General features: G+C 43.4%; 2 protein-coding genes and 1 long non-coding RNA gene across 7 annotated transcripts; 2 read left to right on the top strand and 1 right to left on the bottom strand.

The window, feature by feature from the left end:
* Window positions 1-20,518: 20,518 nt before the first annotated feature.
* On the bottom strand, window positions 20,519-64,477 carry TTI1 (TELO2 interacting protein 1). Of its 3 annotated transcripts, none has more exons than XM_033095560.1 (8): window positions 64,424-64,476; window positions 46,998-49,340; window positions 41,546-41,755; window positions 38,495-38,643; window positions 35,306-35,446; window positions 33,094-33,298; window positions 32,718-32,805; window positions 20,519-21,254 (listed from the first exon to the last, which is right to left on the bottom strand). In XM_033095560.1, the coding sequence occupies exons 2-8, from the start codon at window positions 49,297-49,299 to the stop codon at window positions 21,071-21,073; spliced, it is 3,279 nt and encodes a 1,092-aa protein (XP_032951451.1). In that variant the 5' UTR covers window positions 49,300-49,340; window positions 64,424-64,476; the 3' UTR covers window positions 20,519-21,070. The 3 variants fall into 3 exon arrangements, with proteins under 3 accessions (XP_032951451.1, XP_032951452.1, XP_032951453.1); XM_033095561.1 differs by having other exon boundaries at window positions 64,326-64,453; XM_033095562.1 differs by lacking the exon at window positions 35,306-35,446 and having other exon boundaries at window positions 64,424-64,477.
* Window positions 32,800-37,330, top strand: LOC117016335 (uncharacterized). The gene is made up of 3 exons (XR_004421868.1): window positions 32,800-32,952; window positions 35,196-35,369; window positions 36,082-37,330. It is a non-coding gene; the product is annotated as an uncharacterized LOC117016335 (long non-coding RNA).
* Window positions 64,478-64,572: 95 nt separating the features above from the next.
* Window positions 64,573-114,048, top strand: RPRD1B (regulation of nuclear pre-mRNA domain containing 1B). 3 transcript variants are annotated; one of them, XM_033095564.1, is made up of 8 exons: window positions 64,573-65,113; window positions 70,539-70,668; window positions 78,278-78,411; window positions 85,543-85,655; window positions 86,907-87,033; window positions 92,677-92,852; window positions 99,875-99,975; window positions 111,435-114,048. In XM_033095564.1, the coding sequence occupies exons 1-8, from the start codon at window positions 64,963-64,965 to the stop codon at window positions 111,460-111,462; spliced, it is 960 nt and encodes a 319-aa protein (XP_032951455.1). In that variant the 5' UTR covers window positions 64,573-64,962; the 3' UTR covers window positions 111,463-114,048. The 3 variants fall into 3 exon arrangements, with proteins under 3 accessions (XP_032951455.1, XP_032951456.1, XP_032951454.1); XM_033095563.1 differs by lacking the exon at window positions 99,875-99,975 and having other exon boundaries at window positions 64,581-65,113; XM_033095565.1 differs by lacking the exons at window positions 92,677-92,852; window positions 99,875-99,975 and having other exon boundaries at window positions 64,577-65,113.
* Window positions 114,049-136,380: the final 22,332 nt, after the last annotated feature.

Below are 136,380 nucleotides of genomic sequence, written 5' to 3'. Positions count from 1 at the left end.
TAAGCAATATAGTTGAGTTTTGTCTGTATTTTTAGACTTTATATATATGGAATCTCTATTCTTTTACGCACCACTGTATATATTTGTGAGATTCATCCATGTTGTTGCATGTGTCTGTAATTTGTCCATTTTTATTGTTGCATGATATTCCATTGCTTGGATATCCTCCGACTTATCAACTTCTTCATCCATTCCAGTGTTGACAAGAATTTGTGTTCTCATCTGAGTACTAGTATCACCCACACTGCCCGTGTCTCCCGGCGCACAGGAGCCCAAGATTTTCGGGGGTGGATTTGCCAGGTCAGAGTAAGGCACTGCACTTTTTAGGGACCTTATTGTCTCCCGTGAGGTATCACCATCCCCTTATTACAGTTGAAGAAGCAGGCTCAGAGAGGCTAAGTAGCTCGCCCAAGGTCACACAGTTGAATGTTGTTCTGCCAGGCCTGGACTCCTTCCCCATCCCTCCCACCATGCCCTGGGGTCTGGACTCCCCTTGGTTCATCCCAGTGGAGGGTCCATCCACCAGGGTCCTCCCGAGATTCCGCTTGAGGGTGTGTCGTTTCGGGGCTCTCGGGTCAAGCCCTCATAGCCAGCGTGGCCAGCTGGTCTCTCCTCTGTGTGCCTGTAAAAACCACAGACACTACCCACACTGAGCCTGGGGCAACTGCCTGTCTCTGAGCTCCTCGGCCAGACAGATTGAGCGAGGCTCCCCGAAGGGCGGGGACTGGGAACTTGAAATGATGACTGATGAGCACGAAGTGTGTCCGAGGCCCTGTGCTGATCTGAAAGGAGGCACGTGTCCTCAGTACTCAGATGAGGAAACTGAGGTTCAGAGAAGGGTAGGTTGAAGGATGAAGGAATAGATGAACGGATGGATGAGGACACGAATAAACCAGGCTATGATGCAGGCGGGGCTTTGGACATGTCTCAGAATCCAGGCATCCCAGGGCTGGATAGCCTGTGACCTTTGGTGCTCTCAAGCCAGCAGCCAACCTTTAGTCAACAAATATGGTCCCCACTGTCTCCAAGACAATGTTCAATCATAGAGCTCCCAGAGGACATCTTTGCCTTGCTTTTACTTTTAATGTGAATGCTTCCTGTGTTTCCACTGCTGGCTTTCGAATATACTTCTGGAGTCTCCTGTGAATGTTTTAGGATGCTGCAGCCTCATTGGTGAAGTACCCAAACACTTCATTGTGAATGCCCATCTCAAGTGGGCACTAGCCAAGCCAGGTTCCAGGAATGTGCCCACTCCACTCCTTAAAAATAAAACATTCCTGGAATGCTGCTCATTGCTTTACTCTGGTCATCTTCAGGTACAGCTCTGGAAGCCAACAGGTATGGCATTTAGAGCATGGACTTTGGGATCTGATAGACGTGGGTTCAAATTTCAGCTCTGCCACTTATGAGGTACGTGGCGTTAGGTCCACCTCTGCTCCCTGAACCTCAATGTTTCCTCACAGAGTTTAAGGGGGACACTGTGAGCTCAGCATCTGGCACACTGAGGCTGTTTTCATCCACCAGCCTGGGGGAGGGCAGAGCCCGGACTCTGCATTGCTAAGTTTTTCTGCACGAGAAAGTGTGTGAGCTGTTGGGATATCACGTGTGCACAGCAATTTGTCTGAAAAGATACCCACCAAGTTGAGAGCTGTGGTCATTTCTAAGAAGTGGGATAGAAGGAATACCCCAACAGGCTGAATATAAAGGGCAAGTATTATATTTATCACTTGATACACATGCAAATATTTAAAGAAAACCAATAAAAGTAAATAAAATGGGGGAAATGAAAGAATGTCAAGGCTGGTGGGAATCCTGCTGCGAGCGCTGTGTGGTGTCTGAGTCCCCTCGAAGAGGTCTCTTCCTCCTGAAGGAAGTCCTGGCTGACGTACGTGGAGCAGGTCCTGGAGCCAAGGCCCCCCACTCCTCTCCCACGCTCTTCCCACTCCCACTTCTTTTTTCACTTGATTTAGTTTAAGTATCCACACTCCTTTGAAAAGGCCACTTGTCTCAGAAAAAAACTTGTGCCCTCTCCCAGCCGCAGTGCGTGAATCTTGATTAAAATAAGCTAGGGCCTCTTCCCGGGGAGTCCACAGATCACCCCGACCAAGGGTTGATGGATGAAATGCATGGGATTCGAAAACTGGCATGGGAAAAAAAACCACAAAAACTACTTCTTTGTTTTCACTCACCCCCAACTGAAATTTAGCCTTTCCTTCTATTATGAATGTAAGCAACAAACCACAGTAGCATTAGCGGTAACTGGTGATTTGTCACCAATCGAAAGCACAAATATTTTCCCATCACAAAACAGTTATTACCAGTATCCCAGAACATTGTTTATACTCATCACTACTTCAAAATTATCGTTGTTATTAGATCTGCTGCTAGATTTTATTTAATGCACTAATAACAAAGCAAGTTTATTCCTATATCACTCTTTAAAAAATATATTTTGAAAGCCATATTTCAAGATAATTGGTTTGTTTTGTAATCTTCTCATTTTGTTTTATGTAGTTAAAAACAGTATTCAGTATAGGTTTTGCCAGCCTGCCGAAGGGGTCCATGGCACAGAAGAGGTGGGTGAATCCTGGTCTCAGCCAATACTAGCAATTCCATTATCCTAACTGGGGACCAGTTTAGGAAGTGTTGCGTGACCTGTGGTGTCACACATTCACAGTGAGATGCCAGGGGACATCTGCTGGAAGGAGAGTGGAATCCCTCCTGGAAAGGGTTTTTTTAAAAGGAGACAAGGAAAATAAACTTTCTTCCTCTGCTGCTTACGTAGTGTCTGAGCATGAGACCCGGGAATGTCTTCCACCATTGTGCCACCATAAGGAGAGCAGCTGATCCGATCGAGATGCAGAAATGACTGATGGGAAAAGCCTGGGGCTTTGAGGATGTGGTTGACCTGGTGAATTAGCCCAATAGAACCTTTCTATCAACCCTGTTATCAATCAATAGACCCCTTATGACTTAGGCCAGCTGGCTCAGTTGTCTTTTACATAGTGATCCGCTATGCTCGTTTTGTTTCCCTGTGTTTTCCACGCTTGGTCCTGTCATTGGGGTGACATGGAGAAACAAGCCAGCTCCTTCTTCCATCTGATTAGTCAGACCTTCTTTCCCTGAGGCTGGATGTCTTCAGGTCCTTCAATTGGACTCAAAGACGGATGGTTTTGAGACCTTTGTCTCCCCTTGACATGTATATTTCTCTAGGTCAGTGGTTCTCAGACTTTAGCAATCATCAGAATCATGCTAATGTTTGTTAATATTAACTTGTTAAAACCCACATTCCTGGGCCCCACCCCCACAGTTTTAGATTCAGTGGGGCTGGTGTGAGTCCCAATAATTTGCATTTTTAACAGATCCCCAGATGCTGCTGATGCCGCTGGACTTGGGGACCACGGTTTGAGAACCACTGGTCTAGGTCCCTATGAAAACATGGCTCCCCAAAATGAAACCACTACTCAAGGAGGGGTCTGATTAGTGCTAAGCAGAGTAGAACTATCACTCCCCTCAACAGCAACAGCATGTTGCCATTATTGTGACCGAAATTAAACTGCTTTTTCATACTGTTTAACTCTGTTTCCAAAACTCTGAAACCTGTATCATACACGTAGCTCCTAAACTCTCTCTTTATTCTATAGATAGAATTGGAAGCATCGCTTGTTGAGTGCTTACTATGTGCCGAGTGCTTTAATGAGTTATCTCATTTAATTCTCATAACAGCCCTTGGAATTGGCAGCTATCTATTTCTGGGGAGATTGTTGCCAGAGAAATTAAGAAAAAAGAAAAAAAAAACTTTTCAAGGTCACCCAGCTGATAAATAAATGAGGGACCCAGGATTTGAGTCTGACTTATAGAACTCTATAATTAAGAACTCTCTTCCTGCTTAACAGCGTCTATTAATCAGCTGCCCTTCGGGGGCCCAAGACAAATTTACCTAATTGTGCCTCATCCAGCTCATTTCTCGCTTTTGTCTACAAGGTCATCAAATGTGATTTTTGTCAAATGCCCAGATTTCTTGGGCCGCCGTTATCTCCTTTACCCACAATTCAGCTCTTTCATTGCCCTGACTCCTGGCCCCAAAGAGAAGAGGGTCAGGCTTGTCGAGTTGCATTTGCACCCTCGTGAGTTTGGTATCTGAAAGTGTTAACTGTGGATACATTTTAATAAAGGCCATTTTCTAGGCTACAGCGACATAAATGTTCTAATTTAATATACAAATGTACCCCAAGTGATTTAGGGTGTGCTGGGCTTTTATTGTTCTAGTTGCAGTTATGTTGATTTAGCCCATAGCGTTGTGGTTAATAATTTAGTAAGCAACTTTATTTTTTAATCTTCCTTTGTCCGCATGCCTCATCCTTTTCCACATGAAGGCACTTAGGCCTGCATGAAGATTCAATTTAATGAATGATAAATCCTTGAATAAGTGTAGCTGCAAAAGGACTCCATCCAAATGCTAGGGAAGGCTTTAAGGTCATGATTTTTCCCCTTCTTGGTGGGATTCTTGGTTTTATCATAAGGAAATATATTGACTTTATCCCTAGCAAGGCTTTTTGCATGATGTTCTGTTTTGCCTGATATTAACATTGTTAGACCAATTTCCTTTGGTTAGTATTCAGCTGGGATACGTTTTACTGTCTACCACATTTCTGGGCCATTGTCTTAGGTATATTGCTTATACAAAGCTATAGCTGAATTTTGATTTTAAAAACATCTCATCTGATAGTCTCTGTCTTAAATAGGTAAGTTTAATCCATTTACATTTATTGTGATTATTGATTTATTTGGACTTATTTTCTACCATCTCATTTTGTATCTCTCTCTCTCTGTGTGTGTGTGTGTGTGTGTGTGTGTGTGTTGTATTTTCTACTACCATGAGATTTCTTTTGGGGGTGGGGGAAGCACGTGTGGTTACTTTAATTTTTTTCTAGTTTCTTGACTTTTGATGGATAGTGTTTTTAGCACCCCATCTCTTTTCCTCCCCACTGATTTGAAGGCTGTAAATCACATTTCTTTTACTGATTTCATTTTAATTTTTTAACATTAAATTACTAAACTATGTGTTTTCCTAACAGTATAAAGTTGTTCAATATCTCTGTTTTCTTCTTTAAAGACAACTCCTTTAACACAAGGCAACTACCAACCGAACTGACCCCGTCCCATCTTCCTTGTTATTGTCTAGAATTTTAGTTCCACCATTTATCACAAAAATTCATATTTACATGGTCAGAAATTAATTAGATTTGCCAATATATTTTACCAATTTCTGTACTTAATATTTTCCTTCTTTCAATTTCCCTTTTGCTGAAGTACATGCTTTAGTAACCCTTTCAGTAAGGGTACAGGTGGTAAACTCATAATCTATGGAAATCTGAAAATGTAATTTGCTCTCCCTTTTCAATGTCCATCTAGCTGTGTATTGAGGTAGGTTGATCATATTTTTCCCTTTGCATATTCAGGATATTACTTCTCTGTCTCTGTCATCTATTGCTATTAATGAGAAATCTGCTGTTGGTTCAACTGGCATTCCTTTGAAGGTAATTTGTCTTTATTTTTTTTTGTAACTCTTAAGATTTTTCTCTTTATCCTTGACATTCTGTTCTATCATCACAATGTTTCTCATTGACATTTTTTTACCCACCCTATTTAGCATGATATGCATTTTCATTTTTTTTTTTGTTTCTGAAATATTCTCAGCAATCATCTGGATATTGTATGGTGGATATCATATCCTTTATTCTATTCTGGAATTTCTGTTACATACTTGTATATGTTGCAATCATTCAGTTTGCTCACCATGTCCTAACTGCTCTTTTACATTTTCCATTTCTTTATCTCTCTGTGCTGTTTTCTAGGTGAATTACTCAGGAATAGCTTTCAATTCACTAATTGTCTCTTCCACTGTGTCTGATTTAGAGTTTATCCTATTTGAACTCACTTCAAGAATGCTACTTTTCACTTTAGGATTTCTAATAGTTTCTTTTTCATATCAACTGTTAATTGTATCTGTTTTTATTTCATGACTTTTTCTTTTTACAAGTCATTCCCTTCTTTACCTTTAGTAGGGTCTTAAACTTATTTTAAAGTCATTTCCAGATTGCTCTATTATTTGCACTTATCACGAGTGAATTCATCTGTTAAAGAGCTGGGTATATTGGCTGTCTCTCTTAGTGTCAGTTTCCTTCACGTGCTTTAGAATTTTGGTTTGCAGGATTATGTTGAAGATTAATTTTTCTGTCCATTTTCTTTCTCTGCACTTGTCTGAACCCAGACCCTCAGGAATCTAGACCCAAACCAGGCTTTCTATTGGCAGCTCAGGATTTCCAGCTTTTGGTGATATCAGAGATGTCACAGGTGCAGTTAGTGAGTCAAGGTGGTTTAAGGCAGGTCCCAATGGCCAGATCTACATGTGCTCCCCTGTTACCTAAGATACGGTTTCAATCAGTGAGTCTGACAGTTGACTTCCAGTTCTCAAAGAATCCTTTTGGTCTCCATTTACTCTACAGGATTTGAATTCCTGGTCACTTCTGCCTGTTTCCAGACCCACAGCCTGGCAGGTTTGAGGCTTCAGCCTCCATTTACTTTGTTTTTTTTCTGTTCCAAAGAGAAGTTTATTACATTTGTGTGGCTATGTAGTTTTATTTTTAAAAATATATAATTTATCTATTATTGTAGTGTATGAACAGAGGTTTATTTTCCCACTAATTTATGAACAGTGTGGTTAATTTGTCTTATGTCAGTTTTACTGAGGTATGATTTATATACAATAACAGCGCTAATTTTAAGTGTATAATTCATTGAGTTTTGATAAATATAAATTAATCACTATTACAATCAAGAAAAGAATACCGTCACCGCCCTCCAAACTTCCCTTGGGCCCCTTTGTTATCAGTCCCCTTCCTGAAACCCCAGGCTCACGTAACCACTGATGTGCTTTCTGCAGATTAGTTTGGCCTTTCCTAGAATTTCATATAAAGTGAATCAGACAGTATATATTCTTTTGTGTTTGGCCTCTCACACCCAACATGGTGATTCTGAGACTTACCCATATCATGTCTGCCAATACTTCATTCCATTTTACTGTTCAGTAGTATTTTGTTGTATGGGTACATCACAATTTGTTTATCTCTATTGATGAATATTTGAGTTGTTTCTAATTTGATGTTATTATATAAAATTCTGACATGAACATTCATACATAAGGCTTTGTGTGGACATATTTGCATTTCTTTTGGATAAATATCTGAGAGTAAGATTGCTGGACAGTATAATGAGTGTATGTTTAACTATAAGAAACTTCCAAACTGTTTTTCAAAGTCACTGCGCCATTTTGCATTCCCATCTGCAATGCATAAGAGTTCTAGCTGAGGAGCAGGTGTTTTAAAAACATGGACCCAGTGCCATCTTGACTGGAGGCGACGCTTTAGAATGTACACTGAGCTATAGAAATGCCAGGGATGGTGATGAAGCCTCAGCCTCTAAGCGTCCTGTTTACTCTTGCCTCCCCAGGGCCTAACACAGGTCTTGGCTCCTGGCACACACTCAATAAATGAATCAATGAATAAAGATTTGTCTCTGACAGACATTAGCAGCTTGCGAGGATTGGGTCAAAGTGTTGGCCTATTGCATCTTACTTAAACCAAAGGAAGTTTTTCGGAGCCCTGTTTTCTCCTTCCCTAAATTTCACAAGATCCTTGTTTGGAACTAGTTGACATTTCTACCCCGTTCCTGTGAGATCTACCACCCCTTCAGCCAGGCTCCTCTTTACAGCCCCAAATGGTGGTTGTACCTCCCAGTACTAGGTCTGCACTTCAGCCAGCCGGAAGGAGAGAACGAGAGAGGAGGGCACGCACCCTCTTTTTAAGGAAACAGGCTTGAAGTTGAAGATCATTTCTACTTACCTAGCATGGGCCAAAACGTAGTCACATGGCCACATGGGCCTAAGGGTGACAGGAAAATGTGGCGTTTATTCTGCCCAGCTGTGTGCCTAGATAAATAACAGGGTTCGTTTATTGAGAAGGAGAGGAGGACAGATGTTGGATTACTTCTAGCAGGCCCTACCGTTGGCCTGACTTTGTCTTAAACTCTAAGCGCTTTGAGCTCAATATACTACAGTAGTTGGAACACGTTTATTCCTCAACTCCAGGAAGAACCTTTCAATCCACTAACCAAAAGAAGGCCATTGTCTGACTCAGCCATTTCACCCAGCCCCTCCCGCAAGGCTGTCAGCTCCAGCTATAGGGGTGGGGAGCACAGCTGAAGCACATTCAAAGAAGGGAAAGATAGGGATGGATCTGTAGACTGGACCCCACTGTTGACGTCCCTGGGACCGGAATGGCTGCCTTCTGGGTGATCTACCTGAGGAAGCTCTGGTGGGCCTGATGGCTGAGTGCAAAGAACTGGGTCCACTCAGCTGCCCTCCCCATAGTCCATCAGGCTTGGTCTTAAGGAAATTTAGCAGCCTCCAGGGGGTGGGGCATGTACCAGAGCGGTGTGTCAGCCACTCGCCATGTGTATCTATTTCACTTTAAGTTAATAAAACAAAATATTCAGTTCCCCTGTTATACTAGCTACATTTCAAGTGCTCACCTGTGGCTGGTGGCTGCCATACTGGATAGCACAGATATAGAACATTGCCATCATTGAAGAAAGTTCTACTGGACAGCACTGCTCCACAGGAAAAACATCTCAGGTTGTATGGACAGAGGCAGAGTACCAAGATAAAAATGTAGGCAATGGGGCCCATCTGCACTTTGCCAGGCAAAGCCCAGCTGAACCACCAGGGTCCACAGGCCCTATGCTTTGCAAGGGAAACAAATGAGAGAGAAGAAGGGGTTCAGGCAAGCGTAACCAGGGTTGGAGGGGGCTGGAAACATAACTGTGTCTTATTTAAAGGATTGTGGACAAAAAAGGGGCCACATACTAAACCTGACAAGCTCAGGAGAGGCCCGCACGGCAGGCCCTACAAAACTCAGAGACTGAAATTAACCACATAAGACGATCTGAACCTAAAAATTCCTAACGAAAAGCGGGTCATGGCCGGTAGTCACATCCTTGGCCTGGAGCTTCCTTGACAAAGCTCAGTCTTTACCTTAAGTGAGCCTGTCTACTGTCTTTTTGCTTCTAAGATAACATACCCTTGGAATGTCAGAGTGATCCCTTTTTCAAGACCCCTCAGGGCACAACATACAGCATCAGAGCATGAGCATGAGACCACAGAACCCTCATTGTTATCTTGTTCCCCAAACACCATCTCTACGTGCTGTAAAATGTTCATTATTAACTATCTTGTACCCACCAATGTAAAAGAAGTATTTGTCTCTCTATTTTACTTTATCCAATCCCAGAGATTTCCTTGCTTTGCTTTCTCCCACCCCCTTAATCTACCACCTCATGTAACCCTCCTCCTTTGATTTTCGTGTATAAAATAAGTCACAAAACTGCCATTCTCCAGAGCATTTGCTTAATCCGTTGAGATTTTGCTTCCCAGCAATTGTCAATTTGACTCCAACAAACTCATTAAAGTTCTCTACAGGTTTGGACATTTCTTATGTCGACAGGATGTTTGCTATGGATTCCTCCAGAAGCAGATGCTGGAACAAAGGTTTAAGGGTAAGTAGTTTACCTGAAAGGTAATCCCAGGAAGCACCAGTAGGGAAGTCGGAAAGTGACATAGGGAAAGGTTGTATGGTCAGGCAAGTGAGCACTGTGACAGATAAGGCTCCATCCTACCAAGGAACTCTGGGAGCCAGTGTAAAGCACTGCAGCTCAAAATCATCCTGCCCGAGGGCTGGGGGAGCTGGGGTTTTTACACATCAACTTCCGTCAGTCATGGGCTGAGGGCTGCTCTAAGGGTGTTAACTTGCCAGGACTTCTGGCCTGGCAAGTGTGGAGACAGAAGGCCCTCCCTACCTGCAGAAAGTCCTCAGGCAAAGAGATGCAAATATGGGGCAGCTGGAAGTTGGCTGGAGAGCACTGAGGGGTATGGGCTGCGCACTCAGCGCTGTCTGCTACAAAACAGTCAGACCAACATCTTTAACCCCCAGCCTCTCTCTCTCTCTCTCTCTCTCTCTCACACACACACACACACACACACACACACGCTCCTTACACACCTCTCACAGTGGCTTCTTCCTTTTCCTTAGACTCACCCTGCTCCCTCCTGTCACAGGACCTTTGCACATACTATCCTGTGTGTCTAAAACATTCTTCTACTTTCCCATCCCCCTTTATCTAGTTGAGTCCTACTTATTCTTCAGATCTTGGCTCGAATGTCCCTTCCTCTAGGTAACTTTCTCTGAGACATCCCGCCCAAGGGCGAGATCCAGCGCTGTTGCATGCTGTCCTAGCTCTCTGTCCTGTAAGTGTCATTACGTGTCTGCCAGGTCAGTTGATTAACACTGTCTTATGAGCCTGTGAAGCAGGGGACCTTGCTTGTTCACAGTGACGCATAGTAGGTCCTCAAACAAATGCGTGTTAGGTGGATGAATGAATAAATGAATGAATGAATTCCAGTCAGATTAAGACTCCCAGTAGCCAGAGAGGGAATTTACCAGCTAAAGACCCGAGAAGAGGAGGAGGCTAATCAGCAATTCATTAGGCTCCATTTTCACGTCTGTAGTCAATGCTAATCACTTGTTTGTTTAAAACAGGAAGTTCTGCGCTCATTAAATCCATTAGTAAATGAAAATGTTTCTAGGGGAAGTCTGGCCTCCCACACTGGAGTGTAAATTCAAGGGCTTCACCCCCTCCTTTGTACAGACTTGCCAGAAGTTGGCAAAGCTAGTGCTCGCAAGCTGAAAACACCCTGAGCTAGGACCTACTCCTCACAGCAGGACCTGAGGAACCTGCCTCTTCCACTCTCAGAGCTCAGTTTCTGTCCCTGTGAAACGGGCACAATATTCAGTTTCATGGCTAGTTGTGAAGGTTAGAGGGAGCTGTGTAGCCAGGAGTGTCCGCTCACACCTTGGTATTATCCTCCCCGATCGCCTAGGGTGAGTCTGATTTGAGAATGATTCTCCCCAGCAGCCCCTCCGGTCATCGGACCACTGTCTTGAACTCTGTCGGTTTTATTAACAAACAGGCTTCTCTCTCCTTCTAAGCAGCCGTGTTCAGAAGGCGCTCACAGGCCAGGTTGTGCTCACCCATGCCTCGTGTGAGCTCATTTAATCCAAACAGCAAGACCAACCAGGTAGCCATTCATTATCTGCATTTGCAGATAGGGAAACTGAGGCTTGGAAGAAGAGACACTTGCCCAGGGCCTTTTCTCCTCCCCACGCTGAGCGGCCTTCTTGAGGCAGAAATGGCTGCTCTCCCCAGTCTGGGCTCCATTAGCTGGAACTGCCGTTCCTGGATGTAACTCATCCTCATGTTCCCAGGGACCTGGTGCTCTGCAGAAACAGAACAGCCACCTTTGCCTGCCTCCATACTCACCTCCATGCCCTCTGCTTTCCACACATTAAATCATTGAGTCCTCACAAAAATTCTACAAGGCTTGCACCTGAAACTAAAAAAAAAAAAAATTCTACAAGGCTGAGCTATTATCATCCCCATCTTACGAATGAGAACACTAATTGTCAAGGTCACACTGATTGTCAAGGCTGGTAAGGGTGGTAAAGGGCAAAGGCAGTTTGCCTTCAGAGCCCATGCACTTCACTCCTCTGCTCCCACAACAGACCCCCAGAATGGAGGAGGGGACGGCTTGGAAGGGGCCTGGTGAGGGTACACTCTGCCCTCCAGCCAACCAGAGTCCTGCAGAAAAGCCCCAGAGAACAACTTCCCCGAGGCAGTGCTACCAACCCATTCCTCCGTCACCCAAGGTAGAGCCCGGCCTACCTGTGGGGTATTGAACAGACCAGCCTGTGTTCCTGGAGCCTTGTCCTTTTCTTCGGCCTCCTTGTCTACTGTTCCCACCTCCCACTGACGTGAGCAACACCCCCCAACGGTTGTGTGAGCCTCTGCATTTGCGGTACCCTCTGACCCCAGGGGCCCTTGCCTTTGAGTCAGATGAGCAGACTCTGCAAAGCTAGCTTGGATGGCTTCTCCTCCGGGAAGCCTCCCAGTTTTCTTGCGGTTTAAGCTCTGTGCTGCTATTTATACCTCTACTGTATCATTATCGTCATGGTGAGGACCACTTCCTACAGGGCACTGCCCGGGGGCCAGGCCCTGAGTGGGTCACTTCATCGGTCTAATTCTCACCGTGCCATCTCAGGGAGAAATTATTTTTATTCCCATTTCACCAAGTCTCAGAGCAAGGAAGATACTTGCCCAAGGCACCTGGGTCGGGATTCAAATCCAGGCTGTCTGCCTCTAGAGGCTATGCTCTTAACTACTGCTCCCAACCTCTTCCTTCTAGTGATGACTTGTTTAACTCTCCTCTGAGCCTAGCTCCTAAGAGGCAGTATTTATGTCCTTTTGTCTCTGGGTATGGCACGTAGAAAGCCTGGGAAAAGGCTTATTGACTTGAAATTTCCAACCTGCAGATTTTGGATCCTGTTGCCCAGACCCTGATGTAACTGGTCATGTGACTCGTCATGGGATGTCAGCAGCCTTAGGTTCAAATCCCAGCTTTGCCCCTTTACCTGAGACGTTTGGGCCCGGCACTGGAGAGCGCAGTCATCCCAATGATGCGACGAAAGCGCAAGTCATAGCCCTGTCTAAGGTGCTAAAGACGCAGGAATGAATGTCACCCCGCCACGGGGGTGGGGAGGCTGTAAGCCCCAGAGAGAGCTGAGTGGCGGGGGCAAGGGGCAGAGGGCATCATGCAATGCCTTGAGAGAACTGAGTGGGAGCCCTGAATTCTGCCTGGTCAGGAAAGCCTCTGAGGCTCAAGCTGCTTCTCTTGGCGCTGAGGGGCTCAGATGAGCTAGGGCATGAGTGGGAGGTGGCTTTCCTGCATGCACACGGGGGGCCGCGGGGTGTCTGCCTGCACCGTGCACAGCCCATGCCCTGAACGGCATTCTCTTTGCTTGTTTGGACTAAGCAATAAGCAATGCCTCCCCTCCCCCAGCCCTGGTTCCCCTTGAGAAATGCAAAGCGCAGGGGAGGGGACCGGATGACGATGTTAGTTTCCTAACACCAAAAGGTACGTTTACCATAGAATTTTAGACTCACAAATGCCTTATATTTTAATAATAAAATTGTTTTGTGAGTAAATAAGTTACACAGTGTGTATGGCTAAAAAATGTGAAGAGTCTAAAGGGTGTAACGTGAACCGATCGCTCATCACTGCTCCTGTTAACCCTTCCTAGAGGCTACCACTTGGTTGTCCTTTAAGAGAAATTCCACACGTCCCAACCCCACAAAGAGGAGTATTGTTCGGCTTGCCTTTTTCTTTAATAATATCTCTTGGAGATGTACACAGAGAAGTAGCTCTTTCTTTTGAAAGGCATGGCACACTACGTGTTAGTAAGGCACTTAACTAGCCAGGCCTCTCTGGATGGACCTTTAGGTTGTTGCCATTCTTTTATTAATGCAAACAATGCCTCAGCGAACACTTTGTTCATCATCTTTGCACACGGACAAGGAAATTTCTCAAAGCAGGATCGCTGAGTCAAAGGGTGTGTGCATTTTAAAGTCCGATAGCCACTGCTGTTTTGTTCACGTTGTTATGTGGATGTGCCGTGCTTCATTGAACCAGCACGTCCACCCGTCCTCCCTCCCCACCCAAGCCCTTCTCCAGCTTTCTTTTTAATTCCACATTTACCTTCAGGAAAGAGTTAACAGTAACATCTCGTGACTTTTTTAATTTTTTAATTTTTTTTTGAGGACCTTATACTATGTTCCATAATGGCTGCACCATTCTTGCATTTCCACGGTGCTTAAGTGTTCCAATTTCCCCACATTCTTGCCAACACTTCTTATTTTCTGTTGTTTTGCTAGTGACCATGCTAATGAGTATGAGGTATTATTTCATTGTGGTTTTGCATTTCTCTTATGATTAGTGATGTTGAGTATCTTTTCAGATGCTGTTGTGTATCTTCTTTGGGGAATTGTCTATTTAAGTCCTTGGTCCCCTTTCTTTTATTTGTTTTAAGATTTTGTTGGGGAAGGGGAACAGGACTTTACTGGGGAACAGTGTGTATTTCTAGGACATTTTACTGGGGAACAGTAGTGTGTTTTTCCCAGGACTCATCAGCTCCACCCAAGTCAAGTTGTTGTCCTTTCAATCTTAGTTGTGGAGGGTGCAGCTCCAGGTCCAGTTGCTGTTGTTAGTTGCAGGGGGCACAGCCCACCGTCCCTTGTGGGAGTCGAACCGGCAACCTTGGTTGAGAGCCTGCACCCCAACCAACTGAGCCACCAGGGGGATCAGCGGCAGCTCATTGACTTCATTCTAGTTGAGGAGGGCGCAGCTCGCTGGCCCATGTGGGAATCGAACTGGCAGCCCCGTTGCCCAGAGCTTGCGCTCTAACCAACTGAGCCACCTGTCCGCCCCCATCTCATGACTTTTGACGTACTATTCCTCAGTATAGTTCACCAGGATTTCTGTGTTGTGATGGGTGTTGTGGGGAGGGGGGTTTCAGTCTCTTCCGGACGGATGTTTAAGTCCTGTGACGAGGGCATTTCCTATCTGTTGCTTCCAGTCTCTTGAGATACGAATGTAAAGCCTGAGGCATGACGCCTGGCACGTACTGGGCATCAAGTATTCGTGAGTTTCTGTACACAAGAACAACATTGCCTTGAATTACCTATGTGTGTACATTTTTGTGCACGTGTGTGAGTGTTAAATTCTTAGAGGCGTAATTGCTGGTTGAAAGGTGTGCTCGTTTAAATTTGGTAGAGTCTGCCAAACTGCCGAAGAGCTTGTACCCATCTATGCACCCGCTTTCCTACATACCTGTCAACACTTTATTATCCAATCATAGATGCTTCCGGGGAGACTGACTGGCTCAAACCTTTTACCTAGCAGACGGGGAAGCTGAGGCCTGGAGTGGGGGAGGTAGCACCCAAGGTCAGTTGTGAACTGTGGCACCGTTTGATTCCCATTTCCGGCCTCTCTGTTCTCTCCTAGAGAACTTGGCAGTGTCCTGGGTGGAATGTGTGAGAGCACTGGGTGGGGTGCATGAGGTGAGCAAGGACACGAAGATGGGGTGAAAGGGGAGGTGGAGTGCACCAGGGTCTACTCCTCACCTCTACCTTGGAGAATGCAACATGTTTTATTTCATGAAGAAACTTCTAACTCTTCTCCACTACTTCTCCCCGCCTCCCCCACCCCTTCAACATCCTTTCCCTTGGAAACGGCCTCGGAGATTCTGAAAGGTGCTTTCCTTACTTCTGAGCCCGCCTGTGTGGGAGGAAGCTGAGGACGTGAGGGTACTGATTGAGAGAGCAGGTTGAGACCCAGGAGCTGTTGTGCAAAAAGAATGGCAAATTATATGAGGGAAACCAGAAGCCGGTGGTGAAGGCAGCCATTCATTGGTGCTTTTTAACCCTTTCCTGCTGCAAAAGCCAGCAGCCCCAGATGCTGGTAGACGGCTGCAGTGAGAGACCTTTTCCTAAATGGTTTGTGCTGAAGGCTTTGAAGGGAGGCCAGCCCTGCTCCCTTCTTGCCCTTTGCAGACAGGCTTTGTGCTCTGGGTAAAACTGTCGGAAAAGGTACAACGGCGCCTAATCTAGGAGATGATTCCTGTGGGAAATCAGGCTGCTTTTCAAGCGTAATTTGAAAAGCTGCTGCCTCCAAACTACAGTGGTGGCGGGGAGCGGGGGGTGCAGAGAGAAGAATGCCATTTATAATGCAATCAAAGCTTCGGCAGAGTCAGCCATCACTCAGAATTATTTTCTGGAATTTGGACTCTCTATTCCTTACTCTGGAGAAAAGGCAGCACGGGCACTTTGCTTCCAATCAAGCCCGTCACAGAGGCTGGGGTAAGTCACACGAAGGGAGAGGTATGTACCCTGCACTGTTCATCACAGCTGGAGCTTTGGAAAATCATTTCTAGGGCTCCTCAAGTCTCCAGAACGAGCCAGAGGAAGCCTCATCAGAGGTTCCATTCATCTCACTTCTTACTTTTAAACTTGAAAGCACATATTTATGTGCCTCAAGTTGCCCATGAACCACGGCACGTCAAACAGTTTGGGGTTGATGGAAGAGGTACATTTCCCCGTCCTGGGACTTTCAGAAACACAATTTCACCGCCAGCCTCTCTCCCTTCCAATTTCTCCTGTATGCTGCCACGAGATGAATATTCCTAAAACGCTGCTTTCAATTCATTACTCACCTCTTCGAGAACCTTCCAAGGCCTCGAACCTTCCAACTTCTTGATCTCTAAAGGCTGGGATCCCACATTGGCAGTCAAGTCCCTCCATAAATGTGGCCTCTAATCTCTAACATACACTCGCAGACTGCCAGGCCAGCGCGCTGGTCTTGGAACACAAATATGGGGCGGTGGATGGATGCCTGTCAATTTTGCCTCTCCCCACCCTGCGTCTCTTTTTTCCTGGTAACCAAATGCAGTGCTGCCTTTTAGGGGAAACCACTCCACCCCAGCTCTCCCTGCATATGGTTTGGGTGAGCTGATCTGCCTGCCTGTCTCCAGTCCTGCCCAGGAGAATGCTCTAGATCAGGGGTCAGCAAACTAAGGTCCCCCAACACTAAGGCAAAAAATGCAGCTCCCCCCCACACCTATTTTGTAAGGCCCTTGAGCTAAGAATGATTTTTACATTTTTAAAAGGTTGTAAAAAAAAAATCAAAGAATATGCCAGAGAGACCCTAGGACCTGCAAAGCCCAATATATTCACCATCTGGCCCTTTACAGAGAAAGTTTGCCAACACCTGCTCAGATGCACAATGCTTGGCTTGGGGCAAACCCTCGGGCATGTGTTGGAGCTGTCTGAAGGAGGGGAACACTCTCCTAGGTTTGTTAACTGAGAGAATAGAAGGCTGGAACTATGGGTGGCCATCTCTGACACTTCACAGAGGGAGGCTGCTAGAAAAGAAAGCCAGCAGCAGGGAAAGCAGAATCAAAAGACGGAGACGCGTGTGGGGTCTGGAGTGAGCTGGGCCTTTTGGTTATATGGCAAAGACAGTTCTTTCAGCTCCAGCCAGTTTGAGTTGGGCCTCTTGTTGCAACTGAGGAAGTTAGGACGAGTACAGATGTTGGCAGGTATGCCCAGGTGCCTCTGGACATGTTATTTTCCCTGTCTGGAATGCCCTTTATCTTCTCTGCCTGCCAAAGTCTGCTTGTCCTACTGCGATCGTACCTCCTCCTCTGCTGCGGTCCCCTTTCGTTCCTGGGTAGTTCTGAGATTTAACCATCTACTTTCTCAGCTATAACTGTCTGGAGGAGTATGTACTGCATCCCTAACAAAGCCATGAGCAATGGGGTTGGAGGGGGGAAGGAACACGCGTTGTCGGAGCCCCAGGCACTCTGCTAAACACTCTATAAACATGACCATGTGTATTCCTTTGGCTGCAAGCAGAGGCGGCAATGCCGCATGAGAGAGAGGAAAATGAAGTACAGTGAGCCGCCCAAGGTCACACAGTTACACAAAGGCGGAGACAGAAATCAACTCCAGCGCTGGTTCCCCACGTTCTTTCCACAACATGGTGCCTCCTGAGGGCCACCTCCAACCCTTCAGGAACCCCGGATCCAGCTCTCCATGTTCCCGAGTCCGCCAGGAGCTTTCAGTGCCTGCGCATCAGAACTCCAACACCTCAACCCGAAATTCGAAATCTGAAGCCCACCTATGCTTCTCTCACCGACCCCTAGCTCCCGCCAAACCAACACTCGAAAACCCCGAGTGAAAGGAGAGCCCCTTGTCGCCACCAGCACGTTTTAACGGGGGGAAATGAACCCTGGTGCCGCTGCGATTGAGTCAACTGGACAGGCTCAAAATGAAAGCGGCTTGAATATAATCATAACTGGAGAGGCACTCTAATTAGTTTTTTTTCTTTTCTTTTTTTGATCAAGTGCAACAATCTGCCTGCAGGAATCTGAAAGCAACTCAGGATGTCTTAACTCTTAGAGGAAGATGCGTTTCTAGAACACCATGGCAAATCCTCTCAGGCAGATTATCCCGGGCAGAGCCTCCCCAGAGCCCAGGTTTTATCACAGCCCAGGATGTGTGTGCATGTCCCCTGCCTCCCTGGACCCCAGCACAGCCTGCCACACCCAGGGGCCCCAGGAAGGCTGGTTACTTTCATCTCACCGGGAGCTCAACAAATCACGCCACCTCTGACCTGTTCTCTCATTTGTCAGGATTTAGAGATGGAATTAGCCTATCACTTTGTGTCCCCAGTGGAATTAGGAACAATGCTGTGAATCCTTATATAATCTCCTCAATTAGAGGGCAGACCCTCCCTTTCCCAAAGAAAATCATCCCAGAATTTAAAAACTGGAGTCATCTCCCTTTCAGGGGTTCTTCACTTGGGGGTCCCTGCAGGGTGATGTGTGTAGGCCCTGGAATTGTACAGAGCATTTTGTGATGTCAGCTGAGCAGACCCAGCAGAAGAGGAGATGGTGTGTGAATGCAGTCTTGTGGGGAAGCAGTGCCCTCCCAGGAGTGACACTGGAGGAGGAAGAGTTTCTGGGGAGTGGGTCCTCAGATTTCATCAGATTCCTAGAGGGGCCCAGAATCCCAAAAGAGTTAATAGCTCTCCTTCTGGCTCCACTTTACAGGTGGGAGAACTGAGGCCCAAAGAGAGGGAGAGTGTCTGATGATTTCTGGCAGAACCAGACTGGAAGCCAGGCTGCTGCCACCCAGACATCCCACTTCCCTTGTAGGGAAGACCCTAAAAGGAGATGAGGACTTGGCTGGGGACCCTTGTTCCAGTGTGTCCCCAAGCCAACCATCTTCCGGGTTTTGGTAGAGCTCGAGGATTACCTAAATTACTGGAGGAATCTAGATGGTGGCGCCTCCCGATGCATGTGGTGAGGAGGCCTCTAGTCTGTGTGTTGTGTGTGTGCGCGTGTGTGTGTGGCAGTTTACCTAAATTTACATAATCTGTGCCTTGTAAATCCCCCAGATAGAAAAATCAAGTACTTATCCTGCCTTTTGTACACAAACTCCCTCAAGGTTAGCGTATGGTTGAGGAAGGGCAGGTCCCCTTCTACAAGCACTCTAGCTAAAAGCAAGCTGGCATGGTGCGACTAGAGCAGCACAGCCTGGCAAGCATCGCTCAAGAATGAGTGGATCCAGGCGAGCGTCACCAAGGACGGCCAGTATCGTGAGAGGAGCTCAGACCCACATATCGCCCGATGGAAGTAACGCCACACCACCACATATGGAGGAGTGTTGCCAAAAAACAGAAACAAAAAAACCAAACCTGATCAAGCCTCTTGTTGTGCCTCCCCATTTACAAGAAATACAGGTGACAGGAGGAGCCTGTGAAATGACTCCACAGGGATGTAATCTGTAAATCCACACTGTGGGGAATGCCGTAGGATAAATGACCTTCTTTCCTCACCATAAAACTTTCAGGGGGAAAAAAACGAGATGGAGGCGGAGTCTATACATGAGAAGAGACGCATTAAGGGACGTATCGATAACAGCAACGTACATACCTTATTTGGACCCTAATTCACACACACTAGGGAAACTGAAACACCAACTGAGTCCAATATTAAAGGGCCATCGTTCATGTTTGTAGGTGTGATTTTGGAGGTTTAAAAAAAAAAATCGCAGGGATTTGCTTGAAAATAATCCAGGGGCTGGTGGGGGTGGGGAGGTAAGTGGGCAGGGGGCTTGAGGAAGCGAGGCTGGCTGGCTACGTGCTGGCAACTGGGTTATGGGTACCTAGGGCATCAGAATACTATTATCCATAATACAAAGTAAAAAAAAAAAATCATCTCCTGCTTAAAAGGTATCCAAAAAATTGTCATAACTGTTTGCTTTTGGGGAGGAAAACCAGATGTCTGGGGCATGAGGAGACTGACTTTTCAGTTTCTGCTTTGTGCTGCTTGGATGTTTATGCCATGGCTTTGGATTATCCATTCAACAATATACACTCAATTAGGGCCTAGGGCCGGCCCGGTGGCTCAGGCGGTTGGAGCTCCGTGCTCCTAACTCCGAAGGCTAACAGTTCGATTCCCATATGGGCCAGTGGGCTCTCAACCACGAGGTTGCCAGCTCAATTCCTCAAGTCCCGCAAGGGATGGTGGGCTCCGCCCCCTGCAACTAAGATTGAACACGGCACCTTGAGCTGAGCTGCCTCCCGGATGGCTCAGTTGGTTGGATCGTGGGCTCTCAACCACAAGGTTGCGTTCAACTCCCACAAGGGATGGTGGGCTGCGCCCCCTGCAACTAGTAACGGCAACTGGACCTGGAGCTGAGCTGCGCCCTCCACAACTTAGACTGAAAGGACAACAACTTGAAGCTGAACGGCACCCTCCACAACTAAGATTGAAAGGACAACTTGACTTGGAAAAAAAGGCCTGGAAGTACACACTGTTCCCCAATAAAGTCCTGTTCAACTCCCCCCACCCAAAAAACAAACAAACAAAAAGAATATACACTCAATTAAAAAAAAAATCACCCAATTTAAATAAAAAACTTCAAAGTGAGCTCTGGATCATACTTTTCATCCAAGAAATGCCTTTATTTCATTTTCTTCCCAAGAACAGGTAAGGTGCAACACGTTAGTTCCATCTCATTCTTCGTGGTGAGGGAGTTGTGTGTGTGTCTGTGATGCTGGGCTGTGTTCTGAACACGCCTGGACGAGTGCTGCTTTCACGTGGTCCTCAGGCTCTCCGGGGACACACACAATGCACAGAACAGGCCTCTGCCCACACCAGGTGTGTGTGTGGTGATGGAAGGGGTGGCCGGTGAGGCAGCTGGGACCTCAGGAGATAGTAAGCTAAGGAGTTAAGCCCTTAGAGCTGCCCGACAATGTCATTTGAAAACACCAGGTATAGAAATATAAATAACAGTCAGCTACTTTCCTTCAATCCAATTTCTAAGCAGTTGCGTGATCAATCAATTTATAAATCGATTGGCTGTTTAATCCACCTTTGCAGTCTTCTCTGCTGCAGCAGCCAAGGCCTTCGGCCAGGGTGGGGTCAGCTCCCCACCTGCAGGCAGTGGAGGTGACCTCCTCTGGCCCGTGCCTGCCCAGTGGGGGAGGGAGGGGTCACTGCAGCTCCTGGAGCAGGAGGAGCACGTTGGCTGTGTAAGGGTTCTGCTGCCCCACGGCCCCCCGCAGCTGCACCGGGTGGAGGCTGGGGTGGGGAGGTGTGAGCTGCTCAGGGCAGTAAAGTTCGTTCAGGAGGAACCAGGTGGAGTCTGGGTCTACCTTCATCAAGTGGAGGAAAACCCTGTGGAGAGATGAACAGGAGTGAGGAGGGTGGGTGGGGGCTCAGGGAGGGGAACCTGCTGGTGTTCTACCCAAGAGGCCACTCACTGGGCTATTGGAGAGAAAACTGACAGCAACATCAAATCACGACCAGCAGAACAAACCCACCTCAATTCATAAGGCAGGGCCATTCGCAGGGCCCCAAAGCCCATCTGAAATAGAGGTGAGGAGTGTCGTACCCCCCGACATAGAGAAGAAGAGTAATTAGTCCGAGCAGAACAGGACCGGCATCAAACAAGCTCCTGGCAGAGTCCGGTTTTGGGGAGTGAAGCCCGAGTTTTCAGAAGGAAGAAAACGGACAGGTCCACCCTTCACAACAGGCTCCCCTCGGCTCAGAGCACCAGCCCTCCAGCTCGCTGCCGACCTCTGTGGCTGGCCCTTTCTGACCAGAGAGCCGTTCTCGGTGGTCTGGACATGCTCCGACAGGGTTCAGCTCGTTCCTCTCCTGGGGCAGGACTGGCTGAGCCCTGTGCTGTGACCTTGGGCAAAGGCAAGGCACTGTTGTCCCACATGGACGGAGCTGACGGGTCTGGACCACCTGACACGATACACCTATCGTGGTTATTTTGGCCTGAACTGTGAGGTCATATCCCATTTCTAAATGACCACTCACATGCCCAGGGCCACTGCACCGGGTGTCTAAGTGTCAACTCCATACACTTGGCCGACTCTAGGATTCAGAGCCTGGCTTTTCAATCCCAGGAAGGACGAGGCCCTCCCCTAGTGGGGCAGCTCCCGCTCAGCCATCCTGCTCACGCCAGCTCACACATCACCTGCTCAGAGAAGACGGCCTTCCTGGACCATTATACCTAGGTGGCTGCCCCTTATTTTCCTTTTTCAGGACACCTCCCGACGCCCCTCCAGCACTTATCAACTACTTGTCTATGGACCATTTCCCTTCCTCACAATACAAGCTCCTGGGGGGCAGGGACCAGGTCTGTTTGGCTCACTGCTGTATCCCGGGCACCTAGCATGGCACATGGTAAACACTCAACCAGTACTTGATTGAACAGGTTCACATACTGACTAAGCGACTTCTTAGGTTGTCCACTAATGACTGAAGATGACATCCCCCTCTGGAATATTCACATTCTATAGAAGGATCTAAAGGACAGGTCAACTGCTCACCACCAAGGAAGGACTAAGGAAGGTTAGTTACGGGATTCACATTACTGCAGACACTGGTAGCTAAGTGGCTGTGGGAGATAATTCAATCTGTCTCAGTCCCGGTTTCCTCATATCTAAAAATGGGGGAATGTACTTCCCTCAGGGTTTTGCAGAGATTTAAATGAGAAAACGCAGATCCAGTCCTACCCAGTGCCTCGCAAATGCGATCCCTATCTACCAATAGTGGAGAATATCTATTTGATGGACCACATTTTATTCTTGACGACCATTCGTAGGAGCCGCTCCCATACAGCTGGCCATCAAATAGCGACTTAAATGCTTGCTGAACAGAGCTCAATTCTGGTTTTTAATTATGTTAATCTGAAAAGCCCGTGCACTTTTGCTTTCTTCCTAGGGTTTAGAAGACATATGCTAAGGAGGCAAGGAAGGCAGGTGGAAGGGGGGCACTTTGAAAATTTTTCTGGCCTGTTTTGTGCCTACACAATTCAAGTTTTCTTTACTTAGGATAATCTTGTGTTTATAACCTCAGCGGTTGTTGCTGAGGAAGTGATTAGAATATTCCAATTCATCGTTTCCACTTCACCGCAGAAAGGAGATGGGCCTGCGTAGGAGACAATTTTTGTTTAAAAACAAAAATATCTTTGATAATTAGAGTGGCAAGGGAAATTATGAAAAAAATGCACCAAAAATGGGAAGCAGGCTTCTATTTACACGTGACACAGTTGACAGTTTTCCCTGGTGCCAAAGACTGTTAGAATGCAAATGGTTTCATCTGATTTTTTTTTTTCCCCCTTCAAGAACTGGAACAATTTCTCAAGCTACAGCACGGCACACTCTCAGCTTCAAGGAATATTTTGAACTGGGCAGCACCCAGCAAAGAGGTGCCTCGGCTCAGTACAGTCATAGAGGCATAAAAACGTTGCAAGGTTCATTTTCTGAGTCCTTTTTAACATGCTAAGTGCGGACGTTGTATTCGTTGGCAGGAAAGGAAAAGCCGCTCTCTTTGCCCTGTGCGATCTCTAAATAAAATGCTAACAGGAAAGCAAAGCAAAAACGCGTGCAAAGTTCACCTGCTTTTATTAAGCAAGAGCCAAACTCATGGAAGAATTATTTGGGGTCTCACTCCTTAGCTCTTCAGGGGGCAGACTCCGCAGATTGGCAGGTAGCAATGCAACTTCCTTCTCCCACCTCTGGAGCTTGAAGCCCCATTAATTTGCCTCAGGGAACCTGTTTCTTCCTCTTTCTCCAAAGGAAGATGATCATACCTGCCCTACCCTACTCACAGTTTTGTTCCAAGGCTCTAAAGGAGATGAGGTACAAGAAAACACTCTGAAGTGTCTAATGAAAACACTGTTCTGTCCAGAGAAAGTGGGTGTGTGTCTAAGGAATAATTATCACTACCAACCCTGGCACACGGCCATGCCATGGTTAATTCTCCACACTCTGAAAAGGGCAGGACATTTGTCTTTTGTTTCACTCATAATTTCCTTCATACTGACTTGGTGGGGGTCCCAATGCTCAGCCACATGGATTCTAGTTGTGCCCATTATTTTCAGGAAGAAAGGAACGCAATAGTCTGCCCCTCTGCGTGCCTGCGGTCGGAAACAAACAGGGTGCTATGCACTCAGGTGCTGGCAGGTGTAGCTGTGCTCCTGGTTGGCAAAAGTGACCCGCTGATCTCGAAACACCGACAAATTCTGAACTTGGACCCTAGTTTACTTTAAGCCCCTGGGAGCTGAGCTTGAGGCCCAGGAGGTCTGGTCTGAGTGCTCAGTGGCCCAGCTTTGCTCCAAACTCTGGCACCACTTCGTCCTGGGGCCAGTTCCCACCCACCGTGGGGCTCCTGGAGAGGGAAGAGCAGAAAGCTGAAGACCTCGAAAGCCCTTTTTGTATAATCAAAAGCCAGAAGACAAAGACAGGACCTCTGCTTTGAAGTGATTGCAGTAACTGCTGGGAAAATGTTCCTAATACATTTTGAGACATGGCAGGGATGGCTGTTGAACATGCCAAATGGCCAGCTCCATCTTTTTTCAAACCCAGAGAGAAGTACTTTTTAAAAAATATATGTACACCATTTAACTTCTGAACAAAAATTTCTTTCTCCTTCCCCCAGGCCCAAATCAGTGGCTCAAGGGAGCACAGTTATCAAGAGATTATCTGGTCCCCAGAGTTTGGGGAGGTACTCAGCTGTGCCTCATGCCTCTCTCAGTGGCCTGGGGCGAGTGATTATCTCTCAATAACCTGTAGGGCCGTGTAGCTTAAATGATAACTTGACTTTAAAAAATTTAGAACTCGCCGTTAGGCAGTTTCTAAGCAACCTCTGTTTCCATGGCAAAGAAGCCTGGTGTTTATACTGATTTTTCACTTAAAATGCGATTTTATTGAATTTCACTTCATGCAGGCAGCCATTTCCCTGCACTTCAGCCCTATCTTCAATTGACGGGTATCAGTAAGTACCTAATAAACTCCAGACGCCAAACCAACAGAAGCAGCTCATTCCTTTACGATCAATATCAGGGTGCGCCGGTGACCGAGCTGGGGGTGAAGCAGGCTGAGGAGGTAGGAACTATGCTACCTGAATCTGGTCGGCTGGGTTTGGGTTCCATCTCTTCATGGTTTACCAACACCTGGTTTGGCCTAGGGACTGCACTAGGTGTGTGGGATGCGAAGCTGGACGGACAAAAAGACTCTGGCCTCATGGCTCCCTGTCTGGTAGGGAGGACAGACTAATCAGAGGCCCATCATGCAACGTGGAGAGGGCCATGCTAGAAGTCACGTGTGGGGTGGAACCAGGAAGGAGGGGACATGGAAGTCTCTTTTCTGTAAAGGGGGTGGGGGTGCATCAGAGGAGTTCTAAAGCCCCTTCCAGCTCCAACAGTCTACAGCGGTTCACAAGTGTGGGCAGTGGATCACAGGCCCTTCCCCCCAAAATGTGGCAAAACCAAAAAGAAACCCCTCTGCTGCAGACGCAAATATCACAGGGTGTCCTCACCATGTCAGTCTAGACAACATCTGCTCGGGGGGAGCTCTAGAAAACCGCCATCCAATCAAAGCCCAGGAAAGCTAAACAAACTGTAACTGAAATTCAGAGCTTCCAGCTCTCCTGGGTGAGACAGGCTATTCTTTCTCTGTCAATTACTTGCTTGAGGGATCTGCTGCTCCTTGTCTCTTTCTGGATTTATAAAATGCTCTCATGAGCTGTCTGTGTAAATGCCAGTGGTAAAGAACTTGTGGCTTTGTGATCTGTTTCTCTCTCTGTTTATTTATTTATTTTGGGCTTCTAAGGCAGTTACTCAAGGATGTCTCCTTAGGAACACGACACAGGCTGTCTCTACATGGGCATAACTAAATGCAATCGGAAGATCAGCTTACTCGTTGCAAAGTAGGCAGACCCACAGTTATTTTAGCTTCCCTGCTATTTCCTCTCTGGCTGAATAGCCTCCACACTCTTCTGTTCTCTGGCCATCTCTTCTCCCGTGACTCCATACATGCTGATGCTACAAACGAGGTTGTGTGTTTCCTTTTAAACAAATGGACGCTCAGGGTGTCCACGTGTCTCAGCCAGCAAGCAGTGGGCCGATGTTTCCATACTCGGTAATTTACTCTAATGGGTCTCGGTTCATTGGTTAACCAGTATTTCAAGCCTGTCTTTCCTTGCTATTCAATTTAGCTATCTTCCCCTGCACGGAGGTCGTTTTTTTGTTTCTAAATGTTGAAAATGGAGGATTATGACTTGAAGCAACGATTTACTCTCTAAATAAATACTACCAATTACCTTTGCAGCTATACATTCTCGTTAGACTTAACTGTATTTACCTGTTCAAGACCCTTCATCTATCAACCCAGCTCCAACCCACATACTCACGCAGAGACTGATATTCAAAATATTTAAGTGCAGCGGGGACAGGATTTAAAACCATGAACACCAGTAGAAGCTTATGATGCTAACCGTGCCTTTAAAGTACCACAAGACAGAGTATCATAAATGCAGTGGAACGACTCCATTGCTTTGTGCATATTTAAAAAGATACGGCACTGAGAGGACCAATCTGTTACAGGCAATTCAAAAATAAACCAGAACCTGAAGGGTTTAAATCCCACTGGGACAGGATTTAAAAGCAGCCCCTTCCATCTGGCTAGCTCTCCTGCCTCCAGGCGTCCCGCAGGCCTAGATTCCATGATGGCCACGCTGCTAGGCACGGATTTCAAAGTGGCCCCGTGCCAAGCACCAAGGTGGCAGGCTTGGGTCGTGGCCCCGGCTGGCTGGCCTCTCAGGCCACACAGAGGGTTTCCTGCTTCCTCCCTGGAAGATGCTCCTGAAGATAAAGACATCTTCATAGCAGCCTACCTATTTTCCCTCCCTCCCCCTGAACTGTTTTCCTGGAACCCACGCTCTGGCACTAAGCCAGCAGCCTTAGCCTTCACTGATGGATGCTGTAAGAAACAGCTCTAGGAAATATACTTCTGTATTTATTGCAAGGGTGTTAGGGATATTAGTCATGACGTACCCAGTGTTGATGACCCATGGAGAAATTTTCCTAGGGTTCAGTACTGAGGGAAGCTGCGCCTCTTTCTGAAAAGCTTTCTTTTTTTTATCCCAGCAATAACTAGAATTGCCTCTTTGCTCTGTCAGGAAGCCCAGAGCCACACAGAGGGCTCCTCTCCAGCAAGGGTGCAGAGCTTCATGTCCGCATTTTATATGTTACCCTCAACTCTGGTTTCACCTTGTTTTCCTCTTAAAAAACGTATTCATTTCCTAGTTTTCTTGTTGCATACCCTTCATTTATAAGATGCCCTAGGTCTTATTTTTGGAATAAGAAAGAAGTTTAAATAATGATTACTACTACTTATTGACTTTTTTACTCTGTGCTGATATTTTGTGCGAAAGAATAATCTATGTGACTTTACTAAATCCTTGTAGTAATTCTATTGGAGAGGCTTGTTCTAGTCTTGTAGATGAGGAAACTGACACTGGAGAAGTAAGTTAATTTATCCAAGGTTATATCGCTATAGAGCAGCAAATGTGAGGCCGACTCTAACGTGGTATTCATCTTTGAAATCTTTCAACTCTCAATACAATTCTTGGCTCACCCCAAACATCTTTTAAATAAATACACATAGAATAAGACAATCGAGGCCATTTCCCTGGCTCCTTTACTTGGTACTGAGATCACATGCACTCAAGCCTCTTAGGTGTTTGGGACAGGCCACAGACCCTGCCAAGTCATGAATGGCTACCCTCCCGTATGCCAAGGCTTTTGATATCTGGAATCCACTTTGTGCAGGTGGTCTAGCTTCCAGGAGCATCAGAGCCTCCTGATTCCCGACCCGGCACAGTACGTACACCCACAGCAAGCACAGCCCAGACTCGCCTTCCCCACCCACTGGGTGGTGAAACGGTCAACCAGGGCAGATTATCAATCACATGACAACACCGAGGAAGCAGGGAAAGGATGGGGGATAGCATTTGATTTAAGCAGCACAGAGGGCCCTGCCGTCAGATCTGAAACCCAGCAACCCTCTTTGTTTGTAATCTGCATGGCAGATGTCTCTTATCTTTGGCACCAGGAAATCATGCCTCTATATATGCACAGTGAACAGCTTCAGATCTGAGCGTATTTTTAGAACAATGAGCCTGGAAAAGCAGCAATGCCTGTCAAAAGATGGATAATGGGAAAGCTAACTACTTGGGTCTGGATTTGTCAACTATTAATCAAATGTCAAAAGGGAAAATATTAGGAGAGTCCTCATTTCCATGTTGGGTGCAATCCAAGGTGCAAGCAGCTCTGCAGCCCGAGCTCCAACAAACTGCCCACACCATTTAACGGGATGAGCTACTCATTTCAAGCTCAGCTGAACTAATGGATCACTACTCTGTGGCTCCTTGATCCGTTCAAATATAATAGGCCAGGTGTGGGTAAAGAGAGGCGCTGGGCTCTGACAGGGATGAAATGAACCAGCCTGTGCCAGTCTGTGTGCGTCCAGGGTTTGAAGGCACCGGCTGGTTCTTTGATGGGCTGGGATCCTGCCGTTAGAAAGCAAGCGGGGAAGTCAGTCAGTAAATGAACCTTCAAACCTGGTCCTGACTTCTCAAGCAAATGGGTGGCAGGGGAAGGTGGCACAATTAACACGAAAAAGATCTTTCGGAGGTGAAAACCTCTGTCCAGATTTCAGTCAAGATGACGCCAGCTTACTACAAAGAACACCATGCCCAGGTGTATATGTGTCTATATAACATAATACGTAATACATGTGTTTGGTGCAGCTATATATAGCCCACATAGGTGGGTACGCATACGTAAATATACCTCTGGAACATAAGCACCGTGAGGGTGGAGGCTCCCTTATCTGCACAAGCACCGCAGGAGGAAGGTGCTATTACCATCCCAATTTATAGAGGAAATGAGGCACAAGGCAACGCGGTCATTTGCTCAAGGTCACAGAGCAGGTAAGATTTGAACCTAGGTTTGTCCACATCCAAGAAGGGAGGGTGCCCTTTGCCCTCATACACAATGGGGAGGCACAGGGTGCTGGGGAGCCATTCCCAACCCCCACATGAACCAAGGAAGGCAGCATCCCGCGCCTGCACGACCCAAGGTGCACTGGCCATCATTGCCTGCTGGCACCTGCAGCCCCACCTGGGCTCGGGGGTTTGCAGGTGGAGGTGGGACTGGGGAAGGAGACCAAGTGACTGACCTAAATGCATTGTTCCTCCATCCTGAGTCTTGTTGGGCATGGACTTCACCTTTCTAAAAATAGGCACTGCCTACTTTGTTCCTTTTAGCCCCAGGGTAGAAAACTCACTGGATGATTTAAGACCTCCCTGAAAAGACAGGGAGCCTCAGCAGCTGCTAAGACAGGCTCAGGGAGCGTGGTTTCAGTGGGGTTGAGCTGAACCAGGCTGAGAGCACGTACTGGCCTGAAGGGAAAACACAGAAAGTTGGGGTATGTGTTCACATCTCAAACGCCTTTCATGTTTGGGAAGGAAAATCTCTGTGGCCAGAAAGGCACAGGACTATGGAGGCCCACTGCATGCTGGGAGATGTCTCAGAGGCTTCCCAGACCACCTGGGAATTTAAATCAGTTTAGTCGGCCTGTGCCGGGGCCTGTGCCAGGGCTGAGGTGGGGGCGTGGCTGACAGGGCCTGTTATTCTGTAACCCAGTTCTGTAACCCTCAGGGACACGGCCTTCCTTATAGCTTGTGGTATGCTGAGCCCTCCTCCCAACCCCAAATATGATTTTCCTATTTGTTATCCATTGAAGGTATTTAACTAGATGGACTTTGGGGGAGCTGGTACTTTTCTTGCATAGCCAGTTAACAGTGACACCTGGTGGTAACATACAGCAAGGTTACACCCTGCCCCTACCCCCACCCCGCCCCCAGTCGCAAGATTTATGCCCCTCCTTACAAGGCACATTCGCTAGATAAAAGCATTAAACGGGAATGGCATCTACGTTCTGAGCATTTACAGCCTTGGTTATATCAACCACCCCCTGATCAATTTCCATTTCTAGAGTTTACAGCCTGGATGTAAAAGCCTGCCACAAAGGCTGTATTTAATATGACAAATTTAAAAAGCAAACACAGGCTTGGTCATTCTTTGGAGCCAGGAAAAGCAAAGAGGAGGAAGGAAAAACCCAAGTGTAATGTACACAAAGAGAAATTTTTATGGAGAGGCTGAGTTTGCCTCCCTTCCAACTTGAGGGAGGCTGCCCCTCAGGGGTCGCAACCCCCACCCGCAGGACCCACGGACAGGGCTGTTCACCCACGTCCTCTCAGAGCAGCCACGGGCCCTCACTGGTTTCCTCACCAGCCCTGTCGGCCAGAGGGGGTCACTCTCAAAGCAAGCTGGCCACCTGCCCAGTGTCACAAATTCACTACCTCTGAGGGAGCAGGGGCGTCTCTGGACAGCTCTGGCTTTACTGCTTCTTCTGAGCACCGAGCTGATGCTAGAATTTTTGTAACCCTCTGGGTGCAGGGCTCCCCCGCTGGGGGGCAACGAACATAACAGCCTTCTCTTCTCCCATGAGAGCTGGGAGTGTCACTGACTGCTGTGAGGGGGATACAGGAGTGGAAGCAGGGGCTGGCAGGGGGGCTTCTGCAGTCTGTCCGGTAAGAGATGAGGGTGACCTGGCCTGACCTGGCAGCTGGGAGGTGAAGAGAAACAGACAGTTTGAAGAGGCATTTTGTAAGTTAGGGAGACAGGCTTCATTTCTGGAATGGATGTGGGGTGTGAAGGAAAGAGAAGAATTAAGGACAAACAAGTGGATGGATGGTGCAGCCATTTGCTGAGCTGGGAATTCCCGTCTCATCCCAGGGACCTTTCCATCAGTCCCTGTCGGGAGGACTGTTCCCAGGCTCAGCGGCGCCCATCTCCCTCTCTCCACTCGGTAATGAGGCTCACAGAGACCAGCTTTCCCATCTCTCAGGCTTCTCCTCCCATGTAGAGAGCTTACTCATATTTGAATCAGGATGCCAAATCAGCTCTGGATCAAGGACAACACTGATTTTCCTCCCCTGACTTCAAAATAAGTTTGCAGATGATGTGTTTGTGAAGCAGTCAACCTTGCACTTCCTCCCCTCCCAGCCCTGCAAGGGCGAGGTCATCGGACTCAACCCCGAAAGGAATGCGATGAAGCAAACAAAGGCACTGCAGTCAAGCGGTGTCTGCCTGCGTTTCCCTCCTCCCAGGCATGGCACCCTGGATACCAGCTCAAGATTCAGCCAGGCCCACTTCCGGGTATGACTGCCGTTAGTGGCAAAAAAAAAAAAAAAAAAAAAAAAGACATGAAAAGATAATGAATTGCGAATATGAGCTTGTTTGATGGGTCTAAACTTGAAGGATGAGTACGGGGTGGGTGTAGAAAAAGGAGAATGGGACAGGGATTGTGAAGATCGGATCTCCGTAACTGGGTTGTTTACAGGCTCACGAAAGAACGTACTTCAAGATGAATTCCTGATGTTCTTCAGTTGTACTGTACATTACCGCACACTTAGCTTCAGGGACACTGCCCAGGGGAGGCCCATTTTCACCCTAAGTTGGTTCTCTAAGGAATAAGAATGTCTGGGGATAAGAAGCCGGTTGGGATGTACCCCTGGTACTGGAGAAACCATGACTGATTCTGGGCCTAAGGGTTGTGATGGAGAAGAAAGAAAGGGGACTGGGAAACTCAAGAGCAAAAAATTGCAAAGGACAACAAATCAATTCAAAAACATATTTCCATCGCTCCCAGGGGGTATAAAGTTTATAAGGGAGCAAGCTGACTTTCCTCATTTCTCAGTGAGAGCAGCCGGTCAGCCCCTCAGGGAAAGACATGACTCCTACCTCCGAGGAAGATCGGGGACATGTTTCCAGAGCCTAAGAAGGAGGGAGGGGCTGCTTCTTTGCTCTGGGACATGGAGCTGCAGGGCCGACCAGTACCCAGTGCCAGGCCAGCTTTTGCTCCAGCAGCAGACGTCCAGGGGATGGCAGTTCCAGGGAACAGGCTGCTCCCAGAGGGAAGGAGAGCTGGGGAAAGGGGGCCAGAGTACATGTTGGGTCTCAAGTTTGCGGAATGCTGCTGTGCTCAGAGTTTTACTTTGGAGAACAATCCTTTAGGACTCAAAGAACCAGATATAGCTTCTTCCATTAAAGGGGGTTACAGCTATTCTTGAAAAAGCAGAAACTCTTGAAAATAAGAATCACATCATTTCAGAGTGAGAATAGGCCCTTTATGCCATTAGTCCTGTGGTTCTTAACATTTCTTGGTTCACAGACTCCTATTATAATTGGACGAATGGTAAGGACTGTCTAGAGAAAGGCACGTTATGTGCCTGCTTGCACACACCCAATTTTGCATATAATTAGTGAGGGTTCATGGCATCTGACACCCATTAAGATGCTCTCTGGCGTCAAGGTATGCAAGATCAGTAACCCAATGCTTTCACTTTGTGGCTGAGGGAGTTGAGGCCCAGAGAGGTGCCAGGGTCGCCTGGTCAGCAGGCGCGCAGGGCCTGGAAGCAGCCTGCCCTCCAACCAGGAGAGTGCTTTGTCCCCTCCAGCGCGCCATCTTTCTGCTTCTTGCCCCTTTGGAATTGTTGCTGACGTGACAGCAGAGGTAAAGGTTACTTGCAAAGACAAATGCGTCTAGGAAAAATACCATCTCTAGAGTTGGCACAGTTAAAAGAAGTCATCTTAACCTGGCAAGAACAGAGAGAAGAGGAAAAAACAGAGATGCCTCGACTCGGCCTGCCATTAGCAAATCATCTATAATTTAGGACAAACGTAAAGAGTTGCAGATGATCAAGCAGACGTACCTCCTGGCAGCCTCTTGTAATTTCACGGGCTGTTTGGCGCTGAGGTAAATCAAGCAGGCATCAGCCACTTTATTCAGGTCACCCTCACCTGCAGAGAGGAAAAACAAAACAAGCGCTGGCCCTCAGACTTCATTTGGGACAAGCAGTAACCAACTGCCGTCTGGTGAAACTGGAACAGCTAGGCAAGATGTCACGGGCTCTTTCCTCCACCCCACAAGTCCAAACACACATCAAGGTAAGTGGATACGTGAGGCCAAAGTAAGACTGAAGGATGAGCACAGGAAGGGCATGAGGGCAGCCTGACTAAGCGGACAGTGCAATGGCGGGTGGGACGGAATGCAGTGGGTGTGTGCAGGTGAGACAGGCTGGTACCTACCCAGGTCCAGTTTCTCGCAGAGGGGGCCCAGGCCCTGCAAGACAGCCAGCTGCAACTTGAAGGCCAGCGTGTGGGAGTAAACTGGTCCGGCCCTGGCACTGACAGTAGCCTGGGTGACTAAGGAGCCAGCCAGCTTTGGCAGGACATCTTTGCAGAACCGGCTTCGGAGGAAATCACCACACTTGCCTCCCAGGGTACGTAAAACCTGCAGAAACAGCCCCCAACCTGGTGACTGAACATCGTCAAGGCAGCAAGAGAGCTAAAGAACGTTTGGTAATTCAATTCCATCTAGGTCTTTGCTTGAAAAAAAAAAAAGGAGAATTACTGCCGTTAATTCCTTGCCCATGGTTTGTGATTCTGACAGTTATGAATTCAGAGGTCTCTGCTCCCAAGGCATGGCTGCTTTTCTCCATAAATACAGATTACACGGAGAATAATTCAAAGAAATCGTGGGTTAGATGAATATGATTAATCCCTTGATTTTCCTCCTTTTTCTGTCTTAAAAAAAAAAAAAAAAAAGGACCTTAAAGCAGTTCACATAGATCATCTCTGAATCTTCCTAACATCCCCTGAGAAAAGACTTGCGTTTTTCACTCTAGCTAGCTAAACAAACACCAACACAGCAGCCTAGCTGCTGCCACGTGCAGGCGCCAGGAGGGCAATGGCTGACCGGGGTGCCGTGGCCGAGTAAGGGCAGGGTTCCCAGGGGTCGGGGCCCAGCTGGAGTTCCTTCTGTTCCGCTGCCCAATCTCTTATGTATATCACCCTCGTTCCATCTTTCACAACAGGCAGTTTCTTTGCATGTCTCGTTTTAAACTTTCTCTAGCAGAACATATTGAAATGTTTTGCCCTGCTGCACAAGACTGAGCATACAGGATAACAGGAATTTCTTTAAAAATTGGTAAGCAAGGCATAACTAGCACAGAGAGTGTTTGCCAACTTTGCAGAGAACAAGGCGCTTATTTTCAGGTCCCCCAGCTGGACTGCACGAGGCCTTACAGGTCTCAGGTGTCATCAGCGTGTCTGGGTGTGGAAAAGCAGCCTCAGTAACAGCGCACACATCTTTGTATTGTTTCATTTTTCTACGCTTGCTATCATTTCAGGTAACCTATTAATTTTCATAAAGGAAAGCAGCATATCTGAATAAGACTTAATAAGGACCCCCTCCCCCAACCTCCTCCTTCTCTCTCTCTCTCTCTCTCTCTCTCTCTCTCTCTCTCTCTCTCTCTCTCTCTCGACACACACACACACACACACGTCATTTTGTGTGTTTTGCTTTTGAATAAAATATTAGCAATTTTATATGTTTTAAATGCAAGCTTGTATTTTAATTTGGTTTATGCTGAAGAATTTTACAGAAAACCAAAATACCTTTGCCAAGTATCTTAGTTGCATTCCTGGTTTCATTTTATATCCCTACACATCTTTTTTCTTTGCCTCATCTTGCTCACCTACTTCTAATTTACATGAGCTTGCCATGGTAAATGTATCTCTGTAGGTTGCCGTAAGTGCTTTTTAGAACAAGGAAGAATATAAATAAATAAACTAAAATACGTGAGCTACTATAAGCCACACAAAGTCAGGGAGAATACCACCTTACATATATGCAGGGCTTTTAATTTTTCAGAGCATTTCACCATACAGTCATTTTATCCTTGACAACAACACTGTGAGGAAGAGAGGACAGGTGTCCCTCAGCCCGACCTGACAATGGGTGGTCATGGGCTTTGCCCAACGTCACCTGGCTGGCACAGGATGCCCATTGCTAAAATTCCCTTCGTCTTGGCTCTTGTGCAGTGCAAAACACACGTCATGAACTCACAGATTTGGGGTCTTTCTAGCTGTGTGAGCTTGAGAAAATTCCTTAGTTTCTCTGAGCTTGTTTCCTCCTTTGTCAAACATGGGGATGATAACATCTACCTTGCAAGGCTGTTACAAGGAGATGAGCTCATGTGTGGGGAAGTGCCAAGCATGCTGCCTGGCACGTAGTGGGTCCTTAATAGACATTTTCACTTAATAGTTCGCTCTGCTTCAAATTCAGAAGGAAACGGACTTCTATTTTCTTCTTTGTGCTTTCCTTATTTTTCTATACTTTCTTCAAGGTATATGACATTGCAATGAGATAAAAAGAGAACCAACCCCAAAAGACACTGGTGAGCTCTGTGCCTACTACCCTCCATCCCCACGGCAGCAGTAACCCACCAGTGCCCACCTTGAAAGCTCTGAGCACTGCCAGGGGGTCATCATTGGTGAGGCGATGCACGAGCGAGGGCCAGGTACGGTGGGCCAGGGGAAGGAGCTGGTTCTTGTGGGACTGCAGAACCACCACACACAGATCCAGAACCTCCAAGACCTGGAAGATAAGGGGACATGACTGCAGCCATAGTAAAGGCTTGAAACCAGATACCTGGGATCAAGTCACCATTTGAAAAGAATAACATTTAGAAATGCATTAATTGAATATTTACTGAGTCCTAACAACATGTCAAGCACTGGCTAGGCACTCGGGGGGGTGCAGGGGGCGGAACACAGGGACAAAATACATATGTTTCCTTGCCTTCGGAGGGCTTACGGTCAACTGGAGAGAGACCTTAATTAGGTAACACCCACATTAAGGGATGACTATCAACTGTGACAGCGCTAGGAAGGAAAGTAAAGGGTAAAACGCAAAGAAGCTAGAGGGAGGGATCTAAACCACACAGACTGTTGGGTGGGCTTCTCTGAGGAAGTGACAGGAGAAGACAAAGTAATGACAAGAGGGAGAGCGTGCTCCTAGGACTGAAAAGAGTAATGAGGAAGACACAGAGGTGGGAGAGCCTACAGGGCTGAGGCAGCTAAGGGGGCGCAGTGTGGAGCAAGACAGGAGGGTAAGACGGGGCTGGACTCAGGTGTCATGTTCGGAATCTTTATTTTGTACTAAGTGCAGCGGGGAGCCATCAAAATGTTTTAAGCAGGAAAGTGACACAATACGATTCATGTTTTAAAAAGGTCATTCTGGCTGCCGAGTGGAGAAGGGACTTGGAGCAGAAGAGAGAAGTGAGGAGGCCCTTTAGGAAGTCATGGCACATGTCCGCGTGAGAGGCAAGAGATGCGGCCCCATGACGGTGGCAGAGGCAGAGAAGAGAAAGGGTTTATCTGTTTTGGAGATGAAGTGGCTTACCTTGCGGAAAGACTCGATACTGGGGAGCTGAAGAGCTAGCACAAAGGGCTGCCTGGGTTCAGGCTTAGCGACAGCCGAATAGATGCAGGTGCTGCCTAATGAGACAGGAACAAAGGAGGAGGAGCAAATCGAGGGGTAGGGAGAGTTCAAGCTCCGTTACGACTCCAGGGAGAAGTCAAGTAGGCAGCTGAGACCCACGTCAGCCTCAGAAGAAAGGTTTGGAGTAGCCTAGATGGAAATTGGAGTTTTCACCTTCCCTGAGAAGATGTTTACTAATCTCTCGTATCTCAAAGCTCACTGAAAACAGGTGGCTGCTCCAGTGGCATAAGCAGTGGTCACACGACGACCAGTGCGGGTTTCCCTCCTGCACAGATGGGCCAGCCTTCGCGAAGCAGGCGAGGGTGCATGTCTGAGTCAGAAAGACAGAGTGAAGGCCAACATGAAGCAGTAAACATCCTTACTGTGGCCACTCTGAGCTGGTCGCACTGAGACTGGAACAGAAACAAAGAACAGAAGAAGCCCTGCCTTCGAGGACTGAACAGTTAGGCAGGCGAATGAGAGACACCTCAGTATACAGCAGCGAGGAGAGGAGTACCGTGCAAATGGCTTTGGTATCACTGGCTGGCTTTGAATTGGAGTTGTCACTCATTGGGCAAGTTACGTCTTACGTCATTGATTCAAAGACATATTTTCCCCCTCTGCCTGGAATGTTCTTCTCTTAGCCTTTATCCCTTTGTATTGCTGGCTCCTTCTCAACCTTCTAAGTCTCAGCTTAAATATTCCCACCTCAGAGGCCTTCCTGATGACCTGGTCTAAACCAGAACGTAAGCTCTGTCTCATTCCACAGGGTTTGGTAGAGTAGGTTCCCAATACATGGTTACAACACGGCTCAATTACTAGTTTCTATCATGGAACCTGCCTATTAACGTCAGAGCGTCTCCTCAATGTGTAAGTGTGTGTTTGTGTATCGCCTCTTTCTCCACGAGAGACAGGAAGTTTCATGAACACACGGATCACATCTGCTTCATTTCCTTCTATATACCCTCTGCCCGACCTGTATCAATCCTCAATAAACGTTTCGTGAATAAATAAGTGAACGAGTGTATGCCATACCTGACGCTATTTCATATTTATATTTATAATCAACCCAGTGAGGTAGGGAGGTAAGATCACTCCCATTTTACAGATGAAGAAGCTGAGGCTCAATAAGGTGAATTAACTGATTCAAGATTATATGGCTAGGAAGGGGCAGAGCCAGGATTTGAACTCAGGCATGCAGGTCTGACTCAAATGCTGACACTCTCAGTAACTACGGTAACGTGTAAACAACTGCTACAAAGCCTTGATGAAAGGGAAGACACTTCACTAATGCATTGACCAGACACCCACGATAAACCCATGCAGGTAGCAGGCACTCGAAAAGTGCCTCCTGAATAGAACACAGATGAATGCTACAGAAGTGTCTCTGGGAAGACTAAACAAATTCTGCAAAAACACAGATGCTGAGGTTTGAGAGAATCTGTGGGTCAGGGTTTCCCAGCCCATCCCCCCTGAGCAAGGCAATGCGCTCTCCTCACTAATGGTATTTCGTGGACGCAGCTGTGCTTCTTACTCTGGCTTGTGGGTGGGGAGGAGTGGGCCCGGCTGTGTTGTTTTTCTTTGGATGTTAAGATCCAAAGTGATTCTGACAGGCCTGTCTCGACGCTCACCCCTCCACAGCCCACTGGCCTATTATTGGAGTCACTCCTGTATAGTTTAAGTCCTTGCTGATGGGGATACTGCTTGGGAAACTGCCACCAAACGAAGATGTGAGATTAAGAAAAGTGTTGGTGTGTTTCCTAGGATGAAAATAGAAACAGAAACAGAGATAAGGGCTAGCGTCAGGCTAGGGAGAGTGACCACTTTAAAAGTCCTAGAACCTACAACCCGCATTAAGTCAGCTCAGAAAATGACCTCCTTTCCAAAACATATGCCTTTCTTCCCTGAGAGACTCAATGAATCTCCAATACTTGGTGGGTTTTTAATTCCACACAGGGGACTCTGCTCCTTTTGGCATGGCCGCTGATGCACAAAGCCATAAGCCTGTCACCCCACAGATAAATGCCTCCTGGTGGCTTCTCCAGGCCACCACGTGGACCAGGAGATAAGAGCAGCTACTTGCTCGTCTGTATAGTCACCGCCAACCAGACCGAGCCATGGTCCCGCTGCTCTGTGGGTGCAGGGAAAGGGCCGCACACTGACCTTCAGGCGGATTTTCAGATTTTTGTCTGACAACAAGTGGATGCAGCGCTCCATCACGTCTGCAGCTATTTGGATCTGCACTGGCCGTGGCGGCTCCACATCGGGGACGGTGTCATTCTCGTCCACTGTGGGAGGGTCTGACTGCTCCTCTGGAAAGAGAGTATAACCGGGGACAGTATTTTATGAGAGATGTCCCACTTCGACTTGATCTCCCCACCTCAGATCCGGAACAAGACTTATGAGGGAAAATGTCTAGGAAGTATCCTAAGGAAACCACATAAACTTTGGGTCAAGATATGAGTCAAGATATTCGAAGCATTAACTGTAACAGCTAAAACCTGGGGGAAAACCCTCCAGATCCACTAAGGAGGAATGGTTTATAAACCTTGGTACAGCTATGATGGCTCCTAAAATTGGTGTTTACCAAGGGCTTTAACACAAGGGAAAATGCTTATGAAATAATAGTGTTAAGAAGAGAAAAGCAGGATACAAAACTGTACACACCGTGGGAAGCACTATTGTATACACTTTTATATAAAGATGAAAGTACAACAGAGTATTAAGAGAGACGAGGTCATGAGATAACAGATGATTACTTTTTCCTATACCTTTGGTCTTTTCTAAATTTCCAGTAATAAATAGTTCAAATAAAAACATAAGACGGCAAGGTTCTAATATGGACACTGAGGCTGAGCAGTTCCCTGGCTGGCCTTTGGCCCTTTATTCTCTTTCCTGTTGGTTCATCCTTTGACTAAAGGGGGTGCGTGTCTGTCTTCTCCACCAGCCTTTCAGATCTGATGGCCAAGATCAAGGCTTACTTATCTTTGTATGGGAGATAACATGAGGGCAGCCTGGTACAATACATACGGATGGGGTCTGACCGGAGGAGGTGGGTGCAGGTCTTGCCTCCACAACCTATTAGCAACTCCGCTCATCCCACATTTCCTCATCTGAAAAAAAGGGATAAAGCTTGTATACCTTATCTGCTTGTCGAGAGTCGATAAATGTCACCAGCTATTCTCATTCTTTCACTGCCTACAGAGTGCTGTGTTGTATGAGAAAGGTATAAGTTTGTCAATTAAAACAACAAAAAGACCTGAGAGTTTCACGCAACCCAGGCCAAAATCCCTATCCTGAAGACGTTTCCTCTGTCTACTCCTAGTCCCCAGCCTCCCCGCCTCACTCCCATTACCAGCTGTGCTTGTTTCCATGAAGCTAAATGCTGCTCCTTAACTTTTTCCCATTTCAGTCTCCTCTGCTGGAAAAACAGAATCGTATAGTTAGAGGCCACACCTGTCTCTAACAGATGCTAAAAAGATAAATGAAAATGCATTTGCACAATGCTTGGATTTCTTGGAGAAAGAGACCTTAGATATACAAGGTACTTTCTTTTCACTGTGGTTAAAACAAACCAAAAAAAATGATGTCAAACCAACATCAAGCCAAACATTCTTTATAATGCCAAGCATGTGGCATGTTCATGATGGATGATAATTATAAGAATGATAAGGCTGTGCTTTTCTTCCCAGAGGAGGGTCTGTTGTTTGGAATTCACCTACTGTAGGACGTTATTAGAGGGATGTGGATTTTTCTGTTACTGGAAGAAAGGTTTGATTCATTCAGTCGGCTCCTAGTGGACATCAACTACAACCAGAAGATCCTAATCATGAAAAGAATGGATTCACTGACAATGCTACAATTTCAAACAAGAATGGCAAATCCGGATTATGAGGGATACAGATGCCTCCCCTTCTTCACAGTTTCCAGGTTTGGGCTAGGGCTACAGTTCAAGAAAAGAAGGACTGGGTTGGCTCAAGAAACAAACCTGAGAAGAAAAAGCTGATCAGAAAACTCTGTCCTTGGGGAGAGCAATGACTTAACTTTGCATAAATTATTATTTGGGCCCTGCTTCCCTGCTATTTAGAAAGAATTTGCTGTCTGTAGCTAGTTGCATGGAGCTACTATTTCCTGTTACCCTGGAAGTGTTGGCTTCAGTTCATCAGCGTCTGAGCACAAACTGCCAAAAAAAAAAAAAAAGGAAAAAAAGAAATCTGTTCGATTCCAACCTAACAAACTAATTTGGGACTCAGTTCGATTTAGGAGAGTTCTGAGACCACCAAGCTCATTATAACTTGGCATTATATATTTGCAGAGGAGATTCTAATAATTTATTAATCCTTTTGTGACCTGAAGCTCCAGATTGAGCTTGTGAATAAAACAACAGGCCAGAGCTTCAGCTAGCCTGCACTCCCTTCTCTTTTATCATATAAATTGATAAGAAAACACACTGAAATCTCCTCCCACCAATAAATAAACGGACAAAGCATTTAAATAGACAACGGGCATTAAGGAAAAAAAAATTGTTAGGAAAGAAGCACACAGAAAGATGTTCAGCCTTTCCACTAATCATAGAAACACAAAGTAGAATATCAAGAACCATTTAAATTTAGCAAGAAGTAAAACTGGTAATAGCCAAATAGGCAAGGTTGTGGCGAAACCAGTATGAGTGCTATCCTGCTGAAGGGAAGCCCTTCTGGAAGGCAATTTGGCAAGCATAAAATAATGTTCATACCCTTGACCCACAAATCCCACTTCTGGGATTTACAAAGAAATAAGCAAAAAGGAAGAAAAGGTCACGTGCACAGAATCATCCACTGCAGCACTGTTTATTAGAGTGAAAAGCTAGAAGCAACCTAAACTTCCCCCAGGGGAATGGATACTTAGTAGCAGCTATTAAAACATTAATTATGAAAATGCTATAGCAACATGGAGAAATCCTTATTATATAACTAAATGCAAAAAGGGCATAATGCATTTAAATGGAGGCTGCAACCACGTTAAGAATGGGTGTGCAACAGAAAAAGAATGGGAGAGGATTACAGAAAAAGTGAGAATGCCTACGTTAGCATGGTAGGGTTATGAGCGACTTTTCTTATTTCCAACCTTTCTATAATGATGGCTCATCAATATATTGTTTTTACAATAATCTGCTTCAAAAGCAAACAAACAGACAAACAAACAAAAAACCGGCTAAGCCAAAACAATAGTTACCTTCCTCATTATCGAAATCGGAGACATTCCCATCTGCCACATCCTTCTCTTTGAGGTAGTTCAGCAAAAACTGTTCAATGTCTTCTGCTGTGGTGGATTTCTCAAGGCCTTTCTCAAGAGCTGCTGGTCTTGGGCTCGAATGACTTCCCTTCTCCCCGACACTTTGTGCTTGGGGTTGCCCGAGATCACCTGTGTCTGGGAACCACTGGGCTGCAAATAAAGTGGTGCAATGATCACCTTGGGCAATGACAATGGGTACTAATACGGCATAAGTAGAATAAGCTCTTTGCCGCAGTCTGCATGGCCCCTGCATGAGCCAGTCGTCCCTACCCATCTCTCCAACCTCATCTTTTAACCACGCCCAGGCACCTGTTAACTGACCACCTTCCAGTCCTCCAAGGCACCAGATGTTTTCCTGCCTTAGAACTTTTGCATACGCTGTTCTCAGTATCTGGAATGCTCCCCCCAGCACCCCTGCCCCGCCCATGTCACATATGGCAAATTCCAACACAAATATAACTTACCCTGTAAAGCCATCCCGACTCCCCAATCTAACTTAGGCCCCTTACATGCTGTCTTTTATGGCAGCATGTTCTTTCCTTTCATATCAACCCATCACAAGATGTAACGATATTTTATGTGTGTGTGCTGTTTAGTGTCTGAATCTCCCATTAGACTCTATGCCCCATGGATCCAATATGCCCAGCACAGAGTGGGTACTCAAAACATATACTGAAAGAATGAATATGCTGGACTGGAGCACACACACAGGTGACAAAATTCTCAGTACAGGATATGCAACCCATTGGCAGAAGACAGGCTCTCTAGAGCCTTGAGAATGGACATTGTCTCACACATGTATTGATATAAAATGCTTCAGAAGACTGGCATTTTCTCCAAAGCTTTTCCTTTTTCAGTGATGCACCAATACCCCTGATGTGTCACCACAGAAGAAGCCTTAAACTTCACTGAACCAGTGGTTTTCAAACTGGACCTTGAGGAGTCCTAACTCTGCAGAACTGTCTTGCAGTCACAAAAGAGAGGCTGAGACAGCAGGCTAAAGGGGATGGGTTCAGGGTTCCTACCACTTATTTAACCAGAGCAGCTCTCATTTCAACTATTTTTGTATATTGGGGTCCCACTAAGACTTCATTTCAAAAAAGCTCTTAGCACTTAAAAAATGAAAGAACAGTAAGAAAACTCCTCAGGCTGAATTTTCGCCCTCTTTTTGCAGACAGCGGGGAAAAAGTGCCTGATAACCTTTAGCACCTGCTAATCTTTCCATCTAGAAGCGTCTGCACAGAGCTGGAGCAACAGTTGGAAGATGCTGGGTCAGGCAACTGGGAGCAGCGGAGATAATGCTGGAGACGAGAGCCTTTGATGCAGGACCTGGAGGTTCCTACAAGTAGGGGGCAGTGATGACATTTCTTCAGTGCCTCATTCCCAGACGTAAATCAGGCCCGTAGTGCGCTCCCAAAGAGTTAAAGTCAACAGCCAGCACTTGCACTGCTAAAAGTAGACAGGCTACGAAGATTATTTTCTAGACTTAAGGCTAGTGCCAGGCATTAAAAAGTCTTTGTTCACAAACGGCTTTTAAACACATGAAATGAAGCTCAACCTCGCTCTAGTGCAAATTAAACTATGATAAGGTGCTATTTTTCTCCTATTAGATTAGCAAAGATCCCAAAGCTGGGTAATAGTAAGTACGGGTGAGGGCGTGGCCAAAGAGGCCCACTGCTGATGGGGAGTTTAAACTGGTGTGCACTCTTTGGTCAATGCACATGAACCAAATGCTTTTTGGTCAATGCTTTTTGGTCAATGCACATGAAGCACTGTGTTTATGGCAACTCACTCTCCTAAAACACGTAATGTGTTCTTTTAAGACCTTTTTTTTGGAAGTTCCCTGAGACCACACTTCCATTCCCACCTTAAAACAGTGACCATCAGTTAGACAGTTCGATGACAAAACAGAAATGGGCAGCTACGGGGACTGGTATGTGACTGATCCACTCCACCTCGGTACCGCTTACCGTGCAGGACACAAGTGGATTCTGGGTTGTCTCAAAACTTTCAGAAAACCTATCCCCAATTTTACTTCTTTTCCTAGGATACTCTCATGTCAATCTTACCCGCCCTCATTTTCCTCTCTGCAATGGAGACCACTCCCCCTCCTCTTCCACTTCCATTTTTTTAAAAAAGTGCTATACAGGCTTTCTCCTTGAAAGATGTCCAAAGTCATCAGCAATCCAAGGCAATTCCATTTTCAAGGCCCAAATTGCGGTATCTCCTGAGAGGATATATTTAATAGGCCTTTTCTTCATATATATATATATATATATGTGTGTGTGTGTATATATATTTTTTTTCTAATTTTTTCAATTGCTTTCCTTTTTTTTTTTTAATTGGGGAATATTGGGGGACAGTGTGTTTCTCCAGGGCCCATCAGCTCTAAGCCGTTGTCCTTCAATCGAGTTGTGGGCGGGGGGAGGGGAGGGGGGGGGCGCAGCTCAGCTCCAAGTTCAGTTGCTGTTTTCCATGTTAGTTGCAGAGGGCGCAGCCCATCATGCCGTGTGGGAATTGAACCAGCAACCTTGTTGAGAGCTCGCGCTCTAACCCACTGAGCCATCCGGACGCCCTCTTAATATATTTTTAAAATCTCAAATTAACATGCAGTCTAGTTCCCCAAAGCACTAAAGGCAGAAGTCTAAGTGTATGTGGACCGTGGAAGCCAGTCTAGAATCATTCGTAGTCAGCCAGTCTTAGTAGTGGTCCCTGAGGGCAGAGGCCAGGTTCTTTTGGTCACTGCTGACGTCCCAGTGACTAGTCCAGGCTTCTGTGTGGTTGCAAAATAAAACCTAAACTTCTTCCTTTGATCTACAGGATTTGTCCTTGCCCACCTTTCTAATTTCACCTTGTATCAATCTCTCCACAACACCCTCTCTCCATTCTCCAAAGACCACAAGGCCTTTCTTCCCTGCAGGCCTTTGCAGCTGCTGTTCCCTTTGTCTGCATGTTCTTAAAAATACATAGAGGATGTGACAGCTCTGTATTGGCCCCTCTCAGCCTTCAGGTCTCAGTTCTATGGTCGCTTCCTCAGAGAGGGCCTCCTGGACTACTTACTTTGATCCAAAGAGCATATCTCTACTTAAAGTAGTCTGGCCCCTGTTACTCTCTTGCATCAAGTTGTCTATTTTCTTCACACTGCTCATTAGAACCTGACATGAGCTTAATGATTGGTTTACATGTTTATGACCTTTCTTGAAGCAGCAGGAAAGCTCCATGAGTTTCTTCGTCCTGTCACACTGCATGTGAATGTTCATAAATGAATGAATGAAATTGCAAACAGCAGCAGCTACAGGCCAAAGGACTGTCCCTGTTCCAGTCACCTTCCGGGAGAAACTTTCTCACATGGTCTTGGCTTTCTCAGCTGACAAAATTAGGGCAGCAACCTTCCCATGGACTTTGGAGGCTGTTAGTGGTACTGAAATATGTACCGGACCTATGCTCTTTGGATAAAAGGGACTTAGGTGTACAGCTCATTATTTTTTTAATTCAAAGACTGACTATCCAGCTGAGGGATTCTTTTTCTCAGAGTCTAAAACTTTGCCATTTTAATGGTGGCTAACATCTCTAATAGATACCCAACAGGATCACAGCGAAGGAGAGAAACTCAAACCACCTTACACAGTTAAGGAGTTAAAAGTTTCCAGACCTGCTCTGTCTGATATGGCAGTCGCTAGCTACACGTGATTATTTAAATTCATATTAAAAATTCAGTTCCTCAGTTGCACTGGCCACATGTAGCTAGTGGCTACTATATTGGGCAGAAGAGATACAGAACATGTCCATCAGCACAGAAAGTTCTATTGGGCAGCACTGGATGGGATTGTCTATGGACTGAATAATTCATGCTATTCGTGTTCTCCATGAGCATGGACACTGCTAATTCTTAAGCGTCGTCAGGGGCAGTTTGGTATATTGAAAAGAACAAAATCATAAACCCTCACTTTACTCCTTATTAATTGTGTGACCCTGGCTAAGTAGGATCTCACTGAGCGTTAGCTCTTCTTATCTGTAAAACAAAAATATTTATATTTAGTCTGCAAGGTTTATGTCCGTAGCACCGAGCAGGAACTCAATAGATGGCAGAGATTATTAAAAGTATAAATGTGGGGCCGGCCAGGTGGCTCAGGCGGTTAGAGCTCCATGCTCCTAACTCCGAAGGCTGCCGGTTCGATTCCCACGTGGGCCAGTGGGCTCTCAACCACAAGGTTGCCAGTTCAATTCCTCGAGCCCCGTAAGGGATGGTGGGCTCTGCCCCCTGCAACTAAGATTGAACACGGCACCTTGAGCTGAGCTGCCTCCCGGATGGCTCAGTTAGTTGGAGCGCGTCCTCTCAACCACAAGGTTGCCGGTTCAACTCCCACAAGGGATGGTGGGCTGCGCCCCCTGCAACTAGAAACGGCAACTAGACCTGGAGCTGAGCTGTGCCCTCCACAACTAAGACTGAAAGGACAACAACTTGAAGCTGAACGGCACCCTCCACAACTAAGATTGAAAAGACAACAACTTGACTTGGAAAAAAGTTCTGGAAGTACACACTGTTCCCCAATAAAAGTCCTGTTCCCCTTCTCCAATCAAATCTTTAAAAAAACCAAAAAAGTATAAATGCGCATGTGTGTACATTACACACACACACACACACACACACACACACAGAGGGTGCCAAAAAAACGTATACACATTTTAAGAAAGGAAAAAACTATTAAAATTGTAATACAATGAATGACGCTAGCATTCATTTGATTAACGCCATCTTTTAAGCGAATGTCATACTACACATTGCCACCGTAATTTAATTCAACTTCAAAAAGTAATACATAGATAACATCTCTTAAAATGTGTACATTTTTTTGGAACACCGGTATACCTATATACACATTTATACACACACACACACACACACACACACACACACACACACACAGAGGGTGCCAAAAAAATGTATACGCATTTTAAGAAAGGAAAAAACTGTATTAAAATTATGATATTGAACATATACCGATAACAAAAGATGAATACAAGTAACGTTCGACTTCTGCAATCATAAGAGCCGTTCATAGTGGTTACCATCAGTGTCCAGACACTTCTGATTACAGCGAACTACTGCTTGAGCATAGATAGCATCTCTTAAAATGTGTACATTTTTTTGCGCGCACGCATGCGCGCGCATACACCCCCCCCCCCCACACACACACCCACACACACACATAAAAAGGCAATGGAACCCTACCATGGGACTGTACAAATTCAAATAATATTCAAATTCAACCACTATTCAAATAATGTCCTTCCTAGCATAAACATAGCACAAACAATGAAAAATCAGGTTAGGCAAACAAGGATACTGGTCCTTCCCCCAACTTAGTATTAAAAAGGACTCTCAATGTACCTAATGCTGCCAGCAGGGCATGCAGAACACCGACAAAGGAAGTAGCTCTCTTATCATAAAATTGGTCCAGGGTGTCCAAGACATCTTGAACCACATCTGCCACCAAAGGAAGCAGACTAGCATCTGAGTTCCGCAGCATGACTTCCAACACTTTTGGGGTATGGGGGTGCAGAGACAGATGACGCAGATTTAAAGAGATCCCGTTCACCAAATAGTCTGAATTCTGATTGATCAGGTGCTGCAGGGAGTCATAGCCACAGGCAAGGCAAATGTCCATCATGGCGCTGGTAGCTGCCTGGCTAATGAGCAGGGTTTGGTCCCCAGCCTTCTCCAGTACTGGATAGAGGGCTGACATCAACAGCAAACGAAAGTCTGCTCCTAGTGCATGTGCAAAGTGGCCAATCCCTTCCAACTGGATGCATATTTGCCAGATGTTGCTGTTCATGGAGCAAATAGTGGGGCTTGGCTTTGAGAAGGCTGGAAAAGATGTAACTTGGCAGGTAGATGAACCAGATGTGATGGCCTGGAGGCCTGACTGCTGCATTGTTAGCTCCTCCCCCATTTCTTCAGCTTCAACGCATGTGACCAAATGCCAGTTTTCTTGGCTCGTGTATTCCTCAAGTATAGATGTCACAATCTCGCTCAGTTCCTCTGGGCTTGTTTTAATATGCTTTTCGTGAAGATTCTCCACCTCCAACCCGGCAGCTCCTACAACCAGTTCATTAAGGACCATGGCAGCTTGCTTCCGGTAAACCACGGATTCGTGGTACAATTCCAGAAAGTGATCCACAAGCAAATAGAGGTTCCCATAAAAACCAAGAAGCTGACAGACCTGGCGCAGGAGCAGGAATACCCTCTCATCCGTGAAGAAGCGGAAGTATCTTCTCTGGATCTGACTCCATGGCCGTGAGGCGGAGGTCTTCGGGGAAGTACTCAGATGATCAGAGTTCCAACGCCGCTCTTCAACAATTTTGATGTCAGCCACGTCCAATTCCAGGACTTGGATAAGCGCTTTGGAGAGGCGCTGGAGGTGGGCCACAGAGTTGAGGACAAAGTTCACTTTGGGGCCCAAGAGTCTCAGATACCCGAGCAACAAGGAGAGAGTAGAGAACTTGCCCTGATCGTCTTGGGAGTTCATTAGGCGGGGAAGAGAGGTGGCAAGGGAATGCAGGTGTTCTGCCAAGATGTCAGCAAAGGCTCTGTTGCCCACCACTACTTTCTGATCTGCAAAATGTCTCAGCACTTTATGGCACCGGGCTTGGACGTCAGGACTCTCATCATTTAGTAGGCCCACCAAAGCCTTCAGAAGGGGGCCAGCCGATTCCACCAGTGACTGAGTGCATTTCAAAAGAAGGACCTCCACAAGTTCTACCAGCTCCAGCCTCACCTTCCAGTGTGGGTGAACTGAAACGCCCTCAATGATCTTTTTAAGAAGGATAGTCAACTTGTCGCCAGTACTTTTCACCCAATCGGCTTCCCTGTGAACCATCAGCTTTGCTACTTGGTGCTCCACGGCAGGCTTTTCTTGGACCGTGGAGATTCTTCTGAGCTGTTCATCAGCCATGATGAAGCCCACTGTCCTGTAAAAGATCTTTAGGGAACATACGACAATGGTGTGCCCTTGTTTAAAATCGCCCGTGATAACCCTGGTCAGTGCAGTGGAGATTCCAGGTAAAAAAGCAGCAAACAAGTCCCCCAGCTGCTTTTGCTCAAGCTCATCCAAGGACCTTGGATGGTCGTCACACTCACACTGAAGCAGAAGAACCTGTAAACATTTTAAGGCAGCAATTTTAATTTGCTTTGATTTCTCCTGTTCTGCTAGGCCTAACAGTAAAGACACCGCAAATCCTAAACGAGGCAGCATGGAGGGCTCATAAAAAGTCACCACAATGTCCCCATACGCCGAGTGCATTAATGTGCTGAGTCCCTGGATCACGGCCAATTTCAACTCCTCTGACACAGTGGCAGGTTTTTGGGAGTTGGGCGAATACAGACAAGCAGAGAGTTCCGAAAAGAGTTCCCGGAGAAGTTCCTGTTCCTTCACACATGTTGAGGAGAGGACAAACGTGAGGCATTCCACCACGCTCTGGATCAAGCGCTCCCTTTTGGGACCAGGGGTCTTTAGGGCAAATCGCAAAGGGAAGAGGATGTACTGCTGAAGTTGCTGAAGGGCAGAGTCACTCACGGCTTGTAACTGTGCCTGCAGCTGCTCCACGTTCTCCACGGTCTGGGTCTTTGTGAGCTGAACGCAGATGGGACGTAAGACGCCAAAGGCCTCCTCAGGAGTATCAAAAACAGCCATAGTGCAAAAGCCTTCCTCTCACCGAGAAGACATCCTGCAGGCTGGAGGAAGGACACTTTTCAATAAAGAAGGTCAAGCGCAATGAAAACACAGAGTGAACTTGCATTCGTTGAACAGACATGTATTTGGGGCCTCGGTGCCAGTCACTGCATAAGGTACGAGGGGAGCAATGGAACTGAAAAGAGATGGTCCCTCTTCTTAGGGAGCCCCCAGGCTAGTGAGGGAAGCAGATGTACAGCGACAACACAGTCTGTGAAGAACTAGGACAGGCCCATGCTGACGGTCCTACGTGAATACGGAAGACCAAGTGTCATAATCTTGGGAAAACCAGGATGGGTTTTACAAGAAGATGCTTGAGCCAAGACTTGAGGGAGGAATAAATAAGAATTTGTGGGCTAATCTAAGAAGTTTGGATTTTAACCTATGGTAGTAATGGAGAGCCACTGAAGGGTTTATCTTTTTTAACTTGAGGCATAACATATACAGAGTAAAATGCATTAGTCTTAATGTATAGCTCAGTGCATTTTTATGTATGTAGAGACCTGTGTAACCACTACCCAAAACAAGATATAGACTATTTCCAGCAGCCTGGAAAGCTCCCTGATTCTCTTCTGCAATCAATTCCTATTTCCCAGAAGTAGCCACTATTTTGACTTCTCTCACTACAGGTTAGTTTTACCTGTTCTTGTCATAGAGAGGTTGTAAGCAGAGGGAGACATGATCAACGTCATGCACTGAAAAGATCTCCGGGCAGCCAGCAATATGGGAGCAGAAGCAGAGCTGGGTGAGACTGGGCGCAAAACAAACTGAAAAAGAGTAGCCAGACAAATGTGAAAACCAGGAGCACACCTTACCACAGAAATCATGGGAGAGGAGGGATTCAAGCAGGATGGAAAGATGGAAGGCAGGCAGGCAGGCAGGCCTGGAGGCAGATAGTCAAAGGAGATAGGTTTATGGGTAAGTGACAGAGTTGAGCAACTTAATACAAGAGTCTCTTTTCTCTGTGAGGAGACATTCAAAGTCATGGGCTGGCAGTGAACAAGGAGGGTAAAAAGAGGGCTTGAAGAGACAAATAAAAATCTCAATCACTTCGGGGAAGCAAAGCATGCTGGGAAGACATGAAAATGTGGCCCAAGGGTACAGAGGACTGAGCTGAAGCTGGAGACCATAAATGTGTACAACTGTAAAACTGTTGTACAACTGTTGGCATTGGATAGAGACTATCTAGTCTGGTTCTCTCTCTCTCTCTCTCCCTCCTCCCCCCCGCCCCACCCAACCCCGGCTCTACTTGCTGGGGGGTTCTGAACAGAGGATGACAAAAAAGTGTCTCTGCTGCCTCTCCCTGTCCCCAATCCAGTGAACTCTGTTGAGCCCCAGTGACTAGGGCTGGCAGGCAAGTGTTGTTTGGTGGGTGTGGGCAAGACATGCTCAGCCCAGAAAGAGCTGGTGCTGGATTGTCCCCCGGGTCAGGAGAGGGCTCCAGGGCAGCAATCAGCCTCCAATACCCTGGAGAGTCTGGTCCAGAGCTCCACGGACCCCAGCGAGAAAAGGCAATGCTGGTCTCCGTGAGACTTCTTGGAGTAGTATAACCCCCTCAAGAAACCAGGAGAGGGAAGGAGCTCTAACTGTCCCTATCTCAGGCTAGGAAGATGCCAGATGTGGATGCCAGAAAGCTTGGCTGGGGACTACTGACACCTCATCTGCACTGGTTCACACGCTGGTGACCCAGAAGCTGCTGTGCCATCCCCTGCCTGAATTACTGGTAGTTGGAACAATAGAAGAAAAGGAAGACAACCACTTACTGGAACCTAGCAGTCAGGGGCAGGAGAAGCAAACAGAGCACCCACGACGTGGTGAATCTTAGATTAATAGAACCCCAAGGAGACAGACAAAAATTTTAAAAATAATAAGACCAGAAATGAAGTTCAATTACAAGATATTCTTAGAATTTTTAAAGCATAATTTTCCACACCAAAAAAAGCTCCAATGATGGGGATGAGGATGGGGAAGATGGCTAACCACTGAGACCGATTAGTGGTCTGGAAGATCATGTCGAGTTATCTTAAAACTCTGAGCAGAAACGCAGAGATGGACATTGGGAGACCTGGAAGACAGACATGGGAGAACCAACACGTAAATAGCTGGGAATTCTGGAAGGAAAAAAAGGAATAGATGGAGGAGCTAAAACAAATAACTGAAACATTTTCCTGGGCTGCAGAACAAGATTTATCTGGAGATTGCAAAGACTGAAGGATACACACCTAGTCACATTCTGATAAAATTCCTGTACAGTAAAAAGATCAAGAAAGAAATCATACATGCTTTTCAGAAGAAACAACAAGTGACTTACGAAAGAAAAAGACTGGCTTTGGATTTCTCATTGGCAACAATGGAGTAGTAAGTAATGGAGCAGTACGACTGACAGTGGAATAACATCTATCTACTGATTGCAAATGAAGGACGGTGGCCCCCAAGTCCCACATACAGCCAAGATATTCTCCTGTCATGGTGGAAGAACAATATGCAAGAATTGAGAGAGGGGATGCAGAGATCTTAAAAGACACCCGAAAAGGGACTCTGTTCAAACAGCAGACAAAAGTGACCTTAAATGGGAAGATGAATGAAAAAGGAAACACTGCTGAGAAAGCTTTTTTTGTGTTTTTTTTTTAGCATGGGAAACTTTCTTCAAATAAAATGGTTGAGTGGAAGCCCAACATATAAAACAGATAAAATCAGAGAGTCTGGTTAAAGCTGAGGTGAAGGCAGTGGTTTGGAGTTCTGCGTCTCACTTACTTACCTCAGGGGTTTCAAGAGAATAACCTGGGGTGCCCTGAACTATGTTCTCAGATTATATGACAAAAACTGCAATAGAGCTAATGAAGTGGGAACACAAAATATGTCCCAAACTGAACTTATTTGCTCTTTCTCCTGTAGTCTCTGTGATTTATAGCCCTCACTGAGCTAGAAACCTTAGACTCTGCTTTCTTTCACCTCCCTCTTAATTCCACCATTCCCTTAAGTTTCATCAATTCTACCCTTTCAACATCTTTCAAATCTATTGACGGTGATAATCATCTATTTGATGTTGAACCGACTATAACAGTGTCCTCTCTGGCTCCCTGCCTTGTGTACCTGCCCTTCGTGAACCCACATTTCATGACATGTAAGTAATATTTCTAAATAAAAATCTGATCACTCTCCTCCATGCTTAAAGTTCTTCAACTGATCGCTGTAGCCTGCCTCAAGTACAAACACTTTTTTACAATGGCATACAGGGCCTGCATCAGCAGGCCTCTACCAACCTCATCTCTACTGCTTCACACCTTGAACTTGAAATTGCCACCATGTAAAATTATGAAACTTGCAATGTCCCAAACAGGCGATGCTACTTCACATTTGCCTCCTTTCTCCTACCGCTGTACACACGGCTATTATAGTATTTAGCATGTTGTGTTACTCTGTATATGTCTGTCTTACCTGCTTTAGACTGGGCAATCCTATACCTACAGCCTAGAAGGGCACGTGGCATCTGACAAGCACTCAGAAACAACTAGACAGATTCTGCTTTCATGTAGGATGTAGTAGGGTGTGGCAGGCCAATCCTCTTGCTGGCAGTTAGAAAAGGCCAGATAAATTACAAAGAATCATTTCTTAGCGCATCGGATAGTTGTGGAAACAACATGATGAACTAAAACTCTACTGAGGGGTGAATTTCAGAGGGAGTTGGCAATCAGTAGCTGCCTTTTTTTTTCCCCTTGGTGCATATGCTGATATTGGACAGGAACTCGGGATTAGTGTGGTCCAGGCCAACGGCTGTCACTGAGGAAAAAGAGACCACAATGCTTTTAATGTGGTCACAGAGGGCTGAGCGGAGGGCAAAACTGCAGTCTCCAGGGATCTCAAAATACATGATTTCTGAGAGAAGGCTGCTGCTGGGGGATAAATGGCTGAGAAACGTCCAAACGAATGAAAGGGATCAACCCAGATTCAAGAAGTTCAGCAAACCCCAAGTTGACAGTACAAAGAGAAATACACATAGATACATCATAGTCAAACTGCTGAAAACCAAAAATAAAAAGTCTTAGAAGTAATGGAGCAATAAGATTGACGGACAACTTCTCAACAGAAATGACAAAATCCAGAAGACAATAGAATGACATCTTTAAGGTGCTGAAAGAAAATAACTGCCATCCTTGACTTTTACACCCTACAAAACTGAAGGTAAAAACTCAGCCTTAAAAAAGAAAATGAATTTTCACCATTTGCGACAACATGGATGGACCTAGAAAGATATTATGCTAAGTGAAATAAGTCAGACAGAGAAAGACAAATACCATATGATGTCACTTATAATGTGGACTCTAAAGAACAAAACAAACAAACAAAACAACATAAACAGACTCATAAATGCAAAGAACAAACTGATGGTGACCAGACGGGAGGGGGTCAGGAGGCTGGGTGAAAAAGGTGAAGGGGTTAAGAAGTACACATTGGCAGTTACAAAATAGTCACGGAGATGTAAAGTACAGCACAGGGAATATAGTCAATAATATTGTAACAACTGTGTATAGTGCCACATGGGTATTGGACATATTGGGGGAAATCATTTCATAAATTATATAAATGTCTAACCACTATGCTGTACACCTGAAACTAATATAAAATAATGTTGACTGTCAACTAAATTGAAAAAAAAAAACCAAAACAGATGTTTTAGACAAACAAAAACTGAGTGAACTCATTGCTATCAGGTCTGTACTAAAGGAAAAACTAAAGGGAGAAATTGAACCTAAACAGAAGCATGGAAATTTAGGAGGCAATTAAGAACAATGCAACAGGTCAATATAAAAGCATATTAATTACAAAACAATAATTATCATGTCTTTTGTAGTTTAAGTATATATACAAAACTAAAATGCAAGACAAAAATGCACAAAAGACCATAGCGGGGGTATAAGAGGAATTAAGTGTATTAAGTAAGAGTCTAGGGGCCAGCTCGGTGTCTCAGGCAGTTAGAGCTCCATGCTCCTAACTCCGAAGGCTGCCGGTTCGATTCCCACATGGGCCAGTGGGCTCTCAACCACAAGGTTGCCGGTTCAACTCCTCGAGTCCAGCAAGGGATGGTGGGCAGTGCCCCCTGCAACTAAGATTGAACACGGCACCTTGAGCTGAGCTGCCTCCCGGATGGCTCAGTGGGTTGGAACACAGGCTCTCAACCACAAGGTTGCCAGTTCGATTCCTTGAGTCCAGTCCCGCAAGGGATGATGGGCTCCGCCCCCTGCAACTAAGATTGAGCACGGCACCTTGAGCTGAGCTGCCAATGAGCTCCCGGATGGCTCAGTTGGTTGGAGCGCGTCCTCTCAACCACAAGGTTGCCGGTTCGACTCCCCATCCAAGGGATGGTGGGCTGTGCCCCCTGCAACTAGAAAACGGCAACTGGACCTGGAGCTGAGCTGCGCCCTCCACAATTAAGACTGAAAGGACAACAACTTGAAGCTGAACGGCACCCTCCACAACTAAGATTGAAAGGACAACAACTTGACTTGGAAAAAAGAAAGGCCTGGAAGTACACACTGTTCCCCAATAAAGTCCTGTTCCCCTTCCCCAATAAAATCTTTAAAACACAAAATAGTCTAGCGTATCAGGAAGTGGTAACATAATTTGTGTTGGACTATAAAGGGGATGTTAAAATCTGTAGGGTAAGCTCCAAAAGAATTGTAAAAGAATATATACCTAACAAGTTCAGAGAACAGTAAAAATGGGATAATATTTTTAATTTATCCAAAAGCAGGTAAAAAATGAGAGAAAAGAAGAAAGAAAAACTGGTGGATCAAATAGAAAACAATAAGATGGTAGACAGAAGCCCAGCTGAAACAGTGATTACATTAATTCAGAGTTTCTCAACGGTGGCACAATTGACATCTTGGGCAGGATAATTATTTGTTGGTGGAGGGCTGTCCTTCCCATTGTAAGATATTTATCAGCGTCTTTGGCCTCTGTCTCCTAGATGCCAGTAGCACTCCCGCAGGTGTGACAACCAAAAATGTCTCCAGATACTGCCAAATGTCTCATGGAGGGCAAAAATCGCCCCTCGGTGAGAACCATTGGTGTAGAGTGAACATTTAGCAGGATTTTTGTGGAAAGTATAATAACAAGATGATTCTAAAATGGATATGGGAATGCAAAGCACCTAAAACAAAGACAACCTTGAAGAAGAATTAAATTGGTAAGTTGTGGCAGTGTTAAGTTCTTACAGCATCTAATTTCAAGATTTACTACCGTATATAAGAAAATAAGACCAGGTCTTACATTAATTTTTGCTCCAAAAGACGCATTAGGGCTTATGTTCAGGGGATGTCATCCTAAAAAAATCATGCTGGGGCTTATTTTCCGGTTAAGTCTTATTTTTGGGGAAACACGGTATAAAGCTCCAATAATTAAAGACAGTGTGTTTTTGGCATAAAGAAAGACAAACAGATTAATGGGACAGAAAAGAGTTCAGAAACAGCTCTCACATATAAAATAGAGTCCATATATAGACTTACATACCTGACAAAGGTGATACTGAAATGAACTGGGGAAAATGGTCTTTTCAATTAAAGGTACTGTGTCACTTGGTTGGCTATCAACATGAGAAAATATATACCGGGGGTGTCAAAAAAATTTACACAAGTGCACACTTTGGTCAACCTTGCTCAAGCAGTAGTTCGCCATAATCAGAGTGTCTGGACCTTGATGGTAACCACTTTGAGCACCTCATGTAATTGCAGAAGTCAAACATGACTTGTATTCATCTTTTGTTATCGGTATATATTGAGTATTACAATTTTAATACAGTTTTCCTTTCCTAAAATGTGCATACATTTTTTGGCATCCTCTGTATATAACTTGATTCCATCTCACACCAGATTTAAATGTGAAATGTAAAACAACCAAGTTTTCCAAAGAAAATGTAAGATACCTTGTGATCTTGGAGGAGGCGAAGATTTCTTAAACAGGATACAGGAAAGGGCTCAACATAAAAAAATTGACAAATTCGACTACATTAAAATTAAGAACTTGTAGTCATCAAAAGACACCATAAAGAGAGTGAAAAGACCCATACAGTGCGGAAAGAGATTTCCTATATACCTGACAAAAACACTTACAGTATTTATAACATAAAAGATTTAAAAAATAAATCTTTAAGAAAAAGACAACCCAACATGGAAAAGGACTTGAACAGGCGTATCACAAAAGAGGATATCTAAACAGCCAATAAACATGAAAAGACATTCAACATCATTAGTCAGGAAAATGCAATTTAAAACCATAATAAAATACTGTTATATACCCACCAGAAGGGCAAAGCTGAAAAAAAGGGAAAAAGAAAAAGAAAATACTAGGTGCTAGTAGCAAGGATATGAAGCAACCAGAACTCTCATTCAGGGCTGGTAGGAGTATAAATTGGTACAGCTACTTTGGGAACCACTTTAGCATATCCATTATTCTAGAAGCGAATACACGTACGGTCTATGATCTAGTATTCCCACTCTTTTATATATGCCCAACAGAAATGCATAAATAAATTTACCAAAAGATAGGTTCTGGAATACACTATCCACAATTGCCCTCAAACAAATACTACCCAAATGCCCATCTATAGTGGATAAATTGTGGATATAGCAGTTAAATGGATAAATTGTGGTATATTCTCTCAATGGAATTCTATACAGATGAAGATTTACCACAACCGAACATCTTCAAAGGATGGGTTTCGGGCTCAGAAATATATAAGCTAGCTTTCTGTGAGGAAGACAGTATAACAAATTGCTACTTTGACATGACTATAAAAGGCAATCATATACCTTTATGGGATGGCCATGAAATCACACTTGTGTGACAATATGTCAATTACAGAAAGAATTGTTTAGAGATTTAGAACCTTAGGAGTCCTGGATTCTATCCCTATAAAATACAACTCTGATTATTTAAAGTGGTGCTGCTACGTTAGATGTTGATATAGCTGGCAGTAACAGGGGCTTTCTGGCCCAGAAAATGATACTGGGGTGAAGCATTCAGAACAAGCTGATTCCCTGTGTGAGCAGAAAAAACAACTCCGAGTCTGACTGTGGCAGACAGTGACTGAATAAACATGAGCCTGAATAACCAGTTCTTGACTGCGGAGGGCCATCGAAACCTTCCTAGTTCAGCGTTCTCCTCCTGTGCTTGTGGAAGGCCGTCACCCGAGAGGTGAGGGAGGAGATCTGCCATCGTACAGCCCAAGGGAAGCCATTCGCTCTGGCAGCCTCTTTTCCTCCTCTCGTCCGTTTCTGCCTCGTCACAGGGAGGGGCTACGTAAGATCCCCGGGCCATGGCATACAGGTGGTGAAGACAAATGGGACAACCTGTACAGCATAGGTGCTATACTCTACAGACACTTAAAAGAAGGATAAGATGGCAGATCACGAGGTGCTTATATCACACAATCAAGAAGTGAAAAGGGGAAGGAAAAAAAAAGTGCGAAAAAGGCATTTGGACAAAGGACCAACAGGGAGGTGTTTGTGGAGGGAGGAAGATCTGTGCTGGGGTCGGGGGGGCGGTAGGGGAAGGCTGCTCAAGGTAAAACGCACGTCATGAGCAAAGGCCAGAAGAAAAGTCATAGCACCTGACAAAGCAGAGAGACGAGACAGAGGTGCCGTGATGGCCAGAGAGCCCCACCGCACCAGACATGACATACGATCACTTGCTCAGGGCCTTTGCACTTACTGTTCCATCATATATCCTCATGGCTCATTTCCTCAGCTCTTTCAGGGCTTTGCTCAAATGGGAATTCTAAGGGAAGCCTTCTCTGATCACCCTTATTTCAAACTGCAACCCACCCTCACTCCCCCGCTCTCACCCTGACACTCACTCTCTCCTTTCCCTGCCTTTGAAAATTTCTTCCATAGCACTTAGCACCATCCATCACACCAGATTATCTACCTATTTATTTGTTTATTGTCTTTCTTCCCTCCCTAGAACATAGGCTCTATGAAAGTAGTGATATTTGACAGGTTTGCTTATTGTTTCTGGCACAGAGCAGGTATTCAGTAAATGCTTGTTGAACCAACAGCCATAGTCCGAGGTCTGGTTCTCTCATTGATAGAAGAGCTGTAATATCGGCTACCTCTGAACTGGATTCTGGGTAAAAGAAATGCCACTTTCCTTTTCCTGGGGTGAGTTATTCCCATAGGTAGTTGATGTGATCCGTTCTGGGAGGATCTTGCCAGACGCATTCTCAGGGGACAATCATAGCTCTCGATTTTGGCTGTATGCAGCCCACTTTCAGGCTGTTTCCAGGACAGGAATAGAATGAGGAGATGAACACAGATCTGACAATCTGGGTTCTAGTCATGGCTTTTGTAGTACCTGGCTGTGTGCTTTCCATGAATTTCTGTTTTTTTCAACCTAAAATAAACTTGGTGGGTAAGATGATCTCCAAACTTCTAGCTTTGATTAATCAGCATATGGACTGGAAGACAGAGTTTAGATCCCAGAGACAGGAGGTCGGACAGTAAGAATTCCCAGTATAAGTTCTTGAATAGAAGGAAGAGAATTAATATTTGTTGGAAAAAACCATCCTATGTCAGGCAATGTGTACAAAATTTTATGTATTTTTTACGTACATAATTTTTTGTATGTAAATTCTTCATCCATAAGCTAAGTAACACAACGCTCAGAGAGGTTAAGTGATGCCCACCGTCACACAGTAAGCAGTGTCAGGCCTGGAATTCACCTCAAGCCTGTGTGACTCCAAAGGCTGTATGTACTCTTTCCACTATACCAGAGGTTCCCAACCCAACTGTTTATCAGAATTAACGGGGAACAATGTAAGTACAAATTCTTAGGCCCCACACCAGATTTACTGAATCAGAATCTATATGGGGGGGGGTATGCTTGGGAATCTATTTTAAAAGTTCGCAAGGTCAGTCTGATAACCAGCCAGGTGTGGGAATCCTGTACTGTACACACTCCACACACATTCTGTTTCCCGAAGAACAAGAGTCAGGTGATTAAAAGAGGTACTTGTTCGATAATCCATCTGGCAGTAGTGCTCATGGTACGCTGGGGGACTACTGCCTTGCGTTAAAAAGATTGGCTAATTTGTATGTCTCTTCAACTGAATGGTGTATTTTTTTAGTGTTGCAGCTTTATTGTGGTTTCCCCAGCATCTGGTACAGTGTCTGCCAAGCAGTTCCCACTCACTGTTTGTTTAATAAATGAGTAAAAGCTGGATAAACATTAAACTTCCAGCATACCCTGAAGTTCTGTAGCTTCCTACTTATCCTTCCTTCTACCTAGACATGTTTCCTTAGCATATACTATGTGCCATACCCTGTGCTAAGCTCTTGAAGAGGGAGCAGAGATACAATGTTAACTGGAGGGTCTTGCCCTGGGGGGGGGGGTGTACTGCAGAACGTTAAGTATACAAAATAGAAGGTGGAGGAGGGGAATCAAGATTTCACATAAATCCTTCCAGAAATTACTCCAGGCTCACTTAGTACTTTGTTTATAGCTGTCCTCTATAGCACACTTATACTAATACTATGTGTGAAGCAAAAACAGATAAAACTAGAAGTATAGGTGATCACAAGTATAGGTGGTGACTTCAACACTCCTCTCTCAACAACTGATAGAAGAACTAAACAGAAAATCAGCAAGGATAACAAAAGAACGCAACAACCATCAACCAGCAGGATCTAATCGACACTTAGAGAATACTTCAACCCATAACAGCAGAATACACATTCTTTTCAAATGCCCACAGAACATATACTGATACAGGCCATACCCTGGGCCATAAAATAAACCTCAACAAATTTAAAATAATTGAAATCATACAGAGTGTGTTCTCCAACCACAATGGAATCAAGTGAGAAATTGGTAACAGGAAAAGATCCAAAGACCTGGAAACTAAGCAACACATTTCTAAATAATACATAGATCAAAGAGGACATCTCAAGGGAAATTTACACAAAAACATGGAAATCAATGAAAATAAAAATACAACATAAAATTTGTGGGACACAGCTACAGCCATGCTGAGAGGGAAATTTATAAACATACATATATTAGAAAAGAGGAAAGGTCTCAAATCAATAACCTAAGCTCCCACCTCAAGAACCTAAAAAAGACAAGCAAGATAAAACCAAAGAAAGCAGAAGGAAGGATATAATAAAGAACAGAGCACAGATCAATGAAATTGAGAACAGAAAACAACAGATAAAAATCAATGAAAAAGAACTAGTTCTTTGAAAAGATCAATAAAATTGTCAAACTTCTGGCAAGACTGATTTTGTGTGTGTGTGTGTGTGTGTGTGTGTGTGTGCGTGAGAGAGAGAGAGAGAGAGAGAGAGAAAGGGAAAGAGAAAAATTAGCAATATTAATACTGAAATGAGACAGCACTACAGACCCTGTAGACATCAAAGGATAATACAGGAATACTACAAATAACTTTGACAACTTAGATGAAATGGTGACTTCCTAAAAAACACAAACTACTATAACTCATATAAAATTAAATAGATCATTTGAATAGCCTTATAACTTTTAAGAAAATTGAATTGTCATTTAAGTACTCAAAAGAAAGGAAGGAAGGAAGGAAGGAAGGAAGGAAGGAAGGAAGGAAGGAAGGAAGGAAGAAAAGAAAGGAAAAAGGAAAGGAAAAAGTAAAAAAGGAAAAGAAGAAAGGTAGAAAGGAAGGGAGGGAGGAAGGGAAAGAGAGAGGGAAGGAAGGAAAGAAATCTCCAAGCCCAGATAGTTTCACTGGGATATTCTACCAACCATTTAAAGAAGAATTAACACTAATTTTACACAATCTTTTAGGAAAAGAAGAGGAGGAAATACTTTCCAATCCATTTTATGAAGCTAGCATCACCCTGATATCACCAAAACACAACAAAGACAATACAAAAATTAAAAAAAGACTGCAGACCAATTTCCCTCATGAATATAGAGATGCAAAGACCCTAAAAATATTAGGAAATACGAGGTCTGACAATAAAGTCCGCAAATTCATTCTAGAAAAAGTGCTACATCCCTCATTGCTAAATATCACTATGGTCACCTTTGAAGTACTCTTCTTGGGAAGCTATGTACTGATGCTAGTGCCTAGTTCACCCTTCCAAACAATTTTGGAAATCTTTTTCTGGAATGGCCATCAGAGCTGTCGTATTACCCTTGATGTCCTGCATGTCATCAAAATGTCTTCCTTTCAATATTTCTTTTATCTTCAGGTCAAGAAAGAAGTCATTGGGGACCAGATCAGGTGAGTAGGGAGGGTGTTCCAATAGAGTTATTTGTTTACTGGCTAAAAACTCCCTCACAGACAGTGCCGTGTGAGCTGGTGCATTGTCGTGATGCAAGAGCTCCTTCGGGACTATATTTGCACACACCTTTCTCATGCCAAGATTTTCAGTTAAGATTTTCCTAACTGTTTCTCTATTGATGCATAGCTCCCCAAGGGGAGTACTTTGAAGGTGACCGTAGTGATATTCAGCAACGAGGTATGTAGCACTTTTTCTAGGATGAGGTCGCGAACTTAATTGTCATACCTCGTATAATTCAGTAGCATGTAAATAGAATTATACACCATGACAAAACTCAACCAAAACTCAACAAAGACAATACAAAAATTAAAAAAAAAACTGTAGGGTTTATTCTAGGGATGAAAGCATGGCTCAATATTTGAAAATCAATCAGTGTAATTAATATTAACAAGCTAAAGAAGAAAAATCACATGATGATATCATCCTCACATTCATACCTCTAGATCCTGAAGTATCCTAGGACTCAGTCACTGGACCCCTTTTCTTTCCACACTTATTCTCTTTTATGACTCACACATTTATACCTCCAGTCCAGATCTCTCCCTTGAACTCGAGACTCACAGATCCAATTACCTATGAGACATCTCTGTTTGGATAGGCATTTCCAACCGGACATGTACAAATCTAAACTCCTGCTCTTACTCCCCAAACCAGCTCGTTCCTCAGTTCGGTAAATGGAAGAATCCATTCTTACGGTTGCTTAGGCTACCGCATAAACCCGTCTTTCTTTTACATCTCATATCTAATCGGTCACCTCTTCTTCTAAAATATCCCCAGAATCTGACCCTTTCTCACCACCTCCACCCTGGTCTGAGTTATCCTTTCATCTGGGTTATTACAATAGCTGCCAAACTGGTCTTCCTGCTTCTTACACCCTATTTTCTCCTTAACAGCCACAATGCTCCTCCTTCACTCAAAACCATTTATTAGACTGTCATTTCACTGAGTAATATCCAAAGTCCTTACGATTGCCCACTATGTGATGTGATCCCTGGCGACTTCTCTGAGCTCATTTCTAGCTTTCTGGTTCCTATCACTCTAGCCTTACTGCCCTCCTTGCAGTTCCTCAGACAGGGCCCTTCTAACCCCAGGACATTGTACTTGGTTTTCCCTCTGCCTGGAACCACATCCCACTACAGAGCACATGGCTTGTTCTCTCTGTTCTTTCAGGGCTCTGATCAAGTGTCACCATATCAGTGAGGCTTTCTCTGACCAGCATATATAATAGATTCCTATCTGCCCACACATACATTCCTCACCCCTCTTTACCCTCCTTGATTTGTATTTAAGGCACTCATTTTTCTGACTCATTTTATACTCGCATGTTTATCTATCTTCCCCTGTAGAAGGTAAGCTTCCGAGAACTGGATTCTGACTGTTTGCCTAGAATAGTGCTTCAAAGATGCTCAAAATTATTTGCTGAGTGAATGAATGAACCACTGGTTTGGGAATGAAACATTTGAGATCACACGTCAGATAACCTTGATTTGACTCCTGCTCTGTCATTTCCTATGTCCAAGTGACATTGGACACACTCACCCATGCTTTATGTCTCCTCATTGGTCAAATAGTGATAATCCTCACCTCGTAGCACTGTTGTAATGATTAAATAAAAGAAGGTATGGAATGTGCTTAATACACCGTGACTTGCTATAAAAATGCTCAGTATATGACAGTGTTACCTAATACACAAAGATCGCCTAGCCTTTGACTCAAAGGCCTTAGGTTATAATTACAACTAGATGTGACTGTGTGATTTTAAGCTATTCACCTCTTTTATGTTAATTCACTCAATCAGCTATGAATCAGGTGCTGAGGTAAAAAAGAGAAGATGCAGGTCCTTCCCTCTAATCTTAGCTATGTGCCCTCTCTGAGTTTCTTCATTTGCCAAACAGGAATAATGTAATACCTACCTCATAGATTTGTGGTAAGGATGAAATGCGTTACTATGTGAAAATACAGTGTCCAGTTCACAGCAACTGCTCACTATGCTGGCTCTGATTATGATTCTACTCTGGGGGAGAAACAGAAGCATCTAAACAAAGAACTACAATACAGCGCAGTAAGAGACTCTGGAACCTGTCCACAACTGCTAAGTTCCATGACGATTAGGAAATTTTAAAATTCCATTACGTCTACAATAACCTAACTCCCTACCACCACGCCAATAGCAGAAGGACAAAGTTCCCTGCTGATTTGATAACTGGAATTTTAAACTTTTTAAAAATAGGAAAGGGGTTCAGTCTCAAACAGTGTGTTTTAAAGGTCAATGTTCCCTTTGCCTCCACCCCCCGAAAAGTTAACATTACTTAAACGTGAGACACAGTCAAATGGACCCCCGGAGGGCAGCACGTACTTCTGGGAATAAAGGAAACAATTAAGAGCCAAGAGGAGAAAAGTGTATCCTATGGCGCTGCTGCCACAGTGCAAATGTCAGAACTGGACATTAAAGGGTGGCCCTGGAGCCGAGTGGGAGCCCATCAGGTGAGAAGGGGGCGTCACCTTTGGAGAAGGAACAGCGAGAGCCAAGGCGTGGAGGCGTGAAAAGTGCACGTGGGTGGCTTGGCAGAACCAAAAAGAAGCTTTGGGGGGAGGGAGGCCAGGGAGCAGGGCACGTATGGAGGAAGAGTGCGGCCGGGGGGTTTGCCAGTCGAGGGAGAAAGCCGCCTCTCATACCTACGTCACGATCACTCAGCCTCACTGTCCCCTCAGGATCCCCCTCCACAGGCTGCCAGTTGCCGGGCTCCCTCTTGCTCCCGCCACTCTTCCCTTACCTTGTCTTCCAGCCTCTCCCTCACTCTCCCGCCTCCTCCTCCCCGCCGGTAGTGACGCGCTAAGGAGTGCGCCGCAGAGCGCCACACAGGTTCCCCGGGAGCGGGAGAAAGGGTCCGGGGAGACTCACTGCGCCGGCGTGCGGGCGCGAGCGGTCGAAGCGCCTTCCGGAGGCCGCCGAACTGCGTTTCTTTCCCCATCTGTAGCTTTCAGAGTGCCCCGAGCGAGCTTCAGAGAGGCCGCCGCCACTGCAGGCGCGTTTTCCTGCAGCTCTGACACCTCCCGGTGTCCAGCGACTCCGGCCCTTGCCCTTTAACCCTGCCTTCGCGGTGGGGTGAGAGGTCGGTGGCCATCTTGTGGCGGCGGCGCGGGCGGCTGTTACTGCGGAGACCCATCCCCCCACCCCCTGGCCCGCCTAGCCGTCTGTCAGTCAGTAAAGAGTCCCCCAGGCGGTCAGGTGAGGCCCCGGCCTCGTGCCGTCGCTCTTCCCGCCGCACTGGGCGGCCCAGGCCGCTCCCTGCCGGGCCTCACCGCCGCCACCATGTCCTCCTTCTCGGAGTCGGCGCTGGAGAAGAAGCTCTCGGAGTTGAGCAACTCTCAGCAGAGCGTGCAGACCCTGTCCCTGTGGCTCATCCACCACCGCAAGCACGCGGGACCCATCGTCTCGGTGTGGCACCGCGAGCTCCGCAAAGGTAAACACCCCCCCCCCCACCTCGTGCCCCCCCCCCCCCGGGTTGTCCTCTCTCCCACCCACTGCTGAGGCCCCTCTAGCTTCTTCCTTGAGCCTTGCTTTCCAGGTCCGGGCCTCTGATTGCGCTTCTGAGGTTGGAGACAGTGTTATCCCCATTTCTCGGAGAAGGAAACTGAGGCCCAGGTAGATTGAAGGTGCTTGTCTGAGGTTCCACCGACCGGGGCTCTAGTGCCCAGACTCCCTCTTCACCCAGCCGTTTTCCCCTCGGGCTCCTCCTGACACTTGTGATTATTACTATCTCTGCAGTGTTACGGGCCTCGTGGAGGGGACTGGCCCTAGCCAGTTGTGTGCCAGGCACGTTGCTGGGCATTTGGAGTAAGAGCCAGCAGACCCTGGAGTAAGACTGCCTAGATCGAGCCTTGGCACAGCCACTTCCTAGCTGAGCGAATACTGGGAGAGTTTCTTCATCTCAACGCTTCTGTTTTCTCATCTGTAAAACGAGGATGAGGGTAGCTGCCACTTACATAGAGAGCCCTTATTCTGTGCCAGTCACGATTCCAAGACCTTTGCATACATCCTGGCACTCAGTTCTCAGAACAGCCCTATGAAGTGGGTAGTTACTTCCTGTCCATAGAGAGGTTAAGGGGCCACACTACCTAAGCTTCTCTTCTCATGCAACTTGCATTGCTTGTAGACCCTGCTCAGGATCTGGCATTCCGTTGAGCTCAGCCCATTGTGTGCCAGGCACTGGGTTGGGTGATTGAAAGCATGTTGGCTCCAGAGACGAACTGTCTGGGATTTAAGCCTGACTGACATTTACTGATCCCAGCAGCTTAACCTCTTTGCCCCTCAGTTTTCTTCTCTATAAAATGGAGATGACGTTAACCGATTGACCGAGCCTTTATTATGTGCCACGTGCAGTACTTATATCTTTACATACATTGTCATTTTTTAAATTCTCAGAGCCCTGTGAGGTAGAAACTTGCAGATGAGGAAAATCAGAGGCTCAGACAACTTGTGGTGAGGAGTAAACAGGATAATCCAAATGAAGGTCTGGCATGGTGTCTGGATCAGTGCAGATATTCGAGAAATAACATCGAGATAAGATTATTGATTATTCAATGTGAGGCACGGTCTTTGCCTTCAAGTAGCTTGGAGTCTGGTGGGGAAAGATGGTCACCAGCTATGCGATACTCTGGTGAGTTCCATAGCAGAAAGCTATGGAAATGAAGCTTAGAGCTGTTTTGGACAGCCTATAAGTGGTAGGGTCTTTATAGCGTAGGAAGCACCTTTACATGTGTTCTCTACTATCTATAAGGTGGGAATTCTACCCTGTGTTACAGATGAGGAAACTGAAGTGGCTAAGTGGTATTTTTAAGGCATTGGAATTGGTGAGGTTACGACTACATCAGGCTGGCAGACACCAAAATCCAGGATTCTTTCAGGAGACCCAGTGCTAGCCCTTTAGCAGAGAACCTTCCCCCCACCCCCATCATGTGCTTTACTGAGATAGGAGTCCCGTCAGCCCTCTGGGCAGTTGGGGGATAGAGCCTGGAGCTCCCAGGCTCTATCCCCACTGTGTACACCACTGTGCCATTCAACTATTTCCAAAATCTGAGATGTGAAAAAAAGGAATCGCCTCTGCAGGATTCTATCCGGTAGGATCTCAGAGACAGGGCAGACTCCATCTCAAATGTTACTACTAGTTGATTCCCCTCCTCACCCTGCTTGAGTTGTTGAAAAACACAATTTAGAGGGTGTAGTCATCATGAAGCTCCTTGAACCCTAACTTCATATGATGGAACCTTATGTTGTAAGTGGAGTAGCCTGGCATTCTTACCCCCGTTTTATAGATGAGAAGATAAAGATACAGAGAGATTAAGTGCTTTGTTCAGGGGCATACAGCTGGGACATGATCCCAGAGCTCTCTGACACCAAAACATGTGCTTTCAAGTACGCAGTGCCTCGTTGCACTTAATACGTGAAGGAGGTCATAACCTTCCCCAAACCTGGAGTGCTTTTGTTAGAATTAATCACTGCCTCCCGCCCCACCCCACACCAGTTGAGCATCTATGGTTGGTCCTCTCTATCCCTGAATTCAACCCGGGGGGTGGGGGGGGTTGAAAATGTTCTAGAGAAAAAATTATACTGTTGCCGACATGTACTTAGTTAGGCCTAGGATGGTTGCCTCTGTACTGAACAACATGCACAGACTTTTTTTTCCTTGTTGTTATTCCCTAAACAATACAGTATAACAATTTACATAGTATTTACATTTTATTAGGTATTATAAGTAATCTAGAGATGATTTAAAGTATACGGAAGGATGTGCTTAGGTTATATGCAGATACTATACCATTTTATTAAGGGGGCTTGAGCATCTGTGGATTTTGGTACTTGAGCAGCAGGTTGGGAGAGTGGGGGTGGGGAGGGGTTGTCCTGGAACCAATCCCTCTTGGATACCAAGGGCCTACTGTAGTTCATCCTTCTAGTTATGTCTTTTTCACTAGATTGTGTTTTGAGGGGGAAACTAGGCCTCTTGCGTCTTTGCAATGTCTACAGCATTTAGCATGGTGCCGGTTACACAGTTAAAAATAGGTTAGGAGTTAAATTGTGGTCTCTCACCATCATTTTCATGGTTGAGTAAAGGATCCAAACAACACTAATACAACTTTCTGTGATGATAGAAATGTTTTATATTTGCTCTGTCCAGCAAGGTGGCCACTTGCCCCAGGTGGCTGTTGAGCACTTGAAATGTGTGACTAAGGAACTAAAGTTTTAAATTAATACAATTAAAAATTGAGGTCCTGAGCTTTAGTAAGTGGCCACAATTCAGTTGTTCACTCATCTGGCCAGCGGCTACCATCCTGGACAATGCAGAGCTGGAGGATGCCCTTCCAAGCATCAGAACACAGCTTCCGGAGACCCACGCTTCCTTCTTGAATTGACAGTGCCCCCACTCTAAAGTGGAAAAGATTTTGTGCCCTGATGTTCAAATTGACCAGCCCCTTGGATTTTAGCCCACCCTGAGTCTTTAAAAGTAGACATTTCTATCTATGGGCAAGTCATTTTCCCTAAAGTGTTCACAGACTGTCTCTGAGTTGCCTTCAAAATATTTACAAGACTTAACAAAAAATTACTTTTTCTTGCTTAAATACTGCCTCTATTCCTGATGTGTTATTTTCTTTCCATTTTCTAGGAATAGTTCTTTATCCTTTTGGGCTCTGTTCTAGGTAGAACTCCCCTTCTTTTTGGAGCAGTTTGGTGCAGAATGCTCTTAGATGAATATTTTTCAATAATGTTTTTGTGTCTTGGCCTGAATGCCGATAAATAGGCCTTTTTCCCCCCAAAGTTACTTTCCTAGATGTCAAAACCAGCCATATAAGTGAAAATTTTTGGTCTAGCTAGTTATTTAAACTTTGCTCAATAACCAGTTCGGAAAGGGCATAGGTGGGGTGTAAAAAGATCTATGAGTGTGTTGTCATCCTGGAAAGACATCTGAACAGGTGAGCTGTCACCTGGGGTTGGAGCGGAGGGTGTGTGTGTTGCATGCATTATAACTATGTTGAAGTACGCTAGGGTTTTGTCATCTCACCTTCACACGCACGATGCTTATATTGACTATTCAGGGCGCTGGATGTGGAGGGACGAAAGTTTTATCCTAAATCAATCCCCATTGCTAAGTTGGAGGATGATGAAAATTAATTTGCCTTGTAGATAGTGAAAACCTTGGCTCTCTGGCCTCTCTTAGCTGTCATATTTGTAATACTGAAAAATGTATCACGTCTTGCATGTCCAAATTGACATTTTAAAATATGGATTCTGGGTTTTTTTTTTTTAAATGTAAGGTACTTGGAATTTGTAAAGCTTGACTTACTCAAATTTGCTTTGTTGCAGTTCTGTTTTACTTGAATCTGTTAACTTTCATGGCATTATAGACTTGGTAGTTTTACTCGCAGCATCCCAGAATAAGATTTGCTTAAAAAAGAGAGGGGAGGCGATGCTCCTAACACCAGTGGTGCTGGTTCAGTCCCCGCATGGGCCACTGTGAGCTGCACCCTCCACAACTAGATTGAAACAGCTACTTGACTTGGAGCTGAGGGGTCCTAAAATAAATAATTATTTTTTTTAAAAAAGGCTTTTGCCATAATCATACCTTTGTAGCACCATAACTCCAGGTTTTCAATGTTCTCATCAATTGGCTATCAATATTAGGTTATTACCAGAAGGTTAATACAATTCAAGATACCATATTTAATTTTATGAGCACGTTAAGTCATCAGTTTAAACTATAATGTGCTTTAAAAATATTGTTTTTAACTTGGGTTATTCTTCTGTAGCTACATTTAAAAATGTCAGCACTTATGCCTGCTGTTTCAAAATTGATACATGGTGTGTGCATCTCAAAAGAAATAAGTGATTTCTGAGAGAAATGGAGTAAGGACTAGTTACTCAAGTGTGTAAAGGTTGACCTAGGGCTTGGTTGAGTTTTTCAGGTACTTTGGCATTGGAGAAAACTTACTTAGTGTTTTGAACTACTGATTGTGTTCTTATTTATTTCTTTTAAGAGAAAACTGGGACCAAAAATTGTAGTGATGTAACTTCACAGCTGAGGAGTTATGTGCACAGAAGCCAGGAAATTCAGTAATGTTCCCCCAAGCAACTGTAACTCAGACATATTGCATGAGGTTTTTATGGTTTAAAATATGATACCAGATAGAATAATAGGAAATGATACATTTAGTATGTATAAAAGAGAAGAATTATGGTTTTTATAGGAGTCATAATTTTGTATACCCAGATCTCAGACGTGTGTAAATTTTCAATAATAATGTAGCATTAATATATGTTTGTATTTGAGATAAATATCCATTGGTGCATCTAGAGATTCCTCTGGATTGTAGAGTTGATGTCTTTGATTGATTATGGTTATTGGAATGTTCAAAGAGAAATTTTTAGTCTAGGAGCATCGATTACAAGAATCTATTTTAAAATTAAAACCTAACTCAGTCTTGCATTCTGCATGATTTGGTAATTAACAGTGAGTTAGAAATGTTCATCTTTGCAATAGAATAAATGAAAATCTTGGTTTTAGCATGTCTTCTGGAGAATATTGACCGCTTATCCTGTAGTAATTTCAGATTATCTTCATCTTTACCGCTAAGTAATTAACCCTGTTTAAAATAACATGGAAATGAAGATGGCCTATTCTTGTTTTGTTTTTTACAAAAATTGTGTTCTCAAACCTCTTTTGTTAAAGATGTCAAAGAGTTCCTTAAGTTGTTTTTCAAACACATAGCAAGCCTTGATCTCAAGTAGATAATACTTGTCTTAAAATTTTTTTTGGTGTAGCTTGGGGCAAAAGAATTGTGAATTGAGAATTTCCTTGGTGTAAGTTAAATTATCTTCTTTTCTTTTTTTTCCAGCCAAATCAAATAGGAAGCTTACTTTTTTGTACTTAGCAAATGATGTCATCCAAAACAGTAAGAGGAAAGGACCTGAGTTCACTAGAGAATTTGAATCTGTCCTTGTGGATGCTTTTTCTCATGTTGCCAGGTATGTTGTTCCTTTTTTTGTTCTGTTTTGTTTTTAAATGCATTACCTCTCCTTTTTGTTCTTTCCTTTTCCAAGATAGCCTTTGTAAATTGACAGCTTGTAGTTTACAGAGAGTGGTGCAGAGGCCAAATTACGGTTGTATGTTTTGCTGGGCCCTTAGAAACGCTCTCAGACATGCAAACGTTTTGATGCATTGAAGGGATCTAACCCCTGAAGTACATCTTTTTCCCTAGATGTATTCATTTATTGAATTCATTTCTTGAACGTGGTATTTTTCTTGTTTTGGCTGAATAGCCTCATAAGCTTATGGTCAAAAAACACAGCCAAATAGTACAAGGGAACCTTCCAGTAACAAAACCTTAATTAGCAAGAAACTCGTTGCTTATGCATTCATTTTTACTTACTTCCTTCTGGATGTTTAGATGTATGGTTTACTAGAAAGAGTCATTACTATAACTGCAAAGGTAATTGCTAAGGTGGAAAGTAGGTGTTTGCTCTGGCTATATATCATATGAAGTCTGTCACTGTCGTGGTTTGTAACAGAGGGCTGGAGCATAGAGCATACATACAGCTAATACCACAAAACATAACATTGATTAGAGGTTTTATCAATTATTCTTATTTAAAAACAAACTTCTTCACTGGAGACATAAGTTGCTCAGGAGGAGCAGAGAAAGATTATTTTTCACTAGCCCATTACTAGGTAAACATAAAAATAAACATCTTTGCAAAAGGAAATTGGGAAAAGCACAAAGGAGACTAGTGGGTTAAATAAAAATTAATCTAGAGACTAACGTGTAAGTGAAAGGTCTTAAATGTGAAAATAAGTCTGGCATTCCATGAACGATTTGAAACTTTTTGAAGAAATAAAATGAGAAATCCTAAAGAAAGAAATGACGTCTAGCTTTCTAACGATGGGAAAAAAGATTTTTATTTTTTTTAATTGGGGGACACTGTGTTTCTCCAGGGTGCATCAGCGCCAAGTCATTGTCCTTCAATCTAGTTGTGGAGGGCGCAGCTCACTGGCCCATGTGGGAATCGAACCAGCAGCAATCCTGTCGTTCAAAGCTCGCGCTCTAACTAACTGAGCCACCCGGCCACCTGAACAAAAGGATTTTTTGATTGTCCTTTCTTTTGGTGAAAATGGACACTGAAGAAGCAGAATGTGTTATGAATTTGAATAAATACTAACTAGTCATCACAGAGAGTAAGCTTAGAACAAATGACTAGAGTAGATGTCTGAAATTAGAGACAGGCATTTTCTTGTTTCCAGGAGATTTAGTTCAGCTCCTTAGGCGTTGGCTGTAGCTCTGTCTCCAACACTGAGTGACTTTAGATGTGTTACTTAGCTTATTGAGCCCAAGTTTCTTAATTGGTTAAAAGGGGATGACACCACCTATCTCAAAGTTGTTGTGAAGCTAAAGTAAAACAGCGTGTTTGAAAGTACATAATACAGTGAGTACAGTGACCAATCCATAGTCTTTGCTCCTTCATGGGAATATACTAAATTATAAACTGTAGAGAAAATCCGTTTCTGTTTTGGTTTTTCCTGTATCCCAAGCACCTAGTTAAGTGTGTGGTATGGAGCTGCTGGGTTACATAGATTTGGAGAACACCATTTATGTAGCCTTCATGGAATGGGCGGTGTCCTAGGAGCTGGGTGACGTTGTGGTCTACCCTGGCACAGAGAGAGATTCAGTCACTATTTGATGAAGAAGATAATTAATTCAGCGTATAGGAAGTTGACTAAAATTGTTTCCTGTAGGGTTAGTAAATACAACGTTTGTATGTAAAAATTGAACAATAATCGTTAGCTGCACCAAAACCAGAAAAGGATAAGTAGAAAGAGGTGGGAGAAGGGGGGATGGGAATTCCAGGATTGAAAATTCCTTTTCTCCTTGGTAACATCCTAAAACCTATCTAGCGGGAACTGTAAAAAGGTCTTGGCAGAGCCTGTGGCATTGTGGGGAAAATAAATCTGGTCCTTTTTAATAAAATAAAATAAAAATTAAAAATTAGCCTTTATTCATTCATTCATTCATTCATTCATTTCTTTCTTTTTTTGCGTTCTTCTAGTTCTTTTAACACCCTGTTTGGGTATTATATTTGGGATCCCCGTGTTCCCATACCCCCTCCCCCACCACTGTTACAACAGAAAGGCCAGTCACTCCACTTCAGGTCTGACGCACCTTATCAACAGTAAGATGTGCTCTCTGTATGGTTTTTCTGTGGCCTGTTGATGAACAAAGATAGTTGACCTGTTAATACTGACCAAAATTGATTAGGAATCTCTTTATGATAATTTCCTACTTCCTCCGTCGTTCCCCCACCCCCGCCCAAAAAAAACCCCCAAACCAAACTTCTCAAGTCAGAGTAAGCTGTCAGACTTATGGGGTAGATTTAATTTGAATAGCAATTTAATTAACCAGACGTTGAACTTTCCCCCCCACAAATGCCTTCTTGTTTTCTCCTCAGTTTGGAGATAGGTGTGCCCCTTGTTTTTCATTCAGCATGTATTTGAGTGCCTTCTTCGTGCCAAGAACCGATCCAGACAGTAGGGAGCAGCAGTGAGGAATGCAGACGAGGACAGAGAAGTGAACAAGATACTTTCAGAGAGCGCTGATGTGGACGTGATACAAGAGAATGCCATTCTGGAGGGTGGTCTCTCCTAGTGCGGGGAAGGAAGGCCTCTCGGGAAGTGACGCTGGAGGCAATCACGTAAAGTAGGAACAGCTGTAAGAACTTCAGGTGGAAATAATCTGGGCATGTTAAGAGGGTCAGAAGGGCCGGCCAGGTGAGAACACAGTGAGCAAAGGGAAATGGGGAATCCAGATGGGATCAGAAAGGTAGGCAGGTGGCAGTCACATGTGCCTTGTAAGCCTTGGGGGAGAGGATTGTGCTCTGATGGGATGTCCGTGAAGGGTTTTAAGCAGGGGAATGATATATTTCATCATATTGTTAAAAGATCCCTCTGGCTTGGTTTGGGGAATGGGTTATAAGGGCCAAGGGAGGGGCAGGGACATTAGTTTGGAGGGTGTTGCTCTAGTACAGGCTAGTGGTGACATCAGCGAGGACACAGAAGCAATGAGAAGATAATAGCTTCTGTTTATTGAATTTGCTTTGTGGATAGATTCTCCCCGCACCCCCATGTAAAACTGATAGGATTTATGGGAGCTGATAGTGAGGGAAAAGAGAAAGCAAAGATTATTTCTAGGCTTTTGACATAAGTGAATGGCCAATGGTGCCCTTTACTAAGATGAGGTTTGGGGAAAAGATGTGGTAGAGGAAATCAAGGGTGGTGTTTGGCCGTGTTAATTTGGAGAAGTCTAGAAGACCTTCCAAGGTGCAGTGCCAGATAGGCAGATGGATAAAATACAGGCGCACCTTGTTTGATTGTGCTAATTAGCATTATTGTACTTCACAGATGCTGCGTTTTTCACAAATTGAAGGCAAGACCCTCCACGGGCAAAAAGATCACGGCTTGCTTTATTGAGATACTCGCTTTATTGCAGTGGTTTGAAACCAAACCCATAATATTTCCAAAGTATGCCTGTAGTCTGAGGCTCTAGGAAATTAATATCTGGAGACATGATTTTGGAGTTAGCACCGTACGCATACTTATTTACTCATGGGTCCCCAAGACCACTCCCAGGTTTGGTGACTCAGTAGGACTAAAAGACTCAGGATATAGTGTGCTCAGCGAAGGGATGGGGTGCATGGGATGAAGTTCAGAGGAGACCGGGCATGAGCTTCCAAGAGTGCTCTCACAGTAGCGTCACTCAAGACATGCTTGATCCCTCCAGTATTGAATTATGGCAACAGGTGTGAAATGTATACCTGGGAAGCTCATTAGAGACTCAGTGCCCAGTGTTTTGATTAGGGTTGGCCACTGGCATCCTCTGCCAAAGTTCCGGACTCCTAGAAGGAAAGCAGGTGTTCAGCAAAACCTGATGCACAGACAATTTCGGCAGAGGAAAACACCCTTTTCAGGAAGTGGCAGCAACACTCCTGAAACCCAAGGTCCCAGATGCCCGCCAAGGGCCAGCCTCCTACGCAAGCCTTTCTAAGGGTAGTTGTCTCAGGCTTGCTCTGTTAACTCTCTTCTGCCCAATTACAAAGGGACATTTCTGCTCCAACTCCACATGAGATGCTCTCGGAGGTGTTGGAGATATTTAGAAAGAATTCCTGCCCTTAGTAGGCTGTCGTAGACCTACTGTACGTACATGGGATAAGACAGAAACACAGAAATTATAGTGGTTGTACCAAGGAAATGCCATTAAGGGAGAAATGCCCTCCCCGGCCCCCCTGCCCCTCCAAGCTGGCTTGGCAAGACCTCAGGTATCCAGCTGACACTCCAAGCACAGTCCTATGTGTGTATAATACACGCTCTTCACTTTTTAGATCAATTTTGCAGTGATTGAATTAATCAGAATTAAAATTCATATTAAGTTGTGTTTAATATAATAAATTATATATGTAATTATTTATCATTTAACAGTTTATTCATTGATGAGTGGCAGTGATTTTTTTGGTGTTTTTTCATTTAAAGATTTCTCAATTTAGAGTGGAGTTAGTGCAACCTGAAAAGATAGCTCCTTCTGTTGTAAAACTGTTGCTTTAGTTGTGTACAGTTCTAGGTGCTCAAGTGACTTCTAGTTTGTTGGAGCTACTTAATGGCAAAACCTTGTCAGTAAAAAGATTTCTTGACTGTTGTTAAGTGTAACTTTGAAATTTATCTCGCAAAACCTTGACTTTCTATAGTGTTCAAAGAATTAGCCAGTCCTGGTTAAGTTCATTCACCAATTAACCCAGAGCCCCCTTTTGACTTTAGCTTTTCGTGGTGAAAGTCTTTTGAAAATGTCTTTAGGTTATAACAGTTTTGAGCATCAGTTTCTATTGTACAGTATATGGCTGAAGCTGTACTTAAATCTTAATTGAGTCCCAGATGTCCCCAGAGATGGTGGGTAGGTGGGTGTTGTGTCCCTCCCCTTTCTTTTAACTAAATCCTAGATAAGAATTGGCTGTCATGATTGGATTCTCTTTTAAGTGAAGGGAGAATTTTCAGAGAACAGATTTTATGTTAAAAGTACCAGCCAGTTAAGTTCTGATTAGTTGTGACTTGGTTGTACTAGTTAAAATCACCATTTTTCTAAACCGTAAATTTGATCATTTTAGGGACTTCCCTTTGCCTTCAGGGTAAAGGCCACACACTTAAGAAGGCATTCAAGACCCTCTAAAATCTAATTCCATTCTGTCCTTCCAGATTCTTCGGCTATTTCTACACATTCCCCATACACTTCAGCCACTTGAATCACTCACAACTTCTCCCTTTTCACTTTGTTCTACTTTGGGGGTTCCATTCAAAGGAGAGGAGATAGCATGAGTAAAGGTTCATGCATGAGAGTTTGCAAGTTCTGAGTAGAAAATACCTATGTTCGAGTGTTGCTAGAATATGAAGCCCCCGGTAGGGTATGGAAAGGTGAGAGGCTACTGGGTCAAGCCCTAGGGGTCAGGACGTAGGCCTAGTCCCTCGTATTCCAAGCATAGTATTTCATAAACCTCATTGAATGCACAGGTGAGTGATTACCTAGTTGATGTCTGACATGAATGACCTTGATGTAATAAGGTGATTACTGAAAGTTAACTAATTGGCTTACTGAAACCTACTTAAAAGTTTTTCAAAAAAGATTGCAATTAGACAAATATTGTGCTTGTTCTAGGGTGAATAGCAGTAGGGGGAAGAAAACAGATTCCCTGTCCTTGTGGAAATTGCCTTCAAATGGAAGGAGTGTAAACAACAAGTAACTCATACCAGAAGAGAAGTTGCGTGGAGGAAACTTAAGTAGGGGTAGGGAGTGTACTTTTAAATAGGGACATTAGGGGAGGACTCTCTGAAAAGGTGCTGTGTGAGTAAACACACACCTGGAAGAGGAAAGCCAAAGAGGCATGCCACCATCTGGGAAAACGTGGTTCCAGGCAAAGTGACCTTGAGGTGCAAAGGCCCTGAGGCAGGAAGGCAGCCGTGGTAGCTGTTGTGAGGGGAGGAGGGGAGGCCAGAGAAATAATGGACTGGGTAGAGAATGGCCTTATAAGGACTTGCCCTTTTATTCTGAGGGAGCACAGGAAGAACTGTTGGAAGTTTTGAGCAAAAGAGTGACATGATCTGCCGTAACGACAGCTAGACTTATATTTTTAAAGCTTTAGAATAGATTATAGGAGGACCAGGGCGGAAGCAAGGAGATCAGTAATGAGGGAGGCTTTCGTAGTAATCAGGCGAGAGATGACAGCAGCTGGGACAGGGCTGATAGCAGAGGAAGAAGTGAGAAGTGACCTGTTTCTAAATACATTTTGAAGGTGGAGTAAAAGTGTTTTATCACAAATATCAAATAATTAGGTAATATCTTTATGTTTAATTATAAGTAAAAATTTTTCCCGCTCACCTCTGACTAAAAGAAAAGGGTTGAACAACAACAAAAAATTAATTCGTATGTGCCCTGATTTAGTACTTGAACCCCAATTCGGTGAAATTTGCCACAAATAATTCGTAAGTGACACAGTTTGATCAGATTAGGCCAAAACCTCACCTCCCTCAAACATTAACATATGTTTTAGAAAAATGCTGTCAGGGCTGAGGGTGGATAAAATTCCCATGTCAGTTGATTTGGGATGGTTTCTTGAAGTTCCTATTAAAGATATTGACTTAGTTTGAAGTCATTCATTGTAAGATAATTGACATCCAGACAGCTTACAAACTAGAAAAATTTGTAGTAGCTAGTGGGTGGATGGGGAGGGAATTTAATTTGTTTTCCTTTCAGAAAGTCTTCCCCGCTCTTCCACTTGCTGTCTGACCTGTTAGGTAGCCATTGGTTCACACTGAGTGCTAGTAGTAGTCGCCTCATATTCTGTTTCAATAGTGTAATATGTCAGGAAAAAAGCTGTCTAAATTACTAAGAACTGTATTATGCTCAGTGTGTTCTAAGATCATCTACTAGACATCTTTATGTAAACATGGAATACAGACCTAGCCCAGAATGAAAACTATAATGCAGTAGTTCAGTTCAAGTTGAGACCAATGTTGGCATATGTGTGTGTATGATTGCAATGATACATGTAGAGGTGTTAGTGCGTTAGCATTGATGTGTTGTAGTGAATTCCCCATGTTAAATATTTGGCTTAAAAAAAACTTTTTTTCCCTATCCTTGAAAGTGTAGTTTCCAGCAGAGTGTCTGGCACTAGATTCCGATTAATGTCTTCTTAAAAAAGCAAGCTGTCACAATGGATAGAGGCAATTTTTGATAACTCTCCGTCTGTAAAAATCATCCATTGGCTTTTTACCTCATTTGTCCCATCTTTCAAAGGGGATAAAAGACACAGATTATTTCTATCACGTAATCCCTCTCTCTTCCCTGTGCACCCCAGGAAGAATGTAGTTTCTGGTCAAGTTTTGGGGTATCCATTTACAACAATATGTACCTTACTCTTCCTGCTGTTTTTAAATGTGTAAATCATTTAGTCAGTTGTTGATTTTTTTTTTTTTTGAGTAGATCTGTCCTAATTAAAAACAAAAAAATCTTAAGCTTATATATATCTTTTCATCTTTTCTGGGCAGAGAGGCAGATGAAGGCTGTAAAAAACCTTTAGAAAGATTGCTGAACATCTGGCAAGAAAGAAGTGTGTATGGCGGCGAGTTCATACAGCAGCTGAAGCTGTCTATGGAGGACTCCAAGAGCCCTCCCCCCAAAGGTAGAAACATCACCACATGTTTACAGCTCTTGGTCTTTGCCTACTTTCGAATCAAATGTGAAAAGCTGCAGTGGGGGTTGCTGTGAACCATCAGCGATTGTATGATTCTTCAGGGAGAGATGCTCATGAATGATGGTGAGAATTTATGTAGTGCTCGCAGCGTGTAAGCCTGGTTCTAGTATTCATGCTGTTCATCATCTCACACCCTGACTTTTGCTCTGTGTTCTCCTCGGCTCTCCTCTGCCTTTCAGAGACTTTCCTTGGACAAGGGAAAGGAACAACAAAGGATGTAGGATTGTGGGGAACTAGGAAATACCCTGGACTAAGATTTCATCCTAGCCCTGCCACTAATGACTATAAGATCGTGGTCCCTTAGCGCTTTCAGAACTTGGTTTCATTAAATGTTGATGCGGGCAGTGTTAGACCACGATTTGTCAGCTTGCTGTCTAAAATTGATTTGGGGTTCTACTGAACCCAAGGATGTCCTTGTGAAGTGTATACATACGTGTGTGAATTTTACCAAGTCCTTCTTAAGAGCTTATATTATTTTTTCCTTTAAAGAGAAGGAAGATCAAACATCATTTGGTTCTTTGGCTTCTAGTTGGCATACCATGTTTTTAAGCTACAGATCTGATCTAACTGCACACGGACTCATTGCCTGGAAGATCAAGTCCAAGCACTAACATAGAATTTAGGACCCTTTATAATCTGAACTAGTTTACTTTTCCAGATTCTCCTGCCATTCCCTCATATACACCATATTCTCTGGCCATACCCAACAGTGTCCCCTCTGGATGCTCTGTCGGTGCCTCTTCCTTTACATCTGTTATTACCTGTGCCGGAAATGTCCTTCTGCCCCTTTCACTGTGTGGTGAATTCATTCTTCAAGAATGCTACTCTCCTCCTGACATCTTCCCTAGCTCGTCTGGGCGCATGTAGCCATTCCCTCCAAGTGCCTCTGGTATGTTTTACATGGCTCTGCTATAGAATACCTCCATGATTAGAACACATGATAGTAGCAATCCTTTATTTGCGTACCTTCCATGATCTCTTCCAGGTCTGAGTTTACATGCATTTTAAGGCAGGGTAACTTTCCTGTGAAACTAGAGATTAGAGGCTCTCTAAGAGTGACAACTCGCAGGTTATTGTTATTTTACTGGGAGTTGATAACAAACAATTTTGGGCTCACTCTGGGTGGTAGCTTCTGAAAAGCAAGATGTTTCCTACTTTGGATTCTGGTGGTGTTTGTATTGTATCCTTTGGAGATTCTGCAGTGTTGGGGAATTATCCAGCATTCTTTTCTTTACTCTGCCTTCCAGTTCATTGGTAAACTGTGCTGGTTTTTTAAAACACCTTTGGGCAAGTAGGAGAGCTTTGAAAGACAATGTTTGAAGCTAAGTGTTGAATTTCAATTCAACAAACATTTGCTGGACATGTGCTTTGAGTAAACAGCTATGCTAGGTGCTATAGGAAAGGGGGAGAGGAGTGAGAAATAGTTCTGCACTCAGGGAGCAGTCAGACAAATGGGGGAATCTGTGGCTGTGTTAGATTTGAAAATACCTCAGTTGGGGTTCTGAGTTTTTTGTGTGGCTAGACATTAACGATAGAGGCAGGCATCCTTCCCTATGTGTGGAAGGATATGCTGCTGAAAGGTAATTTCTCCTCTGTTCTGTGAAGACGAAAACACCTATCAGAAGGTTCCAACGTGTGTATATTAGTCCAACTTATAACCCACTCTGTCTTCTCACTGTCTTCTTTGGACTTGAGTTATCAGAATATTTTACCACAGCCCTTTCAAAATATTGATGATTTCTCCAGAAGTTTATTTCCAAGTTTGAATAGTCCTTTTATATTTCACCCTTGGTTCGTGGATAATTCCTTGTTTTCAGACAGCTTTCACATTTATCTTTGAAATAAAACTTTTCCTGTGGAACTTTGACAGTTCTAACATTGGAACGTGCATGAGCTTAGGAGTGTTGTTTTGAACTGGAGATTTCTTGAGTTGATACACCTGTCTGCCCATGTGCAAGACCCAGGTATTCTAAAGTAATCTCTCTTTTCTTAGGAATACTCAAGCTTTTGCCTCACTAACTGGACCGTCATTATTTACTTGAGTCACACATGAGGCACACAATATCCTATAGTTGTAGAGGGATTTAGAAAGGAAAGACAGATAGATACAAAGGAAATGACATTTATTGAGCATCTATTAGGTACCAGCCTTTCTGTTGACTGCTTTTCATGTTTATTTTAGATCCACACAACTACTCTATGAATTTGGTATTATTTCCATATTTCAGATGAGGATACTAAGGCTCAAAAGGATATAGTAATTTTGTCCAAATAGGTGTAATTGATGTGGAGAATTCAAACCCAGATCTCTATGACTTTAAAGTCTATGTTCTTTATACCGTACTTTTACCTGAAAGCACATTGGATGCAATAGACTTGAATGAAGGTGTGAATTCATGAGCAGGCCACTCAACTTTCCTGGACCTTAGTATAGTTAGTTTAGCTACTCAGAGCGGGAGTTTGAAATCAGACTTCCAGAATATACATCTCCGCTCTCTGACTTTCAGGCTGTGTGACCATGGGCACAGGGTTTGACCTTTCTGAGCCTCAGGTTCTTCACTGTACATTATGGATATTAATAGTAATACATCATAGGGTTGTGAGGATCACTTGAGATAATACAGCTAAGATGTTAAGAGTCGAGTGATGATCGGACTTGAACTTGTCCTCCCCAGTTCTGATGTCTGATGTTCTGAGTTTCTAAATTTGAACCAATAGCAAAAGTAGGAGGAGACTTATTAGTGTTTTCGGTTTCTCAGATTTTGTGCAAGACTAGAAAGCATCGTGGTTAAGAACACAGGCTTTAGGCCCAGCTTCCCGGGTTCAAGTCTGGACCTGGCCACTCAGTTCCATGAGATGATACGGGTAAAGTGCTATCAGAATTGTGCCTCAAATGGCCGCCCTTTGTTCGCTGCAGTTCTTTTTCTTTCCACGAATAAAGTTTAATGTGCTTTAAAAAATATTTTTCTTTATTTTGCAAGGAGGGAACAAAGAATGAGAGAGTTATTGCAAACAATATTTCCTAATTCTTTTCTCATTATAAAAGTTACGTAACAATCTGTGGGTCTGTCTTTCTTTCTTCCTTTTTTTTTTTAATCCCAGAAAATTTCAAGTACATTCTGTAGAATATCCAGCTTTATTAAGTAGATGATTACATTCTGTAATGTGATTTGGGAACCTTCAGGCTACCTTTTTACCTTAAAATTAGTTTCACAGTCTGCCATGGTGTCTGAAATTCTACCACAATGCAGGTCTCCAAAAGGCATACCATAAACACTGAGGGAACCAGAATTATTTGAAAGTTCCCTGAGTAAAAGGCCCCTTAGAGATGCGGACAGGTTGGAGGACAAGAATAGAAGGTGTACCAGTATGCAGGCAGAAGGATTTTGGCCACCTGTAGTGTTTGCCCTGCCTGCAAACACTGAGTTAAAAAGGGAGTGTATTAATAAATCCTGTGGTCAGAAGCTGAAGAGATAGTGGAAGGATGCCTTATCTTAAATTTAGCCATAAGAATCAGACTGACAGATTTGCTAAGTTATTTTTAATGGCTGACTAGATTGAGAATACTGGGCATCCTAACTGCTAACTTGTACAGATGAATCAGGGTAGAGTTACCAGAGCAACCGTCCTGTTTGTATAAAGGTGTTGCAGTGATAGTCATTTCTGGCACAGCACCAAGGCTTTCCAAGCTCAGTGCTACCTCTGCCTTGACGAGGCTTCAAACTCAAGTCGGTCGACATTTTCCGAGGTATTAGAGGGATGTAAAGGAGTAAGACAATGTTTCTATCAGAGAGGTGACCATGCAAAGTAGCAATGGCCAAGTGCTGTGGGAGGCAGAGGGAGATGATGACAGAGAGAGAGAGAGGGAGTACTCAAGATGCTACTGCGTCCCATCACCAGGAATAAGCGTGGAGTCTAAGTTGGCAAAGGAGCGACTGGAGGCAGAGAGACCAGTTGGGACAGTGGCATGGTAAAGGGCAGATTGCTGGTGAGAGGCCATGGGTAGGGGCAGAAAGAGGAGCTAGGTAAGATTTGTCAGAGGTGTGGAATCCGCTCGAAGTTGGGACTCGGGGAGAAATTCGGGTGGTCTCCATGGCGTTGTACTTGGAAGCTGCAGCCAGTGGAAGTATCCATAGTGGAAACAGGTAGTTCCGGAAAGGGGGAGCCCTACGGGGGAATGATGAATAATTCATTGCCAGTAGGTCTTCCAAGTGGATAGGTGAGAACTGGAAAAGTATGATGGTAATGGTTACCCCCTGTTACACCCTCTTCCATCAGAATGGCAAAGGACAGAAATGGCCCTAAAATTGTTTGCATCCGTATGATTTAGTCTACGAATGAGTGGAAGCACAATGTGCTGAAAGGAAGTCCAGAGTAGGAGGCAGATGATTTCGGCTGTAGGACCCAGACTTAGACTAATGAGCTCTCTTGACTTAGGACAAACTGTAGCCTGCGGGCCTTGATAGTCTTGTGACCATTGAGGGGAGGAAAGGCCTCCAGTTCCTAAATTCAGTGATTCTGAGTGCCCCGTGGTATTGAGTGATGTGTGGTTTTGGTATAATATTATATAAAAATTTCTGTATGAGAGTTTGAAAACTGAAGGATGCAAGCTGTATAATTTTTTTCTACCTTCTTTAGTGTCTTTAACAATTAGTTATTGAGCGCTCTTCTAGGTGTTTGGAAGTGAACCAAACAGTAAACATGTTTTCTTCTTGTACTTACATTCTTGTGTCCACTCCTCACACACGGCCACTTTGATGCTTTAGTGACTGAATGTCTACGTGGGTCACACCACACACTACAGATTAATTAGCTATTGTGGGCAAAGGACTGCTAGATATTTCATGTGTAAGTTATATCCTGATAGATTTTGTTTTAAAAATTAGCAGTCCTTGCCTTGAATTCTAGCACAGGACTGTAAAAACGACCATGCAAGCTGAAACCATGCAGTGATCTTAATAATCAATGGGGAAATTTACAGTTGTCCTGGAACTAAAATTTTTTGCCATAGAATTAAAACCTCCCTGTTGATTGTAATTGCATAGTGAAACAAAAAAGATAAAGATAGTAAAACTATTTAGCATTCTGTGACTAGTTAGAAACATTGAGAATTAACGTGTATTTCTAACAAACTTTTCAAGAGTGGTTTAAACAAAGCTTGCTTGCTTATATAATTTAAAAAACGGAGCAAGTATCTTTTCTTAGTGAATTGTCATATCCCTTTCTAAGTTTGAGTCAATTTCCAACATTTCACAACACTCTCAGTGTCGTGAAAGATCTCCGAGAGTTCCTTTAACATGAAGGTTTTTTGTCAGCATCACTTTCTGTGGGCCATTGTCACCCTTTCATCACAACACTTTCTTCATTTATGGTATAAGTTGGCCTTCACTGAGTTTCTCTGGCTTGCATCAAGAGTCTCTAGAAGAGTGGCAGTGCCACTTGTCCCACAGCCGCCTCTGTCTGCTACGACTCCATTGATTCAGATTTCATTCCCATCATTGTTTTAGTTGTAGTTTCTTTGCGGCTCTTTCATCTTTGTCAGTCAGTTCCCTGTTTTGATTATTCATTTTATAAAATGTGGATTCTATCACTGGGAGACAACACCACTTTGCTGTCGGTGTGTGAACTGAATAACAGATGTGCATTGACCAGTCACTGACCTTGAAAGAAATGATGTGGTCACTGATCATGATCCACTTCTCTTACTTACAGAGTAATTCATACTTCGTACTTACAGACTGAAATTAGTAGCGAAGCTTATTCTTTATGCAATTACTCGTAGTTAATATGCCATGGTATTTGAACTATGTTGTGCAAAGTGAGGGCTGCCTGTATTGCAAATGGTTTTTTTTTGGTAGAACAGGCAAACATGAAGAAAAAATAAAACCCATGATACTGACCTGGCTTTCACATCAAACAGTTTGGTCAGTTAATGTGTAAGGTAGAAAACAGGAACTACATCCTTGGTTCTAGAAGAAAATGTTTAAAGCAAGAAGTGTACATTCTGTTTATAACTCAGAGTTCTGAGAAAGAAGCATAGTGACCCCTCGTTTGACAGATGGGAGGGGGTAATTGTGTGGTGCTAAGTAATTTGACGGCAGTAGAAAGAGCACAGATTTTGCAGTCGTACCTTTAAATGAGTTTTAACTTCTCTGGGTCTTCATTTTCTCACCTGTAAAATGGAAATATTATAATCTTAGAATTGTGGGAAGGATTAAATTGTTGCACTGCCTGGCACATGTAAGTTGTACAGTAGTTTCTTTACTTTCCAAACCTTAAATTTATCATTTAGATTTATGTCCCACAGTTGTTGGACGTTTATTTTGTATTGTTCAGTTTGATGCAAAAGGAATGATTTTAGAATTAACACATCTATCGTAACAATTTAAAAGCATTCGCTACAATTAAAAATGTAATCTGTTAGTCCCAAAAGAGGTTAATTTTAAAATGGAAACTTAAGTAATTTTTCCCGTCGTATCAATCATATTTCTCAATAATGATTCCTTTTAATTTTAAGGTAATACTGTTTTGTTTACAAAGGGATAGTTTAAAGGCTATTTGTGTTTAGAGTTTTTGACAAAATTTTATTGATGGGTTTCTCACTACTGTTTATTTTCTGAACTTATCCTGGAAAGTGTAAAGAATCTCATTTATACACAGTATATTCTCTCTAAACCTTCACACACATCAGCTTGCTTCATTATATTGTCTCATGGGTTTCTTACCATTTTACTTTTCCTGTTAACTTTTTTTTTAAAAGATAATGAGGTTTTTTTTAACGAAATGTGTTAGTTGGGTAAGTTTCACTTTTCAGTGCTTGTTTTCAGTAGTAGTTTTCCAGTGAGTCAATCTGAGATGACAGACTAAGGCCATTTTGACTCTTTGCAGTAGAACTACCACAAATTTAAAAGAACTGGCATAAAGGTTAATGTTAAACTATCTCTGGAAATGTACACCCCTCCTGCCCTTTTTTTACATGTGACCCATTTGTGCATAGCATATGATTCCTCCTATACAGGCTGTGGTGACCCAAATTTGTCACTTTTTTCTTTCCTCTAGCAACAGAGGAGAAGAAATCTCTGAAGCGAACTTTTCAGCAGATACAAGAGGAGGAGGATGACGACTATCCTGGAAGCTACTCTCCCCAAGATCCTTCTGCAGGACCCCTGCTGGTATGTTTTAATCCCCAGAGAACTGGACAGAATTGTTTATTGAAATGACCTCTAGTTAGAGATTATGACCACAAGGTGGCGCCGGTGTCCAATAGTATGGAATCACCAAAGGGTAGCTCTGGGTCCTGGGTGCAAGACCCACCCAGTGAGGCTTGCCAGGCGCGCGCGCGGGCTTGACTTGGTCTTTGCATGCCAGGACTTTGGCATGGATTGATGTTTTATAGTGACCTGGACTTGGTGTTTTTCACTCTTAGACATTGAAAATATTCTCAAAAGAATAGATTTTGGTGAAAGGTGTAGGACGGGTAATGTTACAGAGACATTCAAAAGGCCTCTGCAATGTCTTGTCTCCAATAGCATGGTTGATTTTCATAAGTAAACCACTCTTTAGTTTCTAAGGACAGTCTGTGTGGCAATAGCAGATAAAAATTATAGTAAAATAAGACCAGGTCTTATATAACATAACATAGCATAACAACACAATACCGGGTCTTATATAACATAATGTAATATAAGACTGGTCTTATATTAATTTTTGCTCCAAAAGACGCATTAGAGCTGATTGTGCGGCTAGGTCTTATTTTCCGGAAACATTGTCGGTCATTATGGACTGGCTAACCTGTCAGCATTCTGTTTTCTGATCATTTAAAAACCCCTTTTTGGTATATAGAGTATGCATTCTTAGTTTGCTCTTATTTATTTTTTAAATCCCTTTGTTTGTAATTGATAAATTAGACACAATTTTGGGGCTACCAAAAAATGTTGTGTTTGTCATTTCATTTAATCAGTCAACACAGTTGTTTAAGATCTGATATGTATACCTTTATTATATACTGGAGGCCATTCTAGACTATAGGTTGGTGCAAAAGTAATTGTGGTTTTTGCAATTTTTAACCTTTTAAACCGCAATTACTTTTGCACGTACCTTATAGAAATCATGCATCATTTGGTACTAAGCAATACAAAACAGACTCTATTTTTTAAGTTGCCCAAAAATGCTCTTTAAAACAGTTTTTAAAAAAATTATGTAGAATTTTATTCATGTTCTGCCACAGACTTGGAAAAATTAACTTTATACATTCTCTTAGACTCCATATCATTGACTTTGGTATAAGGTCTGGGACTAAGGACAATATTAAATGTTAGGAATGATCATTTTTAAAATTTGCCACCACCTCATTTAACTCCAACTAATTTTCTTTAAACACCATCTGTCTTAATGGATAGTGTTGTTTGTGTTTTATTGTACAGACTGAGGAACTAATCAAAGCTTTACAGGACCTGGAAAATGCCGCATCAGGGGATGCTACGGTCCGACAGAAAATTGCTTCTTTGCCCCAGGAAGTGCAAGATGTTTCTCTCTTAGAAAAAATAACAGGTGAGAAGGTAGAATTTGGGTGAAAGATGAGGGAAGAGGTACATACCTCTAATGCATCAAACCCTAGGACGTGCTTATGTCTGCAGGTATAGACTTTTCATTTGGTATTAGGTGCTCTGCCGTCTTGGGATTTGCAAACATAACTCACAGGCTGAACAGTGAAGCTGCTGGAAAAGTACAAGCTTGCATAGTGATCCTAGGAATTATTGCAGAAATGCTGGCATGCCACAACTTATGGCACTCTAAGGAAGGTCTGTTGAAAACAGGGCACATTGTGTGTGCGGAGGTGCTAAGAGCAGAAGGCATTAAACTTATGACCCTCTTATTAAAAAAAAATTATATAATTCAGTGTTCTGTGATTTATACACTGCACACTGACACACCCCATAGATAACAGTGCCTGCAGTGCCAAGAACTCTGGGTATGTATTGTTAGTATGTCATTTTGCCCTCTTGATGATCACCCCCAATGAAACAGGGAGGAGCAGTTGACATTATTCTCTCTTTATCCTTTATCTCTCTTAATACTACAAGGAAGGGATGAAGCATGAACTAATATTTGTAGAGTATGCTCTGTGCCAGATAATACTTCTACTCTTCGTGATAGATGATCTTTTGAGATCGCTGCAAGTATATCCCCTTATTGCATAGGAGGAAATTGAGGCTTTGAGATGTTACGGGTCTTACACAAGGTCACATGAGTAGTGCATCTTGGGATTCCAACCTAGGCTGCAAAGCCTATGCTCTTTCCATTACAAAAGCTCAGATCTTTCCTTACAGTCTCATCCAAGGGCTACCATTTTTCCCTTCCAGTCCCTTAACTTGGCTGCTTTACAAACTTCCTCCATATTCATTTAAAGAAAACTAAGGTTGCTCATGAAATATTTCCTTCATTCAATAAATATTTGAGGTACACGGTGTAGCAAATGCTCTGAGTGTCCCACCCACACCCCCTCCTGGGTTAAGTGCCAAAAAGAAAAATAAAGCAGGGATGTGGGGGTGAAGATAATTGAAGGAGGTACTATTTTAAAGGTGGCCTGGGAAGGCCTTTCTGATGAGATGCTCTTCCATCAGAGGCCCCACTCAAAACAGGAAACTAGCTGTGAGGTTCTCTGAGGGGAAGGAGGGCCCCCAGGCAGAGGGAACGGTACCTGTAAAGACCTTCAGGCAGGAGTGTGCTTGGATGGATGGGGAGCACAGCACAATGCTTTCCAAATCATACAAGAAGCAGTAGCGCTTACTCCCTCTACTTCCCATCTCCAACAATGAAACCCTACTGGATTTAACAGTCTATTGATCCTTCTGCCATTTCCCAGCCTTCATTCCCCGTATGTCCTTATTTTCTTTATTCAGCTTAGGGTCTTTATAATCTTAAGTGTACAGTTCAGCAGTATTAAGTACACTCACGTTGTTGTGCAACCAATTACCAGAACTCTTTTCATCTTGCAAAACTGGAACTCTATACCCATTAAATAACAAATCCCCCCCCACCCCCAGCTCCTGGCAACCACCATTCTTAAATCTAGTCTTTCATCTGTTTATGTCTTGGATCTGCACAGCTGAATGTGGCTGAGGAAAACAACACACATTGGCTGACTCCTCTTTGTGTGGATGAACATGCTGTTTTCTAAACCAGCCCCTCTACCTGTTTGTTAGACCTGTTTCTTTTCCAACAGATCTGCCCTTTTCTCCTGTATCTCCCAGTTTTCCCCTCTACTGGATCATTATCCATAATGTAAAAACATGTATTTTTTTTCCTGTGTGGAGAAAAAATTCTTTTTTGACCCATTTCCTTCTTCTAGCTACCGCCTCATTTCTCTGTTCATTGTAGCAAAACATCCTAAATATATTGCCTGTGCTCATCTGTCTCCATTTCCCCTCCTCTCATTCTCTCCTGATTATACTTTACTGAAACTGCTTCTGTCACTGTTGCTGCTGACTTCCATGTTGCCAAATTCACTGGTGACTATTTTGCCCACTCTTAGCTTGAGGTCATCTTAAGTTGATCTCAGTAATATTTGGCCCAGTTGATCATTTCTTTTTCTAGAAAGTGCTTGATGTGGTAGATAGAAAAACAATCCCCTAAAATGTCCACGTCCTGATTCCCAGAACTTGTGAATATATTATCTTCCATGGTCAGAGGGACTTTGCAGATGTGATTAAATTAAGGGTCTTGAGACGGAGAGTGGTCCTGGACTATTCGGGGGGGAGGCCCAGTGTAATCACCGTCCTTATAAAAGGGAGGTAGGAAGGCAAGAGTCAGAGAAGGAGATGTGACTGGAAGCAGAAGTCGGAATGATACACTTTGAAGAAGGAAGAAGGGGCTGCAATAATAAATCTTAATACATTTGTGTTGTTTTAAGCCACTAAGTTTATGGCGATTCGTTACAGCAGCAGTAGGAAACTAGGACCCTGTATTCTCCTAATTTTCCTCTTCTCTCTCTGGCTAAGCCTTTTCATTCTCCTTTGCTGGCTTCTTCACTTCTTGACTTCTTAATGTTGAGTACTTTGCCCTCTTTTCTAGCTAGGTTCATGGTAGGTTGGGCTCATCCAGTTTGGTTACTTTAAATAACAGGTTTTTTAAATGCTAATGATCCCTAATTTACATATCTAATATAAACCTCTCTCTGGACCTTGAGACCCTTATATCCAACCTCCTACTCATTGTCAGTAGACCTTTCAAACTTAAACTGCCTCAAACCAAATCTCTGATCTTCCCTCCAAATCCTGTTTCTCTCATGGTCTTCCTTATCTTAATAAATGCCCCCTTGTCATTCTTGTTGATTGGAACCAAAATCAGTTATCTGACACCTTTTCACCACCTGCACTGCTGCGACCTGGTAGAGCCAACCACCATCTTCGCTGGGAATAGCGATGCCACCTACCTGGTCTCCCTGCTGCTTCCTCCTCCTCCATCTGCAGCTCTCATTCTGTTCTCAACACAGTGACCAGTGTGATCCGTGATAATGGAAGTCAGACCATGTCTTCCCCATTGGCACCCCCAGTCACCTAGAATACAAACCACTCTTGCAGCAGCCTCTACAGTGTGACCCCTATTACTGCATAGACTTTCACTACTTTGCCCTTGCTCACTGCTCAGGTCCTACGGACTTCTTGCCAGACACTTCCCCCCCCCGCCCCCGCCCCCAGCCTTTTTTCTTGCTGTTCCCCTCTGCTTGGAATGATCTTCCCCAGCTAGTTCTCTAACTTCCTTCAGGCTCTGATTTACATATCATCTCAGTGAAGCCTACCCTGACCACCTTATTTAAAATTGCAATTCTCCCCCCAACCACCACCATGCTTTGTTTTTTTCTCCTCTGCCTTATTTCCTCTAGAGTTCTTATCTTCAGCTGATAAATAAGTAAAATATAGTATATTGTTTCTCTTTTCTACCTGAGAATGTAAACTTGGGGGCAGAGAGGTTTTTGTTTTGTCCTTTGTGTTTCCTGCTGTCTCTGAGAGCCTAGAACAGTGCTGGGCACACTAGGAGCCCAAATACCTGTTCAGCTCATTGCGCAGAGGCCTGACCGGTATAGGCGAGAAGATGGGTACCGCGAGTATAGACAACTCCCTTGAGGGGTTCTGCTGTAAAGGGAGCAGGGAAATGGGGCAGTAATTGGGGCGTGACATGTGGTCCAAAGATAGAACAGCATGTTTGCATGCTGATGGTAGTGCTGCAGGAGAGGAAGAGAGAAGTTGGCGAGATGGGGAAACACGGGACAGGTGCAGAAACTGAATCTTGGAGTAAGCAAGAGGGAATGGGCCGCCTGAGCTTGAGTGGAGGGCTGGCTGAAAGAGGCACACGGCCGCTCATCTGTAACAGGGAGGGCAGAGCACCTGAGGACCCCCACAGGTAAGTTCTCTGAAGTGAGCGTCTCACTGCTACATTTTGATGGCATTTTTTCTACTGCTCAAAATTTGTACAAGTTATCTTTCTGGGTTGCAATTATTTATGTGTTTGAATTTTCTCCCTTGTACAAGTTCTTAGAGGGTGAGAATTGATTTTTTTTTTTTAAATCTTACATATTTGTGTTTTCCTGGCCAGTTTTTGCCACAGGTACTTAAACATTTTTAAAATCATACAGTCAAGGAACGACAAAGCTAAAACCAGCCTAACCACCCCAGCAGCTCATTCCCAGACCAGACCACCAATCCAGAAAACTGTTTTGCTGTCCTCTCTTCCCTCTAAGGCTGATGTCTCTTTCTCTTTCACCAAGAGCATCTTTCTGTTCCCTATCCCGGAAGAGGGTAGAAGTGCCTGACCTTTGGCATCAGGCCTACTTTGGAATCCCTCAACTGTTCATCTCCCAATATTCATTTTAAGAAGGCATCTAAAAGCCGCACAAACTGTGTGCCAGAGCCACTGTGTTGGGAATTCAGAATTCCCAATTACCTATGAGAATGCTGAGGTCTCTCACCTCTCACCACCTGGAGTAGTGGCACCATGTCTGTATCGCTGTGTAGCTCTTAATTTGTCCCATAGAACTACTGGGGTCTCTGGTGCCCTGTTTCAAAACACCTGTCTCCTCTTTCGATCCTTAAAGACCTTTTAAAAATGAGGTATACATATTTAAAGATCTAATCTCACCACCGCCCAAGGATAATTAATTATATCTGTTCTTTTAAATATAAATCATCGTTTTGTCTCTTTTCTCATTTCCTACGTTGAGCCCTTTTTTATCACTTCTTTCTGAGAATACCCTTTCTCAATTCTTTGATACTTCAGCACAGTTTTTTTTTTCTCTCTCTCCAAACAATGAGTTGCAACCCATCAATTGGACATGAAATCAGTCTGTTAGGTGATGACCAACATTTTTTTTAATGGAATACAAGATAGAACATTTTGTACATAGTAAGGATATTGTTATATGAAACTTTTGTTTCTTTTATTTTCATGTATGTTCACATAAAGTATATATATTTAAAGTTGTATTTCTTACTGTGGGTCATGCTCAGAAGCATTTGAAAGCCTCTGTTTTATCAGACCTGATACTTTGCTGAATGCAAGAAGCGAGCTCATACCCAGTTTCAAGGCTTGCAGAGTTCTAAGAGGTAGAGTTCTCTAAGTCCATTTTAGAGACTTGGTTTTGAGTCCCAACTCCTTAGCTCACTGCGTGCTGTCTAACCTGTTGTGTAGTGTTTTGGGGTGTTTTTTTTGTTTTTTTTGTTTTTTTTAGTTTCCACACCCAAGAAATGAATGCTTGCTTTTGTATTTCATATAGTGCTTGTATTTTGTATTTCAGAGGAATGTTCAAAGAATACTTAAGAAAGTAATATGAATGAAAGCACTTTTGACATTCTCAGAGACAAGGAAAATTATTTCATGTATGACCTTAAATATTACTTTGTTTGTTTTATTTGTAGAGCTTTTGCAGCAATAGGCATTTAGAAATTTTTGCCAGATTTCCCTCCTTGTACAATTAATTGCCTCACTTCAGGTAATTCAGAAATGTCCTGTCTTGTTAACAGGATTGAGAGCCTTTGGATTTCTCGGTCAGCCAGTCCATTTTTTGTCCACAGGTTCTGGCTTATTCTTGGACTGTGTACTTTGGGAGAGAAACTGATAACCTCCCCAGAAATGTTTGCATATCGTGCCTATGTGATTTGTCTATTGTCTCTATTTTTTGGTCTCATTTGTGCTTAGACAAAGAGGCAGCTGAACGTCTTTCGAAAACAGTAGATGAAGCATGTCTGTTACTAGCAGAATATAACGGGCGCCTGGCAGCAGAACTTGAAGACCGGCGCCAGCTGGCTCGGATGTTGGTGGAGTACACCCAGAACCAGAAAGATGTTTTGTCAGAAAAGGAGAAAAAACTAGAAGTGAGTACATTGCAAGGCAGACCTAGACTTCCCAAGTTTCCTTTCCTGTAGCCCACAATAGAAAGTTTTTATTATGCCTTGACACATTTTTTGTCTTTTAAAATTTCATGAGATGAGAACATCCATCAGGTATTGCAATTATTTGAACCTAATTGAAAGTTGAAGTCACATTTTTTAATATCTAAGAGAGAACAAAGCAGAATATAGGAAACACAAACGAACTTTTAAATCATAGCATATAGGATCTTACTGTTGTGTTAGTTTGAACTCACATTAAAACAAAAACAATTAGAGATTGAGGGACAAAAAATGAACAGGAGGTCAGCACAACCAAAGACTATTTCTGTGGTGATTTATTTGGTAGTATTTGGGAAATGCTTAAGCATGTCTTTCTTTTGGATCGTATTGAGATTTATTTCTGACTTGTATCATGCACAAGCCAGTAAATATCCTCCCTGCCTCCCAGCCTGGTATGCAGTCAGTTCTGAAACTTCAGTCCTGTTTATGGGAGTCCAGTTCTCAGATTGTGGAGAAGGACTCATTTCTGCCCTGAGCCAACTTGAATCTGAACACCCGTGAGTAGGAGCTTCAGAATGAGTTCCTCACTTGCATCTCTTTGGCTTGTTAATTGAGAAGGTTTAACTTCAGGGCTTGGTCCCTTGGGATAACACAGCCAGCAGTGTGGACACGGGAGACCTTTTGCTCGTCGCAGGCTGCTAGGCTGCCTTTTCAGGAATTTCTGCCCTGCGTTTTTTAAAAAGAGACTTGGAGAAGAGTTGCAGCCAGTGGTTTGGGAGGGGGGTACAGTTTTGAGTTGGAGAACTAATCACATAATACATGAGGTACCAGAGTAGATGAGGGAGGGGATAGACCCCCGACCCCATCCTGTGCTCAGGAAACACTGTTCTATGGCACCGCGGGAGGGAAAACCGAGCTAGTCCCGTGGCTGAGCTTATTGTGTTTGCCTTTGAACCCAGTCACCTGACTTGGGGGGGGGACATGAATGATGGGCACTTTTTATCACATCCTTCCCTGCAGTGATTATGGGGGAGATGATGGGTTGTGGTATTGGGAACTTGATATTCCTGGCCAGCTTGAAAGTGGAACGTGGGAAACGACTGCAAAAATAGTATGGCTTAGATTTAGAAATCAACACTGACCAAAAATCCTAAAGGGAGCTTCACAGGCAGTACCAGACGGTCATTTATCTGAAATGCTCGTCTTTCACTGAGGAAGCATTTTTAGCACTGTGCCCCGGGACTAATAAGAGAGTGTAATTAATGATTCTGGTTGTAAGTCACCATGCCATCTGTTGAACTGCCCCTTGGCGACACATTAAGGGCTTTCTCTGATCTGTCAGGCATTGATTACCATGAGCAGCTGTTGGGCGGAACGTGGCAAGCAACCATAGAGATCAGAGTCTTTGGGAAGGAGATTGGGTTGGTAGAATGGATTAATAACTCTTTGTTCCTTTCCCTTCTTACAGTTATACTTTCCTCCTTAGAGTGTCTATAGAACCAGAGGTTTGCTAGATGCCATGAGAGGTCATTAAAGTAGAGAGATGGTCAGAGATTTGGTCTTTTCTGTAGCTTTCCAGCCTAAATTCACCTGGGCATTGGACTTCTGTTGCTTAAGAATAAGAGCCGGAAGGACCCACCACTGGAAAGTACTGGAAAGTACAGATTCTGAACTAAAGGTTCTTATCCCAAGCCAGGTCTGTCAGCCACTTGAGCAAAAGCATGTGAAAAAGCAAATGACTAGATACAACATAAGATGTTGAGAGATGGCTTTAGTTCGTTCTTTATGCTTGCTAAAATGTGAACAGTCTGCTCTCTAGAATCTAAGATTTTTCTCTCACATCCCATAATAGACTGGTCTTATTTCGTTATCTCCTTATGGTGATGGTAAAACATGTTAGTGTGTGCCACTTGAAAGATACATTATTACTTCTGAATTCTAACGCCTCCAAAAGTCTTATTGATGAGCACAGTGCATAAAGCATACCTATCGTTTTAGCATTCATTTTTTTAACACTTCCCGTCCTTGTTTTAAAACTGTCATGTCAGAATGCTAATGGAATGTGCTTTTAGTTTTTAATCCTTTCATTTGCTTCAATGTAGAAATACATGTGTAAATATTAGGTTGGTGCGAAAGTAATTGCGGTTTAAAAGGTTAAAAATAATTGCAAAAACCACAATTACTTTTGCACCAACCTAATGCATGGAATTCTTAGAACTTTGGAAACGTAATTATTTGCTTAAGGGTCTGTTATCTCAAAGTTCTAGTTCCTTTACTCATTAGTGGGATTTTTTTGTTGTTTTCTTAAAGTTTGTAAATATTCCGTGAGTGAAATTCAGCACTTGATATAATCTTTTTCTATATAGGAGTTTTTTTCTTAGGGTGCTTGAAAAGTGGTTTATCTGCAGTTTTTTGTGGGTTGTTTTTTTTTTGAGAAATTTACAAAACGTTAAAGGCAACCATTTAACCTCCATACATTTCAGTGACATCATGTACATTTACAGTATTGTGCAGCCACCACTTGTATCAAATTCTAAAACATTTCACATTTCATCACCCCAGAAGAAAACCCCGTCCCCATTAGCCAGTGCGCCTGTGCCCCCTCCTCTCACCCCTGGCAGCCACCAGTCTGCCTTCTGTCTGTGTGGATTGCCTGTGCTGGATATTTCATACAGTTGTGTTTGGCTTCTTTAACTTACCATGTTTTTTGAGGTTCATCCTCATTGCAGGCTGTGTGAACACTTCATTCCTTTTTATGGCTAAATTGTCCATTACATGGATGTGCAACAGTCTGTCTAGCCATTCATGTACTGGTGGGCATGTGGATTATTTCCACCTCTTGGCCATTAAGGGTAAGGCTGCTATAAACACCTGTATAAAAGCTTTTTGTGTGGACAAATGTTTGTATTTCTCTCGGGTATATGTATGCCTAGGAACGGAATTGGAATCATAGTAATTCTGTGTTCAACTTTTTGAGGAACCACCCAACTGTTTCCCACAGCAGGCGCACGATTTTACATTCCCGCTAACAGTGTATGGGAGTTCCAGTTTCTCCACATTCTCGACAACACTTGTTATTGTTTGCCCTTTTTTAAAAAATCTTAGCCATCCTGGTGGATGTGAAGTGGTTTTTCATTATGGTTTTGATTGCATTTTCCTGGTGATTAATGATTGAGCATCTTTGCATGTGCTGTATCTCTCTTTCTGAGAAATGTCTTTTCAAGGCCTTTGCCTATTTTTTTTAATTAGGTGATTTATTTTGTTGTTGAATTGCAAGAGTTCTGTATACATGTTAGGTAATAGACTCTTGTCAGATATAGGATTTGTAAATATTTTCTCCCATTCTGTGTCTTACCACTTTCTTAATAATGCCCTTTGAAGCACATAAGTTTTGAATTTTGGTAAGTTCCAGTATCTGTTTTTTTCTTTTGTTTCTCCTGTTTTGGTGTCACATTTAAGAATCCATTGTCAAATCTTAGATCATAAAGATTTACTCGTATATTTTCTTCTAGGAGTTTTATAGTTTTAGCTTTTACATTTAGGTCTTTGGTACATTTTGAGTTAATTTTTGTATATGGAGTGAGGTAGGGAACCAGCTCATCTTTGCATGTGGATCCAGTTGTCCCAGCACCATTTGTTGAAGAGACTACTCTTTTCCTCACTGAATGCTTGCCACTTTTGTCAAAAATCAGTTGGCCAGAGATACATGGGTTTATTTCTGGACTCTATTTTGTTCCATTGATCTAATGCTGGTGTCACACTATTTTGATCACTATAGCTTCATATTAAGTTTTAAGGTTGGAAAATGTGAGTCCGCAGACTTTGTTCTTGTTTTTCAATATTGTTTTGGCTATCAGAGGACCGCTTGCAATTCCGTATGAATTTGAGGATCAGCTTTTCCACTTCTTCAAAAAGCCTGTTGAAATTTTAATTAGGAATTGCATTGAATCTGTAGATTTCTTTGGGGACTCTTAACATCTTAACAATCCTATCCATGAACATGGGATTTCTTTTCATTTTTTAAAATCTTTAATTTCTGCTTCAGGATTTTAAAAAGCATGCTAGAGTACCACTTACTGATGCATTTGACATTACAGCGGTTCTGTTTAGGTGCCATAGGTATCGGGGTCACCTTTCAGTAGACAGTGTTTACCCCCACCTCTAGAAGGTAATGGGTATATATGCATTTGTGCTCAACAAAATTACTAGGGCACAGTCATAAGACAGCCAACTTTACTCTGCAAAGTAAAGTGGCACAGAGAGGCCTGGATGTCTAGATAAAGGCTTTTAACAGATCTGGATATGGAACTTTAGACATTGTGTAGTCTGACTTCCCGAATTGGTAAAGAAACTCAAGATCCAGAGGAGGGAGTTAGCCACGGACCAGGAATAGAATCCAAGGCAGACATCTGATAACTTTCCATTGGGTTTGTGTTTTCATTTGTTCTGTTTCTTTTAAATTTGATTCCATAAGGTCAACAGCAGGAGGACATCCTACACAGAAGAGTAGCCAAAGTTGAATCATGTCAGCAATCCCCAAGAACCTTGTTTTGGTGAAGTGACATTTTACGTAGAGGGATTAAAGTGGTTGCATGATGCATTCCAGAGTGGCCTCCGAGAATACCTTCAGTTGGGGATTACTCACTCTGCCCCCAAGGCTCTAAGTACCCTCCTCGCTGTAACTGCATGTTCTCGCTTTGCGGTGAGGGAGGGCAGGATTGGCTCATTGAACTTGAAACTGCTGCTGTTTCCCCCAAGTTGCACCTCCCCTTTGGCTGTAAAGAATACTCAGGAATAGAGCCTTCTAGTTCAGACAACACAGCTGGGGAGGGGAAGTGGCCCAGAATCCAACATTGCCTTGTGACTCTTCATATTTCTGTTTGTAATTTGGTTATAACAACTTGAGAAATTCTTTGGCTATAGCTGAGGGAGTACTAAACCAAACTGATGGCCATCTGTTGTTTTTGGCAGCATCCTCCACCTCCCTGCAGGGTGCAGATGGTTAAAAGCGTTCGTTTCAATAACGGGGTAGGCAATAGGTGGAGATAGAGAGTCTACTTTGAAGTAAATTCTCCCCTTCCCCCGTGATGATCAAAGCCACTATCTCATTGTCCATTAAGAGCAGATGGGAGCGGGTGATCTAATCTTCATTTTAGATGAGAAAACAAAGTTCCAGGCTTCTGTGAGCAATTTAAGGTCACGGAAGAAATCAGTGAGGACCAGAACCCGGATCTCCTGACTTCCGACTCTAGGAGGGAACTAAGAGCCCTTACCTAGAGCCGCCTCTCACAGCTCTGCCTAGCCTGGCGCTGCCTGCCCACCAGTCCTCTGCGCTCACGGTCCTTCCTTAGCGTATGATCTGTCCTCCCGACACGAGCCGTGCTATCAGCACCATGGGCTGGTAGAACAGTTGTTAAAAAAGGTCAGTCGGCTTCTACTGGTCAGGTGATCATGGGGGGCTTGCACTCATCCTTCCCCACTAACAGGCCATGGCTTGCTCACTGCTTTTTTCATCCCTGCTCTGCTGGGGGAGCCTCTCTTTTTTCCAGGTTTCCCTCCAGTAGATGGCTTTTCTTGAGTTGTATGTTTCTGTGAGTAATATGAAGTGTCAGACTGTATGTTGGGTCCTACGATTCATGTCAGTCACTCTGACCCTTATAGCTCAGGCCACGTTTGCAGCTGCAGCATCAAGGTGTGTGTGCAAAGATACATGTGTGTGCATTCTTTCCATATCACAATGTGAAACGTTTGGTATTTATTCGTCTCTTCACTCCAGGGAAAAAATGCCACATTATAATCATTATAGTGTACTTCACATACTTGGTGACCTAAGGGCATGGTTCGCCAACATTTGAGACTTGACATTGAAAAACTGACATGATTTCAAAGCTCTCCCAGCTAGAATCCCATACTTTTAGCCATAGCCTTGTTTTCATATGTATAGCCCAACTTTTGGTGACTCCTTATGCTTTCTGAAGCTCCACTGAATTTTAGCTGGTGTATGTAGCACTAATTTTTTACATTTATAAAGTACACATGTATGTTAAAGTGAAAACAGCATCTGGGCCCCTTGTCACTGGGCTTATCTGCCAGAACATTCATTCTTGCTCAACTGATACTCTTTCTTTTTTCTCATTACAAAAGAAACACATCATAGGAAACTTAGAAAGTAAGTATAAAGGAAAAAAATCACAATCTCACTACCTAGAGACAACTACTTTTAATTTTGGTATATTTCCTTATTTTTCCCCCCTATTTTAAAATTAAAATGATCGTAATGTGTAGCGAGTTTTCTGTCATGCTTTTATTTTGTTTGTTTTTTTACTTGATCATTTCCCTTTATAAACATTTAATTGGCTGCTTGAATACTTGTGGTTGGATATTCAACTATTCTTTTTATTGAGCATTTATGTTTCTTTTTTTTTTTTACTTTAGGCTAACTTTCAGTATTTGGATTTATTTCTTTCCTGTAAATTTCTAAAAATGGATTCTGTGTGTATGTACAGATGTCTGCCTGTCTTATATACACTGGAGGTTATACACATTTCAAGGTCTTTGTCACCAGAATGCATTCTTGCCTTAGGAATTCTTGTTCTTTTCCAAAGCATCTTAAGCAGTCTAGAATTTCACTGAGTTTTGTAGGCAGACAGACAGAAGATAGATAGATATCTCTACAAATTAAAGACTAATCTTTGTTTTATGAAGGAATGAACATTGAATAGTTTAATTATACAAATGGGGATCTCTTGGTTTTAAATTATCTGTTTACATTTGAAACAGTTGTGGAAAAATAGCAGATATTTCTTATTATTAACATTGACTGGAGTAAGCATAACTTTGAGAGCAGAGTTCAGATTACAGAAATTGGAGCTCTAGTGTCTAAGTGTCTATTTGACCCAGTGGGTACATGTTATTTTGAGCAAAGATCTATTTTTAGTCTTTATAAATGTTCCTACTACAGGCATACCTTGTTTTATTGCACCTCAATTTATTGCACTTTACAGATGTTACATTTTTTACAAATCGAAGGCAAGACCCTCCACCAGCAAAAAGATGATGACTCATTTTATTGTGGTCTGGAACTCCACCCGCAATATCTTCTGAGGTATGCCTGTGTTATTAAGGTGGGCCTTCTACTCCCACTCCAAGTTGTGGTCTTTGAAGAAAGTAAAATTGATTGTGGTGTACTTTGCAATCTCGGAAATTACATCTCTGACTTCCTTTTCCTGTCTATAAGATGTGGGATCTGAAATAAGGTCAGAAAGAGTCTTTTTCCATGATCAAGGCAAAAATGTGCATGGTCATAATCAGGAATCCAAAAATGAAACCTTTGCAAACAAAGTCCATTGGCTCCCAACGTGTGGCATGCTTCATGTGAAGAAGTGATGATATTAGCCAGCTGTCTTTCAGACTTTGTAAGCCCTTCTTTGTTCTCTTCCATATTCAGACGCTATAAGCATCTTTAGGAAAAAGTGTGGACAGCTCTCTTGCCTTTATAAACTTTGACAATTTTAGGCAGAGTAACTGCAAATTTCAACCCAGAAATTTACCAGCAGCCTTCTAAGCATTCTTGGGGTTTGGATAGTGGTTTTGAATAGACACCCTATTTTTTCATCATGGTGTATGGTATGATATATTTGGTGCTTTACCAGGTCCTGCTGTTTTGCCCAGTTTCTCGTCTGTGGGGGACAGATTTACTTGGAGTTATTCCTGTAAGGATACCAATTACCCCAGTGATGATTCAGTGATGAGGGTCTGCATTGCCTATTCCAGACTCTGTGCTTTCTCTATCGAGGCCCATAGTCCCGGCAGCCTTTTCTCTTCGCTGTGGTTTCTCGTTTAGAAAAGAACAATTTTACCCTCACCTGGGACAAACAGGTTCCAACACTTGTCTAACCTGAAGTTGTTAGTATCTGACTTCCCTGACCACGCAGGGCCTTTAGGGCCAATGTATTCTCCTTTCTGCAGAAGAAGTCTCCCCTGGCTGAAGGTGTCCTCGTCCATTCTTCCCATGGCAGCTCTGTGATGTTTTCAGATGTAGCTCTGAGCATCATTGCCCTGCTCCAACATTTAAATGGCTTCTCATTGCTCCTGGAATAGAGGCCCAAATCCTTGCATGTTCTTCCCCCTGCCACATACACCCCGTAACTTGGCCCCTGCTCATGTCATCAGCCATTTATCTCCTGCCATGTTCCATTGCATTTTGTCCTCACTGGCCTTTCTGTCTCTGGCTTTACATGCACTATTCCCTCTGCCTAGAACACTCTGCCCCCTTTACTTCCCACCGATTACCCTTACTTGATTCCTATTTATCGTTTATATCCCAAGTCAAACAGTATTTCCCTGACACCCCACTCCCATTTCTACCCCATAATGGAGCCAGGACTTTCTCTCCCATTCCCCGCATATACTGTTACAGCTCCCTATCTTTGTCCTTCAGAGTACCATGTAGTTCGTCATTCTGTTTATGAGTTACTTATGAACTCTGACCATATCATAAAATCCTATCTGTATTGTCACTCTTTCATCACTAACCCTACCCCTGGCACCGCATCCTGATCCCAGGTAGCCAATACGCTTGCAGCTCGGTTCATCGCCCAGCTAGGTCAGAGTATGGTTGATCCTTGAACAACACTGGTTTGAACTACGTGGGTCCATTTATACTTGGGTTTTTGTTTAAGTGTACAGTTTGCCCTCTGTCTGGTTTTACATCTGTGTGTTCAACCCACTGCGGGGTCAGAAGCAGTGTTTTTGATCCCACAGTTGGGAATCTGGATGTGGAAGGCAGACTGTCTGCACTGTTCTGTGCCGTTTCATAGAAGGGATTTGAGCATCTGCAGAGGGTCCTAGAACCAGTTCCCCATGGATCCCGAGGGTAGACTGGTTAAGTTTTGGGGGTGGTCAGAAGTTACATGCAGGTTTTTGACTGCTCGAGATGTGGGCACTGCTAACCCCCAAAAGGGTTCAAGGGTCAACTGTGTACATTTGGTGGAGGATCTTTCCAAGTTGAGGATGTTCATATAATTCTGTGACTTGTCCCCCATCTTGGAGCTCAGGGGCCCTTTCATTTTCTCAAGCCAGCTTCTAGTAAATGTGCTAAATTTTCAGGACATACTCGAATCATTTGTATCCCATTAATAATTCTTTTTCATCAGTTCTGCATTTCTTAACATATAAATCAGGAAGATTAAATAGGGCTCATAAAATAATAAACATGGGGGGTGGTGATTGTTCTTTTCCCCCTCAGATCTGCTAATTCACATTGACTAATAAGTGCCTGGTCTCATTCAAATCTCGCAGCCACTCCATGGTGCAGACATTATTTCTATTCCTGTCTTACATAGAAGGACTCTAAGCCCAGCGAGGTGAAGTCATATGTCCCACCGAGCAGGCAAGTGGTACAGGAGGATTTGAACTTGGATTTTCTGACTCTGTTCTACCACAGTGAACTTCCTCCTTTCCTGTTTGCTAATGGAAAAGAATTGAAGTCTTTTTATTGCTTGTATAAAGCTGTATCCAAATGCAGTGCAGTAACCTACAGGCTGCCTTGCCCAGGCAGATCTTCTAGCACTTAAAATGATAATAAACCTTGCTTAAAATTACTTTGTGTGAAAACTGCCCTTTTCCTTTCTACCCTTTGCTTCTCAGCTGCCCTCCAGGAATGCTCAACTCTCAGTATTTGGCTCAAAAGGAGAAACAACAGAAGGGTCTGCACCTTTGTTTGTCTTCACAACATCAGTAATCTAGTTTTCCATTAAAGTGGACTTTAAGGAAGCCTGTTTGTGGGGCTTTGTTACTTGCAGAAAGCTTACATTTTTGACAGTTAACTTAAAAAAAATAGAACTGATTATATAAATAGTTCTTCTTGTACTTTAGTATTCTGGTTTTATGTAATGAGGTACCCGCGTAAATAATGTGAGAATTTTTGAAAGCCCTAGGTGCATTTTTAAATAAGTCTCTTAAAGCATGTAATGGATATCTGTTACATTGTAAATATTTAGCTTTATAATTAAGGTTTGAAAATTTGCCCAGCCCTAAAATGGATTTTATTTTTATTAGCTTAGTTACGTGTAAACACTTAACTTGTTTTCTTCTTCCCTTGCTTCTGCAAATCCCTGTCTCAGGGGGGGTTTGTGGTGGCAGTAGAAGCTCCCATAAACCGCTCGGTGTAAAGCCCCTGTGCAGGGGAGGAAGTACCCTGAAAACACGTTGTTCGTGGTACGATTTGGGGCTTAAGAAGCCCATTCCCACTTGATTCCTCCACTGGATGGTTGGATTGCTCTGAGAACGTGGCTCTCGTGGTAGCCATTTTATCATTTTTCCTTCTGGGAGATGCTGGGGGTACCTTTCCTGCTGGTTTTTGTGATGGAGCGGAGAGGCCCTGCGCACTGGGGTGGCATCCACAGCTTCCTCCTTTCCTTGTGTCTTCCCCAGCCTCTTGCTGAGCAGCTCTAGCCTTGCTGTGACACCTCAGAATGTATAATTTTGAAGTGTCACAGCTGCCACTAAGTCATGTGGGAGCGTGGAACTGGCTGGGAGAGAGGTGCAGGTCAGTGATGGCTTTTTTGTTCCTACATAGATCCTTGAAGGAAAATTAGAAGCGGCATTCTTATTTTCAGTCGAAACATTTATATATTGTATTTTCCCTAAAAAAACAAATGAAAGAAAATCAGAGCGTGTGATTGAAGTAGAAGATGTGATTTCTGAGTGTAGATCCCATGAGCCTTAGTGGCGAAAGGTAAGCCTCCTGGCAGAGTGAGGGGGGCTGAGTGGGCATGTTAAATAATAGTGGGGTGAAAGTCAGCTTCCCCTTCTGCTGCGCTCTTTCATGTGATGAATGAGTTCTTTGACTTACATTCGCTGAGGCAGGTCACCTTTAAAACAGGGTTCTTCTTAGACGGTTTTGTGCTTCACGACCCTTAACTCTTTTTTTTTATTATTATTATTTTTTATTTATTTATTTTTTAATTTATTGGGTGACAATTGTTAGTAAAATTACATAGATTTCAGGTGTACAATTCGGTATCACATCATCTATAAATTACATTGTGTGTCCACCACCCAGAGTCAGTTCTCCTTCCATCACCATATATTTGATCCCCCTCACCCTCATCTCCCACCCCCAACCCCCTTACCCTCTGGTAACCACTAAATTACGTTCCCCAGATTAATTTTCAAAACCCCGTGGCCAACTTGTGGTTACTGATTGTTTTCTAATCCCCTCACCTTCCCCCTTACCCCCACCGCCCCCCCGCCCATCTAGCAACCCTCAGTTTTTCCTCTTTGTCTCCAAAACTGTTTCTGATTAGTTCATTCACTTATTCTTTTCTTTAGATTCCGCATATAAGTGAGATCATATGGTACTTATCTTTCTCTGTCTGACTTATTTCACTTTTCCTATGTTTATTGGAGCACTATACATAATAGCTAAGACATGGAAACAACCGAAATGCCCATCGGTAGATGACTGGATTAAGAAACTGTGGTACATTTATACAGCGACCCTTAACTCTTAATCGGCTGTAGCCGAGCAGTGGGTGACTTTTAGATACCATATGTGCTATAGCACAACAGGGCAAGATAAAGGAAAAGCTTGTATTGTCAAGTCAAGCCCCTGCCTGTGGTGTTATTTCTAACATAGCTTTTCTTATGTAAATACTTCTTAGCAAGAAAAATGTAGGCTTGACAATGTTTACATTTTGATCAGTATTTCTTACATGAGTTGCTAAAGGAAATGCTTGTAATTTTGTTTGTTTTGAAAATGAAATTCCTGCAGAAAGGTCATTGCAATGTCAGCGCCTGTCATTTTTAACCCTCTTATCCCGGAGCTCATCTGCAGCATGTCAGGTCTGGCTTACTGCTCTCACCAAAAAAGGCAAAGAATGTGTATGGCTCGCTCCTCTCGGCCAGTTGTCTTGATGCTCCATAAAGGTCTGTGTCACAGTGTCAGCTGGATTCACAGGAAGCAGGGGCATGTTGGAGACATTTTCTCTTGCAACTTGGGAGAGTCTGTGAGGCAAGATTCCAAAGCTTTGCCAGGAGCATAAATCCTAGGCATTCTCTCAGAACTGCACATTGGGCCTTTACTCTCTACGTTTTAAACATTTCTTGTCAGGCAAATAAACCCAGGCAGTTTATCACAGGTGCCCCGCGCCTCCCCACCCCAAAAGGATCCTGAAACAAGGTACAGCAGAAATCTGATAGAATATTTATCTGTTTCATGCATCCCTATGGCCTCTCAGCAGTGAGGTAGAATTTGCTGCAGGAAGTAGCCGAATGGAGGATTCAGCTCAACCCCGCACCTCTGCCACCGCACCGGTATAAATTATGCATGAACAGAAAAGGAACGGCAACAGGACTGCTTGGGTTTGCCTTGTCTTCTCGCGCTTAAGATTGGTAGTGGAGGAAAGGCAGGTGTCTGAAGACAAGAGTACGAGAAAGAGCCATGTGGACTGTGGTTGAGATGCATCAAGCATTAGGGAGAAAAGTGTTGAGTGATGAACAGACGTGCTGCAGCCATGTCATCCTGCTGATAAAAATCGTGCAGGTCTTGATCTCTTGAATTCCTGTGCCCAGCAACGTGGTGTGTTAGATTAAAGGCTCAGTGCTCTGCTGCACACAGGTGTAAGGTATTTATAAAGCACATGTAACCACATTGCCACATCTTTTCTCTGTCTGAGTGGTACTTGTGGACTAACGAGACCGTGGGATATGGCACACTTAAATGAGCCAAAGGAACTTGAATGGGTCTCATCACAGTGAAGTTGGTTTCAGTGGTGTCATGAAGAGAGGCCTGGATTTCTGAGAACGGGAGTGTCTGCGGGCATAGTTTGGAACCTTGTAGCAGCAAAGCTTGTGAACCGCACTTGGCAAAAAGCAGGCTGGTAGTGTTGAGAAAAAAGATTCTTGGATTTTTCTGGGTTTATCTCCTTAAGCTGTGCAGAACCAAAGAGAAGAACTGGAAAGGCAACTACTGAGGGAATGCTGTAACCTGACTGAGGGAGCCTCAGAAGGGGAGAATTGGGAGGCAAGTAAAGGCTGGAGTTGTATTTGGGGGATGGTTTTGATTGGATTCGCTCGTAACGTTTTTGTTGATTTATGGCAGCATTTACAGATGACTTCATTTGGAAAAAAGCTGAATCTGTTTTAAAAAGGAGGCAGGGGGGATCACGGTCAGTTACTACTGAATCTATGTAGGAGACCGTAAAATTACTCTAGTTTCAGTTTGACCCAGTCAGAGCTTGCTGTGGATTCTAACCTGCTCATCTCTCCTCAAGGCATTAAGCTGGGTCATTCAGTTGTCCCAGTTGGGCAGGTACCTGTTGTAACCGTTTTAAAGGCAAGCTTTACCTGTATTTGGACATTCAGAGTATATACCTACGCACCTTTGCTGATGATGCATTTAAAACTCTTGGCCCATTAAGTTGTGTGTGTGGTTTTTTTTTAAGGCTATTTTTTTAGAGCAGTTTTAGGTTCACAGTAAAATTAAGAGGAAGGTACAGAGATTTCCCATACACCCCCTACCCTACCCCCACACATGTATAATCTCCCCCACTGTCAGCTTCCCCCACCAGAGTGGTACATTTGTCACTGTAGATGAACCTACGTTGACACATTATAATGACCCAAAGTCCATAATTTACAGGGTTCACATCGGTGTACATTCTTCAGATTTGGACAAATATATAATGACATATGAGGTGTGATCAAACAATACGGTGAATGTTTAAATTTTTAAAAAATTATTATAATAAAAGACACATTGCTATTAATCCCCCTCAAAATACTTCCCCTCGCTTTGAAAACTTATCCCATTGTTTTTGCCACTTTCTGAAGCAGTTCTGGAAGTCCTCTTTCATTAGTGTCTTTAGTTGTGCTGTCGTAGCTGCCTCGATGTCCTGAAAGTTCACATCCTCAGAAATTTTCCTAAAAGTCAATCACCTATTGGATCGAATCATTTCTCTTACTCTTTCAGCATTCTCTTGGGTTTTTTGATGTTGAAGACGTCCCAATCTCCTCCTCTTCATTCGATTCACGACCATTATGAAGTTGCTCGAACCACTTGTGAACCGTCTTCATGGTCACTGCAGCATCACCATACACTAATTGTAACATTTTGTGATTTCCTTTAGCACTTTTTTGCAGTTTGAAACAAAGTTTCATGTTAATGGTTGTTCATGACCCACAGTTTACAGCACACTTTAAAACAGACCTTCTTTGACCTGTAGCTCACACCCGACTGACTGCACCAAACAAGTGGAAACTTGTCACACACTGTTACTAAGGTTGGAAGTGCCACTTCTTGTATTGAAGATCCCTTCTTTTCCATCGGATGGCACTCGGCAGCAGCATTCATCGTCGTTTTTTTCCATCACACCTAGTATATCCATCATTATAGCAATTTCACTACCCTAAAAATCCTCTGTGCTCTGTCCATTCATCCTCCCCCCCAGCCCCTCTCTCCGTAGTTTTGCCTTTCTCAGAAGGTCATATAGCTGGACTCATAGTAGTTAGCCTTTTCAAGTTAGCTTCTTTCACTTACTACTAAGCATTTAAGAATGGTTCCTCCAGGTCTTTTTATGACTTGATAGCTTATTTCTTTTTAATGCTGAATAACATTCTGTTTGGATTTACCAAAGTTGATTTATCCATTCGTCTACTGAAGGACATCTTTGTTGCTTCCAAGTTTTGGCGGGAAGCGTGATGCTGGCTCGGATGGTAAGAGTATGTGTAGTTTTGTAAGAGACCCCCAAACTCTTCCCAAGTGGCTGCACCATTTTGCACTCCCTCCAGCAGTGGATGAGCGTTCCTGTTGCTCCACATGCTCGTCAGCGTCTGGTATTACCAGTGTTCTGGATTTTGGCCATTGGAATAGATGCATGGTGATATTTCATTGTTGTTTTTATTTGCATTCCCCTGATGACATGTGATGTCTCTTGCAAGCATTGTCTTTCAGGCTGTGGCTTGTCTTTTCATTCTCTTGACAGTGTCTTTCACAAAGCAGCAATTTTTCATTTTAATAAAGTCCAGCTTATCAGTTCTTTCATGGATCGAGCCTTTGGTGTTGTATGTAAAAAGTCATCATCAAACCAAAGATCTCGTATGTTATCTTTTAGGAGTTCTATAGTTTTGTGTTTTACATTTTTATCTGTGATTCATTTTGAGTTAATTTTTTAAAAGAATGTAAGGCCTGTGTCTAGATTTGTGTTTTTGCATGTGGATGACCAATTGTTCCAGCACCGTTTGTTAAAAATACTGTCTTTTTTCCCACTGTATTGCCTTTGCTCCTTTGTCAAAGATCAGTTGACTATATTTATATGGGGCTATTTCTGGGCCTTCTATTCTGTTGATTGATCTGTTTATTCTTTTGCCAGTACCATATGGTCTTGATTACTGTAGCTTTACAGTAAGTATTGGAGTCAAGTAGGTTTTAACTATTCTTTTCAATATTGTTTTGGCTATTCTGAGTCTTTTCCCTCTTCATACAAATTTTAGAATCAGTTTGTCTATATCTACAAAATAACTTGCTGTGATTTTGATTGGGATTGCCTTGGATCGATAGAAAAAGTTGGAAAGAACTGACATCTTAATGATATTGAGTCTTCCTATCCATGAACGTGGAATATCTTCGTGTATTTAGTTCTTTGTTTCCTTCAGTGTTTCATAGTTTTCCTCATACAGGTCTTGTACCTAATTTGTTATACTTAAGTATTTCATTGTTTTGGGTGCTAATGTAAATCGTATTGTGTTTTAATTTCAAATTCCACTTGTTTGCTGCTGATACATAGCATAGTGATTGGCTTGTATATTGTTAACCTTGTATCTTTCAACTTTTATGTTTTTTAAGTGACAGTGCCACTCTCATCCTTTCTCTAGTACTGCCCTTTTCCTAGGCTCATGCACCTGCTTTTAAAATAGAAATCCCTATGGAAAGAGTACCCCAGTGGCATGAGGAGAGGTGGACAAGATCCGTGGGCTTTCATAGTGGACTGAAGAGAGGACTTTAATGTGCTGACATACTTCTTTTTATTAAAATGAAGGTTTTTTGGATGATATCTAGAATGTAATAGTAGCCTAAGCATGATGAGACAACCCCACCTCACCCCAAACAGGAACAGATGGGATTTTGTTGTTTATTTGTTGTAACAATTACCTGGGAGAGAGTTATTGGAGCTCAGGGTGGTATTGAATCATCCCAGCTGCCTTCCCTTTTAACCTTGGATGGACTTGCTAAGTTAGTCTGCGGATCACCCAGGAGTGGAGAGCCTTGGATTCTGACCTCAGCTCAGCTCACTAGAGACTCTGATTTCAAACTGCTCTTAAGGAATTCCTTCAACTGAAGTGCTGTGTCACTGCCAGGAGTGGATGGCTCCACGTTGAGATGGCTTCATGTGTCGCCTGTGGTCAGAGGATCTGGGCAGGGAGCAAGGGGTACCTATTTAGTAATTGTTTTACCCTTTTTATACCTAGAATTCAGAAGAAATTAATTAAATGAACCCATGCCAAGTAATAGAGAATTGGTCTTCTTTATTATTTTCCCTTGAAGTATCTAAAACCAAGGAAGAAAACTGCTTGTAGATGGAAGGACAGGGAACCTTGACATTTCACATCCTCACGTTTGAAATTAGTCTTCAGTTTTAAGAGTGAAAGCTGATGAATGTTGTGGACTTACACATTTTATATATCATTAATTCTTTGGGCAACCGTATTGGTCACCTACTGTTTTCAGGGCTCTGCTGGGCATGATGCGTGCTGGGTGCAGCAGATGGGGTGTTCCTCGCCTCCTGGAGTTGACAAGTTTGATGGGGAAGTAATTAGTCATTTACATAAGTCATTGTTTTAGTTCTAGTAAGTCTGCACAAGAAAGAAATGGGGTGCCACGACAGCTTCCTTTCTTCCCTGTCTCTTCATTGATGTTCTGTGTCAGCAGCTCATTTCAGGTAGAAGGCTGACGGCCTGCAGTGGTGTGGGGACAGTGCCACCCTGCTCATCTCCCCGATTCCCCTGTCCCACTCCTTGCTTGGACTTCATTTTTACAACTTGAACTGAGTGTTCTTTATTTAACCTATTTCTTGTCTTACCGCTCTTCCCAGGTGTGCTTAAGCTTATGCCCTCAAACCCTCTGCCTCTTCAAGTGTGTATAAGGTGTCTCGCATGAAGGTATCTAGAACTTGAAGGAAGATCTTAGGGGTGGTCCAGTTCTTTCATTTTCAGGTGAGGACGAAGGAAGAGAGGGAACATGTCCATAGTTGCACGGCAAGTAAGAGTCAGAGAGCCAGAACTAAACCCAGGTCTTTGAGTCTCAGTCCAGCTCTTTCCATTAACGTTCCTGCAGGAGAGGCTTTAGTCAGCAGGGACCCAGCCTCAGGAGCATGCTTGTCTTTGCTGAAACACCAAAGAGGGTGCACAGCTAGAGGAAAAATGACAAGCCCCACGGGGACCATAAACCACAGACCTCCCATGGCCCAGGGTGGTGGTTCTATACAGACTGACCAAGAAAACTTTTACCTGGGAGCTGAGGAAAGAAAATAGGATACCCAGTTCCTGTCGTCAGGAGAGTCATATTTTAGAGGAACATAGAATTCTAACGTGGAAGGAGAGAGCGCCTCCGAGCAGCCTGCGAGGGGCCCAGATGCACGCTAAGTGCACAGGGGGGCGCCATCCGGAGCAGGCGGTGATGGGGACCAGTCTCCTGGATGAGGGGAGAAGATTTTCCCAGAGAGGCGGGTGGGACTCGGCAGGTAGGCAGCACCACGCTGGGACCGGGAGGAGGGTCCGAGTCTAGATTTGTGTTCCCCTCTAGGCTTGAGGAGAATCCTGGACAAATGGCCCGTGCAGGCAGTGGCCTGTGGAGATGGGGCCAGGAAGTTGTGAGAAATGCATCTGGGCGGGAGCTAATCTTAGACCTTGAGCTGTGAGCAGTCGTGTAGAGAGCGCGGTTGCCCTGCTTCACCTTCTGAGAGGAGTGGCTTGAGGAAAGGTGGGCTTTTGGAAGATACATGTGGCATGTTGAGGGGAAACGACTAGAAGCCTCATGAGAGACTTGTTGCAGTTACTCATGCGTGGAATAAGGAAGTGCTGCACACAGGCGGTGGCGTCTGGTATTATGAGTTCTGTCGTCCTTGCCTGCGAAAATGATCGATCTGGGTTAATCTCTAAGTTGAACACAGAAAGTATAGCTTTATAGTGATTTTTCTAGCCATGTCCAGGGGTACCCCTCAAAATAATTTCCTGAGCATCTGTATTTTATTTTATATGGCATTTTGAAATAGGTAAGAACCAAATAAAATGACACTGCAAATACAAAGTGTCACTTCTTTTTACTTCCAAATCTCAAGTGCTAAGTTAAATACCATCGAATACTGCTGCCAGAATTGAGCTCTGCTTTCCTCTTTTTATACGAAGTTCTACCTTTTGAGAGTTTGAAAACCCTTTAGCTGCATAGGGGAGGCACGGTCTGGTGGGAAGAAAGTGGAGCAGGAGGGTGAGGGTGTCTGTAGCAGCTCCTTCAACCTGACCTCAGCCCACACACCTAACTGCATTGTCTTCTCTTTGTCTCTTTAGGAATACAAACAGAAGCTCGCTCGGGTAACCCAGGTCCGCAAGGAACTGAAGTCCCACATTCAGAGCCTGCCAGACCTCTCCCTGCTGCCCAATGTCACCGGGGGCTTGGCCCCTCTGCCCTCTGCTGGTGATCTGTTTTCTACTGACTAGGGCAGGTGTTGTGCCCAGATTCCCATCTCTACCAGCAGAAAGAAGAGGGCAGGTCACGGGTGGAAATAACCTCACAGCCCAGGTTCTATCCCTCCTTCCACCCAAGTCCCCCGGCCTCCCAGCCTCCAGAAAGAACCACAGACTGATTCTCCTCTCCGGCCTCTGCTGAGCGCAGTTCAGAACAGTGGCGAGTGGATATTTGGAAAGAATACAAACTCCCACTTCGTGTTTTTATGCCACTGTTGATTTTCCATTCTTAGCTCTCTCTTTACACCCAAGATCTTATGAAAATCACGTGTGCTTCTGGAAGGTTTCAGAAGAATCTTGTCCCTGATGACAGCATTGTGTCATGAAAGCAGCTTCTCCTATCTGAGCTGGGCTTGTTCAAGTTCAGTCCAGGCTTCTCCTGAGGGATTCTGGAATCGTTGGCTTTCCTGACTACCATCCGCCCAAAGGGTGGAGGCACACCATGGAGCAGCTTTGCCATAAGGAGTTTGCCAAATTTGGTTCTCCCTTACCATTACTTCTAGCCATGTCCAGTCAGAGGCTAGGTGCATTTGTTTTGTAAGCAGACTAGAGAATGTAGAGTAAGATTTAAAGCTGATCTGGGGCATAAAGTCAGTTCAGAGACAGTCACAGGAATCACACGTATGAGTTCAAAATTCTTTGCTTCAGGTTCCTACACACAGCCTTCCCGGCTCCCTTATCGAGTGTCCCACTCCCTGTCACAGAGCTCCTTCTTAAAAACACAATGTTTTGAACATAATTGGTTGTGAAGGCGATTGTTAGAAATGGCGCTGGTGGGCCCCAAAGGCTAAAGGCATGCTGAGAGTCGGCTCTGCGTGGGTGTTGCTCTGACCCTTTCTTTGGGGGAGTCGGGCCTCGGTCACTGTGGGCGCATGGCCTCAGTATGATGACTAAACTTGAATGTCTCCCTCGCAAAAAAGACACTGTGCGTGTTCATCCATCCGTCAGTTCACGCCACTGCACGTGTCCTTGTGCTCGTAGGAGGAGGGGTACTTTGCATCAGACGTTATCGAATAGTCATCTCGGGCAGGGGAGGGAGGGCAGTCAGGGACATTAATTTGGGGTTTTAATTCTATTATCATGCCAGCTGACATTACAACTACATAATGTAGTTAGGATTTTTACCTTGCTTTTAGTAACGGTTAGGCCTGCTAACTAAATCATTCTAATTTGGCAGGCTTATTTCTGACATTGGAAATGGCAGAAAACAATTTGCCCCAATTGTGTATTAGGAATTATAGCCCAGAGGCTGAAACCCAAAAGCTATAAAAGGATTCAGCGGAGGGGGCTTCAGAATCTCCATTATTTTGAGTTGTTCTTTTCAGGATTACCAAAAAGCCAGATACATGTAATTTTACATGTTAAACATGTTAAAACATAACCTATGTTTTAAAAAGTGTAACGGGCTTCCCTTGAGGGAGCCCTCCTGCCTGCCATGAAGTGAGAAAAATGGAAAGTCATAGCAGGTATTGATTCAGTTTAACTCTGTAGAACCTACTAGCATTTAAGCTCCTTCAGATTTGAATATGGACTGTGTGGACTGTTTGCTTATTGACACTGCCTGTTGTCCTGTCATTACTAAATTAATGAGTCTATATAAAGTTTTCTCCCAGAGGCCATAGGGCAGTGGGTGACTTTACTAAAATTGAAAGATGGAATTCCAGTCTTTCCTGTTTCTGCATATATACCCTCTCCCTGTGTGGCGTGCTGCTTTAGTCCTACTTACAAGCTTGTTTCTCAACAGACCCTTGGACATTCTCTGTACTTTCACCAAGGAAGCAGAATTTTACTAGCCACAAACCAAGCAAAAGGGTACAGTAGATATTTGCTCCCATCAGCTAGAGGAAATGTTAGGACGTAATGGATTTCACCCCCTGCCATGTTTTACCTGATTGAGTCTTTGACCAGCAATTGGTACATAATTATTATTACAGCAAGAGCAAGAAATAAAGCTAGCAATTATGTAAATGAATGGGTTGGCCTCTTAACACCTGTTACTAGTGGACTTCCTGTGAGGAAGTTAGTTTTGTTTTTTCTGTTTTTTAATGAAATGCTTTTGTTTTTTAAATCTTAATCCTCCCACATCCTCCCCAAGTGTGCTTACTTCATTTGTTTAATTTAAGTGAACCTTTCTCCTTGTATGTATGAGGTGATCTGGCGGGGTGGGGTGGGTGGTTTTTGTTTTGTGTTTTTTCATCTTTACTGAGGGCATCCATCGGGCGTCCATAGGCCTCAAAGGACCTTTCCTTTAGGTCATATTCCTCAGAAAGTCTTTAATCGTCCCCCTTTTTTTCTTAAAGAATATTTTTAAAGCTTAAATTTGTATATTAATTTAGGACTTTATTTAGAAGTATAGGCTGTCATTGGTGGCAGCAGTATATTCTGAAATGTCTCATAGATATATATTTTTGAATAAAGATGGTGTTGTTGACTGACATTGCGTGATGTTTCTTTTCCCTGCCTTGTTACGGAACACCCAGTGCTTTGTAAGCAGTGGGTAATTAGTAATCACCAGTAGAGATTGTGCTGTCTGCACAGAATCTTGTCCCTCAGGAGTTTTTGTGACTGTTAGTGGCCCATAAATACTCAGCACTTACACAGTATTTTCTGGTTCGTTCCAGGGGCTTAATTAGCCAATCCGCACAGTACCCAGGAGAGAGGTACCTCCATCCTTTTATCCTCATTGTACAGAAGTGGGAACTGGTGAAGAGAGAAAAATGACTCTGGTCCCATTGCCACACAGTCTCTGACAGATTAAAACTTGCAAGTTCTTTGTTTTCAGCACTTTCATTCACACCATGAGGCCTCTTGAGAATTTGATTTGGGCAAAACAGTCAAAGCCACTCTGAACAGTGAAAAGAAAAATGAGATAATTGAAACCCAAGTGGTATGCCTTTAAAAACGTTTGTGGGTTTCCTTTCTCCCTTTCACTTTTAAATTCAATGAAAGCATATTGACTATTATTGGTTAAAATTCAAAATAATAGGAAAATGGTTTGAAATAGTTCCTTTTGAAGTCATTGATGTTTGGAAAGTTGGCTTTAACTTTTCTACTGGGTGAGGGCAGCATTTGCCAGAAGAAGTGGGTTTACCTATTTATCTCAGGCAGAAAACGGCAGTAGCTGTGGTCCTTCAAGACCAAATGCAACTCAAGTTGAAGTTCAGAATTAGGAAAGTTGAGGCTGTGCATTACCCACGTTCTGTCTTAAAATATAAAGATGGAATGTAATATGTGGGTCTCAAGGAGACAAGATCTTCTGTGTCCCCAGTTTTCATGGCCTAGTTAATGTCTTCACTCCTACCTATAAATAGTAAGTCCATAATTCTTCTGGTGTAATTAGCACTTCAGGCTACAAAATGTGACTGAGGTCCTCAGAGGTGAAGATGGAACTACCCAAGAGTTCATGAATCTGTCAAAATGCTCAACTCTTGTGATGAGAGCCATTAACTGTGTGTGACCTATCTGGGCAAGGTACTTCTCTCTCTGGGCCTCAGTTTTCTTACCTTTGAAATGTAGTATTATTGGACTAAATGAATTCTAGGCTCCCTGCCAACCCAGAAAGCTTAGGATTGTGTTGCATGAAAAGAAAGTAGGACTAAAGCCTGAGAACGCTGGGTGGCATGTCCTAGGTTCCCAATAATATTTGTTAGATGAATAATAATTATATATACAGACGGTGCCAAAATGTATACACATTTTAAGAAAAAAAAACTATTAAAATTGTAACATGCAGATAACGAGTACAAGTCACGTTTGACTAATGCAATTACAAGAGGTGCTCAAAAGTGGTTACCATCAGCGTCCAGACATTTCTGATTGCAACAAACTACTGCTTGAGTAACGTTGGCCAAAGTGACTACTTGTACACCCAATTTTTTGGCACTCCTGGTATATATGAGCATATATGAAATCCTGGAGATCGTCATCTATGAGGATCAGAACACAAGAGAGTCCCAAGACTAGGAAGATGGAATTAAAGATAGTTCACTGTCTAGGCACAAACAATCTGCATTTGGTTGACTTGAGATCTTTAAGGAAAAGCTGTTTTCCAGCCTGCTTTGCTATCTTACTTTCTCCTAGGATCATTCATCTGGCTCAACTCATTTCTCATCATCACCTCCATGAGATTTTCCGTTCAAAAATTATTTTTCCACTCTGAGGCACAGATTCAATTCATTCCGGGCAGCCGGATGACGCAGGTGGTTGGAGCACGAGCTCCGAACAGCAGGGTTGCCAGTTTGATTCCTACATAGGCCAGTGAGCTGCGCCCTCCACAACTGGATTGAAGACAATGAGCTGCCGCTGAGTTTCAGAGGAGCGGCCGGATGGCCCAGTTGGTTAGAGCCGAGCTCTCAACAACAAAGTTGCTGGTTCAATTCCCACATGGGATGGTGGGCTGCGCCCCCTGCAACTAAAGATTGAAAATGGCAACTGGACTTGGAGCTGAGCAGCGCCCTCCACAGCTAGACTGAAGGACAACGACTTGGAGCTGCTGGGCCCTGGAGAAACACACTGTTCCCCGATGATTGAAAAAAGAAAAAATCCATTATTCTACTGCACAGTAGATTGGGATTCATGCAGCTCTATGTTGTATTGTATTGGAAGCCCAGTTTGTTCAGTTTCTTAGACTCTGAAATAGTTATTTTGCATTAAAAATTCATTTCTACCACTGGTTTGAAAATTAGTGGCATGAATCAATTTATCTAACATTTTTTATGAATAAGAGGCAGCTGTGGCAAATGGTAACACACCTTCTGATCTCTCACTGTGATTACCTTGGGCAAACCCCTCAGCTTTTCGGGACCTCAGCTCAGCAACGTTTTAAAGGAAGCGGAGGTTGACTAACCACAGAAGTCCCTTCCAGAACTGAAGTCCTGGGACTAGGCTTTCAGAATATTTTTTCCTACCGAAAATCTTATTAATTACGCACTCTACAGAGTTTTAAATGCCAGTTATCTGTATGAATTCTTAGTTATGAAAATGATAAATCGAAGTATTTCCAACACACCTATTAACTTTAAATGAGACATTTGCAAAACGGGCCGAGTGCCATGTCTGGGACAAATGAAGGGTTCAATGGTAGCTGTTACTATATTCAACAATGAATGTAGGTATTTAAAAGCACATGTAAGAAGCAGTTAAAATACATGTTTTGGAAGGCAACAATATGGATAGATACCACATACCTATCCATATGCTGTATTTACAGTGGAAGATGGGCAAAAACCCATAGCTCCCTCAAACTCTCTGACCTACGTTGAGTGTGTAAGCGTCAGCAGTTACACTTGAAGGACGAGGATTTGGGCTGGGGATTTCTGTAACGAGAGCCACTGTGTGTTTTCAATCTCCTAAGGGAGACTAGTGGATGCCACCTGCCCCTTGCCTCAAGGCTTGGGAAAAGGGCCTCTGGAGCTTAATATGTGTCCCCTGTAAGGTGGTGATCAGTGGACTAGAGAGACCCATGTCTGGAAAAAATCTAGAGGAGGTGCCAGTGGCTGGCTAGGTGTTTTGATGATGGAGCAAGGGAGAGGTGGCTGAGTTGGGTGCAGCATCCATTCCTAAAGTTTTGTCGGGGCAGGGGAGGCGTGTCTGCACTCCGGCAGGTCAGATATGAGCTGCATGGAAGAGAACCAACGTGGGGTCATCTCAGGCTGACCCAAGAGGCAGGGGTCTTCTCCAGGACATGCACTTCTGACTTGCTGTGCTGAGTGACAAGCAGGAAGTTAAGAGCCAGCGGGGGTAGGCACCACCCCTGAGAGACCCCTGTTGATGGGGGCAAAGATGGGATGGGTGGGAGAAGGCATAGGATGATTCACTCTGAGGAGTGTCCGGAGAAAAGTAATTTGCTAAGCCAGTGCCCAGCACCCCAACGCCTCAAGTGAGGCTCTTCTCTTGCTTTGCCTTCCTTCCCTCACTCCCACTGCCCTAAACCTTAATAAACAACGAGGCCTCCCTTCCCAGATGCTGGCTTCCCACCCGCAGCAGGCCGAGAAGCTTCCATTTCAAATGATAAGCCATTTTGATTATAATGTGGAATTGGTCATTTGCATTTCTGAGACTGTTTTGCTCCTTAAGTAACTATAGGATTTATTATTATTATTATTATTAACTAAGATTGACTAGAGAAGTTTTGGAGGCGAGTTTTCTTCTAAAGCTGGGGGATGCACTACTCCCCTAGCCTGGATGTCAGGAGACAGTAGGAGACAACAATAAAGTTGTTTTGTGAATCCGGTTCCACAAGCCTCCTTGTTTATTGCAGTCCTTACTCCCAGGATTTATTTGAACACCTTTAGTTCTTGCTTCACTGTTTCATTTTTGTTAACTTGAAAAGTTCACTTCTACAACTTTGATTTGTTCGTGGATTAATGAATTCATGAATTATCCTTCTCTGTGTACTTGAATACATTTTTCAAATTGTGAAATACACGTGACATAAATTGACCATTTTAGCCATTTTTAAAAGTGTACAATTCAGTGGCATTTAGTACATTCACGATGGGTCACCAGGACCACAATCTAGTTCCGGAACGTTTTCATCCTCTCAAAAGGAAACCTCATACCATCAAGCAGTCCCTCTCATTACCCCCCGACTCCCCACAAGCCCCTCCCAGCAACACTAATCTGTCTTTATGAAATTGCCTGTTCTAAATATTTGATATAAATGGAAACTACAATATGTGTCCTTTTGAGTCTGACTTCTTTCACTCAGCCTAGTATTTTCAAAGTTCATCCATGTTGTAGTATTTGTCGGAACTTTATTCCTTTTAACGGTTGAATAATACTCCATTGTAGGGATATGCCACATTTATTCATCCATCACTTGATGGACATTTAGATTGTTTCTGCCTTTTGGGTATTGTCAATAATGCTGCGGTGAACATTCTTGTACAAATTTTTGTTTGAACACCTGTTTTCAATTCTCGTAGGTGAACATCTAGGAGTAGAATTGCTGAGTCATATGGTAACTCTATGTTTAACTAATTAAGGCACCCCCAAATGACTTTCCACAGTGACTGCACCATTTTACATGTCCCCCGGCCATATATGAGGGTTCCAATTTCTCCACATCCTTGATGTGTTTGTTGGGGTTCTTCAGTGAAATAGAACCAACAGGGTGTGTATATATATATATAGAGAGAGAGGCAGATTTATTTCAAGGAATTGGCTCGCACAATTGTGGAGCCTTGGTAAGCCCAAAGTCTTCAGGGTGGCCAGCAGCTAGAGACCCAGGAAAGAATCACAGTTCAAGTGTGAAGGCAGTCTGCTGGCAGAGTTCCTTCTTGCTCGAGGGGTGTCAGTCTTTGTTGTATTAAGCTTTTTGACTGACCGGGTGAGGCACACCCACATGAACATCATCCAAAAAACACCTTCACAGAAACACCCAGAATAACGTTTGACCAAATATCTGGGCCCAGCCAAGTGGACACATAGAATTTAACCATTGCGCCTGCCAACACTTATTTCCATTTAAAAAATCCTACCTACATTAGTGTCCTAGGGCTCTGTAAGAAAGTACCACAAACCGGATGGCTTAAAACAACAAACTTCTTGATTTAGTTCTGGGAAATAGAAATCCGAAATCAAGGTGTTTGCAGGGCTATGGTACCTCCAAAGCCTCTAGGGGAGGCTCCTTCCTTGCTGTCACGTGGAGTGTCATGCAGGTTCTCTGGTCCTGCTCTCCACATAAGAACGCAGGATATGGTGAGGCGAAAAGGAACACCCACGGAGCCATAGATAGGGGAGTCATACCACTATATTCTCACTGGCGCCTGGGTTGGAGACACAGGAAGCAGGAGCCACACGATCCGCAACCTGCCATCTGCTTCTCTGCCAACCAACCAACCCCTTGCTAACTGCAATCCCCCGTGCTAGCTTAGCCACGGCAGTTATATCAGTGGCTAATGGCTAACCGGTAACAGCTGATGGCCATCCAGTCACAGCTGACGACCATCTACTACCCGGGCCCCCACCTTTCCACGTGAGGCCGAGAGCCTGGAAACTGCTCTGTGGGACTCTGTCCTCACACTTGCCATTTCCAGCTTCTTGTAGCCCCAGGCTTTCCTTGGCTTGTGGCAATGTAACTCTAATCTCTGCTTCCATCTTCACGTGGTCATCTTCCTTCCATGTCTCTGTCCGAATTTTCCTTCTTTTTATAAGTATACTAGTCATATTGAATTAGGAGCCAGCTTAATAACCTTATCTTAACCTAATTAAATATGCAAAGACCTTTTTTCCAAATGAGGTCATATTCACAGATACTGGTGGTTAGAACTTCAACATATATTTCTGGGGCACAATCCATAACAGTAACCATCCTAGTTGGGGTGATATCTCCTTGTGGGTTTGATTTGCATTTCCCTGGTGACTAAGGACATTGAGAATCTCCTGTGCTTGTCGCGCATTTGTATAACTGCTTTGAAGAAATGTCTATTTCAGTTCTTTGCCTGTTTTTGAATTGGGTTGTCTCTGTCATTGTTGAGTTGTTAGAGTTCTTTATATATTCTGGATACTAGACCCTTACCACATACATGATTTGCAAATATTTTCTCCCATCCTGTGGGTATAATGTCACTCTCTTGATAATGTTCTTTCATGTATATAAGTTTTTAATTTTGATGAATTCCAATTTATCTGTTTTTTTCTTTTGTTGCTTATGCTTTTGTTTGGTCTTGAAACCAGAGGACAACTGAGTCCGGGACTCATGCTGCCTGCTTCTCTCACCCAATAGACTGACACAGGAATTGGGCCACAGAATAAGTTATATTGAATTATTATCAGCGGACCGGTGGTCTGAGAAGGCAGCAGGTTAACACCTCCAAAAACTGCCTTAATATTCTCAGACATGCTTGGGGTATTTAAGGGAAAATCTGGGTGTTCCTCTAGAGGCTACTAGATGGTTCCAGGGGTCTGCATGGAGCCTTCCTTCCGGCCATGTGATTCTCTGGTGGAGTCAGGAACAATGATGGGAATAGCCTGGAAAGAATGCTAGACCATAGAGATTGTGATCAATAAGCCTAAGGTATTAATCACAAGTTTCAGAGTAATTTCCTAAAACAGGGAACTGGGTGGGACAGGGGATATTCCGAGCTCAACCCATAGGGGGATGGTCTATTGTTAAGCTATGTGGAGGTCGAGGAAAGGTGAGGCCTGGTCGTTGCAAGGCCTGTATTATGGGGGTCCCAACTGGGCCCTGTTTCAGTCTCACATCTAAGTAAACATGGCCAAATCCAAGGTCAGGAAGATTTACTCCTATGTTTTCTTCTAGGATTTTATACTTTTAGCTCTTATATGTAGGTGTTTGATCCATTTTGAGTTATTTTTGTATAGGGTATGAGGTAAGAGTTCAACTTTATTCTTGCATGTGGGTACTTAGTTGTCCCAGCACCATTTATTGAAGAGATTATTCTTTCCCCTTGAATGGTTTTGGTACCCTTGTCAAAAGTTTGAACACTTTTAAAAGTGAATTTAAAAGTTATCTTACATACAGGCATACCTTGGAGATATTCCAGACCACCACAATAAAACCTATATGGCTATAAAAGGAGTCACACAAATTTTTCTGCCAGTGCCTATAAAAGTTATATTTACACTATACTGTAATCTATTAAATGTGCAGTAGCCTTATGTCCAAAAAATGTACATACCTTAATTTAAAAAGTACTCTATTGCTTAAAAATGCTAACCATTATCTGAGCCTGTTGAAACAATGGCACCGATCAACTTGCTTGACCCAGGGTTGCCACAAACCTTCAATTTGTAAAAATCATAATATCTGTGAAATGTAATAAAGTGACGCGCAATAAAACGAGGTATGCCTGTGATGAGTTAAGTCTTGATCAGTCAGGTTAGCCTTGAAGATCTCTTCCCAGTTCAACATATTCCTAACAATCCTTCCAGAGCCTGGCTTCCTGGTAGAATTGTAAAACTCAAAAATATCCATGCACTAACTCCAAACACAATTTTCTAACAACCTTTAATGAAGTCACCATCTGTTAGTTAAATGATATTTTAAAGTATAAACCAATAATGAAAACAACAAGTGTAGAGTTCCACCCATGAAAAATTAAGTGCTATGGGAATTGCCCTCCACTATAAACAACTAGAAAAGAAGACAAAATATATTTTTAAAAATGTTTTCAGACATTGGACATCAAGAACCACAGAACTGTGAGTCCCCGAGAGAAGGACAACAAACAGGGAGAGGTGTTTGCCCCATCTGACTCAAAGTGCTTTCAATCTGCAGCACAGAGATGAGGACCTAGAGGCCCATTGTATCACTGAATTAAGGAGACAGAGATCAGAGTTCAAGAAGACTGAGATGGCTAGAATTTGCAGGGAGAAATAACAGAGAGGAGGGAGCTGCGCAGAAACAAAGCTCAGAAAATTTTGACCCTTAGGAGAGCTCTGATCAGGACACGTGTGGGATGAAACTGCATGAGACCAGGGAAAGAACAAACAGAAAAGCAGAAGGCCAAATCATTCCCAGAGCTCACACAGATCTGGGAATAGTTGCAGTTTCTGCTAGCTAGAGTGGAGAGACCTTGTGATACACAGAGCATTAGGTAGAATCCTCTAAAAGGTCATACATTTGTAGTGGGGTCAAATTAGCCCTAGAGTACAGGCAGCTCTTAGCCTGCCATACAAAAGCTTAATCGTAAGCCTTAAACTAATCTGCAAGTAACTTAACTGTTTGGCAGAACAAAGTCCAACACTGCCTGAAGAAATACAACAAAATCCAGCACTCAACAATGTAAAATTTACTATGTTTGGCATCCAACAACAATAAAAAAATCACCAGGCATGCAAAGAAGTAGAAAAATAGGACCAGAGCCAGGAGAAAAATAAATCAATAGATCCAGAATGACACAGATGGTAAAATCAGCTGATAAGGACCTTAAACAACTATTATTTATATTGTAAATACTCAAGAATATCACAGAAAACATGAACATAATAAAGAAAGACATAGGATATATATTTTAAAATTCCAAATCAGATTTTTAAAGATGAAAATGCAATATCTGAAACTAAACTAAACTGAATAGTTAACAGAATATTGGACACTGCAGAAGGAAAGATCAGTGAAATTAAAGGCACAGAAATAAAAATTATTCAAAATGAAGCACAGAGAGAGAATACTAGAAAGTGAATGAACTGAGCAGCTTGTGGGATGATACCAAGTATTGAAAATATAAACGAGAAGGAAAGGAAAAAGGCAGAGATAGAAAACATATTTGAAGAAATAATGGTCATTACCCAAATATAATGAAAACTATAAAGCCACAGACCCAAGAAGCTTGGTAAACCTCAGGAAGAATAAACATGAAAAAAACTACACATGTTAAGACACGTCGTAGTCAAATTGCTGAAACAGTGATAATGAGTAAAGAGAAACATATACAGAAGAACAAAGATCAGAATGGCAGCAGACTTCTCATCAGAAACTATGCAAGCCAGAAAAGAATGGTACGACATCTTTAAAGTATTGAAAGGGGAAAAAAACCTGTCAATCTAGACTTCTGTATTTTATAAAAATGTCTTTCAAAAATGAAGACAAAATACGCTTTTTCAAAGCAACAAATGCTGAAAGAATTCATCACCAGTAGACCTGAACAATAAGAAACATTAAAGTAAGTTTTTCAGACGGAAGAAAAATGATACCAGATGGAATTCTGGATCTACACAAAGGAATGAAGATCACTGAAAATAGTAACTGCATGGGAAAGTATATAATTTTCTTTTATTATTTGAATCTCTGTAAAAGATAATTGACTGTTTAAACAGAAGTAATAACATATTTTGGGTTTATAACATAAGAAAGCAAAACATATGACAACAATAACATAAAGGTCAGAAGGAGGAGAAATGGAAGTATATTATTAGAAAGATCTTATAGTATTTGTGAAGTATTATAATGCCACTTAAAAGTAGAATATGAAAAGTTAAAGATGTACACTAAAAAGTCTAAAACAACCACTAAAATAACCAAAGAGTGGTAGCTAATAAGCTAAAAAAGGAGAGGCAATGAAATCATAAAAATTATTCAACTATTCCTAAAGAAGGCAAAAAAAAAAAAAAAGGAGAGGTGAGACAAATAGAAAACAAATACTACGACATACTAAAACCTGATCATATCAGAAATCATATTAAATGTAAACAGTCCAAATACCTCAATTAAAAGGCAGACGTAGTAAGATATTTAAAGTGTGTCAAAGTCACCAAGGAAGACACGAGTCACATAGGCACTTGGTGGAATGATGCGTCACTTACAGAGAGAGCAGACAGAGCAACATCATCTTCAATGGTAGCATCTATCTCCCAGGGCCAGCGGGTCTCGTCCCCCAGCTGACACGGGGAGACGACCTGTACACGCCCCTCTTGTGCTGCAGGTGGAGGACCCTGCTTTCTCCTGCTGGGAACAGAGACAGCAGTAGGGTTGGACAGGTACCACAGGATGCACATGCTTAAACAGAACAAAGAAGTACACATCAGGCCCTCATTTTCCTGTAAGGAAATGTTTCAGGCCCCAGGTACACGCTTATGCAACAGGGCAAGGGTCACCAGGCTGTGTACGACTGCGTTTCCCAACACATTTACTCTCTGGCCCTTGACAAGAAAGAGTTTGTCCATCTCTTGATTGATGTACACTTCAGCTAAGCAGAGACCATGATGGCTTCTAAGTTATTGGGTTATGAATGAATGAGGTCTCCATGTAGTTTCTAACGTGTGAACTTTCAAAATATCAGATGCCTAGGTTGGGTAGTTCTCCTCTCCTTGGCCCAGGGACCCACTGGGTAATTGTGGCCTGTCAGATAAGCATGTGGGCTCCAAGACAGGTTGGAATGTGCTCTACTCCCCTGGATAGGATCTTTGTAATAATGCTACCCTGCAGGATTTCACTTTGATTGAATCAGATTTGTCCACTCGGCGTGCTCTAGGCTACAGCAACGAGCCCTGAATTTGGAATCCAGCTGAAGTCCCAATTCCAGCACTGCAGAATGGAGTGACTTTAGACAAGTCACTTCACATCTAAGGGGTGGGGCTGACTTATCAGGAAGGTTTTGTATTTCTAGATCTCCCTGGAGGCACTCGTCCCCATGTTTAATATTGACAACTACCTGGAGACACGGCACAGGTAACGAGCACCAGCTCAGACTGCAATGATTTGAGTTAGAGTCTCAGTCTCCTCACCTAACTGGCACTTTGGCCAAGTGACTTCACTTCCCTTGTCTTGGTTCCATCAGATGTGCCCTGGGGATGATAACAATGGACGCTCTCTCTCAGACGGTTATGGAGATGTAATGAATCAATACTGCTAAAGTAAGCGGAGCTATGTATTTACTAAATAAATAAAAGCTGTTTGGTGATACGGAACAATCTGTGCAAACCCTGGGCTTGTGAGCCGAGAATGTGGCACAGCTGGACTCAGCCTTTCTTTTCTGGAGGTCCTGGAGCCAGAACTGTGTCCTCTTAAAGTCACAGCTGTTGTGAGGTCACTGCTGAAGAGGGACACTGGCTAATTGCAGGAGGGTGGTCAGGCCTCTAAATCGAGGCCTCCCAGGAAGAAATAGATGACGTGGAGTGGGTTCGTCTGCAGACCAGGGGATGGCAAGCCTGGTAGTGCTCACAGGCAATAGATGAAGAGGAGCATACAAATGCTTCTTACTTGGAGGGCAGGAGATGGAAGTTTCAGTGGGGAGGGCCTCTGCCTCCTTATCAGGAACACTGTTGCCCCACAAGGCTGGATGATGACGCTTCTTATCTGCTGTGCTGTAGGGAGCTTCGCGATGAAGGCAGAAAGTTGGAAGGAGATGAAACATACAAGATCCTTCCCAGGTCTAATAGTCCTGGACTGTAACATTTCTGTTGGCTTTGAAATTTGAGGACTGATAAGTGTGGTGGGAACAAAGCCACTGATATTTTAAAGTTCCAAAGTGTGAAGCTTGCCAAGAACTCTATAAAGAGTGTCTGCCCAGAGTCCCTAGGCTGCCTCTTGATGACGAGCTCAGCAGCCTGACATTAATGGGAGACCCCTCCCCCGCCCATACTCCGCCCATGGATTATGAAATATGGGTGGTGGTGACAGCTCCTGGCGAGGTCATTGAAAGGCAATTTGAGAGGTATCATTGCTCAAGAACCTAAAAATGAACCTCCAAACCCTTTTTTTTGATAACAGCGGCCGTTGCCTTTGAAATTTCAAAAGGGCCTTCCAGACCTGGCCCCTTGTTTGCCTGGAATGCTGTGGCATCTGGACTTAATTTTAATGGCCTGGAAATCTTTGAAGTCATTACCAAGAGTGGCTTTCTTACCTACCTCAGCCAAAACAAGCATGGAGAGTCCTGGTGATGAGGCAATTAAAGTTTATTCGGCTCAGGAATTACATGATAGCATGACCTGTCAAACATGGATTCAGATTCACCGTGGTTCAAATTAAGCTCTTCCTCCCCACCACCATCTACGGGACCAGCCATGGAACAAACTGGTAATGAACTCCCTGGAGGCATCAGACAGGACCTATGGGACCACTTATCTGGGGAATAGGTTATGGAGGGGATTCTCAAATCCAGTCGAAGAGATGCTGCAAACTCAAATGCCTTCACAGCCTGGAAAGGTAATGGAAAGGAGGGAATTTTGCCAGCTGTGGACAGGCGAGTGTGACAACCGCTATGCAATTCAGCCAAGTGTTGGCATGCCAGGAGGCGGGACTAGTGTTGCCACATTGTCTGATTTGTCTCTGAGAAGATGGAAACCTAGATTTGCATGTAAAAATCTCTCAATTTTTTACAATGTTGGCAAACAATTTGAATCCCAGTTGGAAGATTTTTTTAATACCAGTGTCTTTGCAAAATCAATTTTGTTTGTTTGTTTGTTTGTTTTCGAATGCCAGTTTGCCACTTTTGCAAGTCGAGAGTTCTTCTCTGCTGAGGATCTGCGAGAGGAGTCTGCGTTGCTGACCACCGTCTGAGAAAGGCTCCCTGTTCTGAGAAGAATCTGTTAGCCTCAGATCAGAGCTTGCGGGTACCTTCAAGTTAACCCAATCTGGCTATTTGCAACCCTCTGTAGAGATGAGAGCACTGGCCTGAGAGAGGGGAAGCCCGGGTTCTGGTCCCTGCCCTGTCACTGATTCTTTGTGTTGCCTTGGGAAAGTCTTTGGCTTTCTCTGGCCTCAGTTTCCCCTTCTGGAATTGGACTAGAATATCTCAGCTCCCTGCCAGCTCAAATGGCCTAGGGCTCTACTTGGGAGGAACCCAAGATGGAGACTTTTCAAAAACAGGGCTGGTTCTTGATTTGGGGTCAAACGGCTGTTTTCAGGACTTATTATGCATCCTTAAGTAGTTCCAAAACTAAGAAAAGAATGTACCAGAAAGGAGGCTTTGCCAGCAGTTTGCAGAGTCTTGGTGCCAAGGTCTTAGGGCTGATGGAGGTGATCTGTTAGCATTTGTCAGGTGCCAATGGTGAAGTTTAAGTGATGATGGAAGGCAAATGGGGCTTATGACAGATGGAAAATGGCAGGTAAGGGGTCACCAGAGGCCAGGCTTCTTCTTTCTGTTCTTATTCACTCCACAGCCTGGGAAGTACTCCCTGTCTGTGGGCCTCAGTTTCCTCTTCTGAAAACGAGGAGGATGGCTGGTTGGTTCCTGAGCCCCCTTGAGCCCTGGAGTTCTGTGATTCTAATGAAAATGTGTTTCCAAATGTGTACTTTTATCATCTGCACAAGGACTTTAATTTGTTTTAATTCAACAGTTGTTTCTTAAGTACCCACTGGTGATAGGTACTATGGAGGCAGCTAGGAAAACCAGGTACAGTCCTGCCCTCGTGGGCACTTACAGTCTTGGGGGGTGACAAACAGGAACTAATCAGATAAGGAACCGTGTGCCTAGCAGAGTGCCAGAACAAGAGGACGAGTTTTCAGCAGGAGACTGGAACCGAGTCAGGGCTGAATGGGGACAGCTTGTTGGAGGAAGTGACTCTTGAACTGAAATCCAAAGGGTTATGAAAGGTCAACTAGGTGAAGGGGACAAGAAAAGCATTCTTGGAAGAGGAGTAGCATGTGTAAAGCCTGTGCCAGGAGGGCACAATAATGTTCGAGGCATTGAAAAGAGCCAGTGTTGTTGTGAGGTGAGACCGTCAAGGTTCCGGATGAGCCAGACGCTGCAGCATCTTGTCGGCCCTGGAGGAGACTTGGGTCGGCATGCAGAAAATGTGGGATGGCTCAAGAGGGTTTTCAGCATAGAAAGACAGATCAGATCTGCATTTTGAAAAGACTCCTCTGAATACTATTGGAAAGAGAAGGGATGGGTGGAAATTGAGGGGAGCAGAATAGATACGGGGGGACCAGTGAGGAGGTGGTGACGACATCCTGGTGAGACAAAATGAGGGCTGACTAGAGCCATGACAGTCAAGAGAGAGCAAGTGGTCAGACTTGAGGGCCATTTAGGTTTTTGAATCAACAGGACTTGGCGATGGAACAAAGAGTTGAAGCCAACTCTTGTGTCTCGGGGCAGGTGCACCTGAAGGTGAGCTGGCCTCAGATCTATGAGTGTCTCCCAGCAACAGTCGTCTGAAGCAGGCAGCCTCTGAGATGGCCCCCAATGATCTCCTACTTCCTGGTTTTCACACCCTGTGTAATTTCCTCCTGAGTGTGGACTGGACTTAGTGACACTTGCAGCAAACAAACAAAATATGTCAGGAGTGATGGATGAAAAGGTTGGGTTATAAAAGAACAGTGCCTTCCACCCTGGGTGCTTTCTCTTGCTCTCTCTTCATTGCTTGTGCTGGAGGAAGCCAGTAAGACAACCTTGTGGAGAGGCCCCTGCAAGAGCTTAGGAATGTATCTTTGGAAGCCGGCCAATGGCTCTGGCTACCTGAGAGATTTTGGGATCTGATCCCCCTCCCCCCTCTTAAGCCTTGAGAGATGACTGCCACAAAGGACAACACCTTGATTGGACTCTCATGAAAAATCTTGAGTCAGAAACACCCCGTGAAGCCACTTTCAGATTCCTTATCCACAAAAATTGAGAGCTAATAATTATTTGTTATTTGCAGCCGCCAAATTTTGGGGTAATGTGTTAGGTGGCAATAGATAATCAATCCTGCCCTGCCTCACACAAGCTGTGCTCTCAGTTTCCCTGGGGCTGGGAAGGGAAGGGTTAACCCCAGAGCCCAGGCCTCTGGGTGGGCAGCAAGGTTACTGCCTTCAGCTTGAGGGACAGTTTATTATGGAGTTATCTAGCAGCTCAGCCTACATCGGGGTCTGCTGCCAGCTGGGCCTCAGCCTTCCTGTGGTGCCTGTCAAAGCAGGGCCCTGGAGTGGGGGCCTCCTGGAAACTGACAGATTTATTATCAGCCTTGCCTCTCTGCATCTGCCCTGATGCACTAACTGCAAGTAGAGCCTGTGAGGCTCTATGGCCGTGTCCGCAACGGGATCAGGGCAGCTGCAGCCCCTGGGTTGCAGCATTTCCAGAGCTCATGGCTCCAGCTCTGCTCTGTTGAGAGTCCAGAAGGAGGTGTTGCGGGGTACCCCAAACCCCAGAGACTGCCAATAACTGCAGACAATGTGTATAAAGCACCTCCTAGGTGATGAACCCTTACATTCACCATCTTGTTAAATCCTCACAATAACCCTGCAGAAGTAAGAATGCCTATAAGCCCAATTCTGCAGGTAAGAAAAACCAAGGCCCAAGGTCATATAGCTGGAAAGTACAGGGCTGGCTGACTCCAAAGTCTGCGTGCTTATGCTCTTCGCTTCCTTGGCACCTCTGTGGTGCCTTAGTGGTCTGGGGGAGCTGTTTGGGTGAGATAAGGTGGGAAAGTGGAGGAGGCAGGGCTTCAGTCCTCCATCCCTGCTTCAGAGAAAGCAGCTCTACTGTTTCATGTTGTGCCCTTAAGGACCATGTAAAATGTCACTTGAAAAACAGTTACAAAAACTAAACTAAACCAAACCACGTAGCATGGTGATTCAGAATGTGTGATTTGAAATAAGCATGTTCTAGTCTCAAGTATCCACTTACTGTGTGACCTGAGGAGCAAATAATAGACTGTACCTATGGGGATGGATGGCGGATTTGGTGAAGTCAACCATTCACAGCCCTTAGCACAGTGCTGGCCACCTAGGAAGGATTTGCCTTTGTAAACGTGGTCTGTGTGGTTGAAGAAAAACATGACCCTTGGCAATAAGGGAACCTTTGACCAGAGTGACCTTTCTTCTTTGTGCTTATAGAGAAGCCCCTAGCCCAATACCTACCACACCTGGGGGGTCGTGTGTTCTGCCAGAGAACTTGAACCAGGAAAATGTCTGGTGGTGTAGGGGCAGGGGAAAGAGGAAGAGAAATAACGGTTGTGGGTTTTCTCTGAAAGTGGAGCCTAGGAGAAGGGAGTGGACTCTGATAAGATTAGGGATTATTACAAACATTTCCTGGAGCTGTAAATCCTGGCTCATTTTACCCAGTTTACCAGGAGGATTAAATTGATTTAAAGAGGAGACACGGAAAGAGAGGAGAGAGGCCGACTCCAGGGCCAAGTGTAAGAAGAGCTGAGGACCAGCCTGGGGAGGGCCCAGCCTCTTATTCTGAGCCCAAGTTCTGTCTCCAGCACCCCTGGACGCAACCCATCCTGTCCCTGCTTGAACCCTTCTACTAACGGGGAGCTCACTCACATATGGAGTGGCCTATTTCCACAGCTTTATCTCTGGATGCTCAGAAGAGCTTTTTGCCCCCCAAGCACATATCTTCCCTTCAGTAGCTTCATTCGATAATTCAGTAGGTTGTTATACAGAAACATAATTTATTATATTTATTTTGCATCTAATAAAAATGCTGAATTTTCTTGTTAATTGTTTTTAATGTTTCAGATGTACAAAGCAATGCAATAGACATTTACACCCTTCTCAAAGTGATAACCCACCCCCTTTTCTTGTTAATTTAAATAACATGTTGTAGATTATTTTGCGGTTTCTCTATACATAATTATATCACCTTTGTCGAACCTGAGAAACATCCAAATCTGTAGAGAATTTTAGAGTCTATTTGAGCCAAAACTAATGACAATTGCCATGAAGCAAGATCTCAAATGCTCTGGAGAGTGACAGTTTTGCAGTTTCTTTTATGCTTTGGAATTAAGCAGGGAACTAAGGAAGATTACACAGAGGTGGGAGAGAGCAAGGCAGGGATTAGATTACAGGACAGTCAACCAGATTCTGTGCTTTCTTGAGGGTGGGTGCTTCACAGGGGTCTGAAAAAAGAGGATTATTCTGTATTTAAAGGTATGTTACCTAGAGGCATAAGAACAATGGACAGGGCTTGCTTAAGGGGAAGATAAACCTTTTACTAAAGAAGTTATAAGCCTGGGGCCTGACTACCCATCATGACCTACCCAGTTAGGAATTTATGATCAGATCACCCCTTGCGGTTACTTTCCACAGAACCCCTTTTTCCGTCCACCTTTGAAAGATGACTGTTTTTATTGCTTCTCCAAAATGTTACCTCTTATACAGAGGATGCTAACAAAATGTATACACATTTTAAGAAAGAAAAAAAACTACTAAAATTGTAATACTCAATATATACTGATAACAAAAGATGAATACAAGTCACATTTGAGTTCTGCAATTACAAGAGGTGCTCAAAGTTGGTTACCATCAGCGTCCAGACACTTCTGATTATGGCGAACTACTGCTTGAGCATAGATAACATCTCTTAAAATGTTAAGAAAAATTTATTTTTCTTACTGTATAGCACTGGTTAAGACATCCAGTAAAATGTTGAATAAAATGGGTGCAGTGGGCATCCTTGACTTGTCTCTGATCTCAAAAGGAAAAGCTTGCTATATTTAACATTGATTATGTTAGCTGCAGACACAATCTTTATCACACTACAGAAAATCCTTTCCATTCATAATTTCCCAGATTATTATTTTTTTAGTTTTAAAATCACGAATAAATATTAAATTTTTATCGAATGTGTTTTGGAATGTCATTTTCATCCTTAATCAGTTTATGTGCTGAATTACATTAATGGATTTTCTGATGTTAAAGTCAACCTTGGGTTCCTGAGATTAGCCCATTTTGTCTGTGGTACCCTTTTATAGAGTGATGGATTTTTGTGGTTAACATTTTAGTAAGGATTTTCTTTTTCTGTTTATGAGCAAATTTGGCCTGTAATTTTCCTTTTTTTGCACTATCTTAGTGCTGTTTTGGTACACAGGTTATATTAGCCTCATAAAATGATTGGGGATTATTCCCTCTTTTTCTATTCTCTGGAAGAGATTATCAAAGACTAAAATGTTGTCTTCTTTGAATGTTGGATGGAACTTGCCAGTGAAGCCATCGAGGGTTGAGTTTTCTTTATGGAAAGGGTATTTCAATATCCTTAATTGTTAGAAAATTATTTAGTTTTTGTGTTTTGAGTCAAAATCAGTATATTATGCCCCTCTAGGATGCTGTTCATTTCATTTAAAATTTCAAATGTATTGATTCAAAGTTGTTCAAAATATCCTATTTCTTCAATGTTGGCAGCATCTGTAGTGATATCCCACTTTTCATTCCTAATATTTTTTGTGTGTGTGTGTGTGCTATTTCTATTTTTCTCTAGACCTGTTTCATTCAAAGGTTGTCAATTTTACTGTCTTTTCAAAGAACTGACTTTGGCCTTGTTGGATTAGCTTTGTTTTAATTTTTGCTTTCTTATTTTATTCATTTCTGCTCTTGCCTTTATTTACTTCCTACTTTTACTGTGTTTGTTTTGACATTCTTTTCCAACTTCTTGAGGTGGATGTTTATTTTATCTATTTTCAGCATTTTTTCTTCTCTGACATATGCATTTAAGACTATAAATTTCCTTCTATGTACTGATTTACCTACATCTACAAATTTGTTATGAATTTTCTTCATTGTCAATTGATTCAAAATGTTTTCTGGCTGCATTTATGAGTTTTTGGCTTTTTTTAAGTATGTTTTTCCAGGACCCATCAGCTTCAAGTCAAGTAATTGTTTCAATCTAGTTGTGGAGGGCGCAGCGCACAGTGGCCCATGCAGGAATCAAAACTGGCAACCTTGTTGTTAAGAGCACCGAGCTCTAACCAACTGAGCTAACTGGCTGCCCCTTAAGAGTTCTTTTTGATGCATGGGTTATTTAGAAGTGTATTTTTATATTTCCTATCATATGGAAAATTTCTAATTATCTCATTATTGATTAATACTTTAGTTATAAGGAATAACTGTTAGATAATATGTTCTATGTAATTTGGGTTCTTTGAAACTTTGGTGAGACTGGCTTTATAACCAGGTTATAGTCAAATTTTGTATAGTTTTATGTGCTTGAAAATAAGATGTTATCTATATATGTCCATTAGGTCAAGTTTACTCATTGTTTTATTGAAATCCTGAGTAGAGACTACAAATGCTCACTCCTACCTGGTTCTTCTCTCTTTTCTAGAGACATAGGCAGACTGTATTTCTCAGTACCGTTAGAGGTAGGAGAGACCCTGTGGCCAGTTCTAGCCTAAGAGCTTTGAATGAAACTGATGTGTATAAACTTCTGAGCCATGGTATTTAAAGCCAGTGTGCTACCTTCACACTTTCTTTTCTTGAGAAACATCTTGTTTAGGGGGCAGAGTCATGTGATGAAAGAAGCCTGGATTCTTGGGTCACTGTATGGAGCAGAACGTCCCTGAGAATTGCCTCACTCCAGGGGACTTGGTGTGAGTGAGAAATAAAACTGTGTTCTATTAAGCCACTGAGACTTTGGATCTTTTTGTTACTGCAGCATATCTATTGTTATCTGATAAATACATCTTCTGTATCTATACTGACTTTTTTTTTCATGTTCTGTTAAACTCTGAAAGAGAGATGTATTGAATATTCCATTGTGATTTGCATTTGTATTTCTCCTTAAAGCTCTATCAGTTTTTGTTTTGTATATTTTGAACCTATGTCATTAGGTGTATAGAAAATTAAAATAGTTATATGATCCAGTAAATTAAAACACTTACTATTATGCAGTGCCCTTCTTATTTCTAGGAATACTTTTAATAATAAAGTCTGTTTATTTTATGTTAATATAGTCACACCATTATTCTTTTGCAATTTATATTCATTCCATCCTTTTATTCTCAATCTTTTTTGTATTTTATGTTTCCTGTATGTTTCTTATAAACATATATATTTGGATTTTTTCAAATCCAAGCTATCAATCTTTCTCTTTTAACTGGAGCATTTTGTCTTGATATTTAATACATTTTTTGATGTATAAATGTGAGAGTCCACTAGCTTATTTTGTGATTCTTTTATCTCATCTTTTCTGTTATTTTTCTATTCATTTGTGCTATTTTTGAGTTGATTATTTTTAAAATTCTATTTCCCCTCTCCGCTAGTTTGGAGATTACACATTGTTTCTATTTTTTTTAAAATGTTATCCTTGGGTGGCCGGATGGCTCAGCTGGTTAGAGCGGAGCTCTGACAACAGGATTGCCGGTTCGATCCCTACATGCGTCAGTGCACTGCGCCCTCCACAACTAGATCGAAGACAATGAAACTGCTGCTGAGCTTCCGGAGGGGTGGCCGGATGGCTCAGCTAGTTAGAGTGCATGTTCTTAACAACAAGGTTGCTGGTTCAATTCCTGCATGGGATTGTGGGCTGCGCCCCTGCAACTAAAGATTGAAAATGGCAACTGGACTTGGAGCTGAGCTGCACCCCCACAACTAGATTGAAGGACACCAACTTGGAGCTGATGGGCTCTGGAGAAACACACTATTCCCCCAATAAAAAAAATTAAAAAAAAAAAGTTACCCTTGAAATTACAACCTTAATATTTAACTTACCAAAGTCTAAAGGTAATACATAACATTGATCTTTTCCCAGGCTTAGAACACTACAATACTGCTTTGACATATATGCCACAGTTTTCATGTATTCTAATTCTATCAAATAAATAAAAAAGAGAGGAACTCTATAAGACAGTAATATTATTATTTATGTAGCCAATGTTCACGTAGATTTGCAGATGTATTTATCAGTTTCTTTGCTCTTCATTTCTTCTTTCGTCTCAAGCCTTCCATAACATTTCATATTCCTTCTACATGAAATATATCCTTTAGAATTTTCTTTAATGAGATTTTAGTAGCAGAAAGCTCTGCTTTTTGTTTATCTGAAAAGTCTTTATAAGCCTTGTTCTTCAAGTACATTTTGGTGGATATAGAATTTTAGTTAAGTTGTTATTTTCTTTTAGCACTTTGAAGACAGAATTTCACCATCACCTGCTTCCATTTTGCATTTAGTCAGCATAATTCTGTCATTCTTTTGAAGGTATTTTCTCTAATTCTCTGGATGCTCATTAGAGTTTCCTCTTTTTCTTTGATTTTCAGCTTTATTATGTATCTAGACATTGGTTTATTCTTGTTACTTTGCTTGGAGTTTGCTGGGATTCTTGATTTTGTGGATTATTAGCTCTCATCAGTTTTGTAAATTTCTCAGTCATTATCTTTTCAATTATTGCGTCTGCCTCTTTTTCTCTGTTGTATCCTTCTGAAACTTCTAATAAAAATATTTTCAACTTTCTTACCCTGTATTTCATGCCTCCCCACTTCTCTTTTGTATTTTACATTTCTCTATTTCTCTGTGCCGTATCTTGGATCATTTATCTTCTACTTCACTAGTTCTCTCTTCAGCTCTGTCTAATCTGCTATCAAGCTCAATCACTGAGTTTTAAGTTTAGTTGTTATATTTTTCATTTCTAAAAGGTCTGTTTGGTTCTCATTTAATTCTTTTAGGTACATTTTATGGTTTCCTGTTCCCTGCAGATATTTGCAAGATCACACTCCTTATTTTCTGCTGTTCCCCATCTTGGTTGCAAATCCTCACTTATCCCTACCCATCCTCCAAACTTGGAGGTAAGACTCACCTCCTTTCAAAAACTTTGGCTGGACAGTTATGATGGAAACTAAAGCCACCTTTATCACTTAATCATTTTGTTTTTACTTGACAAAAAACCTACTAAGTGCTAGGCTCTTTCTCTGGGGGATGAATGATGAATCATGCCTTGAACCTGCCATTGAAGAGCTGTTTCCTGGGAGGAGGCTGATGTGAAAAAAAGAAAATTTAGAATAAACTCCACATGTCTCCTTGAAAGACTTCTGTATGCCATTCACATTGCTTGGTTCTTAGAACACAGAAGGGAATAAAATACAATCTCCTCTCTCCAAAAGCTTACAATATAGTAGCAGAGATGAGATGACTACTTAAATAATCACGTGAAGTGTAATATGTTCCAGACACATAATAGGTGCTTTTATAAATCACCTCTGAGTGAATGTTGTGAATTGTCATGGGAGTTCAGAGGAGAGAGAAATACTTCTGATGGGAGTAGGTCAAGGAAAGCTTTGTAATGGCATTTGAGTTGTAGCTTAGAAATCAGTTGTGTTTTGCACATTCAGAGAAAATGGGGAAGGTTGGAGCAATTCAGGTATATGAACAACATGAAAAAGGCACGGAATATCATTTTTATTTTTAAACAGCTTTATCAAGATATAATTTACATACTATAAAGTCCATCCACTTAAAGTATACAATTCAATGTATATTTAACAGTTGTGCAACCATCACCATAATATAATTTTAGAACATTTCCATCATACTAAAAAGGAAGCACTCATTAGCAGTTACCCTCCCCTCTGGACCTCACCCCCAACTTCCCCAACCCCTAGTCTGAAGCAACCACTAATCTACTTTCTATTTATCTATTCTGGATATTTCATATAAATGGAGTTATACAGTAT

The sequence above is a fragment of the Rhinolophus ferrumequinum genome, chromosome 23 (genome assembly GCF_004115265.2).
Source record: "Rhinolophus ferrumequinum isolate MPI-CBG mRhiFer1 chromosome 23, mRhiFer1_v1.p, whole genome shotgun sequence".
Taxonomy (NCBI): domain Eukaryota; kingdom Metazoa; phylum Chordata; class Mammalia; order Chiroptera; family Rhinolophidae; genus Rhinolophus; species Rhinolophus ferrumequinum.
The sequence above is the reverse complement of the archived record's forward strand: the minus strand, read 5'-3'. Positions and strand labels throughout refer to the sequence as shown.

Excerpts from the sequence above, each read along its gene's own strand:
- RPRD1B (XM_033095563.1), top strand. The coding sequence starts at position 64,963 with ATGTCCTCCTTCTCGGAGTCGGCGCTGGAGAAGAAGCTCTCGGAGTTG. Across the intron at positions 70,669-78,277 it reads GCTTTTTCTCATGTTGCCAG|AGAGGCAGATGAAGGCTGTA; the intron begins GTATGTTGTTCC and ends TTTTCTGGGCAG. Across the intron at positions 87,034-92,676 it reads TCTCTTAGAAAAAATAACAG|ACAAAGAGGCAGCTGAACGT; the intron begins GTGAGAAGGTAG and ends ATTTGTGCTTAG.
- TTI1 (XM_033095560.1), bottom strand. The coding sequence starts at position 49,299 with ATGGCTGTTTTTGATACTCCTGAGGAGGCCTTTGGCGTCTTACGTCCC. Across the intron at positions 33,299-35,305 it reads CAGTGCTCAGAGCTTTCAAG|GTTTTACGTACCCTGGGAGG; the intron begins GTGGGCACTGGT and ends CTGTTTCTGCAG. Across the intron at positions 32,806-33,093 it reads CTGCGAGAAACTGGACCTGG|GTGAGGGTGACCTGAATAAA; the intron begins GTAGGTACCAGC and ends TCCTCTCTGCAG.